This window comes from Apodemus sylvaticus, chromosome 18, assembly GCF_947179515.1.
Source record: "Apodemus sylvaticus chromosome 18, mApoSyl1.1, whole genome shotgun sequence".
NCBI classification, from domain to species: Eukaryota; Metazoa; Chordata; class Mammalia; order Rodentia; family Muridae; genus Apodemus; species Apodemus sylvaticus.
In genome coordinates this window covers 19,975,786-20,090,522 of record NC_067489.1, presented here as the reverse complement: position 1 = coordinate 20,090,522, position 114,737 = coordinate 19,975,786, and the positions used below count along the sequence as shown (strand labels likewise).

At 45.5% G+C, this 114,737-nt stretch overlaps 2 protein-coding genes across 4 annotated transcripts; one reads left to right on the top strand and one right to left on the bottom strand.

The window, feature by feature from the left end:
- Positions 1–9,371: 9,371 nt before the first annotated feature.
- Slc20a2 (solute carrier family 20 member 2) lies at positions 9,372–97,889 on the bottom strand. Its single transcript, XM_052161905.1, has 11 exons — positions 97,797–97,889; positions 41,015–41,569; positions 37,170–37,310; positions 35,411–35,496; positions 30,404–30,500; positions 21,741–21,857; positions 18,894–19,097; positions 18,079–18,670; positions 15,611–15,796; positions 14,087–14,171; positions 9,372–10,740 (listed from the first exon to the last, which is right to left on the bottom strand). Exons 2-11 carry the CDS (start codon positions 41,301–41,303, stop codon positions 10,567–10,569), a joined length of 1,971 nt encoding a protein of 656 aa, XP_052017865.1. The 5' UTR covers positions 41,304–41,569; positions 97,797–97,889; the 3' UTR covers positions 9,372–10,566.
- A 1-nt stretch (position 97,890) lies between these two features.
- Positions 97,891–111,075, top strand: Smim19 (small integral membrane protein 19). Of its 3 annotated transcripts, none has more exons than XM_052161908.1 (4): positions 97,891–98,251; positions 100,846–100,984; positions 103,181–103,305; positions 110,265–111,075. In XM_052161908.1, the coding sequence occupies exons 2-4, from the start codon at positions 100,851–100,853 to the stop codon at positions 110,327–110,329; spliced, it is 324 nt and encodes a 107-aa protein (XP_052017868.1). In that variant the 5' UTR covers positions 97,891–98,251; positions 100,846–100,850; the 3' UTR covers positions 110,330–111,075. The 3 variants fall into 3 exon arrangements, with proteins under 3 accessions (XP_052017868.1, XP_052017867.1, XP_052017866.1); XM_052161907.1 differs by having other exon boundaries at positions 98,098–98,196; XM_052161906.1 differs by lacking the exon at positions 97,891–98,251 and adding an exon at positions 100,254–100,354.
- The last annotated feature ends 3,662 nt before the right edge of the window (positions 111,076–114,737 follow it).

Genomic DNA, 114,737 nt, shown 5'->3' with positions numbered 1-114,737 from the left:
TCAAAAATGGTTAGGTTTTTTGAGTACTAAGTGTGATAATACAGCTGAAGATGGAGTTGCGGTTAGAAATGATGTGGGCAACTGAAGTCTATCCTAGTCCTAAGCTAGTTAGAAGTGAGACAGCTTAGAACTAGATAGGAACTCCCATTCCTAACAACCCTTTCTCCTTTATTACTGCAAGCACTTTGATTTATATTCTTGTAGATGTTGTTAGCATTTTAGGAGATCTCATAGGTGTCCATAGGTTAAAGTGCTTATCTCCTTTTAGAATACACTTTTTTTTTCTAAAATGATTTTTCCTTTTAAAAATTACTTTAAAATTTACTGCCGTCTGTTTTCTATTGCTGTGACAAAGCACTGACCAAGGCTACTCATAAAGCAAGCTTATGCTTCAGAGGTTAGGATGCGGATGGAACGATGGCACGTGGCGGCAGAGAGCACGTTGTGCAAGTGGGAGGCAGTGAGACGTTGGGAATTGGGAGCCTCAAAGCCTACCTGAGAGACATCTCCTAATCCTTCCCGGACAGTTCTAGAAGCTGAGACCCAGTATTCAAACATGAGCCTGTGGGGGCCATTCTCAAACTACCACGTTGTCTCTCTCTGTGCATGTGTGGTTTATTGTATACCACCTATATGTGGCTGTTAAGCTTAGTCTAAGGACATCTGAGGCCACCGAATTTGAGATTTAATTTTAATTACTTTGTTTAAATTACATGATTAATTACATGTAGCAGTAGCTGTTGCAAATTTGCCTTTCAAATGTTTGGTATCAGGTTACAGTTCCATCACCGTGCTCCCCCATGCCCTTACATGCACATTAACTCTGTTGCTACGCTACCGAATGTTTGATTGTCTATCTTCTTTTGATTTATACTTTTCCAGTGGCAAGTGAGAGGGGCTGTTTTCACATATTTACTGGTCATTTATAGTCTAATATACTCGTTAGGATTCCTTGCTGCCTCTAAGAGGGTTGTCTTAAAATAACTAGACAACATTTGTTCTTTGGAAGACTCCAACGTAAGATAGTACTTAACCCTGACAAAGCCTGTCTCAAGCTGCTAGGTAAGTCTTTGCCCGAGTTATGGCTGAGTAGGTGTGACACACCGCTGAGCCTAGACAGCATCTGCCTGCCATAGCAGTCACAGGATAAAAGTTTATTTTCTCAAATATTATCTTTGTGGATTGAGCTACTATTAAAGAGAAAGTAAACCAGTAAAGAAGGCAATCTATAAACAGTTGATCCCATGTATCTAATCCTGTATCACAAAAGCACAATATGTGTGGTGTGAGTGGACAGATCTGGTGTGGGTGAAGGAAGAAGCTATCACAGTGTGTCTGAGGATTATCTTGCAAGAGTGTAAGCAAGTGGGAATGACAGGGCTGGAGCATCCGGCCTTGAAGGAGGAGCCAGTAAGCTGTTTGTGCCCATGGTTATTTCTTAGTTGTTTCATCTGTTGAAGTTGGTTGTGTTTATGTCCTCAATTAGTCAATAGTTTCTTCTAAATTAATGATAGGCAGAGCAAGAGAGTCAAATTTTATCTACTGATAAGGTAATCCAAATATGGATCTGTAAAGTTTAAATTCAACCATTATTCAGGGATTTAATCAAATTGTGGCTGGTTGAGCAGTATGGTGAGTAAAAGTGCTGTCTCAGTTAGGTTTCCGTTGCTGTGAAGAGACACCGTGACAGCTCTTACAGAGGAAACATTTCATTGGGGCTGGCTTACAGTTTGAGAGCTTTAGTCTTTTCTCATCATGGTGGGAAGCAAGGCAGCATGCAGTCAGACAGTGCTGGAGAAGGGGCTGAGAGTTCTACATCTTGATCTGAAGACAGCCCGGAGACTAACATCCGTACTGGACAGAGCCTGGGCATAGGAGGAGACCTCAAAACCTAACCCCACTGTAACGCCAAGGCCACACCCACAATAGTGCCACTCCCCATGGACCAAGCATTCAAACACATGAGTCTCTGGGTCAAACCTATTAAAATCACTACATTCCACTCCCTGGCCCCCATGGGCTTGTAGCCATAACTTACTATAAAATGCATTTAGTCCAATCTCAAAAACCCCATAGTCTGTCACAGTCTCAACAATGTTTAAAAGTCCAAAGTTAAAAGTCTCTTCTGAGATTTATGCAATCTCTTAACTGTGATCCTCTATAAAATCAAAAAACATCACAGCATATGCATTACCACTGACAGCCTCTCCCCACCTTTCACAGTGACAGCCCTCAGCTGCTCTCCATGATCCCTTTGCGACTTCATAACACATACCACCTGGCTGACTCTTCCACATTGCCAAGTGTGGCTGCCAGCATGAGGCACACCCGTGGCAGCCTCACGCAATGGCCTCCATGCAGGAACAGCCCTGCTACACGCCTGGCCTCACCAGCTTTTTCTTAGTCTCAGAGTGAAATTCCATCCTTGGCTCTAAAGCCAGGATCACGTGGCCAAAGCTGCCAAGTTCTGTGCTTGGTAGGACTGGGTGGAAGGTGGCCACCTTGTTCAGTTACATCCTCACCAGCTTTGTTTTCAGTGGCTTCCTTTACCACCTAAGCCTGGCTGTCCTGGAACTTGCTCTGTAGACTGACCTTCAACTCTGAGATCTGCATGCCTCTGTCTCCTGAGTGTTTGGGTTAAAGGTTTGTACCACTGTGCCTGGACCTAAGTTTTTCTTTAATTCCTTTCCCCAAGATCTTTGTAAGTTCTAGATTGTAGTTCATTCCAGCTATAGTCAAGTTGACAACGGAGAACATCTGTCACAATCTGACACTCAATCATACCTCTTTATTTCCAAATGAAATGAATAACTGGGTCGGGTAGTAACCGTGCCTAGCAGGATCTAACTACCCCTTGCTCAACTACAAAGGCCTAAGCAATAAGCTTAGCTGGGCAGATCTCGCCCCAAGATCACCACTCCCTTAATTCCATTTAGTATCTCTGAACGTAGGGTTTGGCTCCATTCCACTTCCTGGTGGCCCTTTAATTCTTGAACCACACAATTTTATATTTTTCCTTTCTCAGTTTGCTACGCTCTTTACAAGAGTGAACTACAGGACTGTGCTAGGCCTTTTTTTTTTTTTTTTTTTTTTGAGACTTCATTTGTAAATAAAGCCTGAGGCAGGATCTTCAGACAAGGGCAAAAACCAACCACATTCTTCACCAAAATATCACAAGAATGATCTCTAGGCAACATACTAAAATCCTCCTCTGAAACCTCTCGAGGAGGTTTCAAATCACCCTCAGCACCACTATCGTCCATACCTTTACTAGTCTGGCCTATTAACTCCACTTGGAGCATCCCACTGCTTTGCTAATCCAAAGTTCCAAAATCCACATTCCTCCAAACAAAAACACAGCCCCTGGTACCAACTTTTGCCTTAGGGTTTCCATTGCAGTGAAGAGGCACCATGACCAAGGCAACTCTTATAAAGGAAAACATTTAACTGGGGCTGGTTCACATGCCAAGTACCATCAGCTCAAAGCTGTGTAGACAGGAAGCACATGGTTTCATATACTGATAAATTGCGGGTCACTTGCTATGAGGTGACCCATTTAAGCCTCACAGTGGCCATCTTCAAGTCCCGTAGTGCAAAAAGAAGAGCCGAGAGAGTCGTCCCAGGTAGAGCAGTTGATTCCGGTTCTCAGCCTCTCCGGCACTGCTGCAGCAGAGGCTTAGGCTCTTCCTGTGCCACTTGAGACCTAATCTATGCATTCCCTCACAGTATAGTCGTGCAAGCCCCTGGCTCGCTGTGGCTTTGTGTTGCCTTTTGTGTCTTCTGGATTTCACCACAGCCTCAGTCTGGCACCCGTGAGTGCAAAGCCAACACTCCAGTGTCTATTTATCTGCAGGGCCCACTGGTTCTGTACCTCCGCTCAGGAGTTTATTTTGAGGAATCATCAGGGATTCACAAAGCTTGCACAGGAGGCTTCTCACTGGTGTTGGTATTTTTTGCCTACGGATGTTTTGCCGGCACATGTCTGTACTCTACATGTGTGCCTGATGCCCAAAGGAGTTGGAAGAGGGATTGGATCCCCTGGAATTAGAGTTACAAATGATTGTGAGGGGTCATGTGGGTGCTTGTCTTCCTGGAAGATGTTGTGTGTAATTATAAAATAATATACAATAATCTGGCTAATCGCTGACACTGGCAGAATTGATCCATTCCCAACCCAGTACATAGCCCATGACCGAGACCACGTGGTTTCTCCTAGCCAGTGCTTCTCCCACAAACACTGGCTCTGCCTCTCCAGAGCTAAGATTGCTCTCTGTCCCCGAGGCCCGGTGCCCTTGGCCAGGGGCTGCCTAACCATTCCCCACTCCTAAGTTCCCGCAGCTGGCTGCGGGCGAGCTCTCGCCAGCCCAAGCTCCACTGTGTTACCTCTCCCTTGGAGCTTGGTCCTTGAAAGCCTGGCCAGATTCGGCCCCAGCTAAATTTCTTCCCTCCAGCCCACCTGAGTGGCTGCGAATGGAAAACACCAGACAATCTTAGTTTAGAATCAACAGATGACACGGCTGCTGGGTGCCGACCTAAACTCGTCAACTATTCTATGCTGGAAATCTTTCAGTGGCAAAACCCATCAGATCTAACAGTTCCCCGGTCTACATCTCTTTTCCTTTTGCTCCCGCCTCACCTGTACAAAAAGGCTCTTCTTTCCTCCTGCGTCCCCTCTTCCTCTCTGACCGGAAGGCCCGCCTCCTCCTTTTCGCCCAGTGATTAGCTTCTTGTCCTTATCCAATGAATTAATTAGGGGAAAATTCTGCTACAGGCTGGAACTCCAGTTGGACTCTCTTTTGTTCAAGCGCCTGGCAGAACTCTCCTTGGATCTTGCTTGGATACCGAGTTACCATTTCCCCAAACTGAATCCTTCCATATCCATTGAGTGCTTGGAGTGTGGGCCAGATTTCTACTCTTTGCAAACGTCTCTGACCTCACCCACAGGCTTTTCCCCAGAGCTCAGATGAAAATAGCCTTGCATTTTCTTTCTAAAGCTTCTTGGTCGGTAAAAGCCTTTGTCTTTCTGTCTTGGCTTCTCAGTAAAGAGGGTTTCTGAAAGCAATCATAATTTCCTGTGATCATCAAAGAAGCATAATTCCTTTCACATGCAACTCTGAACTATAAGAGAATCAACATTTAGCAAAGTGGTTTCCATGATGATACTTAAGGGTCTAAAAAGATGTCGTTCTAACTACAATTAAACTTGACCCCACTAGGTGCCGCTGTAGTACCAACCAACCACAGATAAACAGCGGCTGTCTGGCCCTGTCTGTTCTCGAGGTAACCCAGCCCCATTGTCTTAGACCCCCTCTCCTGCCTTACTCACCATCCCTTGGTTAACAAATGACAAATTGGGAAAGACAAACTCTCCATCCCATTCTAAGCAAAAATTCCTTTTGCTGTTCAAGCAGGTTTCAGTCTCCAACAAGAACTCTTGTTCCTAGATTGTGTCTAAGACACATCACTTAGTACATTAGTGGGTCTCAGCCTTCCTAATGTGTTGGCTCTTTAATACAGTTCCTCATATGGTGATGACCCCCAACCATCAAATTATTTCCACTGCTACTTCAGAACTATAGCTTTGCTGTTGTTATGAATCCTAATGTAAATATCAGATATGGAAGATGGCTGATCTGTAACCCCTGTGAAAGAAAGGTCATTTAACCACAAAGGGATCGCTGCCCACAGGTTGAGAACACTGACTTAGACTCATTTACTCTCACATGTTTCTTCTGCAGAGGCTTACAGAACCAACCACCTTTTCTTCTTGGACTTCCTTCCACATTCTTAGACACCTGTAGTCTATTCCTAGGGCTCCTGTGCTTTACCTTTCTGAGCCTAAATTAATTTTCTTTTCTTTTTTTTGAAACAAAGAGTCTCACTCTGTACCCTTGGCTGGCCTGGAGCGTCTGTGTAGACCAGGCTGGCCTGCCTCTGCCTCCCAAGAGCTGGGATTAAAGGTGTGTGCCACCACCATAGCCGGTTACTTAGAAAAAATAAAATCCACCACATAGGGCCGCTCTGCAGTGCTGACTGTCCTGGGATCCTCTATTGTAGACCAGGCTAGCAGCTACCTTGCTTGCCTCTAGCTAAATGTTTGTCTTTATTTTGTTATAAAGATCTTAAAAACAGTGGGATGTGGGGAACCCTCTAGAAACTACCAGAGACCTAGGAGGTGAGAGACTCTAAGGACTCAATGATGGTGACCTTAGTCAAAATACTCAGTATTGAGGAGAGAGAACTCGGAAGAGTCCATCTCCAATAGATAGACAGGGCCTCAAGTGGAGACAGAGGGTTATTAACCCACAGTCAAAATTTCTGACCTAGAACTTTTTCTGTCTAAAAGAACCATAGGACAAAAATGGAAGGAAAGGCGGTCCAATAATTGGCCCAACGTGGGATCCATTTCATGGGGGGTCGGGGGGCGCACCAAGGCCTGACACTATTACTGATGCTGTGATGTGCTTTCAGTCAGGAGCCTGGCATGGCTGCCCTCTGAGAGGCCTTACCAGCAGGTGACTGAGACAGGAGCAGATACTTACAGCCAACCATTGGACTGAAGTGTGTGTGTGGGGGGAGGGACCCCTGTGGTTGAATTAGGGAACTGAAGAAACTTAAGGGGAGGGTGACCTCACAGGAAGAGCAGCAGTCTCAACTAACTCAGACCCCAGGGAGCTCCTAGAGACTGAGCCACCAACCAGGAGCATACACAGGCCCGTCTGAGGCCCCTGGCACAAAAATAGCAGAGGTCTGCCTGGTCAGATGCACTTAATCCTCAAGAGACTTGAGGCTCCAGGGAAGGGGGAGGCCTGGTGTGGGAGAGAGCATCCTCTCAGAGACAAGGGCCAGGGTTTGGGAGTAGGGAATAGGATGAGGAACTGTGGGAGAGGGGACCAAGAAAGGGGGGGGGCAACAATTGAACGATTGGAATGCAAATAAAATAATAGTTAAAAAAACAACAACAAAAAACCCAAAACCAACCAACCAACCAAAAAACCCAAAATAGACTGGATGTATGCAAAAGTATCTGCAGATTTCAGAAGGGCTTCCCTTGGAGCTGGAATCATAAGCATTTGTGATCTGCCTAATGCAGATACTAGGATGGGAAGTGAGCAGACTTCCTAGTGAAGACCTGAAGATTAGGAGAGAGACTTCCGAGAAAAATATCGTCTCATTAAGGTGATAATTATTCCTTCCATCTCCTTAGGAAGTTTTCTATTGCTGTGAGCCGACGCCATAACCACAGCAACTCTTATAAAGGAAACCGTTTAACTGGGGCTGGCTGGCTAACAGTTCACAGGTTTAGCCTTGTCATCATGGCAGGAAGCAGGGCAGCACGCAGGAAGGCGGGAGCTGAGAGGGTTCCTTCTGGATCTGCAGTTAGCAGGAAGAGAGAAGGACACCAGCTCTAGTACAGGCTTTTGAAACCTCAGTGCCACCGTCAGTGAAGTACTTCCTTCACCAAGGCCACACCTTCTCCATCAAGGTCACTTCTCCCAATCCTGTCACTCCCTGAGAGCCTACTGGAGGGGGGGGGGCGACATTTTCATTCAAAGCTCCACTTTCCTGAGGGGGTCTCTTGGTCAGGTGACTGACAGGCTAGTTTAGTTGTCTCTTACAGGAGGCAATAGCCTGTGACCTTCTAATAGTTGGGGGCAGATCAGAACCGTGGAACTCAATTCTATTCTTTTGTAGAGGAAGTAGTTCTCCTTTAAAAGGCGGCAACAAAGCACCATTAGATCAGTATTTCACACACTTTCAAATACTAAGGAAGTGCAATTGTGACAGTTCCCTCTTCTGGCTTTGGGCTATGTAGATTATGCTGGTCTGGAACTTACAGAGATCTACCTACCTTGGGGCTCCAGAGAGCTAGATTCAAAACTGTCACCACACCCAGTTTATGGGATGGATTCTTCTGCTGCTTGAGAGGAAAGGACTTAAAAATTACCTGTTGAAGATTAGTTTTGTGTTTAGAGCAGTTTCCTAATGCTGCGGCTCTAATCATGGTGTGGTGATTCCCCCCAACCATAACATTATTTTTGCTGCTACTTCATAACTGTAATCTTGCTGTTCTGAATCATAATATAAATAAGATCTGTGCTGTCCGATGGTCCTAGGTGATCCCTGTGAGAGGGTTGTTTGCTCTCTCCAGGGCTGCATCCTGTATTTGAGACCCACTTACTACTTCAGACTCTCAGGAAAGGGAAGAGAGAAAAGTGAGGCATGAGGCTCTTCCTCTGAGCACGGCTTTCCGTCCCTCGGGTGGCTTTCCTTTGCATGGGAAGTTTCTCTGACCACACGCAAAGGTGTCGGGGGCTTAGGAGCTCCCTTTGCCTGGGTCCCTCATCACACATGGGAACCCTTTTCTGGGCATTGGCATTAAAGTTGTCTTTTGGGGTGGGCTTTTCAAGCTGGGCAGTGATGACGCACGCACGCACGCACGCACGCACGCCTGCCTTTAATCCCAGCACTTGGGAGGCAGAGGCAGGTGGATTTCTGAGTTGGAGGCCAGCCTGGTCTACAGAGTGAGTTCCAGGACAGCCAGGGCTACACAGAGAAACCTTGTGTAACAAAAAACCAACCAAACAAAAAAATGGAGTGGGCTTTTCCTCTTGTCCTGGGGTGACATACAAAGTAGACATCTCCTGTCAGATAGCCGGGAGGCCGGGGCGGCCCCACCTGGGCCCCACCTGGGCTTCGTCTCTCACCTTGCATGGGAAGCATGGCCTCACCAGAGTCCCTCACTGCCCCGGACTCAGCTTCCGCAGTTTGCCTGCTAGGGGCTCAGGTGGCCCTTCCAGGGCAGGGACCACAGTGCAGGCAGGCTGTCTGTCCGTCTGTCCTGCAGTGTTTGCTCACACGTGTGCTATTGTTTTCTCACCAATAAATCTGAGAGGAGGCTGAGTTTCCTGAGGCTTTATCAAGGAGAGGGTTTCAGACTTGGCAGTGGTGGTGACACCAGCACACTTGGATGGTGGTTCTCATCCATCACCCATCCAGCTGTTAGGTGACATTGCGGCCACAGTTGAGAATGTGAAAGGTTTCGCTCTGAGTGTCCCAGCTTGAGGAGAGACCAGTTCTGCAGTGGGGGCAGCAGAAGCGAAGAGCCAAGCAGGCGAACTCCACACAGCACTGTGGTCTCCCCTTTACCAGGGGCCTGGCCAGACCTTCTCATCGCGAAGGACGGATGGATATGGTCCTGCCTGCTGACAGAGGTGTGTCACTCTTCCCCTTTCTAGTTTTGTGTATGGGTTCTGCATAAACATGGAATCGTAGTAAGATGTAGGGGAAACTACAAGTGGCCAAATTGCATAGTTTTTCTTTTTGTGAAAACTCTGAAAGAAAAAGACGTCAGAAGTAAGCTTTTGAGGGGCACTTTTTTTATTATAAATTTAACATGTTTGATTAATGAAAAAATTACAATGAAGTACCGTGAAAATGTATGTCAATATAAAAATATTAGCAGCATTTCCATGGTTTCAGGCTCTTAACGTTTTAGTCATCCTGACTCTCTCCCACCGTCAGAAGAGAAGAGCGGCCCCACAGGAGAGCCTCGGAAGGTCTACAGAGAAAAGGCCTCAAAAGTCCCCACGCCCAGTGCCCTCGCCAGTGCCTCTCTAAGCCCCGAGTCTGCAGCATCCGCGGCCATCAAGAACCTCACCGGCTTCAATATTTGCAACAAGAGGCCTGCTTTTCAGGTCGCAGGGCACGGCAGGGAGGGACACTGGAGTTGGACTTGATATGTATGTAGTGTTTAATTCTACACCCCCACTGCCGTGTGTCATCCACGCTGGTGACAGGGAAGGCCACTGAACAAGCTTACCAGTATCTGGTGGGGCAGCCGTGCGGCCGCTGCTGGTGGGTGGCTGAGTTCCAAGCTCACCTGGCTAATGTGACCAGATTCACTGTCGTGGCATGGCCGGTGGGAAGGGAGACAAACAACAGGAAGATGTAACACTGGCAAGTTATCCCCTATTTCTTTGGTACTTTCCAAAATTCTCCAATCAAAAAGGTGTAAGGGAAGAAAACCGTTAAAATTACAGTTTAAGTATTTACAAAAGCCATCGTGGTGCATTACCCAGTGACTCAGACACAGCTCGGAACGCATTCCTCAGAGAAAGCACTTGTGAACACCTGTCCGGGGCTGTGCGGCCACAGGAGGGCCTGAGCCCCTGAGCCCCGCCCAGGTTTGCATTAGGTGTACCGTGTCTCACTTATGTTACAGTGTATTTAAGAAGGGATTTTATACTCCACACTCATCACCACTGAACTCATTATGTACAATTAATTAAGAGTCTTGTGTTCTAGGCAACACCCTCCACTTTCATTCTGAGTTTGTTTGAAATAACGCTCCCTAGTCTAGGTACACAACACGTAGTTAATATAAGTGATGGCACCATATCATGCCTTCGGGCATCGGCCTGATGTATGCTACTATGTACAGTAGGTAGGTTAATTCTGCAAGATGAACTGTGGCCTGCAGAAGCAGGGGTGGCGGGAAGCCATCTGGAAGGGGTGTGCGTGTGTCAGACAAAGCAGGGGCGGAGGCGGGAGTCCCAGAGCCGTTCACCGGCTGGAGGGGAAGAGACCGCATATGTACATGAGGAGGGCCATCACAGCAGCACTGAAGAGCCCGGCCACGGGCACCGTCACGAACCAGGCCACAAATATGTTCCGGAAGAGGCGCCAGTCCACAGCCTTCCGGGAGCGGATCCAGCCCACGGCTACCACGGAGCCCACCTGGAGGAGCAGAGACGGCTTGGTAGGAACAAGGTCACAGAGGAAGGCACACCTTCACAGACAGCGACTTTTAGTTGTTTATGACATCATCAGCCTGCACCATGTGACCCGAGCCCCACAGTAGTTTTCTATAGAGATCATTTTATAGTTTCCATAATTTATGCTCTCAACCTGGTTTCACTCTGTAAAGTTCTGAGAACATTGAAGAAGAAGGAAGACCAAAGGGTGGATGCTTTGGTTCTTCTGAGAAGGGGAACAAAATACTCACAGGAGCAAATATGGAGATAACGTGTAGAGCAGAGACTGAAGGAAAGGCCCTCCAGAGACTGTCCCACCTGGGGCTCCATCCCATAGACAGTCACCAAACCCAGACACTATTGTGGATGTCATGAAGTGCTTGCTGACAGGAGCCTGATATGGCTGTCTCCTGAGAGGCTCTGCCAGAGCCTGACATATACAGAAGTGTATGCTCGCAGCCAACCATTGGACTGAGCACGGGAGGAGGAGTTAGAGAAAGGACTGAAGGAGCTGAAGGAGTTTGCAAGCCCACAGGAAGGACAACAAATCAACCAACCAGACCCCGCAGAGCTCCCAGGGACTAAGTCACCAACCAAGGAGCACACATGGTACGCATATGTGGCGGAGGATGGCCTTGTTGGGCATCAATGGGGGAAGGCTCGATGCCCCAGTGTAGGGGAATGCAAGGGCGGGGAGGTGGGAGTAGGGTGGGTGGAGGGACACCCTCAGAGGAGCAGGGGAGGGAGGATGGAATAGGGGGTTTCCGGGAGGGAGGAAACCAGGAAAGGAGATGACATTTGAAATGTAAATAAAATATCCAAAAAAAAAAGTTCCGAGGACATTCCTGCTGGGCAGCCTTTGAGGTCTATATATAGCCTTTCTCCAGTCTCGCGGCGTGCCCCACCCCACCCATCTTCCTACCTATCAGCATATGCCCGAGTCCTCACCATATACGCTCCTTACATCTCCTTATATTTTTAAATGATTAGGCTCATATTTATTTACTGCATGTGGGTGTGCGAGCCACAGCACACATGTGGAGGCCAGAGGAGCACTTCGGGGACCTTTCTTCTCCCGTGTGGGTCCTCGGGTTAGCGCTCAGTGTGTCTGGCTTGGTGGCAAGCACCTTCCCCTCACTAAGCCACCTCAGCAGTCTTGTTTCCTGCTAGAATTATTGTAAAAACATTGTGTTCCCCTGCGACAACGTAGGTCCCGTGAGTGGTGCCCCGTTGATGACACTAACAGGCTACTGTTGATGGTCAAGCCTGAAGGTTCTGTATTTTCATCTTGGATGTGGGTCCCTTTCCTCCGTTAGCTTCCCCAGGCCTTTCTGCATAGCATACACTGTGGTCCCGCGTGCAGGCCGTGCTCATGACAACAGCTCATCCTTGTGCTACTTACTGCTCCAAGGAAACAAAACTGATTGTGTGGTTAGTGTAGACGCTTTGGTAACAGTAACATAGACAGTTGTGAAGGTCTTATACAAATTAGGTATAAGCCTCCTAATAAAATGTCCCTATTCTATAAATATTGGGCAAATTATACTTCAAGGTGAAGAAGTTTAATTTTATTTTTTAGTTAAGAGCTAATCAATTTTTTTTGAGACAGGGTCTCACTATGTAAGTTCCAGGTGGGCCTAGAATTTGCTATGTAGCCCAGGCTGGTCTGGAACTTGTTATATAGACCAGGCTGGCCTCACACCGAAGAGATCCTACCCTACCTCTGGTTCCTGAGCCCTGGAAAAAAGGTATGCACCACCATGCCCGACTTGAGAGTTTAGTTTTAAAATCAGTGTGCACTGATGTGCACATAATGGGTCCCCTGTGACATTTCCACACAACACAGGGTAGTCATGCTGTCTGCTGCTCTTTCACCAGCCTCCATATTCCTGATGAAGTCTCCTTCTGAAGAGGTTGGAATTGCTAGGCGGTAGTTTTCCTCAATGGCTGTGACTTATATTCCAGCACTTCCCATTACTGTGGAGAAGCCAGCTAATAGGTAAAAGCAGCTAGGGACGCCAGGCAAATGTGGCTGTTTATGCCTACAAAATGGCGGACAGTGGGCAGCTGAGGGCTCAGTGGGTAGAGGCGCTCACCCACACAGCTGGCAGCTAAGGCTGATGAACTGAGTTCAACCCTGGGACCAACATGGTGGAAGGGGAGACCAGTGTCCTGCAAGCTGTCCTCTGATGGCCACGTGAATGTTGTAGACACAACTCACAAGTACGCATGCACAGAATAAGTAAACAAATAAATGTAATGGAAATTCGAGGTGCTAGCTAGCAGCCTTTTCCTCTGGAGAGCGTGTGTTTTAGAGCGCCTCCTCAGTGGGACTCCCTCAGCTCAGAGTCAAAGTGATGAGCAGGAAGTGGCTATTTTCATAGGCTACCCTGGGTTTTGTTGACGGATTTCCGTGAATCCATGCTTCTTTAATAACTTATTTTATTTTTTGTGGCACTATGGACTGAACTCAGGACCTCAGTTGGGCCAGGCACACACTCCATCATGAGCCTCCCAAGGACCTTTCATTATTTTAAAAACAACCGAAATTGGAGCAGTTCCCGTGGGTGAGCGGTGGGTGTGCCAGTCTCTCATCTTCCTCCATGTACTAGGGAGGGGAATGGCAGAGCACCATGCCAGCCCCGGGGTGGGAATCTTCTTAACCTCGCTGTGCTTCCTCCCTCATCTGGGAGGCTGGGGAAGTGCTAGTGTTCTCAAAGGGTCTTGAGAACGCTTCCAGCAGTGCCCATGGGGATCTATCTGTCTCATACATCCGACTGAGTTGGTTGTTATGGTGATGCCTACTGATTGATTACAATCAGGAGGGATAGAGCACTAGTGAAGACTCGAACCTGTGAATAACTGGACATTCTAACATCAAGCCAGCATCAGGAGCTCCTCCTGCCCCTCGTTTAGAACCTACTCTAAGGCAATGGTGTCAGCCCGAGCATCATGTAAGGGGAAACACAGTAGCCACATCTTATAATTGCTCTGAAATACTTTCTGAGGTCAGTTCTGTGCAGTGGCAGGAAGCGGAGGGCACATCGCATGGGAACCTGCAGTCAGGCCCAGTGCACACACGACTTCAAAAGAAACTTGCAGGTGGGAACAGTGAGGGGCAGAGGGCGAGTGGAGGCTCTCCCACTGGTGCTGAGAAAGCACGGCCTCAACAGCAGGTGCCATGCTGGGGATCGGGAAGGATTAGAGGGGGGGTTCTAGGGAAACAAACAGGCCTGGCTGTCCCACACCAACCACACGGTGTAGTCGCTCCTCCAGACCGAACCCACCTGCCGCCCCTCAGAACGGCGCTCTGGCTGACAGACGCCTACCTTGCAGTGCGTGGTGCTGACAGGAAGCCCAATGTTGGACGCGATCACCACGGTGAAGGCGGAGGCCAGCTCTATAGTGAAGCCACTGTGGGAGGGGGGCAGGAAGACAGCGTCACAGGAGCTCTTTGTGTGGCCTTGCTGACACCCTGTGGCTACACAAGCCTTGCCAGAACATTCTGTAAGCTGGTTCTGGACGGCTGCCTGAGCCAGATGACCGTCAGAGGAACAAGACACTGTTGCTCGCGGCAGGGCATCAGCTGTGCAGCTGACGCCCGACGACCTTGTTTTCCTAACATGTTTTCCAACCTGAAGTGTGCAACTGGGTCAGAAATTCCTGCTGTGCAGGAAGATGATAAATTACTCATTTCTAAAGGGGCAAAGGAAAAACTAGGTTCTCAGCTTAAACAATGTGTGAACATATTACAGAAAAGCAATCTTCAGATGACCAATTTTTCTTCAATCGAGTCCTCTAAAACAACCTTTTGTTAGGATGGATTTTAAGGATGGGGAAACTGAAAATCAGAAACAAAAGGAAACAGAAATCCCTAATATGTTTAAAAAAGAAACACGGAGAAAAAACCGATTTCCTACAACAGTTCTGAAGTTCAGTTGTATTGTGTAAGCTGAGACCTGCTAGTTAACCTTCAACACTCATCCACAGGCTGGAATGACTAACCAGGAGACTTCAGATGTGTATAGCCTAAAGATCCTGGAGGATGACAGATCTCAGGGCCTGAATACTTAGAGATAGGCAGGTAGCATGTTTTGGAGTTTGTGCCCCCCAGAGACCTGCATGTCAAAGCTGGGTCCCTAGAATGGTGGTAGCCTTTGGGAGGCAATCTTTAAGTGGGGGTGTCTGGGTCACTGGGGCGTATCCTTGAGGGGTGTCGGACTCTGGCCTTCCTGTTGTTTGCTTTTGCTTGCAGGCTGTGAGGTGGATTTTTGTTTTGTTTGTTTTGTTTTTCCTGTGACACAGGTTTCCACCCTGCTGTGCACTTTTATATCGACCTGAAGAATGAGGACAAACTGAAATGGACCTGTAAAAGTGTAAGCTGCAAGGAATCTGTCCTATTTTGTTTTTGTTTTTTTGTTTTTCAAGACAGGGTTTCTCTGTGTAGCCCTGGCTGTCTTGGAACTCACTCTGTAGACCAGGCTAGCCTCGAGCTCAGAGATCCGCCTGCCTCTGCCTCCCAAGTGCTGAAATTAAAGGTGTGTGCCACCACTGGCTAGCCTGTCCTTTTTTAAAAACTTACCTCAGGTGTTTTAACCACAGAAAGCCAACTAGAGTAGGAGAGTGGGTGTGGCCAGGCAGGCCTTGGGCTCCAGTCTGTGCCTGTGTCACACTGCATTAGACCAACTGTGGACAGACTGGGAACTACAGCAGCCCCGTAATTTACCCTCCTGCTCGCTTGGCCAGTGTAGGGAAGCAGGATGAGGAAGAGGCTGACTGGTGGGGAGGAGGCTGGCTTCTGCAGTGAGGCCCATCTACTAAGCACCGCCTCCTCAGGCTGACCCGAGCCTCACCTGGACGGGGTGATGGGCGTCAGATCCTTTCCCATGGTCTGGATCACTCTTCTGCCCCAAACCCAGAGACCTGTGCAAATGCCAACTCCTCCATAGAACAGCAGCCAGACTGGAGTAGCGGCTTCCTGTGTGACTCCACCTTGTTGATAAATCAGCCACAAAGCCACAAGGGGGCCAATAGCATTGCTGCCACAAAAAAAAAAAAAAAAAAAAAAAAGGTTAATTAGACATAGGCACAGCACTCTACACAATATATAGTGACTTCTCGGTTTTTAAAATTAGCGAAGCATAGTAGCTTATGTAATCTACTATGGTGATAAATGACTTTTATTGAATATAAATGGCATTCCAGATAATTGATCATCTTAACTATCTTAGGCAGAGTTAAGCAGTGTTCAGTACAATTACAAGGTTCTGAAAGGTACTTAAAAAAAAAACAGAGTCAATTCGACAACCAAGTTCTTTCTCTTTTACCTTTCCCTCAACTCCCTTTCCATCATCTCCACTGCCATTTTGACTCCTTCTGATTCTAGCTGCTGGTGTGGACAGACAAGTCGGGATGATGGCCACTGTTGATGACACAGATCCTTACGCCTGTCCGGGAACTGGGCACTGTTGCTCCTGCGGTCACTGCTTAGACCATCATGTGTTTTCCCGACACCACCGCCCCCCAGGCCTCTGGCAGTCTCGTCAGAGCTCTGACATGAGTTTCAGTGGCCTCTCCGGATCTAGCTCCTGCCCTGGTTGGCACAGCTGTGTAGACAGTGTGCGGAGGGTCGGCATGGGCTGGCTTCCAAATCTGCTCTGCCCTGTGTGGTGCTGGGTGGGTCCCTTCACGTTTCAAGGACACCACTTACCTAGCTCAGAGAGATGTCCTGACAGGAACTTGATAAGCCTTTCCCCAGATGACTCTGTTGTCAGATTTTTTTTTTTTTTTTGGTATAGAATAGAGTTTATTCAGAGTAGGGGATGGGAGTTAGTGGCAGAGAAAGAGAGGGGGAGAGAGTAGAGAAGTGGAGTGGAGGCCGGCCATGATCACGTGGAGGGGGTGGGGGGAGAGCACAAGGGGCAGAGAGAGCAAAGAGAGAATTTTTTTAAACCAGATGACACTGTTTCAAAGCCTCAACAACAGTTCCTGAGTTGTAAGCGATTGCTCTGCCATCTTAAGCACTTACTGTGTTTTGGGAATAGTAGTTTCTGAGCATGTTTTTCTGATCTCTGGAGCCAGAGTTTGAACTCCCGAGGCTTTGTTCATGGAGGGAGGCCTGCTGCCAGCTAACAGTGTCCACTCCTAAGTACCCCTCATTCTCTGCCCTGCCAGGCAGCCCTCTGGGAAGACCCCAGGCTGTCCTATCCCTGCACAAGGGGCCCTCCAAGGCTTACTGACGCAGGTCCCCCAGAGGTAGCAGCCCCCACAGCACTCCTGTCCCGATCCAGAGAACGTTACGTGGCCGTTGCGTCAATACGGCATCACCAGTGTTTCCGGGTAGCAGGTGAAGGATGGGAACCATGTGCCACTGGCCAAAGAAGGGGGAGTCTGTCTTGTCTATCTTCCAGGGGCTAAAGCCAAAACAACACACTTGTTTTTGTTGTTGTGCCTGCAGAGCTGTTATGACATGGCTTCCCGCATTCTAGCAAGCGAGGTTCACAGAACTCAGGCCCCGTCCCCAGAGGTTGAGCGGACGACATTTCCTCGCGACATTTACACATTTACTAGTCGTGAATTCCTGGGCTCAAGCATACACCCTCCTCAGCCTTCAGAGGCCCCGGACTGCAGCTGCACAGGACCCTGCCTGGCAGAACACAACTCCTTTACATGGCTATGCTATGACTTGATTCACAGTTTCTACTTTCTCCTGTCCAAGTTTTCCTGCTCCACTTCACCGTCCGTGCCTCCTGTTTGCTCTCCCTGCACTGGCCACGCGGCTGGCCCCCTCAGTGCTTTAGCGCCAACTCAGTGAGCCCCCCATGCTGCTGGGTGAGGTAGTGCGGCAGCTCCCTTCCTGCGTCGGGCTGCTGCGCACACTAACATGCTACTCACTTGTCTGGGCCCCACTTTGTCCAGCGGCGGGGACTCGTATCCTGGCACACGGCAGACCTTACTGTACAGTTGTTGAATGAGTAAAGATACTCACTGTGGAGGTTTGTGTTTGCTCGGCCTAGGAAGTGGCACTATTAGAAGGTGTGGCCCTGTTGGAGTAAGTGTGTCACTGTGGGTGTGGACTATGAGACCCTCATCCTAGCTGCCTGGAAGTCAGTCTTCCACTAACAGCCTTCACATGAAGATGTAGAACCTCTTGCACCATGCCTGCCTGGACACTGCCATGCTCCTGCCTTGATGACAGTGGACTGAACTTCTGAACCTGTGAGCCAGCCCCAATTAAATGTTGTTTTTTATTAGACTTGCCTTGGTCATGGTGTCTTATAAAAACTGTTCACAGCAGTAACACCTTGACTAAGACACTCACCTCACATCATTGCCACCGTGAGCAAAGGACCCAAAGCAGGCAGTGAGGACTTGCAGGAAGTGGAACAGCAGGTGCACCTCCGCGGCGTCCTTCTCCTCCTTCTCTTCTTCCGTGGGGTCCTCGTGAGGCTGGTCAGGGTCCGCCAGCTCCGAGGCCAGCCTCATTTCCACACCACCTTCTTCGGCCTCAATCTCAGCCTCAGCCACTGCGTTGCAGTAGCTGGAGTAGCTGTCGTAGCGGAGCCTCTTCTTGGAATAGGACACACTGTCACCCACCAGCTTCTCACTGTCCTCGGGGGCAGAGGAGGTGTCTGTGGCTCTGAAGGTGGTGTGCACTGGCATCCCGCAGATGGCTGCCGTGTAGCAGGTGTAACTGTTGTTCCTACGAAGCAGTCTGTAGTTGTTTTCCTGAGCTGGTTTCTCCTCGGAGCCCTTGTCTACATGGATTTTGTGCAGCAAGTCTTTGTAGAGGCCTGAGTCTTTGTGTACAGTATGATAAACGTGGCCGTCGTTCCTCATGTGGCCTTCAAAGCCAAATGTACCGTTGGAGATGGGCGACTTTGCAGAGCCGTGAGTCATGGAAAGTGCCCGTCCTGAAAAGGATTTAGGAGATGCTTATTTGAGGTGGGGGTAGGTATGCCACGCAGTGGAAGATCACATGCTTGGCAAGCACAAGGCTCTGGGCTGGATCCCTGTCCATCAAAACAAAACAACAACATGCAATCTGGGGTCACTTGTGTCCCCACGCTCAGCCTGGCTGGTCACCTCCTGAGGAGGTGTTCTGGGTTGTACCCAAGCTCTCCAGGTTAGCCTTACCATAGGAAGCCCGGGGGTGGTTCCCTGCTGACGTGCCTTCTGAGGCCCCCACAGCCTCCCCAGCCAGGCTGGTGAGGGGGACAGCGCTGTCATCGCTGGCTTTGGCACCAGGGAGCTCCGTAAAGCCGGGGGATTCAGCTTCCTGTACTTTCCTGAGGCTCTCTTCGGAAGCGCGGGACAGAGCACTCTCCTTCTCTAATCTACCTGGAGAGAAGGAAGGGGGAAGCACAGGTTTGGGAGATGTATTCTTTTTCTTCTTAAAATAAATTAAGAATGTGAACATATCTCTTTATACTTTAATACTTGCCTCGGAAACAGAATGCTACAGCTATACTGAGGAAATAAAATAGAAACTTCTAACAATGATCTTGAAGATGGTTACTGACTAAATGGTTAGGACTTACACCTGAGTTACGACTACATCCAAAACCAGCAGAAGACAGTTAACTCTGATCGACTAGGTCTCCCCCAGGTCTGACAGTCTATAAATCTACAACTCTTCCAGAAGCCTAGCCTCACAGTTACTGAAATGTCATGCTTGTCTTCAAAGGTATTTATTTAGCATATTTGCTCTTTTTTCCTCGACAATAATTATTGGTCTCAGATTTCTTTTATCATATCAGATTCTATGAAACAAGTAAACCTTATTTTGCTCATGAGAAACAAAGAGACCTTGCTTACTCCAAAACAAACAAGGAGCCTGGGTCGCGGGCTCTGGAGCTGCAGGTGGCTGTGAGCGTCCATGTTGGCGTAAGAACCAAACCTTTGTCCTCTGCAAGAGCAACAAGCGCTCCTAACCTCTGAGCCATCTCCTCTAGATCCTGAATTATGTCTATTTATGTGCGTGTGCGTGTACGCATGCGGTGTCTGCAGAAGCCAGAGGCATCACATTGGATTCCCCGCAATGGGAGTTATCGGCATTGTGAGCGGCTCAATACGGGTGCTGTAAGCACTGTTCACGTGTCCACGGCTCTGTGTTTACAAGGACCACAACAATTGGGACCGTGGGGATGGTGGGGATGTGAGGAGTCCCCAAGTCCTACCTGTACTCCAGGCAGTCAGACCTCTGCCCAGCCCCACTTGAGACAACCGTTCGTCTTGTCTTCGACCTTTCTTTTGGTTTTGCATTTTTCAGAAAGCTTTGTAGGTGAAGTGCGTCTCAGCGCATCGCCTTTGCCATAGAAGTGGCAGATGGTTCTTGTTACAGCTGAGCACTGACTGTGGAGTCACCCCTTCATTTTCTGTGGATAATCTACCTGTTAGGGGAGGATTCCGTTCTGGGTAATCTGTGTGTGCTGTGTGTGTGTGTGTGTGTGTGTGTGTGTGTGGTTCTATCCTGGGTGACTTCAATAAAGGTGTTTTAAACATACTTTTGTGCGACCTTAGGTTTTTATTTCTCTGGGGAAATACCTAGGAATGGTTCAGAGAATGTTTACGTCCAGTGCATATGTGCTCTGAGAGAGCCCCCAAGCTGTCTCTTGTGTCCTGTTTTACTCTCAGCACTGCCTGAAGGTTCTGGCTGGTTGTCTCTGTTCCTCTTCTCCTCCTGGTTAGCATGATGCTAGTGTGTTAAAAACCCATTCAAACAGGTGTGACGTGACACCTCAGACAATCAGTTCATTTTGTATTCCTTGACTGCTAGTGACGCTGAAACCTTGCATGGGCCCATAGGCCACCGGCACCTTTACCCGGGTGAACGGAGTACTCGGGTGAATATTTGCTTTATCTGAAGAGCCAGCTCAGAGCCCACGGCTCCTCCAGAGGACCCCATTTTGATTCTCAGCATTCACAAACTCCTCTACCTCCTGTTGCAGGGGTTTCTGTGCTCACGTGCACAAACTCCCACATGGAGACACATGTGGATGCATGATTTAAAATGATAACAATAAATTTTAAAAATATCTGTTCATGTTTTAGTTTTTTAAAAAAATTCTTAACATTTTCATGATTCAAGTTTTTCCTTAATCATATTTTCACAGAGCAAGTTTCCGATTTTCATGCTGTAGAATTTGTAAATTTCTTCTGTGGACTGTTTGGTGTCAGACCTTTGTCTTTGCTTAACCAAGATTATGAAAGTTCTTACCCACAGAAAAAAGTCTTTAAATTTTTTTAACATTTCGACTTATGGTACATTTTCAGTTAATTTTTAAGTAGGGCATAACCTTTATAGTAAGACTCTTTATATGAGCACTTTGTCTGCATGTATATCTGCACACGGGAAGATGGCATTAGACAGTTGTGAGCTGCCCTGTGGGTGCTGGGAATTGAACTCAGGACCTTCAACAGAACAGTGAATGCTTTTAACTACTGAGCCATCTCTCCAGCCCCGTAGCTGGGGTTTTAATTCAATTTATTTTCCATCTACAAATTAATTTAGGAAAACCAAACCGTTGACTACACTGGGTCTTCTGGCTCACTCACTCTTCATTTATAACTGACATGTCCCCGGGCCCACTCTGCAGCCAGTACTCCATGAATCTATAAGCATTCAAGTTATTTTCACTTGGACGACTTTGTCTTTTAATTTTAGCCAATCTTGCCATAATGTACTATCATTTTCCCCGAAGCTGAATGTTTTCTATCAAACTGACAGAACTTGGCTGTATTTGTTAACCTAGGGTCATGCTTAGAAACAGATAATGATCTTTACGCAGGTCACAAATGACCAAGGAACTACAGGAGCCGGAAAGAGAAGTGTTGAGCCAGAGGCCGGAGCTTGCGTCCCAGGGCCGTCCTAGTGACCAGTGCCACTTCTGGCTCCTCTACTCTTAAACATACTTGTTTGTTTACATGGGAAGTCTCAGGAATCAAGAACAGCTTTGCGATGTGGAAGAAGAGACTGCTCACCCGCTATCTTCCTCTTCATCCACGGACACACGAACAGCCACACGAAGAAGGCGAACAGCAGAGCGACGCCGAAGGAGATGAGCGCTATGGCCCAGATGGGGAGCGACAGACCCAGCACTGCACAGACAGAGAGAGCGGCACGGTTGGCCCTGTCACGCAACTTATCTTCTCCTCCTCCCCGCCAAAGCAAGCCTAGGTTTGTATGTAACAAAAACCTCAAGCAAATGAAACCAAACCACACGTGTTCCACACCTGGGGGCAGACAGCAGGGCTGTGTTTCAGACATATTATGTCTTGTGAATTTCTGCTTGTTAGGAATTATTAAAATGCTACTTTTCTGGCACTGTCAGCCTAGGAAGTCTGGCACGACACTTTACTGTATATACTGTGTCAGTATCTAAGCTGACTGGACCAATGTGGTGCTCCCGGTCTTCTGTCCTCACAGACTGTCCCTCCTGCTGTTGGACACGGTGGCTCTGCAGACCCTGCAGGCTTGGGCTGCCTTTCTGAGTCTCACCAGCAGCTCTATTACATCTGACAGATGTAAGAACATCCATGGACATACAGACACTGTTAAACCCTGGTCACATGCATGACCTTCTTTAAGAGTTGGCTTAGAAATAAATACAGCCCTGGGTATGGTAGCACATCCCAGAAATGGGGCAGCAAAGGGTGGAGGGTCATTTCATCACGTCTCATAAAACAAAACTCCAAAATGAAACAAACAAGAAAAAAAACCCCAAACCAAATAAAGGAAAGACCTTACACAAATAAAAGTTTGTTTAAAGAACATCAGCCCTCAAATGTGATACTTCCTCAAAATGTCAATTTACGGAATCACAACCCAGAAAACCTTTCCGACAAAAGCCAGTAAAGCAGCGAGTAGCAATTAGGGTGGGGCTGCAGGTGCCTCAGTAACAGGACCGAGGCTTAGCGCTTTATCCTTGTAGCTCAGCCCTGGTGCTGTAGCTATTTTCTGTCCCTGGGGCCAACAGGTACCTTTCAGAAATATCTACAGACACTTAAACATGTATGCTCACACATTTATGTCTCTATATAGATAGGCATAAATGAATATCTTACCCTAGCTCTAGTTTTTAAAAGGTGTGTGTGTGTGTGTGTGTGCGTGCACACGCACATGCAGTCTCACACATGTGAGTATACATTCCTGTAAAAGTCTGAGGTGTTGGGTACTGCTGAACTGGAATTACAGGAGGGTGCTGGCCAGTGGACACAAGTTTTTCTGTAAACTTATGACAGAAGTGTTAGCTGAGAGGAGGGAAGCCCAGGTGAGAAAATACCTCAGGCTGTAAGGCATTTTCTTAGTTAGTGACTGAAGTGGGAGGGCCCAGCGCTCTGGGTGATGCCATCTTGGGGCTGGTGTCCTGGGGTCTATAGGAAAGGAGGCTGAGCAAGTCATGAGGAGTAAGCTAGTAAGCAGCATCCCTCCATGGCCTGGCATCAGCGGCTGCCTCCAGGTCCCTGTCCTGTGTGAGTTCCTGTCCTGACTTCCTTTGATGATGAACAGTGCGGTGGAGGTGTAAGCTGGATAAATCCTTTCCTCCCCAACTTATTCAACTGCAGCAGTGGAAACCCTGACTACGACAGGAGGTTGAGATTCACCGGACATGGGTGCTGGGAACCGTCTCAGGTCCCCTGGAGGAACAGAACAGCTCCGACCTCTGAGCCAGCTCTCCACATCTTTCCCCAGCACTATTTTTAATAGCAAGAATTCTTAGAACAGCCAAAGTGTGAATTGTTAGGGAGCCGTGAAACAGCTACAGCATCTAGTCCTGCACACAATATGTGGTTAGAACCAGTTCTGGAGAGGTGGGGCCCAATGCATTCCACCAGGCTGGCTGCACTGCTTGCCTACTTATGCTCAGAAGCAAACAGGCCGGGCGGTGGTGGCTCAAGCCTGTAATCCCAGCACTCGGGAGGCAGAGGCAGGCGGGTCTCTGAGTTAAGGCCAGCCTGGTCTACAGAGTGAGTTCCAGGACAGCCAGGACTACACAGAGAGACCCTGTATCGAAAAAAAACCAAATCCAAAAAACCAAAAAAAAAAAAAAAAAGAAAGAAAGAAAGAAACAAACAGTAGTAATGCTGAGCTGGTCATCAACTTCCAGGAACTGCGAGAACCAGGACCAGCAGTGGGAAGCCAGAGGCTTGGGCCCGTTTTCCAGCAGGCTTCATTTCACACACACACACACATACACACACACACACACACACACACACACACACACACACACACACACACACACACTCATGCACGCACGTACACACACACACACACACACTGCTAGTAATTTAAAAAATACATAGTAAAGAATGCCATTTGTGCATAGAGGCACTTTTGATGTTGAAAGATACTTTTACTAATGTTGCCTTAACTATTTTGTACAAGCAAGTCAGCTCAAAGTATTATACACTTTTATAACAATAAGAGGCTATAAAACGAGTAACACACACAGGAGGTCAGAATGAATGTTCACAAATATTAAAAGCAAACCCCACATCTCCCTGGATGGCTTATGGTTAGTAGCTGGCTCCCAAACTCCAGGAACAGTGGGGAGCCATGGGTTTAGAACCTCCTCGGGCTGTCCTGTGCTAACTCCACAGCCCAGCCCAGCCCCTCTCCAGCTCTGACCCTGAACCTGATCCTAGAGCAGCTCGATAAACCACACACAGTAACTCTATCATGGGGCTCTGTGTACCCACGAGACTCTGTCTCAAGAAAAACAAAAAAGCAAAAAAAAAAAAAAGGAAAACACTTGAACCAATGTACACACTGAGCAAAATTTCTTCTAAATACAATTCGGGCTGCTTCCCAGACAGCAAAATGTGTGGCAAAATACTTCACATTGGGTTGTCCTGGCAAGGCTCACAAACTGTTTCAGATAATCACGAGTTCAGGGGGGCACTGAGGCACGGAGCCGTTTCCCACTGGGCATGGACAAAGTAGGGCACAGCTTGAATGGCTGTGTCCGCTCGGCCAGGAGCGGCTGCCAGGGCCCGGGGTGCAAGCCTGGCACGCACTTGCTCTCAGCTCACACCGCTAAATGCGTTCTCACCTCAGCTCCTCTCATTTTTCAAACCAGCAAAGACAGGATAAATAGTGATTTTGTGCTAACCTCAGACATCCTAGTGCTTTTCCGAACCCTCCAAGGAACAGAGGCATATTCAAATCATTTAGGGAAGAAATGACAGAATTTTTATCAATTTCACTGACATTTTGTTTTGCATCTCATTTTGTACCTATGATAATCATCAACAGAATCTACAGAATAAACGTATTAAAACTAGCAAGGCTTTAGCCCAGGTCAGTCTTCTCCCCACTGCTTACCCCCCTACACCCATCCTTGTCACTGACACAATGCAGGTTCCACACTTTTGCATATGATACATGCTTTCAAAAATAATATCAAGACCACAGTGAGCTGTATGACGAGCAAATATGCGGTCTCCTGAGCACCACTTGACTGAGCACCCTTTCCAGGGAAAGGGGAGATTGTTGATTGTGTGTCTTTCTAGATAGAGAGTGTTACTAAGAGTTGGAAGGCAGGGGGAGGGGTGAAATACAAAGAGAGAAAAGTAACACCGAGGGCCATTTGAGGTCATATGAAAATCTATTACAGTCAAAGCATTTTAATATATACATATATTGCAGAAATCCAAATGGAGCCGGGTGGTGTGGCACACGCCTGTGATCCCAGCACTTGGGAGGCAGAGGCAGGTGGATCTCTGAGGCTAGCCTGGTCTACAGAGTGAGCTCCAGGACAGCCAGGGTACACAGAGAAACCCTCCCTCTCTCTGTCTCTGTCTCTCTCTCTTTCTTGAAAAAAAAAAAGAAAAAAAGAAAAGAAAAAAAAAGAAATCCAAATGGACTCACCAAATAATGGGGGAGAGAAAGTCCCAACGGACACCATCCATCAGTGCCAAGAACGGGTTACATCTCATTGTGGTGTTGGCTAAAGGGGCCCCATGGAAACAGGAGTAAACTTGGGCTATGCCAAGGCTTTTGCTGAAGACAATTCCTACATATCTCACTGAACACAAAAATGTCAAGCCGGGTCTAACTAGAGCCTTAACCCCTAACGCACACCAGCAGAGGGGAAAGGTGAACACTAACCCAGCGACAGAGTCTGAGGTCTACAATGCTGACCTACCTGTCCAATATGCTGGTGCGATAGTGGCACAACAGTGTGGGGTAACCAGCCACTGTCTGCTTGGCTTTAGTCCACCTCATGAGATGGAAGCCGTGCTGGACACTGCTTGGGTGGTCAAGAACCTAAGACCAGATAGGCCAGGGGCCTAGGAGAAAACCAAGCGCTATTATTTTGCTAAAGGAATGCCACAACAAAATGACTTCAAATGATGTTCTGCTACACCTACAGATCAGAGCCTTCTTCAGCCAAGATCAGAGAAGCTTCCTCCTGCAGGAAATGGGAACTAATAAAGAGACTCACAACTGGACAGTGCGTAGAGAGTGGGAGACCTTGGAACACTCAGTCCTAAATGGGGTGACTCCATCCAGACCCTCCCCTCAGGGCTGAGGCAGCTCTGTGGATGAGGCCTGGAAGGACTGTAAGAGCCAGAGGGGTTGACAAGTTCCAAGGGAACAGTATCTTTAGGCACAGCAGGACTGCCAGCCCTATGGACGCACAGACAGTGGCAGCATGCACAGAGCCTACACAGGATCTCTCTGGACAGACTGAGGGGAAGTAAACAGAAGCTCCCATCCCTAACTAGGAAGCCATCTCCAACTGACAACCACTAGCAAAGGAAAAACTGGTTGTTTCCAATGAAGTCTCACTGGGATACAAAGCGCACTTGAGGGAGGCCACGCCCAGCACTTGATGCCCAACTCAAAATGAACTCAAGGGTATTTCTGTAATCGTTTTGGTCTCACGGCTTCATATGGGCATTTTTTTTTTTTTTTTGTCGTACTGGTCTTTTGCTTATATTATGGTTTCCTATTTTGTGTTTGTGTGTGCATGTGTGTGTATCTGTGTTTCTTGTGCTTTGTGTGTTTGTGTGGGTATGTGTGTGTTTTAACTCTGGTTTATTGGTTCGCCTGTTTTCTAGAGAGAGAGAGAAAGGCTTGACATTGGATGGGTGAGGAAGTAGGGAGAATTTGAGATACAAGGGAGAGGAAACTGTAATCAGAAGATATTGTCTGCAAAAAAATTTCACTTTAGAAAAATAAAAAAAGAGTTCCTTTTCATTGGGAATGGCCACCACACCTTTAATTCTAGCACTCAGGAGGCAGAGGTGGAGTTCTGTGTGCTAGAGGCCAGCCTGGGCTACACAGGTGGAGCCCTGTGTGTTAGGGGCCAGCCTGGTCTACACAGTGAGCTCCAGGCCAGGCTCCAGAGGTTTGCCTACTTGGCGAGCCATAATTCTACGGCACGCTGTATTCTGTGCTTTCACTTATCATACAACAATAACCGTGGGCACCGCCCCACTGTAGTACATGTGCATACACATGTGTGCACACATATGCGTACGCAGGTTTGCCTGATCTTTGCTATATCGCCTCAAATGGTAAATGAAGCGGTTATGTACTGTTCTATTTTAGATCAACGTTTTCAAAGCATTAGAAGAGCCACGTGTGTAAAAGAATGCAGGACGTGAGGAAGAGAGTCACGCTTTTGAGACAGACAGGGTCTTCTTGCCTTGTTCTATAGCTGGAGTTTTAAAGATGCAGCAGCGGTGTTCTTACACCAGGCTGCGTTTGTAAATATTCTGGAAGGAAAGTAAACTTAAAGAACTTTGTTTTGAATCTAGCCCTTGATGGCCACTGGAGACAGTCTCGTCTCCAGCACTGGCCACCACTGCAGCTTCTGCTTCTCCACAGCTTGGATGCTGCAGAGAGCCTGGAAGCGGGCACTGCCCCGGCCATGGCTGCTCTAGTGAGCTGACTTCCTTGGGCTTGGGTGAGAAGCAGACAGAGCTGGAAGAGATGGAGGAAAAAGACGGAAGAAGAGAAAGCAGAGGAGAAGGAATAGGAGAGGAAGGTGGAGAAGAGAGAGAGGATGGGGAGGAGGACAAAACAAGGATGGAGGAGGGGATGGAGGAAGAAGTAGGGGAGGAGAAAGAGGATGCTGAGGAGGAGCGAGGGAGGGAATGAGGAGCGGTACTGCTGTGGCAGCTATGCCTCAAGAACAGGTTTTCTCTAGCGAAGCTAGAGACCGGGTTGGGCTGTGTCTGAGGACTCCTTTGCTGATAGAAAGGAGCGAGCAGGGCCAGAGCCAGGGCTCAGCGAGGGGTGGGCGTAAGAGTACTCACTGTGCAACCTGCACCCCATGCTGGAACCCACGTTAAAAACACAGCAAAACAAAATGCACGCTGTAGTGACCAGCATCTGTAGAAGAAAGGTGGTAGGGAGGGACAGGACAACTAACAGAAGCTCCCAGGCCAGTGAGCCTGGGGTAGCTGTGCAGTGGCAGAAACAAGAGACCTCAGAAGGCGACTCCTACAAGCCACCTCTGACCTTCTCGTATGTGCTGTGCCATGCGTGTCCCTGCGTGTGCATAGACACACACACACAACACACACATACACACCAGCACGCACACACTTCTCACACATGGAGTGATGACCCCTGGTCAGAACTTTTTAGGAGCACCACCCCTGAAAACTCTAGTGAGGTAGGTAACGCTTAAGGCAGAAGCAGAGATCAGTCAGGGGGCTTCACACCTGTGGGACCAGCTCCTCAGGAGCATCACTGAATCACAGAAATTCTGGACTGGCCTGGGCAACATAGCAAGATCCTGCCTCAAAAGAGGATAAGAAAGTGCCCAGTGTTACGGAGCCTGACCTGTCACATGAGGCCCTGTGGAAGTGCAGACTGCAGAGGACTAGACCCAGTGCTAGACCAGACAATCTGCTTCTGACGTTACCAGCTGCAGTGCGGATGCAGTCAGCCTGTGGTCCTCACTCTGACAGAGCAGTTGTATGTCACTGGGCGGTATTCTTCTTCTGCCTTCTACTATTGCTTCCTAGTTTTTCCAAATGTCAGGAGACAGCTGTAATTTTATCATAAACTTTCCAGTGTTTACATCCACCTGTCTTCCTGTTCTCTTACCTATCGTTGTACTACGTATGTTCTGCATGTTGGCTAAGACAACCATCTTGCCAGTACAGTGAGTCATTCTGGGAAAACTAAATTATATGTTGGTGACGCATTACAGACCCTGTGAATACTTCACAATTGTTGTGAGAAATAGATCATAGGAATCCACAGAGCTGATCTTTAGATGGATTTATCAGAACCAACCCTGGGTATTAGTTAATGTGATCAGCAAAGCGAAGGACCAGAATTCCCACCGGGCACCTAGCCTAGGACCCAGTGTCTCAGTTATGATTTTTGCTGATTTGTAGGATAGCTTAAGCTACCTGGCACGTGTGGAATTTAGCAAATTCTTTCTCTAAATTCTCTTAAATATATGTCTTCCCGTATTTTTGATGGTCTATCTCTATATTGAATACATGCTGAGTGTTTAGAGTCATCTCCATCATTAGAAAGATTAAGAGTCTATACAAGGAGTCTGCAGATTATTATTCTGTAGTCCCAGTACCAACCAGAGCTGGTGTCTGGGGTGGGCAACTGTTCTGGCAAGAATATATCCAGAGGCCTGGTGTAGTGGTACACATCTTTGATCCCAGCACTTGGGAGGCCAGCCTAGCCTATATAGTGAGTTCCAAGACATCAGGGTTACATGGAGATAACTTGTCTCAAAAAACCAAAACTAAAACCAAACTAACAGGAAAAGTATCCATGACTAGGTAAGGACAATTACAGTCTGTTTCTTAAGGGGACACATATGGAGTAGGGCATGTCTCTCCAGTGTCTGGCTTACGATAAACTCAGTATTTTATTACCATCAAGACATTTTATTGGCCTTATTTTCTTTTCTTTTTTTTTTTTTGTTACAATGTGACAGCAAGTCTTATGATATCCTGTCTTTTAATTTTCCCTACATTTGTGGGAAAATATTCTCACTTCAGGTTTTTATAGGACTCACACAGAAGAGAAGCGGGTGCTCATGACTCCAAAGGACCAGACACACAGAGAGTCGTTTTTTGACATTAATTATTATATTTGAGGCATTCCTGGAACTGGTGACTCAAGCAACTTTTTGGCCTCAGTTGCCTAAGTGTGGGGACTACAGGGACACATCTCTCTGCTCCCCACCCCACCCCTAAACCAGGATAGGAAACCAGGTACAGCCATCACCAGTTCCGGGACTGATGGTTTGACATGCCCTGGAGTCTGCAGCTGTGGCCCACGCTGACCCACCTCCCCCATCCTTGACGACTGGACCTTTGTGTGATACACAGACCTACTGACCCCGTGGCCTGAGAGCATGCGCTCAGGCTCCAAGGCTGTCAGCAGGCTGCTGGGACAACACAGCTGGGGAAAGGCCGAATGGGATTTAACCTGAAAGCCTGTTGTTTTTGTGTTTCATGTAGCGTCTTGGTATTTAAAACGAATATATATATATTTATTACTTATTATTTTTCTATTACCCCATAATGACTGTGAACAATGCCTTTTACTATTAGCCAATACCAGGACTAGCTCCAAAGCAAGTCAATGCTGTTCAAGTATAATACCTTCCTGTAGCCTTAAGATTCCATGGTGGGCGGGGTCTTACCTGGTGCTCCTGTGTACATGATGGAAAAGACATTTATTGCTATGGTAGCAGCATAAAACAGAGGCAGTGCCTGGAGACCATTTGGAACAGGGTCCTCCTGTGTGACAATGAGTAAAGTGGAGGTCAGCAGGTGAACATCTGGTAGCAACACAATCATCACGATACGAGTCCTGGTTACAGGGAGGCAGTGTGGTGTGCCGTGTAGACTCAGGCACTTCTACACGGATGCAGGCTCGGCACACCCACATACGGCCAGCATAAGAGAGTGCTAGAGTTACATGGGCTGACATCTCATACAGAGACAGAAAACTGTTGAAGGAGGCCTATGTCTGAGGTCCCAAGCCCAGTGTGTGGCCATGACTTCTTCCAGACCTATATAGTGCTTTCTTCACAGGGATGCAGTGCCCACATTGGCCAGAAGAGGGCGTTTGAACCCTGAGACTGGCGGTCCAGATGGTCTGGAGCTGCTATGTGGATGCTGGGAACTGAACATGCATCTTCTGCAAGAACAGCAAGTGCTCCTACCTGCTGAGCCATCTGTCTAGCCTCTAAAAGTGCTATTTTAAGCAGATCTATAAGCACTTTTGAAGGAGTAATGTAGGCTAGGAACACATCAAAGCTGTACTAGAGCATAGTTGCTACTTAAGTGATTGATCTCTAAAATACACCCTGATACAGGGGGTGAACAGGCCACCTGTCGAGATCAAAGGGAAAGGAGACGTAACCCCTGGGGTGAGCTGTGCAGACAGAGAAGGTGATGACTGCTTCGGAGATGTAAGCACAGGCAGGATTGCTGGCGGGGTGGCCCGGCCGGCGAGGTCTTCTGGAATGCCTCGCTTGCACAGGCACTGGTCCAGAGGCTTGTGCGGAAGGCAGGGAAGCACAAAGAATGTAAAAGAGGGACTGAGAAGGTCCCTGCTGCGTGTGAGCTCTGCCCAGGCCAGGCAGGGAGGCGAGGGGCCGAGCTAGAGGAGGGGTGACGTGTGGGCAAGGCTCGCACGCCAGCTGAGGTGGACCGCACAAAGCCCTGGCTGAGATGAAAACAGGCCACACAGGTTCCGCCTGTCACTGGCTTTAGAAAAAAGCATTATTTTCTCGGGAACCATGCTGTCTAAGGACTCCTACCCAAGAAGGGAGAAGCCAGGAGACGATGCCCCCTTTCCTCCTTCTGTTCTCTCGTCCTCCTTTCTATCTATCCAGTTGCCACTTGTCAGTCATCCAGAAATCCAGCACTCCTCTTCCTCTCACTGACATTTTGGTTTTATTGAGCACAACACAGAGCATCGGAGCAAATAAGCAGGAAGGTTGAAGAGGGAGGGGATGTTTAAACATGCGGGGCCGGGCGGGGCCGGGCGGGGAGGGACAGGGCAGGGCAGGGCAGGAGTAAGGAAAGCTGGCTTGGCCTGTGGGTGAAAAAATTGAGCTCTCCTCACTGCAGTTGGGCACTGGGTCCATTTTGGGAGGAGGGGGCTTGGGTGAGGGGAGGTGGAGTTGGCTTGGGTAGGGGGCAGTGGGCTCAGCTGAGCTGAGGTTGTCTGGGCTGGGGTGGAGTAGGCTAGGGTTGGGGGGCTATGGTTGGATAGCTTAGTTGTGGCTGGGGTGTGGTGTGCTTGAGTGGGGTACTGCTTGGTGTGTCTCGTGTGCCAGGGAAGTGTTAATACTCCACAGGTCTGTGGTAGCATTCTCTGTGGAAATTCTGAAAGGCCCATGAAAAGATGATTATTTTTAAAAAATTGTCTTTTAGAAGGAATTGATTTGAATCTTATCTCTCTTCAGAAATGGACATTTTCCTATTCTTTTCTTTTTGTATTCTTTACAAACACACTTTGTGTTTGGTTTCTCTGAATGAACCCTCATGGTAGTATAAATTATGGAGAGAATTGGGGAGGGCAAAGAAAGAAAGGCAAGGAGGAGGGAGGGAGAGGAGGAGGGAGGGAGAGGAGGAGGGAGGGAGGGGAGGAGGGAGGGAGAAGGAACCACAGGATAGATAGCCGAGAGTCCGGATTCAGACCTTGCCTCTTCGGACAGAGGCCCCAGCGGTCTCCAGTAGGTTCAGCTGGAGATAGAAGCTGGGTGGCACTGCACTGACCTAACAATTGTTGGAAAATATCTTTAAAGGTGATAAGCACAGGAGAAGGCACTGGAATTGAGAGTGACTAAGACACTCATGGTGTCTTAGAAGCCTCACCGACCACAGTCAGAGGGCAAGCAGGCAGACGGAAGAGAGAACACACCACACACTACCAGGTGCAAAGAGAGGCAGGACACTCGAGAGTGGAAAGCAGGACACTGCCAGCTCCAGCTAGGAGAGATGCCCTGGACAATGACACCAGGAAGCTGGATAGAGTGTTCTGACCCAGGATAAAGTCTACATAGAGGTACCAGTGCTGGCCACTGAAAGCTGCAGCCAAGGTGACTGACTTACGGTGGCCAGTCCTAGCCCGAGGAAGAATGCCGAGACACTGAAGGCCAAGTTTGTACTTATTCAAGAGAAGGAACATTTAATGGCTGACAGGAACATAGGGAGGGAGGAAGGCATGTCCTCAGTGTACTGAGTGAGCACAAGCAGCTCTTCAGTCTATACACACACACACACACACACACACACACGTCTGACAGATTTACAATGAGGCACAGGAGGAGATTAAGGATAACACAACAGCAGAGCTATTCTGACACTATCCATGCATAGCTATGTGAATGTCTTTTCTCTCTCAAGGTGTCTTATTGATCACGCTCGTCCTTCTTGCTCTAGTGATGACGATGCCACTGTCCCCATGGGAAGGTGTGAAGCTCTGGGCTTCCACAGAAGAGTTTCTGCAACACAGATATCACAGTAACAGAGGTGGCTAAGAGAGGACAGCACGGATGTGCCAGGCAGGGGAACGGTCACATCCGGGGCTGGGCGCTGTCGGAGGGGTGCGGCTCTATCACCTCACCCGTGTGGAGGCAATGTGGGACTCGCACATCTCTCATCTGTGCACCTTTCCATTTAGCATGTTCAGAGCACATCTGGATACATCTCTAACTGAAAACAGCAAAACATGGAACTGTGACTTGGGAAGACAGGTGTGTAACACGACCATTGACCATAGGCCGAAAGGCTGGTGGGTGGCTCAGTAGGTCTAAGTGCTTTGTATGCGTGCTGACAACCCCAGTTCAATTCCTGGAAACCACACAGCAGTAGAGAGAACCAGCTTCACAAAGTTACTCTCTGACTTCCACACACTTGCGTGCACATGTGCCCTCCAACCATACACACATGCACACACACACACACACACACACGTATAATAAATGAAATAAAGTGAAAAATGGTAGGCTTTATAGCTTGTCAAATATTTCAACAGGTCAACCAAGTGTCCAAGGATGAATCAAAGAGCTAAAAATGTAATATGGTACACATACATAATAGGATATTATAGACATATAGATATACCATATTATTATTATTTATCATCATATAAATCCTTACAATGATATCACAGATACATCATTCATCCACGAAAGATCCCAGGCACACAGGCAGAAGCAGAAGCATGAAATGGGCTGGGCCTAGAAAGGAAAGCACCACAGAACAAAAGCTGATCCCGTGCAGGTACAGAGAAGAGTGAAGGTCGCCGCGGACTGAGGGGACAGAGGACGGAAGAATGGAGAGAGCAGGGTGTTAGCTACAAACTCCGGTCAGCGGGGCAGTGGTCGGCTCTACCTGGGATCTTGTATGTCCCCTAAAGGCACTAGCAGGCGGTGAGAGCTTCTCAGAGGCAGGCATAGAGGGAGGACATCGGGCTGTGAGGGGAGGCCCTGAAAGCAGACAGAGATACACAGCAGGGCCCAGGTGAACGCACCTCCTCTGCAGGATGGGCAGTCCTACCTCTGCCTCAAGGTAAGAGACAAATAACTGTGGGTAGCAAGCGTAGATATCCGGGCCCGAGACAAAGTCCTTCCTCAGAAGTTGTTTATTTTAGGTCTTTTCCTCACAGCGATGGGGAAGCCATGAGCACTCCTAATGGAACTCACTGTGTAGATCAGGCTGGCCTTGACCCCATATAAACCTGGTGACCTCTATCTTCAGGATGTTGGGATTAAAGGCACGCGTCACCATGCCCAGCAAATTTGATCTTAATGTTTTGGGTTATTATTTTTTGACAAAATGAATCTCTGTGTTTCCATTTTAAAAATCTTTTCTAATTAATACAGTGTTTCTCCATTAAAAAAATGTAAAAGTACTTGTGTTGGCTAGTTTTACATCAACCTGACACAAGCTATCAGTCACCTGAGAGAAGGGAACCTGTTAGGTCAGGCTGTAGGCAGGTCTCTAGGGCATTTTCTTAATTAGGGATTGATGGGCTGGGCCCAGCCCACTGTGGGTGGTACCATCCCTGGGCTGGTGGTGCTGGGTTCTATAAGAAAGCAGGCTAGCAAGCCATGGGGACAAGCCAATAAGCAGCACCCCTCCATGGCCTCTGCATCAGTTCCTGCCTCAGGGTCCTGCCCTGACTTCTCAGTGATAGACTGTGACTGGGAAGTCGATGTCTCAGAAACAAACCCTTCCTCCCATGTTGCTATAGTCACAGGTCCCTCAGTGTCCATCGCAGCTGCAGTTACCCTGACTAGGGTGGCAACTTTCTACTAAGTGAGGAGATTAGACAGCTGACTTTAGTTATTGATTCCATTTCAAAATCTTAATGCTTATTTTATTATATTCTGTCTGACAGTCAGGAAATAATCACCTCTCACTTTTGAGGTCTAAGGCCAATTTCTGGGAGTGCGGACTAAGGAAATAAATTATAGAGCCTGTCCGGAAGCGCCCTCTGTGTGCAAGGCCCTGGAGAGTCCCGGCCATTCCCTGGGGCTTCTGACCCCTCCTGGCCACCTGTGACTCAAACTCTAGATGTGTCTTGGCAATGAAAACACAGGTCTCCCACCGACCCACGGGTACCAGCTGCTACTGAGTAGTTCTAAAACTCGGCACAAAACAGAAACAAAAGCAGCAAGCAGGCTTACCTTTGTCAGGATGAACATTCTGATTAGGATGAAGAGCACACCAGACATGAAGCCGGAAAGAAGTGGGGATATAAACCAGGAGGCGACTGGAGGAGGGCAAAGAATACTCAGTGAATGGTAAGGTTTCCGCTCAAGGATATTTAAGCAACGCACCAAGAGGCAACATATCATACATGTTAACTAACCCCTGTCACAGTTTGCCTTGCGCCAGAGCTCAGGAATCCAATCCCTCGCTCTCCTCGGGAACAAACACAGTCACACGGAGCTGGTTATGCTGCTAGGTTCCTGATGTTCCCGGCCACCCAGAGTTACAGATTAGTCCCCACTAGGCAGGTGGTTCTCACCTGTGGGTCAGGGCTCCTTTGGGGATCGCAAATCAGCTATCCCGAATATCAGATATTTACATTACGATTCATAACAGTAGCAGAATTACAGCTATGAAGTATCAACAAAACTAATTTTATGGTTGGGGTCACCACAGCATGAGAACTGTATTAAATGGTCTCAGCATCAGGAGGGTGGAGAGCCACTGGGCTAAGCCTCTCTCACTTGCCTTTATCAATACATCTGGAGTCTGACGTCCCAACAGCAAGGTTAGATATAAGGTGGGTTATGTTCCTTTAACTACGTCCTGTTTGTTGCTTTCACTCCTGATATCTAATGACTAGAAATCTCTAGCGTTAGCCAGGCGGTGGTGGCGCATGCCTGTAATCCCAGCACTTGGGAGGCAGAGGCAGGTGGATTTCTGAGTTTGAGGACAGCCTGGTCTACAGAGTGAGTTCCAGGACAGCCAGGGCTACACAGAGAAACCCTGTCTAGAAAAAACCAAAAAACAAAAAACAAAAAAAAAAGAAAGAAAAAAAAGAAAAGAAAAGAAGAGAAGAGAAAAGAAAAGAAAGGAAAAGAAAAATCTCTAGCATTAGCCTCAACTGAGTGGTTCCAAGTTTGTGTGACACCCAGAAACCACCTGGGCATTTGGCAACACCAGTGATGATCTGGCTCTGGCCCCAGAATTCTGGAGGTGCAGAATAAGATCAGGGTGTGGGCACTTTAATTGCTCCTTCCGGTAGTTCTAATGGGCTAGAGTTGAGAGCTATTTCTCCAGAAGCTTGAGACATAAGGTGATTCTCATGGTGGCCTGTGCCCCTAACTGGCAGGCTGGGGACCCACTACGACCATAGCTCCTAAGACTACGATGGTTCTAGAAAACACTCAACAGCATGCAGGACGGAGATGCGATTTTTAAATTCTGTGTGGACTGGTACAGATAGGCCGCCAAGAGGATTCATCTGTAGCTGAGTGTAGCTGGACCCCTGGGGGCAGGAGTAGGCCTGCAACCACAGGAACCTGGCACTGCTTCCCCAGAGGGCAGACCTGGGCAGCTTGTGACCCAGCGATGTAAAGTACACTGGCTTCGTTCTGAGCTCCCCTGAGACGATGACCACAGACGCTTGGATGTAAGACTCTTCCTAACGTGGACCTGGGCCTAGTCTTTCTCAGACCACTAGCTGCTTTCGATGAGATAGATTTGTTGGCAAGAACAAATAAGATGCTGATTTTCATGGGTAGATGCTGCTGCACTATTTTGAAAGAGTGGCATTAAAACTGACAAGTAACAGTGACCTTGCGCCATCGCCTATACAACCCAGGTCTAAATCTTAGCATCTGGGGGCTAAATATTATAAAAGTAACTCTAGATAAAACTTCCTCTGGCAAAGGAGAAGCATACTGGCCAAAGGTGAATGGAGACGGCCATTACCAATCTTGACGAGTTCCATCCACTGCACTCCTTTCGGGCCAATTGCCACGAGCGAGAAGCCGATGGTGGAGCCGACGATGCAGTGAGTCCCCGAGATTGGGAGTCTCAGGAAGGACGCGATCAACTGCCAGACGGCCGAGCCTGTGGATGGAGAGATCGATCGAGACATCAGATCCGCAGTCCAGCATCTTAGCCACCTGGCAGGGAGAGCGTCTACAACGTGTCCCTGAGTTTCATTTTCTACGCATTGTTTTCTCACAAAGTGCTAATCATGTTGTAGCCACTCAGCTGTCTCGTGAGGGTGAGGGTGGGAATGGTGTTCTGCTGTGAAGCCTGGCCACACCAGGCAGGGAGTTAAAAGCCACCACGCACACTAACACTTTAGTATATGGGCAGAAGTTCTGTTCTGTCTTGTAGTCTACAGTGACACACCTAGAGATGGACTGTGTCATACTGGTCCATGTAGGAGAGAGTAATACGCTGTATTGTCCTTTGGTTTTTGTCTCACATGTGAAACATAACTGAGATAGTTAACCTGAAGCTGGGCATCTGCTCTCAGATCTTGCTTACAATGTGGGGGGCTCTGAGTCTGGCCTTGTGTTCTAGGCTTGATGTTTTTCTAGGCTACACTCACTGCAGACATTGTTATAAGCAGGGCATATATGAGAGTGTCAGCTGGGCAGGGAGCACTGAGATCAGCTGGGCAGGGAGCACTGAGAGTCAGCTGGGCAGGGAGCACTGAGAGTCAGCTGGGCAGGGAGCACTGAGAGTCAGCTAGGCAGGGAACACTGAGAGTCAGCTGGGCAGGGAGCACTGAGAGTCAGCTGGGCAGGGAACACTGAGAGTATCAGCTGGGCAGGGAGCACTGAGAGTATCAGCTGGGCAGGGAGCACTGAGAGTCAGCTGGGCAGGGAGCACTGAGAGTCAACTAGGCAGGGAACACTGAGAGTCAGCGGGGCAGGGAGCACTGAGAGTGTCAGCGGGGCAGGGAGCACTGAGAGTATCAGCTGGGCAGGGAGCACGCAATGTCAGCTGGGAGATATCCCTTTCAGCAGCAGTTGCTGAAAAGGGCAAACAGAACACAGGACAACAAAAGGGCCAGGCTGATAAAGTGGACTGTTAATCCCAAATGTTAACTCTGAAAATCAGGTTTCCTGGTAGCTCCAGTGTCCTTAAGCACCCCCCTGGCCTTTTCTCCAGGGATATCTGAGCGGCAGGAAAGTCATGTAAGGCCACACAGGCCCTAGTGCAGGAGGCAAAGTGGACAGCTGCTTCAGGAAGGCCAGGCAGGCTGGCCTTTGAGCCAGGTAGGGCGTGGGGCTGTATACATCTGTGACGTGTGTGATGAGTGAAGAGTCAGCCAACGTGTGTGATGAGTGAAGAGTCAGCCACGTGCTCCCATAAGGTGGCAAGTCCTCGGGTACTGGACAGTTCCCTGGGCTTTACCTCTGCAACCTGGGCCAGCAGCAACTGGCTGACTTCCACTTAAAGCCACAGTTTGGATCAGGTTTCCTAGCCCAGAACTGTAATGTAGGAGTGCTAACTTTATGGCTTTATAATGGTCCTATAAAGTTAACCAAGTGACTCACCCTGTCACTTGGACTCCATTTTCCTTCCCGAGAGCCTCCATCATTTTTCTTGCTGACTTTATTAATTACAGTGAAGTGGAGGGGTGTGGGAAGACGGAAAGACAGAGGGACAGAGTGAAGGTGCAGGATGAGGTGTGTCTGCATGGGGGTCAGGCAGTGGGCAGTGGGCGGGAGCCACCTCACTCTCAGGAACTGCGGAAGGGTCATAGGCGTGCCCAAGGAAAAATGAAGAAAAACACTCTAACACAAGATAAAGACGTCTACAAAGCAGAAGGGGCCGGACTATGGGACAACATACCAAGTGTGTGGGAGGAGATGGGAGGCAGTGTCCGGATGATTAAGTGGGGGTCACGGTGAGGGGAGGGGGCAGGCGTGAGAAAGGGTAGGTGCTAAGTGAGAGCAGGAAGTGAGAAGGAGAGGGCTAGCCAGCTCTTAGTGAGCTCATTATGGGGCCAGGAGCAAGGCTTGTCTGCCGTGAGGGCATTTACAGGAGGGGACTTCTCGGGTCTGGAGGTATTAGTGGCCTCACGTGCAGTGGGTTGATCTTCTATAGGACTAAGCAAGGGTCTTAAAGGATAACCTGTCGGGAAGCTCAGGCGGATTCTACTGGACCCCAGCAGGCAGCAGGGTGGAGGCCCAGGGCTAGTCAGAACACAACAGAAGGGAATGGAATGAAGAGAACGCAGGGAGAGGAGAGGGGAGACAGTGAGGGGAGACCACGGAGGTGCGAGCAGAGGAGCATGGGACATTGAGGGGTCAGGGTTCACAAGAGAATCAGTAACAGTGATGCTGACATCTTAAATTCACATGGACCCCACTCGTAAGGAATTCAGTTTTTGAAATCTAGACAAATCATACAAATTCCCAATCAGATGAGCTCTGAAATGCATCTAACCACAAACCAAAAAGGAAACAGGACCTGCAACCGCCACCCCCAAAACAAAACCAGAGAAGACAGAAACCGAAGCAATCGTGTTATTCAGACAAACCCTCAAATTGCCTTGGTAAACCCAAATTCTAGTTGAGGTTAAAAAACAAAACAAAACAAAAAACTTTTACTCTTTGAATGAGAAGCCAAAAGCCGGGGATGGAAAAAGTGGAAACTGGACAGCTACAGCGACTGAACTCAGCGGCGGGGACGCCACACTCTGCCAAGAGTGTTCTCGGTGGGTGCCGGGGGCACAGAGCGGGGATGCCACACTCTGCCAAGAGTGTTCTCAGTGGGTGCCGGGGGCACGGGGAGCCTCTTAGAGAAGCAGAGCCTCCACCCCGCCCCCAGGCTGCACAGGAGGAAGAGTCCCACTGAGGACTCATTCTGTCAAGGTCTCTATTTCTCCCATAATTTTAACATCTCCTTCTCACAATACCTTAAAGCAGAGGGTCTCAGCCCTCCTAATGCTGTAACTCTTTAATGCAGTTCCTCATGCTGTGCTGACCCCAACCATAAAATTATTTCGTTGCTACTTCATAACTGTAATTTTGTTACGGTTATGAATCATAATATAAGTGCCTGTGTTTCTTGGTGGTCTTTGGTGACCTCCATGATTGCTTGTTGAGACCCACAGGTTAAAAATTACTGCCTCAATGAGAAAATTTTCTATTTTAATTAATTATAATAAAATTATAGATTAAATTGTAAAACCTCAAAAGTTAAATCAATCAATCTTTTGTCCCTGGTACGGGAAAATGCCAGGGTCTTGAGCATGCTGAGACCAGTCCCTCCAGGAGCCACATGCCCAGTTCCCTAAATATACTACCATTCTTTTTTTGTAGCAACAGAGATTGCACCCGGGGCCCTGTGCTAGGCAAGCAGTCCAGTCCAGAGGCACATCCAAATCCCCAAATACTATTTTATAACATTGACATTTCTGAAATATGCAATCATACATGAAAAAAGATGAGCCAACTTTCAAGGTTGGTTATAGGTAGAAATTTAAAACAGTGATATATTAAAGAATATGTATATTCTTTAATAACTTTAACATATACCTAAAACAACATTTCAATATTCTACCAGTGGTAACCTGAGGCCCAAAGATACTTTAAAATGGCTAAAAATTTGAGAGACTAGATGGTTGCTTGTAAAAAAAAAAAATCACAAAGTACAGGTAATGAAAATTGTATGGTAAACACAAAGAATGAAGCTAGCTTCTGAACAGTTAAAGACAACGCTCGTGGAAATGGCCAGGGGAGCAGGGGAGAGCGCACACACGTGCGTGCACACGCATCCCTCGGGTGCAGACCAAGGCTACTCACCGACCATTGCGCTCACTTCCCCAGCCATGAGCGTTTCCACAGTCTCGTTGTAGAGATTTACATCAATGATGCCTTTCCGGATAGTCTCCCCCACTTTCGCTCCCAATAGCACAGAGCCAGTGGTTTCAAATATTGAAGCCAGAATGCATGCCTGTCTCAGGGTCACCACACCAGAGCCCACTGCGGTTCCAAAGGAGTTGGCAACATCATTTGCACCGACTGAAAATGCCAGGATGAAAGCAATAATGAAACCCAGAATGACCATCCACAGATACCCATCCATGGCCATTTTGGAAAATGGGCTCTGGGGTGCTTTTCTTTTGCAGAAAAACTTTAAATAAACAAAATTTGAGGTTGCTAACTTTGGGAGGCCAAGAGTTCTTGTAAACAGTGAGTCTGCTCTGGAAAGCACTGGACAATGTTGAAGTCTGAAGCAATTGTTAACCGCTGGCTTTCAAACTACTGTCGGTACAGTTCATTTGGTTTCGGTCAGTCAGTGGTACTCCACATTCCATATTTTTTTCTCCCAGACTGGGAAAGCTGTGATCTTTCTTTCTGTAACAAGAAGAGAAACAAAAGAAATGAATCACGATGAATACCTGTAACAGCTAATTCTCTCACCCAGTGAATTGCTTAAAGCCTCCTAATGGGATCTGTCTCAGTCATTTGACAGAGCTGACCACAAAGCAATTCAAAGATCATTATAATCAGTCTCTACCCTCCAAACCATCCAAAAATAAACAGAAAGCTGGCCTCTAGATGGTTTAATGACCACAGAGCAATGGTGCCATATTAGGTGAAGTGTCATAAGCAATTCCAGAAAGGTATTTGGTCAATGTTTTCAGAGAACCATTTCCTCCAATGAGCAACAGGTAAGGAAGTAAGGAAGAGATCAAAGTTTCTGTTTCTCAAATGCTTGGAATGTGCCTGGCTCTGGTTTCAGAACCCAGCTGTGACACCACGGGGTGAAGCTCATTTACATTTATATGTGGGAAAGAAAGTGTCTCAGAACTCTGGAACAAGGTCATTTGCTCCAGGGAGCAATGACAAAGGAAGGACTCCAGGGCCCCAGGGGAGGGGCAGAGAAGACAAAGGACTCAGCAGGCAGGGCGGGCTGGGCTACCTCTATCTACTGTCTCTCACCTTAAGCAGGAAAAGTCAGAGGCCTCACGCATAACGAGATTACCACCCACCGCACCCACCCCACCCTTCTCCTTGGCTCCCAGTCACCCCCCACTCCAGCTCTTCACTACTTGTAATCACAAAGCACAGCTGACCCCAGGGCTTTGGTCTTTGTGGTGACTTGAGTGAGAATGCCCCCCACAGGCTCCGGTTTAAGTGCTAGGTCCCCAGTTGATGGAACTGTCTGGGAAGGTGTAGCCTTGTTGGAGAAGGGGTTGCACCATTCTAGGCTTGTTTTGTGGCCTTCTACTTTTGGATCAGGCTGCAAATACTTCGTTGTATCTATTGCCAAGCCTTGTGCCACTATTATGGACTCGAACTCCTGAAACTGTGAGCCTAATTAAATGCTCTCTTTTCCAGAAGCATGCTTGGGCACACAGGAGGCCAGGCCACTAACTGAGATAGTAGTAAATCTATGATTTTTAAAATACTTTTATAAGTTGCCTGGGTTGTGGTGTTTTGTCACAGTAACTGATACAGAACCTGATGCTCCCCTGCCCTGCCAGGAACACACCCTCTCCCAGTGAGCCCCACAGCTCCCTGGGCAGCGCTGGGAGCTTTGTAACTGCTGTTCTATTACTACCCTGTCAATCAACCGGACTGGCCGTTGTTCTGAGTGGCTCAAGGCATAAAGAATGGGCATAGTGCACTGAGCAGACAGAAGGAGGCTGACTCCTTTATCAAATGCAGCAAGATACTGTTATCAATCAAGGAATACAAGATGTTATATACACTAGCCAGGTGGTGGTGGCGCACGACTGTAATCCCAGCACTCTGGGAGGCAGAGGCAGGCGGATTTCTGAGTTCGAGGCTAGCCTGGTCTACAGAGTGAGTTCCAGGACAGCCAGGGCTACACAGAGAAACCCTGTCTCGAAATAAACAAACAAACAAAGAAACAAACAAAAAAAGATGTTATATACATTATGACTATGGCAGTATAAAAAGTTAACACATTAACATAAGAAGATCAAAAAGAGGCCTGAGATGTCGCTCACTGGTAGCATGCTTACTTAGTGCACAGAAGGTCCTGGGTTGAATCCCTACCCAAGGGGTGAGATGGTAAGAAATCCATGATTTTTTAAAATACTTTTCTTTCCAAAATAAAAATAACATGGAATAAGTAATCCTATAAACATATTGAGATACATATATGAAATGCAATCACTATAAAATTAAACAAAATATATATTGAAAAATCCTATCATTTTTAAGATGTTTGTGTTCTTGAGGCTCCATGTGAGACAGATGGCTGTTTTCAAGGGAGAAGATAACCTTCCACTGAAGGAGGACTTATTTTATTTTGTTTTTTCAAGACAGGGTTTCTCTATGTAGCTCTGGCTGTCCCGGAGTTCAGTTTTCAGCACCTATACTATTGGCTACGAGGCACTTGAAACATCACCTTCAGGATATCTAATACCCTCTCGGGCCTCTATGGGAATCTGCCATTCATGTGCACACACACAACCACACACACACACACACACACACACACACGCATGCGCACACACACACACATCCATACACACCTACCACACACCCATTACACCACTACATATACACACACACTCAGTCACACAACACTCACTCACATATACACATCATACACACACACAAGGAAAAAAACTGGCACCACTGTTTTTTCTCTTAAAATACATTTTTTTTAAATGAAATCTTTTTTTTTCCTAGGGTAGGATATAAACAAAATTATAAGTATCCCTTTTGTTGGCAATATAATATGGGTAAAATGGAGTGGTTATGGCTCTACTGGGGCTTACAGTAGTGTCGAAAACAGACTACATTCAAATAACAACACAAATAGAGATTGTACACGGCTGACTAGTACCACATGGGAGCAGAAAATGGAATATGACCTCAGCTGAGGGCAGGAAGGGCTCAGAGAGATCTCAAGAGGGAGTTAGCTCTGCGACAGTGGGAGGCTGGGGGAAGGCAAGGGAAACATGAGGAAAACTGAACTGGGCCACGTTACAGATGAGCCACAGTGGACAGTGTCAGTAAAGGGGCTTTATCACAGGGAGCTGACAAGATCAGACCTGGCAGATGTGTGTGCACACATGCATATCCATGTGTGTGTATGTACATGTGTGTTTACATGTTTATTCATTGGTGATGTGTAAGTGCCCATGCCAAGGTGGAAGTAGTAGGTCAGAGGACAACTAGTCAGAGTCCTTACTATGCGGATCCTGGAGATCACACTTAGGTCACCAGGCTTAGAGGCAAGGAAGTGTACTCGTAAGAACAAGGAAGTGTACTTGGTGAGCCATCTTGCCAGCCCAGATGCGGCATTTTTGAAAGGCCATTCTGGCTGTGGTGTGGAGAACAAACCGACGAGGAGGCAAGTGTGGGTGTGGGCAGACTGTCCTGAAGCAGGCCATGAGGAGCCCGGGCTGGAGTCGCAACAGTGACAGTCGGAGGGAAAGAAAGCTGCTTCAGTTCACAGCTCTGACTCAGAGGGACTGCATGGAAAAATAACGGAGTAGGCTCGGTGACAAGAGAGGAGTTGGTGACAAGCTCTCTTGGATATGCTGCATGTAGAAGTCACCAGAACGCCACAGACAGCAGCTGGTGACACACAAAACTATGGTGTCCTTTGCTTAGCTTGGGTGAGAATTAGTCATTTTTAATGTTAACTCTGGCAGTGATTCCTGCCCAGAGATCTAATCTGATGCCTTTTTTGGGCGTCAAGGGTACTGCATTAATGTCATGAATAGATAAGTAGCTGGCAGAACTCCTATACACATAAAATAATAAAATCCTGAAGAAAAAAAAAGCTGCTTTTCCCACCTCACACTAAAATGGTCTTATGCCCAGTAGAGCCGAAACCTTTAGTGTGACTTCGCTTTTGTGTTCACACCCCAACCACTGAACTCATGGCCAATGGTGCTGGACTGAGAACAACAGACACTCTTCTGAAATCTAAACAATCTGTCTCTCTCTAGCTCCAAAGCACTTTATATCCAGAAGGACTTAAAACAAACAAACAAAAACAAAAACCCAAACAAGCCACTTTGGTTTTCTCCCTTCCCACCATGCACCCATCTACCTGTCGTTTACATTCAGCTCAGGTGACACGGCAGTGTGTACACAGAGGCACACAGCCCGCTGGAGAGGCCGCTCTGCGGGTAAGAGTCTATGGCTTTTGCAGAGTACATGAGTTTGCTTCCCAGCACTCAGAAAAGCCCACAGCGTCAGAAGCCCAGGAAAAGACAGTAACACTTCTTTAACTGAGGCCTTGACAAGCTAGACGATGCCAGGTAGAAAACCAAAGTGTTCACTTCCAAGCCCTGGAGCTGTCCTCCTTTGAGCAGCTGAGCTCTGAGGAGGGATCACATGTGCAGTGGTGACAGGAAAGCGAGACCTGAAGATTAGCACACCGGCCTCACCCGGCAGGTGACACTGAGACATCTCAACACTATACAAGGAAAACTCTAGAGTGGGGCTGCAAGGAGGCTTCCAGGAGACTCAGGTTCAAGCCCTAACCCCCACGTGTTGCTTACAATTGTCACTCCAGTCCCAAGGGATCTGATGCCTTTTTTTTGTCCTTCAAGGGCACTGCATAAATGTCATGCAGAGACGTGCACACTGGCAAAATACCTGCACATGGAAAATAATAAGTCTCTTTTTAAAAAGCTAGATTCCCTTTCCCCACACCAAAACAAGCGAGTTTGAAAAGTAAAATCTGAAGCCTAACGAGAATCAGAAAAGACACAAGCAAATATTTAACCCCGGGATGGGGAGACTGAGATACGACATGAAGCAGTAGTAAGAGCGGAGTTTATAAAAATGATAGATGAAGACAGCTATCTTTTTAAAAATGATTTTTATGTGCATGAGTGGTTTTGCCTGCATGTATGTAAGTGAAAACAAACATTCTCAGACTATTTTTGGACAGACTTATAACTATTTTAAGCCAGGAATGTGAAGGAATTGTGGTCCCAAACATATTTATGGAAAAAGGTCCCTGCTGAGGACTGTTGCTAGAGGCTTTGTGACTTCTATGTACATATGCACCACATATATATTTAATTTTATTTTTGTAGTTTATATGAATATATACATTATCATGTCATATATATCACATATAATTTAATTTTGTAGTTTAAAGGTACATATGTACATCACATAAGCTTATTATATTTTATAGGTTATATATACATATATATCACATATATATTTATTTAATTTTATTTTTGAGGCAGGATCTCACTACATAGCCCTGGTTGGCCCATAATTCACTATGTCGACCAGAATGCCCTTGAATGCAGGGATGGAGGGATGAGTTACCATACCCAGCTTTTTTTTTCTTTCTTAAATATATCGATCTAGAGAGTTTCGTTTTGCACTATGGTCTTGTCTCCAAGGATGACCTTGGACTGCTATCCCTCTTGTGGGGTGTCTTGTCCACCCCTCAGGTCTTGGGATCACACACATGTATCAAAATGCAGCATCTGTGTTGTAAAGGACCAGCCCACTACCCCGCACTTCCCACCATGGTCTCCAAGTATTTTTACCTGAAAGCTCATTGCTCAGTTAAAGCTTTCCTTTAAGGTTAAGGTCCCCAACAGAGGAGCCTTCGCTGAGCTCTCGGTTTCCTTCTGGGCGGCCCGGATGCATCACACGCACTCCCTAACCAGGAAGACCTATTTTCTCTGAAAGACGAATCTGAATCTGAGTCTTGCATCTTGACACAGGGGATGAAGAGAGAGTTCTACCCTTTCAAGGGTGTGATGTATCGTCTAATAACTCTGCCACATGCGGTGACTTAGACCCCCCATCCCCAAACGCAAAAACCACTAGCTTTTCCCAGTAAGTAAAACAAAACAAAACATTGATGGTAAAAGAGAAAGTGTCTCTTAACACCTCACACACAGATCTTGTCATAAGGGAGACCCTGTATGACATGCAAGCATTCATGTCACACTTTAAAACGCTGGCAGTAACAGGAAGCTGGCCCAGGAACCAGCACCTGGGAGGCTGGGGGAGGAGGGCAATGGATTTGAGGCCATCTTAGGAAGTTCAAGGGTTTTGTGGGCTTTATAGCCAACTGGTCTCAAAAGTCAAACCCAGGCGCTGGAGAGACTGTGTGGTGGTTAAGCGTCCTTGTTGCGCTGCGTGGTAGTTCAAGTCCCAACACCTATGGTGTCTTGCAACCATCCATAACTCTAGTTTCAGGGAATGTGATGCCCTTCTTGGCTTTCACGGGTACTAGGCACACACATGATGCACATATATACATGCAGGCAAAACACTCATACACATACAGTAAATAAATCTAACATGTTAAAAAACCAATACACCCTTCGAATATAATGGTATATTTGTGAAAGTAATTTTATATGTTCATGTTCACAGTAAGAATGGAGATGTTGCTGCGCGCATCCGCGTGTGTGTGTGTGTGTGTGTGTGTGTGTGTATACTCATGGCTATATGTGTGCCTGTGAAGGTCAGAGATTGGCATGGGTATCTTCTTCAATGGCTTTTCAACATATTTAAAAAACCTTTTTAAGCCAGGCGGTGGTGGTGCACGCCTGTAATCCCAGCATTCTGGGAGGCAGAGGCAGGCGGATTTCTGAGTTCGAGGCCAGCCTGGCCTACAGAGTGAGTTCCAGGACAGCCAGGGCTACACAGAAAAAAACCTGTCTCAAAAAACAAACAAACAAACAAAAAACAAACAAACAAAAACCCAACCAAACAAAACAAAAAAACCTTTTTATTACAATTATTTATTTTATTTTATGAGGGTTTTGTCTATGTGTCATTCATGTGTCTGGTGCTCAGCGAGTCCACAAGAGGGCTCTAGATAGCCTGCGACTGGCGTTCCAGATGGTTGAGAGACACTACTTGACTACTTGGGTGCTGAGAATGAAACCCAAGTCTTCTGGAAGAGTAGTCTATGCTATTAACCACAGGACCATCTCTCTAGTCCTTATACCCTGTGTGTGTGTGTGTGTGTGTGTGTGTGTGTGTGTGTGTGTGTGTGTGTGTATGAGAGAGAGAGAGAGAGAGAGAGAGAGAGAGAGCTCGCGCGAGAGCACCCAGGTTACAGATGTAGGCCTCCCTGTCCAACTTTGCGTGTGGGTGCCTACCCACTGGCCCATCATCTCTCAGCACCTCAGCCATCTTTAAACAGCTATTTACAAACATGCAAAGCAGTCTGGGGAACAAAGGAGCCTACAGAATATCCCCAGAAGCAGAACTAAGGAAGGAAGGGGGGCGGGGAGGAGCAGAAAGAAGGGGCAGGGCGACTTAACGGAATGTTAGAGCAGACTCCAGCACCAGGAACTCAGAGGCAGGAAGGTGAACTGTTTCCTCCGTGCAAGCCAAGAGCATGAGCAGCCTGACGGAGGCTCACAGACGGCACCTGGCAGGAAGGCTGACTCTGGACGAGGATGGGAGGGACAGTTTGCTGCACCCCCACTTCTTTCCTCTTCCAGGCTGTAAAACGGAACATTTGTCTCTCTTCTGTGGAGAAGAGAAAGAGCACATGACCTGCTGGCAGAGCTCCGTCCCCATTCCTGTCCAGTTAGCTCCTAGTGACACCCCTCTGGTAAGTCATCTCAGAGGCTAGCTGGGAAGCAGGGAAGTTGGTACACGGCCACTGATTACAGCAACACAGAAGCCACAACATGGCAACTGTTAGGTTAGCATCATTAGCGGGTAATGCTCAGGGCCATGGACACTTAGGCCTAACCTTACTTGTATTTGTAGTGGCAGTGGACCTTGGCTGACTCCCATGTATATTCCAAACTAGTTTGGTCTTCTACAAAACTTAAATGAAGGTAAGAGTTGGTGTGAAGCTAAATCTAGCATAGAAAGTATTTTCTAATTGTGGCATGTTTCAAGTGACTTGAAGGACGGGCTTCACTAAAGGCAAAGGAAGAAGTAAGGATTCAGTGCTGGGGGTGGGGTGGGGGGGGGCCCCCGCCCATTGCCTCTGTCCTGCCCATTGCTCCAAGAGAGTCTTGTGATTGTACAAGGATTCCAAATCCTAGAAAGCCCCCCCTCTTGCCGTTCCAAACCACTCTGGCTCTTCTTTGGTTAGAGTGACACACACGCTGTAAGGGTCAGAGATTTCCTGGGGTTGTGGTGGGAAATAAAGAGAGATGTTAAAAAAACACAGAAAAGCTGAAAAGCCTAAGGGACAAAATGACTCAAAATGGTAAAGCCATAGGGGTGTGGCTCCGGGCCAGCCCTCCAGGGACATAAGAGGAGACACTGTGCCAAAAACGGAAAGCCACGCTGTAGACAGTTTGGCAATTCCTTACCAAGCAGGGTACAACAACTGATCAAACAACTGATCAAACAACTCAGTCAATTTATCTTGAGGAGTTTTTAGCTGAAGGGCAGGAAGACACGGGAAATATTTGGCTTAAATTTTACCTATGGTAGCAGTTACATTACTGCACATTTTTCAGAACTCATGAAAGTATACATTCACAAAACTGATAAGCATTATTGGATACAAATTAAAACTAATCCTATATAATCCAGGCCACACAGGTGGCATGCACTTTTGATAGTTTTCTTTCTCATACTGTAGGTATTTATCCACTTCAGGTTCCTCTTTGTTAACCGAAACAGAGAAGGCAGTTCTTCCTATGCATGTAAAAGGAGATACTTCCATAGCAACACCATAAAACCGGCCGGTGGGGGGGGGGCAGTGCATGAGGGTCTGCACTTTGATCCTCAACACCTGTGTAAAAAGCTGGGCACAATGGCTTGTGCTTAGAACCCCAGTACTGGGGAGGTGGAGACAGGAGGCTTCCAGAGGCTAGCCAGCCTAGCCTTATCAGTGAACCCTGCTTCCAGTGATAGACCCTGTCTCAAAAACCAAGGGGGCTATGGCATAGTCCCAGCAGTTAGGAGGCAGAGGCAAGAGGATCTTTGAGTTCAAGGTCAGCCTGGTCTTTTGATAGCTAGGCCTACAAAGTGAGATCTTATCTACACACACACACACACACACACACACACACCAACAAAAGAAAATGTTCTAACTAGCTATTTCAACCACAGGATCACGTTTGAAGCAATGGCATTAAGAGTCCAAGAGAACGCATGACCTGTAGGATGTATTATAACAGCAGGATAAGAAAGCCCTTCCTGGGAGACAGCTGCTGGGGCGGGGCTCGACTTCCTCCCAGTCAAGGTCTCTGTCCTGTATTAGTTGCTGTGGAGTGATGGAACACCATGACCACGTGGAACTTAGGAGACAAGGCTTCATTCTGGCTGATGACTCCAAAGGGACGAGAGTCTAATTTGCTGCTGGGGTGGAGGTGCCAGAGCCTCAGCAGGAGCAGTAAACAGATAAATCACACCTTTTACCATAAATATGAATTTCCAGTGTGAATTAGAAATGGGCGAGACTATGAACTTTGAAAACCCGTCACCATGACTGGCTTCTCCCAGTCAGAGTGCATCTCCAACACTTCCCCAGACTGTATCATCAACTGGGGACCAAATGTTCAAATACTCGAAACTACTAGACATTTCTCACTCAAACTACTACATCCTCCATGGGGGAAAAGCCAGGCCTTGCTATGAAGGTGTGTCTTCAACAGTGCTTATAGGAACCCTAAAGATGCAGCCACAAATCATTAGCCTTTCCAGGTAGCAGGAAAGCACTCTTGCTGTCCAATAGACAGAAGCTATTTTAAATCTGGGCCTGTGAATCTCTATGAGGAGTCACTTGAAGAGTTTGAGAATGAGCACGTTTTAATAAAAGTCTGATTGACAACTCCAATATCAATTCTGAACTTAGTTCTACTGTGTATCTGTGTTGTAATGTTGTCACCCAGAATTCCAATTAGAAATGGTTCAGAAAGTTTTAAGAGGTAACACTTATTTTTGTTAGGAGTGGTCAGAACAAGAGCTTTTTTTTTTTTTTTTAAATCCCATTTTTATTAATCTTGTGAGACAGTCACATATTATACCCTGTACTTTTATTAATCTTTTGAGACAGTCACATATTATACCCTGTATTTTGAAGGTATTCACCCTCCATCCTCCCTGTCTCTGCCTGGGTCCACCACCATCACCCACCCCTTTCAAGGCTTCACCCAGTGGAGCGCGGTGAGCCTACAAGGATCACAGTGAGGAAGAAAACTCTTCCCCTACACCAGTGTCAGGCACCACTGACTGCGGCTTTTGGCTAGGAGGGAGGGGGCTCATGAACTCCTCCCCACTCTGTGACTGGAGGTTGACTGGCTTGATTTTTGTGCAGGTAGCCACTGCTACTGTTAGTTCACGAGGACAGTATCTTGTCAAGGTCATACTGTTTTGCTCTGGTCCACCTTATCCTCTGGCTCTACAGTCTTTCTGCTGCTCTTCCTCCATATTCCTTGAGTCCTGAATGGGTAGGTGGGGGGATTAATGTGATATGGGCGCTGATATGGGCATTCTATTTATGGTGGAACATCCCACAGATACTTACTCACTGCATTCTGACTGTTTGCAATTTTTTGTGTTACTTATCATCTGGCATTCAAAGGCATCTTCCTGATGAAGGGTGACAGCCATACTACTCTGTGGGTATAGAAATATCATACTGGTATGCACTCACTAATAAGTGGATATTAGCCTGGAAAACTGGAATACCCAAAACATAATAATCCACACATCAAATGAGGTACAAGAAGAACGGAGGAGTGGCCCCTGGTTCTGGAAAGACTCAGTGTAGCAGTATAAGGCAAAACCAGAACAGGGAAGTGGGAAGGGTTGGGTGGGAGAACAGGGGGAGGGAAGGGGGCTTATGTGACTTTCCGGGAGTGGGGGACCAGAAAAGGGGAAATCATTTGAAATGTAAATAAAAAATATATCGAATAAAATAAATTTTAAAAAAAGCAAAAAAAAATTGAAAATGTAATTTAAAAAAACATAAATCAATTAATTAATTTAAAAAAAGGAAATTAAAAAAAAAAAGAAATACCATACTATGTCCATATAACAAAACAACAGTCCTCACCTCTGGGAACTATGAGGACTGCAGCGGTGGGCTCTTGGCCTTATTAGGCATTTACAGTAGTAGGCATGTGCCTGCTCCTGCGGGCCATGCCCACAGCACTCCTCCTGTAGGAAGCGGCTGCCGTGAACTTGCCAGGCTGGGCCAGATGCAAGGCAATCTCAGGACTCTATTATGAATGAGAACTAGCTGGGTATTTATGACGGCAACTTCAAATGTTTGACAATTTAAGTAATCTTAAATATGAGAAAAATATTGACATGGGTTTACTGACATAGGGTCATTTATTATACACATGGAAAAGAAGAAAGTGTCTAATATCCTGAGGGGCTGTGTGAGAAAATCCCAGTAACTTCTGGAGGTGAATGAATTACTAACTACTGTAGTCACTGAAATGATGAAAAGATTTCCCCATGCCGGGCAGTGGTGGCCCATGCCTTTAATCCCAGCACTTGGGAGGCAGAGGCAGGCCTTCTGAATTCGAGGCCAGCCTGGTCTACAGAGTGAGTTCCAGGACAGCCAGGGCTACACTGAGAAACCTGTCTCGAAAAACAAAAACAAAAATGCTGGCACATGTGTCCTAATTAACCAGTGCGCTCAGTGGTTCTATCCACCTGAAGTCAATCCAACTGGAGAAGCATGCCCACTGTGACAGCAAGCTCTCTAGGTGACATTTATCTCTCCAAGCCAGCAATTCTAGACCCTGCAAAGAAGGCACCAGGTAAGCACTCTGTTAGGGGCTACAAGCCCAGCCTTTCTTCATCCTCCACGCTTTCTGGAATCATCGAAATTTTCTACTGTAAGCAATTATCCTTTTTTATCACTGGAAAACTTCAAAATACCGCAAGGCAATTCATGTTTTTAAATGCGCCAGCAGCATACACTTGTTTCTCTTTAACAGTCTAAATGAACTTCCGGTGATTGTAGTAACTGTCGGGGACTCTCCAACAGTTGAGTCGAGCTTGGGCTCGGGCTACCTACTACTGTAGCACAAGATGTAAAAGCCTTCTTACATTCCTTCACACGCTTGTACTTTACTTCTGAGGGTGTCTGTCACTCTGGTGGCTGAGGACTTAGCAGGAGGGCCACTCTACAGGATCTGTGCAGACTCGTGATCCTGGATCCCTCTCACACCTTCCTTTATCTTCCGTGTGCTTCGTTTGACCATCCAGGCTGAACTGAATGAAACTGTGCCCCCAGTGCCAAGTTCTCTGCATGGGTTCTCATTGCAGTAGTATTTGAGGTTAATGTTTACACAAAATAGCATCTAACTACTCATTTATTCCTGTACTGAATTCCAGAGCTAGAGACTCTCAGGACACTAGAGCCTCAGGGGACTTTAGCCTCATCCAGCCTTTGCTATGGTGAAGATGTGACTGGAGAGAGAGAGGAGAGGAGAGGGAAGGGGAGGGGAGGGGAGGAGAGAGAGAGGGGAGGGAAGGGGAGGGGAGGGGGGAGAGGGGAGGGAAGGGGAGGGGAGGGGAAAGGGGGAGAGGGGAGGAGAGGAGAGGAGAGGAGAGGAGAGGAGAGGAGAGGAGAGGAGAGGAGAGGAGAGGAGAGGAGAGGAGAGGAGAGAAGAGGAGGAGAGAGACCTAAAGCAGGAGTTCCTAAACACACTCCCTGGTGGGAGTCAACCCTACAGCAGGAGACACTCAGGTGCAACAGGACAAAGACCCCCTGGAGTGGAGGTGCTGGACCACACTTCTCAGGCCTTCTTGGTGGCCGTAATTCCATCTGGGACATGGTTGGTCCCTGTGGTCCTGCAAGGGGAGAGCTGGGGTGAGGAGAGGACAGGGCAGCTTATCCACTACACGGAATGCAGCCAAGCCTTTGTCCTTGGAAGTTGTCAAAGTCACTTGATCCCTCCAAGCCTTGTTCAACTCTATAATTCTGCATCAACCAGAGATGGCAGGATTGGAAAGAGGCAGTTTTGCCTAGAACTGAGAGCCACAAGATTGTTCTGTGGGATGAGGTGGGCGGAGTTTTCAGACCCAGTCCCAAACAAGACAAGGCAGTCTTCTGATCTTATAGAACACAAACCAACCTACTTTTGCTTCACCTAAAGTTTCCACTTCAGAGCTGAGGCTCTGGCTTCCTCTACCCTTTCGTCTCCCCCCCCACCCCCCAGATGTCCCCCATCGCTGCTTTCTTTCTTTCTCTTTCTTACAGTTTTCTCTATTGACGTTTTAATTCCTTTCCAGCTCTTTTTGTTGTTGCTGCTATTTAGATGTTTCCTGCATGGACTTTTCTCTCTGGGAAAGCATTATATAAATCTAACTCAATCTCTCTGAATACATACATACACACACACACACACACACACACACACACAAAACTGCATTTTGGAACAGGGCCTCACTATGTAGACTAGGCAGTTCTGGACTCAGATCTCCGTCTTTGCTCTTCCTCGGTGCTGGAATCAACGCATGTGCCTTCCGCCTAGCTGAATAATTTTTAAAGGATAAAAAAAGAAAGAAAGAAAGGAATAGCAAAGACAATTAAAGTGGGATAAAGTTCAAGGAGTAAAGGCCAGACAGCAGAAGAGGCATGTAGAAGGCACCTGTGAGACTCACGGAGAAGCAAAAAGCCAAAAGAAGGCGTGGTCGTTATTTCTTTACAGATATCTGAATGGAATCTGAATGACCATATGGTAGGCTATGACAAATAAGCTTGAATTTATATCTCAGTGAACTGATAAAGAGTTATTACAAGTAAAGATGTATCACTGATTAAAATCTGAAGAAACTGGAGCGTAAGAAAGCAGCCACCTTTCATCTAAGAAAAACTACAGCTGGGCAGGAGGTAAAACTCTGAGGGGATGCTGTGTACCCCGAGACCAGCTCCTACTGAAAATGCAGAAACAACTGTATCGGAGCTTAACAAATCAGTTACCACTGGGGACAGAGTATTTTAGGTCCGGTGCTGTTTGAAAATAAAGGGCAAGAACAAATGGCAAAGCTTTATGTATTCATTCCCATTGAAGACAGGAAAAGGCCTAAGCATCTCCCTTCCATGCTTTCTGTCTGTACTGGGATGGAACCCCCAGGGCCTGCGTATATATAAATGTTTTTTGTGAGGAAATAAATCACTTATCACACGAAACTTTTATCAGCTGGCAGGCCTGGGATGGCTTGCTCTAATTCTGTGCCCGAAGTGTTGAGCTGCTGGCCGGGTCCCAAGAACTATATTAAGGAAGCACTGTCCTCCAGCTGCATTTAAAATGGAACCTTGTATATAAATAGATATCTTGGCTCTTACATATTTATTTGCTAGTTCTCTTCTGATGGGTTCAGGGGCTCAATAAAAATTCGGATAGGACTTATACAACTCTGACCTGGAGCTGTTGGGGAGAAGGATGCGTGGTTAGGAGTTCTTACTACTTTCTCAGAAAACTGATATTGGATCCCAGCATCCATGCCGGGGAACTCACAGGTGCCTGTAGCTTCCAGTTCTGCTTCTAGCCACTGTGGGGACCCTCACAGAACAGACACGACACTCTGGAGTCCTAAGACACTGCGTATTTTTTTCTACTAATTCAACACAATGCAAATAGAGTTGACAAATATTCTCTATACTTCATGTTCAATTTATAGCTCCCCGTTTGTTGCTCTGACTCCTGAGATTATTTCTCTTTATAAATGGTTGTTTATTATTATTATTACTATTATTATTACTATTATTATTATTTACATGTGTGGGTATTTCATCTGCATGTGTGTTTCTGCACCATGTGTGTCCAGTGCCTACAGAAGCCAGGAGAGGGTGATGGACCTGAGGTTACAGATGGTTGTGAGCTGTCATGTGGGTGCTGGGAATTGAACCCAGGTCCTCTAGAGGAGAAGCCAATGTCCCACTGAGCCATCTCTCCAGCCCGTTCCTGGCTTCCTGAGCACAGGTTGCTAGGCAGCAGAACAAGTAGAGAGGACAAGCAGTTATGATACGGATTCACGTTGTGTCTTCCTTGGTAGCACAGGGAAGAGTCTGGCCGAGTGTCAGAAGCACTTCATTAGAGTGTGGAGTTTTCATCAAATCCACTGATAATGTGCCAAGCTAGTAGTGCAAGCAGCCTAAACAGCACAACTGCTTTTGTAATATTGCTCATTTGATTGAGGGATCAGTTGGAAATGCAGCAGTTCTTCATTTCTTCCACAGAGAGAACCCAATTCAATTTTTTAGAAATCATAAGAGCCTTTCTTTTGAGAGTGCTTTCAAAGAAACACAGACCTGACATACCAGCTGAAGACACAAAGGGGACTGGACAATTGGTAAGATGTCTTTGAGGACCAGCTCTCTTAGAGGACGCTGGCGTGATACATGATCAAGACCTGGCTCCCCGGCTCCATCCATCCCCCCTCTGACTGACCTGGACCAAGGGAGTCTCCTCTGAGGAGAACATAACTAGGAAGTAGCCAGATGTAGGCAACGCTTTCACAACATCTTATGTAAGTTCAAAAAAGGAAAGAGAAAGGATATATAATTATTTTGAGTTTTATCATGGCCTATGCCAGTGCATCTGTCCAAAACTGAGCAGAGAGACTCGGATCACTGCCTGGGGTCACTGTTTTAGCCTGAGACACTTCATTATTTCTTGTAAGGCAGGTCTGCCAGCAATGAGTTCTCTCAGTTTGTATGGTTTGGACACTTTATTTTGCCGTTATCACTTTTAAAGGACAGTTCTGCTGGCATTGGATCCTTTCTACCAAGTCTTGCGTCTTTCTTGGACTCGGTGTTTCTGAAAATGTGACCGGCTGGCCTTACTGAAGTTCTACTGTATGCAATGGCTGCTTTCCTCCTGGCCCTTTCAAGATTTTCTCTTTTGTTTTTCAGTCTTCTGACTGAAGTCACATGTCTGGATGTAGACCTCTTTGCGTTATCTAATGTATAGGTCAGTATTTTTCAAATGTGAAAGGATAATCTATTTTAAGTTCTCAGTAATTATTTTTGAAAAATTTTAAATGTTTTCTGTCCCTACACTGTGTGTGTATAAAGGAATGCATGTGTTGTGTGTGTGTGTTGTGTATGTGTGTGTTGTGTGTGTGGGGGGGGGGGGGTAAGGGGAAGGGTCAGAGGACAATGTCACGTGCTGGTCCCTAGGTAGCCCGCCCTGACTCTGAGACATGTCTCCCTCTGTTTGCTCTAGAACTTTCCCAGGCAGGCTATGCTGGCCAGCCAGCAGATTCCAGGGATCTGTGTCCCACCCCCACTGTGCTCTCACTGGGGGGGCATCACCATGCACATGCTACCACACCTGGCTTCTTATGTGAGATCTGAATTAGGGAAGTCATTTTTGCAAGGCAAGTGCTTTAATAACCAGCCCATTTCTACTCTGGATGTTACAGTGGCTGTATTTCATGGTGGGCTCACATTTCTCAATGGCTCTGCTAATTTTTCTTCATTCTTTTTATTTTGCATAATAGTCATCGCTCTACTGTCGAATCCACTGAATATTTGCCAACTTAAGTTCACTGTGGAATCCCCCTAATTAAATTTCCCGTTTGATTACTGTCCGAGCCCTGAATTGTGGCTGACTGCATACAACATTAAATCTACTGACTTAATAGTGTTTGAGCACACAGCTCATTGGCGGGGACAGCGTCCTCATTTTGCATGGAAATCTTCACTTGTAAAGCTGAGATCCTAACCCATTGGACGGCTTTCCGCTCTCTTCCCACCTCAGTCCTTCCCAATCAATACCCTGCATTCTGCCTCTGAACTCTCGCCACGAAGCTTCCCATGAGAAGGCAGTGAGCCCTGTGCAAGGGAAGGAGACCCTGCCATGCACTCTGAAGCACATGCAGGTGAACTCTGGGGATGTGAGACATGTGGGCCTCACTCACCAGCTGCACAACTCAGTGATGAGCACAGCACTGCTGTTCCAGAAGCCCCACGTTCCCTCCCAGTGCCCAATGGCAGCGAACGAGTATCTGTAACTCCAGGCCTGGCCGTTGTGGGCACCAGGCACACACGTGGTGCACAGAAACACATGAAGGCAAAACGCCAATACACATAAAACTGAAATAAGTAAATCTAAAAACAATAAATCTGAAGGTCAATACAATGGTGTTCTTTGGGGAGATGGAACTACTATGTAGTCTATCTGTGGTGATGGTTCTAAAAACCTGCATGTTTAAAGTTTACAGATATATACCTGAAAAAGGGAACTTTTTTTTAGCAAATGAAAAAGTGGTCAGTATTTATATTTAGAGAGATGTTTGAAGCTGTGCTTCTCTTAAGAGTTAGATTCAGTCATTACTGAACTCCCAGAAGCTGAGTATTTAATATTCCCCAAAGCAGTAGACAACAAAACCTTTCTTGTTGTTACACCTGTCTCTTCAGAATACAACAGAGTTAACTTTAAAATATTCTAATGCTTAGTAGTGGCTACAGTAAGGTCAAAGCCCTCGTGCTTGACTGTAGCTCTGGCTTTGGAGCATGCCCTTTAAGCAACATTCTAGGTTCCTCTGTTACTTTCAAGTCTAGCAGATTGCTACGAAGCAAAGAACAAGAAAACCCCAAAGATCTGCGATCAACAGAGGAGAGGCCGGAACAGGCCTGACCGAAAGGCATTTAGCTGGATGCTCTCCCTGGTCAGCCCAGCTCTGCCCAGCCTGCAGAGAGCAACATGGCTTAAGAGAGTCTGTCCCTGCTCCGCTTGCCACTCCAATCTCAGGTCGTGCCTACAGTAAACACTCTCTGTAGACACCTTTGTCTTAGACGGGCTCCGCCAGAACTCCTAACTGTGCGGATGCTTACGACAGAGCTCTCACTTCTGCTTCGTACTCTTCAGAGAGAGGCAGAAATAAACAAAACTCAAATGAACAAGTAAAGCAGAAAAAAAAGCCCAAACTAAGATCTATTCCATTCCCCTTCCCTCCCCCCTCCCCTTCCCCCCCCAAATGCCACCCTTCTCACTTGACAGTTCCCAAGCATGCTTGGCTGCTCTGTCCATCTTGAAGAGGTAAAATATTCGCCCCCCGCTCCCAATCCAAATCTCAATCTCTCTCTCTTTTCTTCCTTTCGATTTGTTTTGTTTTTTTTTTTTTTTTTTTTTTTCGAGACAGGGTTTCTCTGTATAGCCCTGGCTGTCCTGGAACTCACTCTATAGACCAGGCTGGCCTCGAACTCAGAAATCCGCCTGCCTCTGCCTCCAGAGTGCTGGGATTATAAGCGTGAGTCACCACCGCCCAGCTCCTTTCAGATTTTTATTTTGCTTTAAGTTACTGCACTTGTAATAATTCTCTGATCAAGTTTTAAACACCTGTTCATTGTGCCCCAGGGTAACTCATGCAGCTGCGTTGCAGAGAACTGCCCGCAGTGATGCTCCCAGCACTGTCTGTCTGTCTGTCTGTCTCTGTCTCGTGTGTGTGTGTGTGTGTGTGTGTGTGTGTGTGTGTGTGTTGGGGAGGGGGAAGCAGTCCTGTCTGAAAGTACTGGGGCTGATGGTAAGCACTGGTGAGACGCCCAGATAAGGATCAACGCTTTGGGAAGTATCTAGGCGTTTGGTGATGCTCTTCCCCTTTGACCTTGCTGATCGGGCTATTTCCTGAGGTCCAGGCGCACCATCCCACCACTCCTCACCATCCCACCACTCCTCACCATCCCACCACTCCTCACCATCCCACCACTCCTCGCTTTAATCGTTACCCTGAACTATGGTGCTCTGCCAAGTTTAAATGGATAACATAATAACAGAACTACTATTCTGACTGGTTTAAAATAGTAGTTCTTTCTCTTGTACTGACTGTGACATCCCGGACCATGTGAGGAGGGACTGGAGTTGACAGGAGACCCACAGCAGCCGTGAGTCAGACTCTTGCTAACCATCACCTCTAGTGAGGCAGAGGTCGCAGGGTTACACGGCCGCACACGTTTGTGGGGGGTAGGCCCCTTCAGGGGTCAGCGAAGCGTCTGCCTTAAAAAGCAGGTCAATAGCTGGGCGGTGGTGGTGCACACCTGTAATCCCAGCACTCTGGGAGGCAGAGGCAGGCGGATTTCTGAGTTCGAGGCCAGCCTGGTCTACAGCGTGAGTTCCAGGACAGCCAGGGCTATACAGAGAAACCCTGTCTCAAAAAAAAAAAAAAAAAAAAAAAAAAAAAAAAAAAAAAACCCAAAAAACAAAACAAACAAACAAACAAACAAACAAAAAGTAGGTCAAGAATTTGAAGGAGAGTGAGGAGAGGAATCTGGGAGGATTGGAAGGAGAAAAGACAGGGGAAAATACTGTAATTACATTATAACCTCAAATATAAAAAAAAATTTTAAAGTAGGTCAAATTTTTGATGACGAAAATAATATGTACTTATAGAAAAGAAAACAATGAAGAATGTTTCTAGCTCACTACTACAAGACAGCCATCATTAAAGTTGGTGTTCAGTGTGCTGGCTTTGTCAGCTGGCTGAGGCCCTCCTTACATAAGCTCCTAATAGCTGTCTAGACATGCTACGATCTGTGTAACCATAGAGGTTAGGTATAAAGTAAGGGAGTAGGGGCACGAGAGGATCACCCAAGGAAGGTGAACAGAACACACAGCTAGGGTGGGGGTGGGTGGGAACTAGAGCAGAGGACTTAAACAGGGAAGCCGGGCATCAAGGGAGGGAAATAAAACAAGGGACAGTGAGCACGACGGGCCATTGAGGGCCACGTGGAAACCTACCACAGTAGGAGCTTCTTAAAAATACATACATACATACATACATACATACATATATATATACATACAGGAAATATAAATGAAATCACAAAAATGGGGGAGACAAAACCCCAATCAGACATCTCTTGTGCCCCCAAGTAAAACCTCCATTGCCAGAAAGTTGTTGGCCAAAGAGGTGTCATGGAAACACCCCCAAATTACTCAGGCAATTGCTAAGATTGTTGGTCGTTTCCCATAAACTGATGGTAAGGCCCTATTGCTGAAGACAACAACTGCATATCTCATTGCACACAAGGCAAAGCTGGTACCTAACTAGAACTTTCTCCACTCCCTCCCCCCACCCCGCTACTGCCTAGGATCCAAGGTACTGAAAAGTACTCTGCATGCTGTCAAAGGAGAAAGACCTGACCAACTACAAACTCTTCAGTCAGCCACAGGGACCTGCCTGCATGATACACTGGCCCTATAGTAGCAGATATTGTGGGAGTGACCAACCACTGTCTGCTTGGATTTAAGACACACCTCATGAACCAGAACCCATGCCCGACACTGTTCAAGTGGCTGAAAATCTGAGACTAGTTAAGTCACAGATCTAGAGGAAAACCAAACTTAGTGTTTTGCTAAAGATACATTGTAATAAAATGACTGCAAATGACACTCTGCTACACCCACCCAAAGATCAGGGTCTCACTGTCAGAGAAGCTCCCTCTGGAAGTAGGGGAACTAACCCGGTGACCCACAAATGGACAATATGCAGAGAGGGAGAGACCTTGGAACACTCAATCCTTAATGCGATGTCTTCATCAAACCCCTCCCACCTCAGGGATCAGGGATCTGTGTGGAAGAGGATCGGAAAGAGTCTAAGTGCCTGAGAGGATGGGTAATACCAGGAAAACAAGGTCCTCTGAATCAGTGAACAAGGCGCATATGGACTCAACTCACAGAGACTGAAGCAGCAGGAACAGAGCCTTCACAGCGTCAAGCCTGGAGGAAACAACCTCCCATTCCTAACCAACTGGGAACCACTAGCAAAGGGAAACTTAGTTTTCTCCAATGGAGTCTCACTGGGTATATAAACCCATGCCCCAAAGTAAAAGGCCAATACACCAATACAAAAGAACTCAGTGGTATTTTTATAGGTTTTTTTTTTGTCTCATAGTGCTTTGTTTTGACATTAAAAAAAATCTTACTAGTTTTGCTTGTATGTTGTTTTCTTTTGTGTGTCTTTCTTGTGCTTTTTCTTTATTTTGCAAACAGAGGGCATGGAGCTGGATGGATGGGAGGTGGGGAAGATCTGGGAGGAGAAGGAAGGGGAGGAGAAACTGTGGATCAGAATATATTGGATGAAAAAGCATTTCCAATGAAAAATGTTGACTAGAGATAATGGCTGCTTACAAGCGCTGTATAGCATCCCTTTCCCAAACACATATATAGAAACGTTTTCTGGGTCTAACAGGACTGACATCCATGTGAACTCATAGACTGTGGCAGCATACAGAGATAGCACCTGAACAGATTCCAGCCAGACAGGACCCCAGCCCTAAGAGGGGGAAAGTACCTGAGCTTCCATCCCAACCAGGAAGCTATTCCCTCCCTCCCTCCCTCACACACACACACACCATGCCCTCAGAGAGCCCTTTTTTCACTATAATCGTGAAAAGCTTTGATTGTACTAGAAGCTAAACAAACTGTAACAGATAATCTCAAAAGTTTGTGTTTTCTACCCAAGAAAATTCCTTCAAGCAAAAAACTGTAAAGAAGGGTGTAAGAAAGGGCAAAGACATCAGGAAGTTAAGATGCATTTACATGACCAGCAAAGTAGAGTCAGGGGGTCAGTGCAGGGTACTCTTGGGAACATGGTCATAAATAAACAGTATTTTATAACCTGACTTAGTCACTACACATAGAATATCACCATTTCAAATGCTATATAGTTTTACACTATTATGAATTATTATAGATTAACCTTTATATTTTTTGCAGTATTTTATTGAATTAACAGGTAGCTCTTACATTTTCTAATAATAAGTAAGAAGCCCCTCCCCCAAGCCTCTGTTCAAGCTCAAGTCCTTTAGAAGCAACTGTATGGAGGCAAGGCTTGTATTCCAAGCTGCACCGTCGCTTCTAATGGTACATCATAAACTGGCTTTGAACTGGTTTTTGAAGCAACTTTATTTTTCCGAGAAAGAAATACCAAAGAAGAACACCTGTTCAATAGCTCCTCTTTGTACAGAATGAAAATAGCCTTGTTTTGAGGGAGGCATGACTGGACCAGATCTGGAGACACACACACTTCATAATCATATGCTATACTCACTCTGAGCCCCTCGTTCCAATAACAGCCCTTTGAGTTCTATCATTACGAAGTTAATGATATATTTGGATTTTTTAAACCTACTGGGTATGCAGTTGAGACTTTGTGTGTTTAAAGGAGACTGCTAAGACTCATGCAGGATGCTAGAAATCAGTTCTTTATGACTTCTGGATTGGTGAGACACTTCTGTCTTAGTGCGCGCCCTCGTGTTCCCAGGCTTTCATATGTTCTGAAACTAACACAGATGTACAAACCCAAACAAAACAACTTTTGCAGCGTGGTGCCTAAGGCCTTCCCACATAGAATAAGAGCCCAGACTAGAACAATTCTATCAATATACTCACTTCCTGCTATCCCTCTCTGTCCCCATGAATAGAGTTTGAGCTAAAGTGACTGTATCTGTCCTTTTCACTTTAAGGACATTTTAATGGTCTGAAAATATGCAATTAATTCTATCTATAAAAGCCAAAGATTCTACCTCTCCTCTTTCAAGTGCTAAAATCCTGAGGCCATCGTTCCCTGGCTAAGGGAGGGGATGTTCTTTTGGCTACAGTGGTGTTGCTCATCTGATACTTTTAAAACAACACTGAAAAACCATGCCCTCACAAAGCCCTTTCTTCATTAAAGCCACAAAAGGCTAGACAGGGTGTTTGAGTTTTTAACCAGAGACAACTCCCTCAAGCAAAAGCTGCAAAGAAGAATGAAGAAAGGGCGAAGACATCACTAAGTTATGATGCATTTACACAGCCTATTAAAAGTCAGGGAGAAGCAGGGGGACTTCTAGGGCACAGTAATTGGCCTGGGCAAGGTACTAATTGCTACTTGCTCAAGTCAGCAGAACGCATGAAATCCCAGAGGGCAGCACCTAGATGGCTCTGGACATCTGATCACATACTCCAGCTGCGAGGGCCTCCTGTGTGCACCACTGGATTATTTGCTACATAAGGAGTGTTGGCGGAAATAAGTCCCTATCCCGCGCCAAAGGGCGTGGTGCCTCCTATTATGCTCACCCCTCTTTAGGTCTTTCTGAGCGCCAACCGATTTGTCTCTTCCAGCGGAGGTAAAAGAGTTGGGAAACTAGTTAAAGTCACACTTTGTCCACAGCTACCTCTTCTGACAGAGACTTCATGAAGACAGTGAATGATCTAGTCAACAGTCTGTGACACAGTGACCGTGGGCTAGTGGTGAAGTCAACTGGGAAGGGGAAAATCTATTTAGCAACACTACGTGAACCCATTACTGTATGCCTGATAGCTTTAGCAACACTGCTTAAACCCACTGCTGTGTGACTGATACACTGTATATCTGAGAGCCCACATTACCATTCTCTTCTCATTTCTTTACATCTTCATTTTAAACTGCTGCTGATGGAGCTGAAGCGACGGCTTAGCAGCTACACGTGCTGTTCTTCTAGGGCCCCTGGATTCTGTCCCTAGCACCCACATAGCATACCCTCACACACATATGGACATATGGACATCTGAATAAAAATAATTTCTTTTTTAAAAGTGCTATCAAGGCAAGGCTGTGCTTCAGTGGTAGAGTGCTTACTTTTAGTATGCTGTGAAGCCCTGGGTTTCACTTCTAGCACAGAAATCAAAACCCCAAACAAACGAACAAAGATAGGCACTGTCTTAATTACCAAATCCAGGTAAGTCAATGCAGTATTTCCCAGGTTAAATATTAAGTGACCAGCCAGGCAGTGGTGGCACATGCCTGTAATCCCAGCACTCTGGGAGGCAGAGGCCAGCGTGGTCTACAGAGTGAGTTCCAGGACAGCCAGGGCTATACAGAGAAACCCTGTCTCAGAAAAAAAATATTAAGTGACCAAAAGAAATCCAGAGCCAAGGCAGGGTTAGAAGGACTTTGAGAGGTCATTTATCTCCTAACTTCAGAGAGAATACTAAAAACATTGCAAATAAATATAAACCCAGGTTTATATGACTCCAGAAAGAAAAGTTTATAGTTTCCAGCATCCGTGACCCCCTTTTGGGATAACTTTCTTCCTAATACCCCATGCAGTGGACATCAGAATTGCGTAGAGGACCGTCCTGCACTCAGCCTTCCCACTTGGGATCAGCAGGTCTTGGTGGGCCTGAGAATCTGTGTAAGTTCCCAGGCAGTGCTGATAGGTCACAGCGGCACCTTGTGTACCTGACCCTTTATATTCCAAAGGGGAGCACACACTAGCCATTCATCATCACCCTTGGGACAGGCGCACATACGTATCTGAACTGAATGAGTATCTTCTAGGCTAAAAAGCAGAAGTCCTCTAACCTTTTATTGTAGCTATGATTTCTAACATGTGATCCCCGCCCCCTTTCTTGAAGGTCTTTGCTGAATCTCTCCAAGTTTCTTTCAGATGTAGAGCCATGAACAGGACCCAGAACCTGAGTCAGAGAGCTGCCACCACTGGGGTCGAGAACCGAATGATTCAGACCAGTTGCTGTGTGGGAACTCATCAGCTGTCTGTACCCATGCCTGCCCTGGTCGCTTTCCTGTGCCAGGTGCTTCTGATACTGTGCGCCGCAGTAATGTGTCACAGACCTTCATAATGCTTATCTTCTGAGAAACTCAAGACGCTGTCTTAAAATACCAGATTGATGACCCATCATTTTAAGACAGAGCAGGGTCAGGTGGCATCCAAGAGAGAAAATAAAACCTAGAACTCAAGGTCTATCTAAACAGTGTAGCAGAGGAGGCTGTTTCCCACTTCTCATGTGGGTCGGCCGCTGCCACCCAGCAACAGCTTCGGGTGAGGTGACCCTTCGGTGGCTCCTTTGTGGGCGGAAGGTGACAAGGCCCGGGTGTGGGCTCTGGGCTGCCCCACTTACCCACAGCTGCTGCCCAGGGCAAAGCAGCCAGGACACAAGAGCCAGTCCCAATCCTGTGTTGCCAATGCCCAGATAAACAGAACTCCACCGTGGCCTCCACCGCCCCGTGCTCTTGCCTCCCACGTCTCCCCTCAGTACTGTCTCTTGGCCAGTTTGTTGACTGCATGTCAGGCCCCCCTCCCTTTTTTTTTTTTTTTTTTGGCGCCGCTGCTCTTTAGCACGTGAGCTCTTTGCGAGTAGGAACTATGCTCTCTTTGTGTACTGTGAGTGCTGTGGAGGTGCTTAGCACGTGCTGAACAACAACAGCGGGCCCAGTATTTCCCAGAAGCATCAGCATTCTTCCCAGCAGTCAGCTATTGACCGCAGTCAACACAGGCACAGCAGAAGGCTTCGTTGGCCCATTCTCCTCACACCTCACCTACCACAGCTGAAACGAGGGGCAGAGCAAGCTTTTTCGGCCACATTGCCTTTACAAAGAGAATGTTCCAGGGATGTGACCACTGAGCAAAGGCAGCCTGCTACAGAACACAGCTGCCTGCATCCATACTGACAAAACCCTCACGTGGGCTCTGGAGAAGTATCTCAGAGGCTGAGTGCTTGTGAGTATTTGGGGTCTTAGATTCTGTTCACAGTCCCACATAGACTGACCGACAGACTGACCAACTGACCGACCAACCAGCTAAACAGACAGGCTGTGAATAAAGGGGAGCCAGACAAAGGCTTCCTGCGAGGCTCCTCAGAGCAGAAGGCTATACTCTGTAATTAAAGGACTCAAAGTATACCTACTGCCCCAGCAGCTGTCTGCTCAAAGCCTCTGGTGAGCAAGATCTAAAGAAGCAAAGAGGAAGGGAGAGGGCAGGCAGCCATCCAGAGCAGCTCCTACAGGGCCAGGGGGTGGGTCTGGAGCAGAGAGGCAGCCATGCATATGCCCAATGTTAGACTCTTCCTGCTGTATGGAGGCGGCCTGGGTTTCTTAGCATGTTACCTTGCATCTGTGACCACATAGCTGAGCTCCTTGTGATCTGTTACATTCTAAGGTACAACAAGCCAACAGAGCTTCCACTCATGAGGGGCCTCTGACAAGTGGCCCTTGTGTCATGGGGCACAGAGGAATACTGAAGAGAGTCACAGAATCAGCCACACCTGAGAGCCAGGACTACACTCACAGAGGTCTTCCACTCTCCTAGATCACTCTCATCACACAGAAATCACTAATGCATACTCTGAAAGTGTCCGTGAGCAGTTTAACAATTTGCCCTAGAACACATGCTTCCCACTAATAGATAAACCTCTTTCTGTTACATTAAAAATGGATAAATACTAATCAGCTTTTCTTTGGGGCAGGATTAAAAACTACAATGATCAAATTAATTTTAGCTTGAAAACCAGCACAACTATAGTACACTATTGCACATACTTCCCAGGGCCCCCCGGGGCTTCTGAGGAAGGGCAACGGTAAGGACAAGAGAGGCAGCATTCCTGTGAGGACGTGTACATCACGAAGCATCTGCTGGAACAAAATCCCTTCTGCTCAGGATGACAGGAGTGACTTCTCTGTTATACTTACAGATTTCTCTCCTGCTCAGAAAGCTAAGCTTCAAAAAATGCTTCTCTCTAAAAATAGCCTAGGAATTCAGTTCTATTTTCAATTCTTACATATTTTTCCTACTGAATGCACCACTGAAAATTTCCTTTCATTGTTGACACCTGATGTCATTTGTATTTAAAATCAGGCAACACATAACCTCAAAGAAGCCTTTACATACAGTTTGGCAAAATGGGGACATGGCATTCACAATACTAATCCTGGGTTTGACTCTGTCTTTGCTTATAGACAGAGATGTGGGAGCACAACTGTTTCATTAAAAATCAACATTCCTAAACTGGGTGTAATTTACATATTAACTGATAAGGGAATTTCTGGTTCTGATATAAACAAATTGGCTTGACTCGAAGTCATTCTAGTTTAAGTGTAAACATAGTTCAAACTAAGCAAGGTGACTTGGGTTTAATTTAAAATAATACTGAAAGTAATACTAAGACTCTGTTTGCTTCAGTCTAGATATAAGCTGGGACTGACCAAACTGAAAAGCAGTGAAGAGTTTTAGATACAGTGGATAACTAGGTCAAAAAGAGCACCCTTTAAATCACCCTCTGAAACCTTCCTTATAAAGTTATATTCTTTAGGAGAAAACTGGTCTTTTAAATATGCTTTCCATGTATATAGGCTTAGTCGGGAAACACTGCTTGTCTGTCTCTGCAGTGCATCCACTGGGAAGCGGTACTAACTTCTTACATGTTTCTCCCAACAGTTACTACCACAGAAAATAAAGTTTAGAGACACACTGTAACCATTTCTACTAATCTAATATTTTAACATTCAAAATAAGAGCTAATCTGCATATTTTTAAATAAAGATAGAAATGAAGAACCAAATACTTTCTCCAGGAAAAGCTGAATATGCTGAGGTGCTCCTGGCCCTGCACACGTAAAGAAAGACACCATGCCACCATCTGACACGGCCGGGTTGTACATCAACACCAGTTTTCCCAAGGCATATAAAATTACCATGAGAGGCACTTTAGGAAGATTTAAGGTACGAAGAACAAAGAAAAGTCTTTAAAATCCCCAGAGTACTCACAAGCAGTTGGAAAAGAAATCTGAACTACAATTCTTCAGCTGTCTGCTCTCCGGATCATAAACACAATCTGAAGTCTGAATAGATAGCTATCGCACAGGCCCAGAAGTCACATTTCAGCTTACTAACTTCTACTTGGGTAAACAGTTGTACAACTCATAGAACAAACGCTGGCTAAAATTAACTACAGCGGAGCAGCAGGCAGGAACACGCTGGTGTGCGGCATGTGGGCTGGGATTTATTCACTAGGACAGCACTGGTGTCCTCTTTAATGGGAGCCCGGCCAAGGGGTGTGCCCTGCGGAACAATGCACAGCATCGTGATTACGCTAATTACTGAATTCAGTTGAATAGGACTAACTTACTTTAAGTCGGTTCTGCAAGTACCAACAGAGAAAAAGTAATACGGTCTCCTCTGGAACAGGCAAGCACTTGATGTTCAGGCACATTCATATCAGACAACTTTGGCAACAAGGTGGCGGTGCTGCCTGCTCTTCGCAGCACATCTGTGAGATTACCCACTAGCTTTCTGCTTTTCTTCTGTACTTCCCAAGGAGGTGCTGTGAGGACACACCACTGAGAACAAACATCTTCAACTTACCAAATGCACTTTACAGTGCATCTCACTGTGTGACTGGCTACAACTGGAAAGAAGGTCCTCTATTGGAACAAATGGTCATTCTCAAAGCATACTGAGACCCAAGCAAACAGTTCAAGACTCCAAGAACGCAGGCAATATTTAAAAGAAAACTGGAACACAATGCATTGTTTAAAAAAACACCAATGCTCATAGACAAAGGCATAGAACAAAGGCATGGACTGTAGCATCTAGCAAGGATGATTCAGACCGGTTTGCTTTAGGCATTTCAGTTCTGATAGCAAACTTTGCCCAGAGTGGATACTTCATCAATCAAACTTCAGTCACTCCCCCTTCCAAAGCATATAAGGTAATTCAATGGCTGGAAAGCCATTGGATTGCACCATCTTTCTCCAAAGCCCTCTATGACATGACTCCTTATTAAGAGCATACCTAAAATCCTACATATCTCTTCAGAGCTACTTGTTTTACTAACGTAAAAACGTCATGTTAGCTTAGACTTCAGGGGATTTATTATAGTTCACACCTCAAACTCAGGTGTGTGGGTTCAGGGTCTTCAGCAGTCCCTCCCTCTAGAGCAGTGGTTCTTACCCTTCCTAATGCTGCTACTCTTTAATACAGTTCCCCATGTCATGGCGACCTCCAATGACAAAATTACTTTGTTGGTACTTCATAACTGTAATTGTGCTACTGTTACAAACTGTAATGTACTAATCTGATACACAGCATATCTGATATAGGGCCCCAAAGGGTGGAGATGAGAACCACTGCTCTACAGTATTGATTGCCACATAGATCATTAAAACACAACCTGACTCTGAGGAAGCACAGCCCGTCTGGGCTACACGTGCCAAACACTGCCTAGCATTCACTGGCTGACACTGGTCACTGCTAACTGGGAACTCCTCACGTTGTTTAGGATCCAGAATAAATGAACATTCCATATTTTATTTTGGAGTCCTCAAAGAGTCATAGACGGTGAAGAAGAGATGAAATAGTCCGAAATATCTAAAAATTGCACCTAGACACAGCAACAAGGTTTCGACTCTGAGCTCTTTATAGTTGATCCAAATATTGAAAGCAGTAGAACCAGGGAAATTTCAGGGTTCACAATGGTCCCCAGTTTTTTAGAGGATTATACAAAACATTCAAATACTTAACAAAGTGAATGCTTAAGAAAAGTACCAACCCATTCAGGAGAAAATTCATTGGATGGAAGCCTTAGGCTTAGACGTAAGGTACCACCTATGGACCATGTGACATCAGGGGCTTTGCTGGCCTCTCTCTGTGTCTGTCTCCTCATATGTTAAATGGTGACAATAATGGTGACATCAAAGGACAGTAGAGAGCTCCATGAGGTGGCTTCCACACTGGTCCTCAGGTGCTTTTAATAAGTGGCTGTGCTGTCGGGATTGTGTCATGGCAATGCAGCACCTGGCGAAGATCAATTGGGCATTTAATGAGCGAGGATCAAAAGATCCTCTTTCAAAGCTTGAAGCTTCAAAATATGCAAAGTTGAAAGGGATTTCAAACGATTGCTAAGCATTCCAAAGGAACTGGGTGTGCAAACGCTCTTAAAAGCGTGTTATTGCAATAATCCTTTTAGTTTTCCTCTATCACCTAACATGCTGACTGTTGGGTGGGATTAGAATCTGGGATGCTGGCTAGGAAATCCTAGGGACACCAAGCCGTAGACTGTTGCCATAGTGACCCTCACCACTGGGCAGTCCCTTCCCATGCTGACTCTGACTTGGTCAGAAGGACAGTAGCAAACAGTACCCAGAACCTTGTCTTTGAGATGGAATATCACTCTGTAGTCCAGGCTGGCTTCGAACTCATAATCCTGGTGTCTCAGCCTCTCAAGTGGTAGAATCACCAGCACGTATCACTAGCACTAGTGTATTAGGTGTCTCCTCATACAGCAAACACTCACTAACATATGTGCCTCCATCTTACCTTCCAAAGGATCACACTGGAATTATCCAAGAAGACTTTAGTAATAAACTAAGAGTATTATATATACACAAATGCAGAAATCCAAAAGATTAAATAGCCTCTCACTACTCATTTTCTATCAGTTTAAAAAATGTAAATAATTAGTAAATTCAAGAGAGTTTTTTAAAAAGCCTCTGATAATTCTTTTTTGTTTGTTTTTGGTTGTTTTGCTTTGGATTTTGTTTTTTTTCAAGACAGGGTTTCTCTGTGTAGCCCTGGCTGTCCTGGAACTCACTCTGTAGATCAGGCTGGCCTCGAACTCAGAAATCCCCCTGCCTCTGCCTCCCAGAGTGCTGGGATTACAGGCATGCACCACCACCGCCTGGTTACCTCTGATAATTTTTTGATGTAATTTGCATCAGGGTTTTGAGAGCAAAGGCTGTATTATTACTGTTGTACTTGAATAGTTATTTCATCTGTTGTTATTAAAACTTTCTAACAACTGATGGAAAGTTTTATTATTTTGATCCCTATTTTTCCCTACAAAACTATATGCTGTGAAAATATTTTCATTATAGTACCTAAATTTTCACATTTAAAATTTTTCTTATTCCTTGAGAATTTCATATGTAATAAAATATCTCATAATAGGTTAATTTTTTAAAAAGTATACTGGAATTCAGTTAGGAACTTTATACTATAAAGGGTCATGCACTTAATATTTTAAAGCCATTGACTCTTGCTACTTTGAAACTTCCACACATTTTCAAGACATTATGCACAGCAAAATGTCTGTGGCAGTTTTGCCTTTAAGAGCTGTACAATCTGAGTCAGGCCGGTGTACCTTTCCCTTACAAAGAGGCAAGCATCCAAAAGGGTGAGAATTCACTCTTATAGGGATGTAAGAAAAGAAGCTTCCAGGTATGTTAACTAGAAAAGGTGTTTTGGAGGAAATGACATTTGAATGAGGGCTTCTGCATGCAGATTCAAATTTTCAGCAGCAAGGTAATAAGGAACATTACACAGAAGCTAGAACCAGAGAGGCAGCAAAGAGGAAGTAATGACAGCTAGGCTCAACTTCAGCTCTGCCAGCTAATGTTACCTGGGCCACTGATGTCACCTGAGTCCTCCAAAGCTACGCCATAAAGCATCCAATGAGAGGACGGGGTCCACGATGAGTGCCTCAGTCCCATCATCTCCACATGAGGATCGTAATTACAGACGCCTACAGTGTGACTATGAAGATGGGATGATCTGTCTCTGTGCAGAGGAGTGCCTGGTATAAGCATTTTGTTAAATACATGCTTACACACGCACGACGAGATGGAGAGGGGACAGATGAAGGTGTGGACTATGGATAGACAGATACATTCTCCATTCTCCTCGTGTGTGTGTGTGTGTGTGTGTGTGTGTGTGTGATATCTGGGCATGAATCCAACCAAGGCCTTGTGCATGCTAGGCAAAGGTTCTACCACTGAGTTCCGTTTCCAGTCACAGACAGAGATAAATATGGATCTAGATATGTAGATTTGGATTTTTAAGTATTTATTTTGTTTATTTTGTGTGTGTGTGTGTATACCTGAAATGTATGTATGCATGATTGAAGGTATGTATATGTACCGTCTGTGTGCAGGGCAGAGGCCAGAAGGACATTAGATCCGCTGGAATGGCATACAGCTATGAGCCTCCAGATAATGGTGCTGGGGATGGAGCCTGAGTTCCCTGATAGAGCAAGTGTTCTTAGGCACTGAGCCTTCTCTCCAGCCTCATCCTGATGCACTTTTACCAGAGTAGAAGTTGCTGAATGCACGTTAGTACTCCCCTCCTCTCTTGCCTTGCTCTCATAGATACTACTTAGATTGAAGGACAGGGCTCAAACATGTCTTCCTGTTCCTCAGCAGAAAGTGAGGCTGAGCCTGCTCTAGTCTCAGACAAGGCTTCCTCCTTCCCCTCAGGCAATAGTTCTGTAGCTGGTAATACAAGTCGCTGGGCCTGACACTGCTACGAAGACACAGCATGGCCACCAGCTTCAAAGGAAGGAGTGTTAATGAGTGGAAACACAAACAGAGGCTTATTACGTGCAATCTTCATTTTTATAATTTACTGCTGTTTAAGCTAATGCAAAACAAGAAATCTTAAATGTACTGTAATTTGAGAATCAGAAGCAAAGGCAGATATAAGATTTAAAGTCACAGTGATTCAAAAAGTAAATTAACAAAGGCTTATTAGTTCCAGGCTAATTTTCCTTGAAATAGTTATAGCTTCTAACTAAAATTACTCTGTGTGTATGTGTGTGTATGTGTGTGTGTGTGTGTGTAGTGCTGGAAATTGAGCGCAGGACATCACACATGCTAGTAAAGTGCCTGGTATCACATTACAACCCCAGCCCTGAAAAAACTTTTATTCTCCTGCCTTGAAAATAATTTTAAATGTAGTTTTATTACCTGAATCAGTCTCTGTTTTGAAGATGAATAAACTAAAGATGGTTACCAAGCTATACTAAGAATCTGCTAAAAGCCCTTGAAACCACCTCTGTCCCACTGTGATGAAATATTATTTTCTTGTAATCATATCTGTATCACTTATTTGCTTAGAAACTTCTTTTTCAGAAACATTGAAAAATAAACTTTACTGATCACAAATCAAACTTTACTGCTTGTTTTCTGTTGGATAAAAACTGAATTAATGAGTTGTCCTAGACTGAGAATCACGTGTCCATTTCTCAGTCCATTTGTCATTTCTACCTCATCCTATTACAGGAAAACTTAAGAGCCAGGCAACAAACAACTGATTTCCCAAAGTTTGCTTGTTTTTTGAGAACTTTCCTTTTTCTGACCTCTCTACGTAATTCTGGCCGTTCTGAAATTTATGTTGTAGATCAGACTGACCTGAACCTCACAGAGATCCACCTTCCTCTGCCTCTCAAATGCTGGGATTAATGGTGTTACTACCACACCTGGCTAAGCACTTAATTTCTAATTTTCTCCTTCTTTTTGTTGTGATCAAACTTGATCTGTTTCCAACCAGATAACCTGAGAAGTTTAGGGAAGGCAGTTTAAAACTAACTTGAGTGCTGGAGAGATAGCTCAGTGGTTAAGAGCACTGACTGTTCTTCCAAAGGTCCTGAGTTCAAATTCCAGCAACCACATGGTGGCTCACAACTATCTGTAATGAGATCTGACGTCCTCATCTGGAGTGTCTGAAGACAGCTACAGTGTACTTACATACAATAAATAGATAAATCTTTAAAAAAATACATAACTTGAAATCATGGAAATGGAATGTTCTGGTTATATCTGGCTATAATCCAATAGATGGCTAACACCAGTGATATACATGAGTGTATCCTTAAAAATAATGTAATTCTTTTTAATAGTTCTCTGAGGACTACTCATTTCTTAAAGCAACAACAAGAGACAAAAACAAAGCAATAAAACCCCCAAATCAGAAGGATAAGACAAGTTAGCTCTAAGAACTATAATAGCTCAATGATTATAATAATCCAGGCGGTTGTTCTCATAAACACAGAACTGGGTTCTCTAACGAGCACTGGTTCTCAACAAGATGCACAAAGAACCCTGGGACAGGCTTGGCTGCTGTGTACTATAAAATGATAGACAGTTATCTGTTTTAGGCCTTATTGTTTTCATGTAAGAGTTGGTTTCTATCTTTCTTTGACATCACATTCCTCAAACTGCCAGGGGAGGGCACATTTCCCAATTCTTTGATTCTGCCATCAGAAAGCTCTTCGACAATGACTGAAAATTATCCTTTCTGATCTCCTCGATTGAGAACCTTTCTGTAGATTGTGTTGAAGAAAGCAGTTCTTTAAAAGGCCAGGCTCCTTTAAAGTTAAAAAAAAAATTCTGTGTTTAAAATCTAGATGGAAATGTAAGAGTAACACCCATAAATTCCAATCATTACTTTGATTTTTTTAAAAAGGAAAAATTCACAGGGCTGGAGAGATGGCTCAGTGGCTAAAAACACTGACTGCCCTTTCAGAGGTCCTGAGTTCAATTCCCAGCAACCACATGGTGGCTTACAACCATCTGTGATGAGATCTGATGCCCTCTTCTGGTGTGTCTGAAGACAGAGACAGTGTGCTCACATAAAATAAATAAACCATAAAAATAAAAATGAACTAAAAAAAGGAAAAATTCTGTCCTTCTTATTCATGATTATTAAAACAATAAGCAGCTACTTAGATGGCAACAACTAGAGACACTTGTTGACGAACCTCCTCTGGGCTTTGGGTATGAATATCATATCAAACTAGAAGCCACTGTTGTATTGGTTCTGAATTGATATTGCCTCCCCTGAGTGTTTTGTGGTGGTTAACGTTCAAAACAAAGAATTCAGATGATGGGAACATAACAACTCTAGACATCCCACATCAGTATCCAAGAGTCTCTCTGAGGTCGTTTACGGAAGGCGGCAATTTCTCTCAAAATCAACTTAAACTAATCATGGGTTCTGAAAAAAAAAATGGGAGGAAAAAAATCACATTTAAGCTACTATTTTTTAGAATACATAGAAAAAAGGGTATTAGAAATAGACAGGGGTTAGACAATAGCCACAACACGAAGGCCAAGAATGAGATCAAAATTACCAACACACGTCAGTCAACATTTGAGTAGCTCAGTAACTAAATTGGACTCATCTGCTGAGCCAAGGAAACAGCTGGTAGCATCCTGACTCCTGATCACATTAAAGCCCTCTGGAGTCCCAGGAAGCATGACTACGCATTTACATTCACTAACACACAATCCTTAGGACAGTGTCTTAATGTTTTTTATTCACGGATAATAAACTCCATATACTTTGATCTTTCCTAATTGAACATTTACCATTATTATTGTTGTAATTATTTATTTGCATGTGTGTGTCTGTTTGTGTGGTCAGAGGACAACAAGGAGCTGCTTCTACAGAGCAAGTTCAGGTTAGGAGCTGCCACAGAGGCTGCCGCTCCGCCGAGTCTAGGGGCCCTGGTCTTCCCTTTACTGCAGAAGTAACAACAGAAGGCTACAAGCCTGCCGCACTCCCTAATCAACTCAGGCTGCATTTACTCACACACACACCCAGGCATTTTCTGAACCTTCCACCACTCCAAGAGAAAGCTGCCTGTTCGTTCTCACTTATACGTCCACCGGGGAAATGAAATGTGGACGTCACAGTATTCTGGAAGAGAGAGATCTGTGAGTAACTGTTAACACAAAGCCAAAGTCAGGGATGCAGCTTTCTCCACAGTGCAGAGAAGGCGTCAGAAACGCCCAGGTAGAGGAAAAGTATTCTGGGAGCGCTATTAGTACACACAGAGGCTGAGGCAGGAGACAGTGTGTTTGGGAACAGTTTCCCAGGAGTCATCCTCACAGTGAGCCTGTCTACCTCTCCTTCCATTGCCATTCTATCTTCTATAGCTTCATAGTATCTATCATCATGCACAAAACTCAATTCCAAATGGACTGAAGACCTTAACTTAAAACCTGGAAAACATGGGGGAAAGGCACTAAAGCTAACAATTAATAAATGTGACTTCACGAAGCTCAAAACCTTCTGGCAAAAGACACCACAATTCAGGCAACAAACACAGCAGGCTACTGAATGCGGAAACATCTTTACCAATTACCTATCTGATACGAGTGTTTTATACCTAGAATAAAGAACTAAAAAATTCAAGAAGACAACTCAATTAAAAATGGGGGTTACTGAACTAAATAGAGACCTTTAAAAGTTTAAACATGAATTGTAGAAATCCTTAGCCATCAGGGAATTATAAATTAAACTTCCCATGGCCAAGATCAATAATGCCAACCACAGAGCTGGCACTGGTGAGGAGGAAGTGGAAGGGAAACATTATTGCTGGTGGGAGTGTAAACTAGTGAGGAAATCAGTGTGGAGTTTCCTCACAAAACTGAAACTTGATCCGCCTCGAGATCCAGCTATAGCCCTCTGGGGCACTGTAGCGGTTTGAATAAGAATGGCCCCCATAGGCTCTCTCAGCTATTTAGATGCACAGTTCCACAGGAGAAGAACCTTTTGAAAAGATTAGAAAGATCCCAAGGTGTGGCCTTATAGAAGTGTCCTTTGGGCTGGCTTTGAGATTTTAAAGCCCAGGCCTAGGCTTGTACTCTCCCTTCCCCCACCTCTCTCTCCCCCTCCTCTCCTCCCCCCTTCTCTTCCTGTGCTTCAGATGTAAAGGTCTCTGTCGCTGCTCTAACACCTATCTTCAGGCCACCATGCTTCCCACTATGATGACAATGGACTAAGCCTCTCATACAACAAGTCAGCCCCCATTAAATGCTTCCTTTTTAAACAGTTGTCTTGGTCACGCAGTCTTCACAGCAACAGAACCCCAAACAAATTAGGGATATACCCAAAGGAACATCCTCTTCAGAGATACTTTCTTACTCTCATAACAGCCAGACACTGGAAACAGCCTAGATGTCCATCAAAAGATGAATGCATAACAAAAATGAGATTATTAAGTTTACTAGTAAATAGATGGGATTAGAAACAGTCATCCTGAGTGAGGTGATCCAGACCCAGTAAGACAAGTATTATGTATTTTTCTCTTATATGTGGATGTTAGCTTTTTTTTTTTTTTTTTTTTTTGGTTTTTTTCAAGACAGGGTTTCTCTGTGTAGCCTTGGCTGTCCTGGAACTCACTCTGTAGACCAGGCTGGCCTCGAACTCAGAAATCCACCTGCCTCTGCCTCCCAGAGTGCTGGGATTACAGGCGTGTGCCACCACCACCCTGCTTGGATGTTAGCTTTTAAGCTTTCAGTTGTGCTACAATCCAAACAGCCACAGAGGATAGGTACCTAGCAAAGGGACTTGGAGGGTCAGGGTTAGGGGTAAAGAGATCTACTGAGAAACAGAAACTGGAATATAATATCGTGGAGAAGGAGAAAGTAGGAACATAGGGAGGGGTGGGGAAGGGTAAGGAGGGAATGAGCAAGGGGCAGCTAACACTAAAGGCTTTTGGGAAAGCCACAGGGAAACCTACTACTAGAGTTTAGCCTCTCTGTTACACAGTCCAAGTCTGTCCATTTTACTACAAACTTTCAGACTTCATTCCTCCTTAGAGCAGTGCTCATAAACACACCAAAACTTCATTTTCAAATAAGCTGATCCCAATTATTTGCTACAGTGACTATAGCAACAATCACAGAGGTCCAAATATCTCTAGGGCAGAAAATGGAGATCTCTGCACTTGTGCCCTGGAGGGAAATAGCTGAGGCCCACAGGAGTTCTATTTTGAATTTCTGAGGAAATCAGCAAACTGAAAACCACAGTGGCTGTATTAAGCTGTACCTCTTGCAACCATGAACAAGGTTCTGTTCTCTTCCCTATCCTCTCTAACATTGATGGCAGATTTCTTGATGACAGCCATTCAGAGTGGGGTTAAGGTAGCATCTTGAGTTAGTTTTCATTTTGCATTGCCCTGCTGTCTACAGATAGCACACACCTTCGAACCAGTTATTGGCCATTTGCACTTTGGCTTTTTGAAAACTTCCTATTTCAGTACAACTGCCCGTTTGTTGATTAGTGGTTTTACTCCCTTGTGTCTTAGTCAGGGTTTTACTGCTGTGAACAAACACCCTGACCAAGGCAAGTCCTATAAGGACTTTTTTGTTGTTGTTGTTTTTGTTTTCTCGAGACATGGTTTCTCTGTGTAGCCCTGGCTGTCCTGGAACTCACTCTGTAGACCAGGCTGGCCTCAAACTCAAGAAATCCACCACCACTACCTGGCTCTATAAGGACATTTAATTGGGGCTGACTTACAGGTTCAAGGCAGGAACATGGCAGCATCTAGGCAGGCATGGTGTAGGAGGAGCAGACAGTTCTACATCTTCATTTGAAGGCTGCTAGCAGAATTCTGACTTCCAGGCAGCTAGGATGAGGATCTTAAAGCCCATGCCCACAGCGACAAACCTACTTTAACAAGGCCACACCTTCTAATCATGTCACTCCCTGGGCCAAGCATATATAAACCATGACACCTTGGTATATAATTTCTGCAATTCTTTGTAAATTCTAGGTATTGGTCCCTGTCTGAAATGGTGCCTTTTGAGATGAATTAACATCAGTATCTCTAAAAGAGGCCTACAAAATAGAAAGAGACGAATGTTACCAAACTTCTCTTATTAAGCTAGCATTTATTACCCTGATACTTAGGCCAGATAAAAGAAGAATAAAAAGAAAACTGTAGTGCAATCTTTCTGATGAACACATACACTCTCTCTCTCTCTCTCTCTCTCTCTCTCTCTCTCTCTCTCTCTCTCTCACACACACACACCACATAACATTACCACCAAAAAATTCAATAAGATGCTTGCCAACTTCACCACCATCACATCAGCTTTATTCTAGAAATTCAGGGATAGTTCAATATAAGCAAATCAGTAAATAATACATCTGATAAATGGACTCAAGAACAGAAATCACACATCATCTTAGCAGATGTGAAGGGGCTTTTGACAAAAACCCTTGAAGACACTAAGAATTGGAGAAGCACATCTCAGCATAACAGAGGTCTCACATCACAAACCTACAGCTGATACCACACTAGAGAAGGCAAAACTCAACGCATTTCTACTAAAGTGCAAGACATGAAGTGTGTCCACTCTCTTCAGATCTATTCGATCTAGTCTGAGCTGGGGCAGTAAGACACGGGCAGCAGTGGAACAAAGATAGAAGTCCACGTGTTCTTATTTGTAGATGTTATGATTGTACAGACAAGAGACCATACTGACTGACCAGAGAACTCTCAGGTCTGAAAATACCTTCACTGAAGGCCAGGATACACAGTTAACACAAAAATCAGTGGCTCTGACTCTGGCTCCTGCAGGGCCAACATGTTATACTCCAGTATTCCATGGGTCACCTGAGACCAGGGACTCTGACCACAGCCCTTGGCAGCCCAAGTCCTAGTCCCAGCAGAGTTCAAGATGTGACCAGGTTTTTGCTCCATCTGTTTTCCTTTGTACTCTGGGCCGCTCACCCTCTCTGTTGTTGGCACCTAGCCTAGCCATGATGGAATCATGTGACAGCTGTTCTTAGTTGTCAACTTGACTACACCTAGAATTAACTAAAACCCTGGCTGCTAGGTACACCTATGAGGGCTTTCTTAATTAAATCATTTGAAGTGGGGAAACCAACTTTTGATCTGGATCTTCTGAGGTGGTGAGATACACCTTAAACCAGATCGTTTTAGCCTATATGCTATTCAGATAGATAGATAGTAAACAGATAAAATGTATAGAAGTTATTCTCTCTCTCTCTCTCTCTCTCTCTCTCTCTCTCTCTCTCTCTCTCTCTCTCTCTCTCTTCTCTGTTGGTCGTCTAGAGTACCCTGACTTATATACATTTTGATACCAGAGGCACTCCTAGAGAAACGTATATGGATATATCAGGTCTCCAGCACTCTGTCATAACTTAGTTTGAAGGGATCTTGATTATCTGTCTCTTCCACAGAATATTACATTGGTTCACTATATTGATGACATTATGCTGATTGGGTCAAGTTAGCAGGAGACAGCAACCCCTCTGGACTTGTTGGTAACCCATATGTTACCATGTAACATTTAACCCAGAAGATGGGAAATAAATGCAACCAAAATTCAAACTACTTCCATAAAATTCTTGGTTGGTATGGAGTATGCAAAGGTATTCCTTTTAATGTGAAAGAGAAGTTATCATATTTGACTCTTCCTACCACCAAGAAAGAAGCACAATGTTTTGTGGCTGATTTAGATTGTGGAGGCAGCACATTCTTGAGTGTGTTACTCCGGCCCATACACCAAGTGACTTGGAAAGCTGTTAGGTTTAAGTGGAGCCAGGAACAGGAGGCTTTCAACAAGTCCCAGCAGCTGTGCACGCTGCTCTAACCCTTGAACCACACGACCCAGCAGACCCAATGATACCTGAGGTGTCAGGAGCAGCGAGGAATGCTGTTTGGAGCCTTTGGCAGGCCCCTACAGGTGAATCACAGAAAAGACCTTTGGGATTTTGCAGCAAGGCTCTTTCATCGTCTGCGGACAATTATTCTCCCTTTGAGAGACAGCTCTTGGCCTGCTTTTGGGCCTCAGTGGAAACTAAATGTTTGACAAGAGGCCACCAAGTCATCATGTGACCTGAGCTGCCCATCATGAGCTGTGTTCTCTGACCCACCACATCAAGTACTATGTACATCGTAGCGATCCACTATCAAAGGAAATGGTATATACATAATTGGGCCACAAAGGTCCTGAAGGCACAATCACATTACATGAAGAAGTTGTGTAAACGCCTATGCTTTCTCCTCCTGTTACAATGCTATCTGCTGCTAAGCCTGTGCCTATAGACAATCGGGGTGTACCTTATGACTGGAAGAGAAGACCAGGGCTTGCTTTACCAATGGTTCTGCAGGTTCTACAGACACCATTCAGAAGTGGACAGCTGCAGCGTTTACAACCCATTTCTGGGTCAACCCTGAAAAATACCAATGAAGGGAAACCTTCATGGTGGGCAGAACATACGAACATGCATTTTGTTCTGAAGGAGAGATAGGTAGATAATACAGTTGTTCACTGGTTCATGGACTGTAGCCAACGGACTAGCTGGAGGACAGGGGCATGGAATGAGTATGACTGGTGAGAAAGACATCTGGGGAAGTGTGTGGGCAGATTTCTGCAAATGGCAAAGTACGTGAAGATACCTGTGTCCCATGTAAATGCTCATCAGAGCACAGGGGAGTTCAAAAATTAAGTGGATAGGATGAATTATTCTGTGGACAGTCTGTCTCTTTTCCCAGCCATTCCTGTCACTACCAATGGGCCATGACGGCAGAGATGGGGTTATACCTGAGCTGGACAACATGGATTGCACTTGGCTACAGCTGCTGAGTGCCAGATCTTCCAACAGCAGGGACCAACATTGGCATCATTCCCAGGGGTGACCTGCCAGTGACATGGTGGCAGGCTGACTTAGACCTTACCAGAGTAGACAGTTACTCTGGTTGTGTTTTTGCCTTTCCTAAACATATGTTTCTGCAAGACTGCCATCCATGGACTTACAAAATGCTGTATCCATTGTGATGGTTTTCCACAGAGCATTGCTTCTGACCAAGTAATTTACTTCACAGCCAAAAGTGTAACAGTGGGCCCACAATCATGGAATCCATCACACATGGAATTAACATGTGCTTCTATACAGAAGCAGGTGGCCTAAGAGAAAGATGGAATGGACTTTTGAGGACACAGTTATAGCTCCAGTTAGGTGGCAGCAGCCTGGAGGGCTGGGGCATGGCTCTACAAAAGAAACTATACACTTTGAATCAGTGTCTAATATATGGTATGGTTTCTCCCATAGCCATGATTCACAGATGAAGGAAAGAAAAGGACTCACTATCACCCCTAGTGATCCATTAGGCAAAGGATGATAACCTCTGATACTCTCTTAATTGATGTCACATTGAATGAAAAAGAAATCAAGGAAAGAAAACACAAATATCCGTGCCAATGTATTCTTGCCAAAATGTGACATCCATGCCCTTAAATTTTGCTGGTATAGACATTTTGTTCCCAAGAAGGTAGTGCTCCTGTCTGGAGTCACAACGCGCATTTCACTGAGCTGGAATCTCAGATGCACCCCAGGTGCTTTGGGCTCCTGATGCCCTTAAGCTAACAGGTTAAGAAAGGAGTCTACAGTGTAGGAAGAGTGACTGATCCAGATTGCTTCTTACAATGGAGGTTAAGAAAGACTGCATCTGGAGTGCAGGAGATTCTTTAGTGCAGTCTCTTGGTGTTGCCAGGACCTGTGATTAGTCAACAGGAAACTACAACATCCTAATCCAGGCAGGATGACAAAAGGCACAGACCCTTCAGCAATGAAGGTATGAGTCACTCCTCCAGGAAAAAAACCAAGACTGCTTAATTAAGTGCTTGCCAAGGGTGGATCAAATACAGACCGGGTAATAGAGGAAGATAGTTATAAATACCAGCTAAGGTCACATGACCGTGTACAGAAACAAGGCTTGTAGTTGACATGAGTATTTCTGTCACATTTTGGCAAGAATGCATTGGAACGGATATTTGTGTTTTCTTTCCTTGATTTCTTTTTCATTCAATGTGACATCAATTAAAGAGTATCAGAGGGGGCTGGAGAGATGGCTCAGCGGTTAAGAGCACTGACTGCTCTTTTGGAGGTCCTGAGTTCAAATCCCAGCAACCACATGGTGGCTCACAACCATCTGCAATGGGGTCTGATGCCCTCTTCTGCTGTGTCTGAAAAGAGCAATGGTGTACTCATATACATAAAATCAATAAATCTTTTTTAAAAAAAAGAGCATCAGAGGTTATCATATTTAAGTTTGAGATACTAAAGGAATGTCCCTCAAGGGATACTGCCATCTATTCTAAAATGTATAATGTATTTGTGGTTGTATGAGGGTTCTTTCATTTAAGGAGTAATTATGACTTGCTTAAATATATAATGTTTGTGATTATACTTGGGATAGCTACATTATGTTAGGTGTAATTATGGCTTGGTTATGGTTTACATTGGGAAATTAGAAATGACCTAAGGAGATATGATTGTGCGTCAAGGTGGGGTAGACTTGTGATGGATATTTTCGGTTGTCTACTAATTCTATCTGGAGTTAACTAAAACCCAAGCAAGTGGATGTGCCTGTAAGGGATTTCTCCCCTTTTTCTTTTCTTTTTTTTCTGGAGGGGGCGGTGGTGGGAGGTTGAGACAGGGTTTTCTTTGTGTAGCCCTGGCTGTCCTGGAACTCTCTGTAAGCCAGGCTGGTCTCAAATTCAGAGATCCACTTGTCTCTACCTCCTGAGTGCTGGGATCAAATAAAGATGTGTTCTACCACCGCTCAGCAGATTTCTTTCTTAATTAAATCATTTGAAATAGGAAGACCCACCTTTAATCCAGATCTTTTGAGATGGGAAGAGCCACCTTTAAATTGGGCCACACTTTCTGCTGGTAGCCTATATAAAAGGCATGCAAGAAGGAATTTATCTTTGTCTGCTTGCTGGTTTTCACTGGCAAGTCTATTCCTTCACTGGCATTAGAGCCTATTTCTTCAGGATTCTGACACACAATACTGGATTCTTTGACCTTCTGTTGGTAGACAGCCACTGATGGACCACGGCCTTTAATCCATTTTAATAAATCCACTACATATATGTAAGTGTGTGTGTGTGTGTGTGTGTGTGTGTGTGTGTGTATTCATTCATTCTTTAAGTTCTGTTCCTTTCTGATACACACCACCTCAATGATTTTATTTTATAATCAACTCTAATTTTCACAAGTCCCCAAGGTTGAATTTTATTCAGTCAGCCCACCAGAAAGACTCAGAGCAAACAAGGCATCCAAGAGAAATTGGGAGAAAAGTCAAAACTGATAGCAAGTCCATTTTAACCAAAGTGCAAAACCTGCCAAAGGTAACTCACAGTCTATGATGTAGCCATCAGCTATGACCCAAACACAACTGGCCAACTCCCCTACAATGGAATCCAAAATCAGAGAGTGCTGAAATGTCTGAAAAGAATTCAGAGTCTCATTTTTTAAAAGAATTAATGATCAGTGCTGCTCTTCCAGAGAATCTAGATTCAAACTGCACACCGCAGACATCAGAACCATACATAACTCCAATAGATATGACCAGAGAAGAAGCTTCCCACAACACATCACACGCAGGATGTTAAAAATACAAAGTAAAGACTTCTGCATAGCACTGGAAGGGGCAGGAGAAAATGTCACTGCACATACAAAGCCAGAAAAACATGGAATGAAATATTTTAAACCCTGAAAACAAATAAGCATGAAGCAAGAATATTATACTTGTCAAAGTTATCTTTCAAAATGGAAAATGTCAGTTCCACAGTAAGAGACTGACTGTAGCCTGAAGCTGAAATCCAAATAAACTCTTATTTCTACCGAGTAAGAAGCTATACTGGTTATGATGCTTTGTGCCTGTAGTCCCTGCACTCGGGAGACAGGAGCAGATCTCTTATGAGTAAAAGGCCAATCTAAAACCAATAAAAACCAATAAATAACAAAACCTTATATAACAATAAATTCAATGTATATAAACACTACCAGATATTATTAACATTTTTATAGATAAAGAAACCAAGGCTGCTGAATGTCTTATAACTTGCCCAGTTCATATAGGTAGAAAAGAGATAAATTACCATAGAATATATATATATATATATCCTGTTATGTGTTATTATGTGTGTGTGTGAATATATATAAGAGGTCTAACCCTATAAGGTTTCTAAATCTCCCTGAGTCTAAAGAACTCAGGTAGTTTTAATGAGAATTGCCCCCAAAAGCTAATATGTTTGATCCTCAGTAGGCAGAACTGTTTGGGAAGGATTAGGTGTGGCCTTGCTGGAGCAAGTGTGTTGCTGGGTGTGGTTTTGAGGTTTCAACAGTTCATGTTCTCTCTGCTTCAGGCTTATATTTTGCCATTTGCCACCATGTGCTATAATCCTATACTTACTAATATTTTTCTACTCAATTATGACATAGCATATTTATGTAAATTCCTTGTTAGCAGCCCAGTGATAGCTTTGAGACCACCTTTTACTAGTGGCTAGTCGGCTCTAAAATACCCAGCAGTCACCAGTGTGGTTAGAAAGGGGCTCAGGCAGAAAACTACTCAGCAAGGTGAGTCCCACGTTACAGGGCTGCTGTTCATTTCTCAGCACCACCGTATGTGATACATGGGCTTTCCCTGGACATGTATGCCTGTATAAAAACATCATGAGGAAACCCATTTTCCTTTGTAATTAATAACAAAGTCTTTCTTTCCTTTCCTTCCCTCCCTTTCCGCGACAGGGTCTTCTTGTCTTGCTCCTGTCTGACCTGGAACTCGCTATGTAGACCAAGCTAGCCAGGCTGTCACAGACAGCTGCTTGCCTCTGCCTCCTGAATGCTGGGATTAAAGGGGTGTGCCTGGTATTTAAGACAGAAGTCTAGCTAGTAATAACTCAACTAGAGTTGCAGACTACACAATTTATAAACTTTCTTATGTAAGAAACTAATGAGTCAAGTGTTCAAAGCATTTGCAGAATGTTACAGTGTAGTTACAAACTAACAGGTTAATTTTAAGGAGACAAGTAGTCTTTCAGAATAAACTGTCTATAGATGCCTCTCAGGTCCAGCCCCAGGGCTTTTGTGCTGGCCCACCCCGACATCTACCCCATCAATGGACGACCTGCTGGAGTGCATGAGGGGACAGTCCTACAGATCCCAAACTACAGGCTCTCCATGACACAGAGCAACAGCAGGACATCTGATAGAGTAGCAGAAGCCAGGGGCCTCTTCCCAGACCAAGTCCTTGCAATGAATATTTGCAAGCAAAGACGTACAAACAATAGACTGTACTGTGGGACACACTGTGACACACTACAGCTTCCACGATGAGATTATATTTTTTTCTTCTTGGGGAAGGAGGGGAGGTTATGAGAGTAGAGGGTGGGTATGAGAGGAGGGAGAGATGAGTGGGATTGGGGAGCATGATGTGAAATTCACAAAGAACCAATAAGTTAAAAAGGTTACCATACAGTTTTAGAGATCTAAAAAGAAAATGAAAAAAATACCCACAATACACTAATAAATCTAGTTACTAGAATTACCGCTTTTATTTGGGGGTGGGAGCTTCTATCTAATAAATGTTAACATCTGTTGAGTTCCCTCTCCATTTCTAGAAACTGACTGTTCGCACAACTCCTTTTCAATAGTACTTCCTTTCTCTTCCTGACTCCGTGGTGACTTCACTCATGTTTTTGCTGTAATTATTGCGATCATGCTGTGCCTTGCTCTAACTTGCTCCCTGAGTGACAGAGTAACAACTGGGAAAAGATGCACCCAGAGCGAGCCTAGAAAACCCTCTCTCTCAGAGGATCATGTGAACAGAGCACACACGACATGCCCACGAGATAGCAGCAGGAGCTGGGCAGAGGCCTGAAACACCGGGTAGCTAAGAGCTTCCATTTTCCCAGAGACCCACTAGGCTTCCATTCCAGGGGATGATTTCCCCTTTCTTAAAGAGCTATCCTGATTTCGACTCATGCTGAACTTAAAGGGATGGCTTTTCCTCCACCTCTCCTCCCTGTGGCTACCAGGATTGTCACCTGCCTTCCAATATGCTTTTAAACTTTAGTAAAACTGTTCTCAAGTTACCTTCCATTTCTAATTTGTTTTATTAGCCATGAGACTAAGAGCCCCGGTTGGAAAATTCCGTTTCCCTGGCAACTCTTCGCTGGCTTCACAAACTTCACAGTCCAGTCCAGTACCACCCAAGTTGTCCAGACTGACAAAATGACTTATTCCTGAAGAGAAAATGGGTGCCACCCTATCTGAGTGAATTGTGACTATATGGGCTCTTTTAAAACCCTACCAGAAAGTCGGGTGCACACCTTTAATTCCAGTACTCAAGAGGTAGAGGCAGGCTGATCTCTGTGAGTTCGAAGTCAGCCTGGTCTATATATCAGAGTTCCAAAGCAGTAAAGCTATACACAGAGAAACCCTGACTCAAAACAACAACTACTACAGCAACTACAACAACTACTACTACTATAATTACTATCACCACTACCACCACCAGGTCCAAGAACTTCTTGTACGTACCAGACTGAGGAAAGTATCTAACTCCTTTGGACCCCTGAGAGGTCACCCATGACCTCTAACCTTCACTTAGCACCTCGTGTACAAATCAAGACTGACAGGACTGACTGTCTCGGTGGCTTCCAGTCAGCTCAGCACCTCCCGTTCAGACAGCCTACCCAACTGCGGACTTCAACCCTCCTGACCTTTCCTGTGCCTGGCCTTCCTCTGCCCTTTCACCTCGGACTGGACTCAACGCTGCAGGCCCCCACCCCCTGCCCCGCCCTGCCTCCTGATCGCAGCCACTTCCTCTCCGCAGCTGGTTTGGGTCTATTATTGTCATCATCATCATCTCCAGAGCTGCTTGTACTCTCATGAGCGTACTTCTGAAATCTCCAGGGACGCCACAGCGGCCTTTTGTATTCCTTCTGTAATCTGGAGAGACGGCTGGTTTACTGTGTGACCCTCTCTGCCGGCCCGTTTTCCAGTCTTCCAGGCCATACATCTTGCCTTACTGTGGGCGGGTTACGAGGGCCGACAAGCCCTGGCTTTGATGACCAGAGACCCCCCCCCACACACACACACACACACACGCACACACACAATTGTTAAGATTATGCTCCTATCTAGTGCTTGGCTCCCTGCCAAGAGGCTAAAGCCTAAGGTGGTGGGGAACTTCCCACGCACGCACGCACGCATGCCCGACCTCTTCATTCTGAGCCTGCTGAGGGGGAAGGCATTCCCTCTTACTATATATGGCAGCTATCTCTCCTACTGTACCGTTCCAGACCTGAAGGCTTGCTCTTCCCCCTTAGATCTGTCTCCCTCCCTCCCTCCCTCCGAGGGCCCATCAGGAGTCTCCTAACTGGGGTTTCACTTCAAGGCCTGACGTGCACCCCTCCCCCATGGAGGTGACGCACTTGCTCACTGGTGCTCCCTCTCTCTGAGTAAAGCTCATTCTGAGAAAGATTTTCCTGTCAGTCCTTTTCCCAACCCTGCGTTTTTTGTTCTAACGTCTGTGATGAAGTGAGTTAATATTAGTAAAGATTAGATTAGGATGGGAGAGGTGGCTCAGAGCTTAGGAACACTGATCCTGCTGAGGACCCCGGTTTGGTTCCCAGCACCTGCACTGGGGGCTGACACCTGACTGCACTAGGAATTTCAGGCATTTTTACTCGTCTCCTTATCTGTACAAGAGTGTAAGGGATTCTATGCACAGAGCACATAAACTCATTTTTATTTACCCATAAATTAGCCAATCTTAAAAAAAAAAAAAAGATAAAAAGAGAACCCGTGTTCACCTCAGCCAGATTACCAAGGAGAAAGGGGCCACCTGGAAAACTGCTACCAGAGAAATGGCAGGGCCTGGATGTTAAGTCTGACATCGTGGAAAGAAGGACACAAGCATATTCGTCTATGATTCTGAAGTGTGTGCTTATGACAAAATCTTTAAGACAAAGAGTAATACATGTCAACACCTCTTGCCTAGTTAGAGTCACAGTGCCAGACAGCTATCTTGACTAATTCTGAAGTAGCATTAGTTGTCTAGAGTACCAATCTTAATTCTTGGACTCGGAGAACACAGAAGCCTTGATGTTCCCAGGAAAAGTCGGTAACTGGTTTTTCTTCAATACTCAGAAAAGACGTAAAAAGGAGCTGTGTTCTAGGCAATGCCTGGTAACAAATGCATCTAGGAATGCCTGTCTCCTAAGACCAAAGGAAGCAAGGGCCCCTGGAGCAGACAGAACACTATCACAGAAAAGCATTTGCGTGTAGCCAAAAAACAGACCAAATATACCAGAGACTGAACCAAAATACTGACAAGATGGACAAGAGATGAAACTGGTCGGCTGGTGGCAGACTAGGAGGAAGGCACATACAGGTGAAGAGAGAGAGAATGGAGAAAGGGTCTAGAGACCTGAACAGTTAACTGCACACACTGCTCTTTCAGAGAACCTGTTTGGTTCCTAACAGCCCACCACTCCAGCTCCAGGGGATCTGCAGCCCTCTTCTGGCCTCCGAGAGTACTACACTCACATGCACATACACACAGGCACATCTACTTGAAAATAAATTTTCTTTTCTAGTTTTAAAAGACACAAAGATTTAAAATAGGAAGTTGACTCATGGGGGAGGCAAAATACCTAGAAATTAAATTCTAAGATGGCCCTAAGATAGGGCCATAAAAGAAAGAGCTGACAATACAATTTACAGCACCAAGTGTCTTAATTCTAAACAAACTAATTCCTATTTGAATGCATACAGGACATGAATGGCCTTAAGACTGACTTTCACTTAGGGTATCTACACAGATGTGTTTTCTCTTTCTTTTGTATGCCTTCCCCAGCACACTATGTGGGAAGGGTAAGAAGGTGACATCATAGTGACAGTAAAAACTAGTATGAAATGTAACATGAAGCTTAAAAGATTAGAAAGTTCTACTGTCCGCTTCTTTGAGGATACACAGGTTACAGGGAGGAGAATGAAGACATCACCAATGAATGGGACAAGAAATCTTGGACAAGAAAAAAAGAACACCAATACTGAAAAGAATTTGAGCTACTCTTTTTATCCTTCCTGATTTTATGAGGCAGGGTCTTATCTAGCAGGGAATGGCCTCCAGCTAACTACCGAGCTAAAGATGATTTAAATTCTTGATTTTCCTGCCTCCCCCTGCAAAGTGCTAAGATTATGATGTGTGTCAGCAGCATTAGAAATTGTTGCTGATTCTGGAAAACATAAGGTAGAATAGCAAGCATATTAAAGCTCTACTTACAAAGATGGAAGTCCTACCCCCTCTGCCCCAGACAGGGTTTCTCTGTGTAGCCCTGGCTGTCCTGGAACTCACTCTGTAGCCCAGGCTGGCCTTGAACTCAGAGATCCCCTGTCTCTGCCTCTTGAATGTTGGGATTAAAGGTGCGCCACCACCACGTCCAGCTCAATTCTTATTTTTAACACCCCCCAAATATGATTAACAGATCTCTGATGCTAAAACATGTTCAAGAATGCCATGTGTAGAAAAAGAACAACAGGACTCCCGATGAAACGGTGTGGGTTATAAAGAAACAACTGACACTCGTTGGGTACCACACTCTTTAGTGATTGTTTAATGAAAGTCAATTTCTACTGACAGGGCATGGCATCACTGCCCCGATTAACAGTTTCTATTCCATTTACTACTGATGTGATATCTGTACCCACAGATAAAACTCTGATCACAAGTAGATCACTAGCTGCTACAGCGATGGACAGTAGCTCAGATACCATTCCCCAATAGGATGGGTTGACAAAGATGATGAATGTCTATAGACAAATGTGTAAATGACTAGGATCTCCTCACTCATCTCTACAATCATCTTCATTCAAGCCGCTCAAAGGCTGTAAGCGGGCTGGAGCTGCTTCCCGAAACCCGCCTTTCTTCAGTCCTCTATCATTTTTCTGATGTTTGTATGAGTCAGTGGACAATCCAGTCCATGTGCAGATAACACACAACTTCCGGCGTTGAGAGACTTCCTGAAAGAATAAACCTGGTCTGTTGGTCTCTATGAGGACATGCTGAAACTAGGAGTATCACTCATATTCAAGGACGATATGGAAGCCAATCGTGCCGCTTTCAAGGTAAGGTTCCTTAAAAAAAGAAGTTAAAAATCAACCAGGTTAAAAACCCCAAGTACTTAACATAGTGCAAATTCTCATCATATAAGATGTTATTTTAGCTAAATGTGAAAAGTAATGTCAATAAGAAATTTTAATTTTTTCAACTTTAGAGTTCAAATGTTTAGAGGAGAATCATGGGGTATATAACAACATTGTAAACATAATTTCTTGAAATGTATAAAAATCCTAGATTTTCATGGACATTCTAATGTCCATGACTTTTTCATTTTGACGTATCCTGGGTTCACTAAATGACTTGGTGCATCAGAACTTCTTACACTAAAACCATTCAGCGAAGAGCTTGAGATTAAGTCTAACATGCCAGTTGGATAAACATTTCTTTTGGCTTTTACAAGTGTTTGCCTGTGCACCATGAGTGTGCCCGCACCCATGAAGATCAGAGCAGAGCATCATGCATCAGATACAGGCAGTGGAGTTAACAGACAGCTGTGAGCTGCCATGTGGGCACCGGGAATCGAACCCTCGTTTTCTTAACCTCTGGGCCATTTCTCCAGCCCCTCAACAAGCACTTCAGTACAGATTTCAACCCAAATGGTCCTAATCAGTTTCTAAAATATTTAAACAGAACATGAGCTGTGAGGCAAAATATGTAAGTCACTGCACAGGATATCTCAAAGTAAATGTTAAAACAGTAGCAGCTCATGACATGTCTTCACTGCCTCACAAAGCAATCCTGAGATAAATGACAATGACATTCGTCCCTTGAAAATAATCTCTAATAACACGGTATACTGTACCTTCATAGGGTATGTGCACCCTGGCTGCTAACCAGGTTGGTGGCCCATGCTTCATTTAAAGGGACGTCTTCATGGTTTCTAGAGAGCTGTCAGGTGATGTATAGTCCCCTATCTGTGCAGTAATCAACATTCAAAGATGTTGATGTCCAGTGCCCCCGAAATACCACCATCAAGTGCTGACAGAAAGGGAAAGTATCTAGATTTGGGGAGAATATGATTCTTCTGCACCTTGATGGGTTAGTTAGGTCCTCATTTAATTCCAAACTTCTGACTCGATTCCAGGTCTATACCAAATCAACATAAAAGTTTACACGTTGGTCCACCATTTAAAAAACTAAAGAAAAAAAAAGTACTTGGTCAGAAGAGGATGTTTGACTGTTTCTAACAGAGTGTTTGCTATCTATTGCTCAACACAGGCTGACAAAGCGGGATCAGAATTCCTCCAAAGAGAACACAACCCAAGGGCGATGTCAGAAATGCCCACACCACTGTAGATTCACACGATGATTTCAATCTAGTAAGTGCTTATGAAAAGTAGCCAGCACACTGTCACGTGTCACTCAGCATGGTCTTATTTGGCAAAAGTGTTCTAACACAGAAGCAAGAACTAGCAAGTCCTTGTCCTGGCTAATCATTATCCGAGAATCCGACAGCCAACGTCAAAACTTTACTCAGCTGTGAGTCAAAACTCAGTTTCTCCACCCTCATCTCCCGTCCCTGCAGAGGTCTCTCACCATTTCAGTCCCACCCTCTTCTCCCTGGAGAACTCACAAGTAAAGTGCAGTCGCTGTACTTTGTGCTTGCTACCCTGAACTTTTTTTTGTTTGTTTGTTTGTTTTTGTTTTTTGGAGACAGGGTTTCTCTGTATAGCCCTGGCTATCCTGGAACTCACTCTGTAGACCAGGCTGGCCTCAGAAATCCACCTGCCTCTGCCTCCCAAGTGCTGGGATTAAAGGCGTACGCTACCACCGCCCCACTTACCCTGAACTTTTTTAAGGATTTAAAAAACATTTTTTTGAGTGTGTGTTTGTGCATGGGTCAGTAGATAACTTTTGGGAGCTGGTTCTCTCTTTCTACCATGGAAATGGAACTTGGTTCAGTCGACAGGCTTGGTGGTAAGTACCATTTACCTGCTGAGCCTTCTTGTTAGCCCACTTTGAAACTTTTAAAAGAGCATCCTTAGGGTTGGGATGGAGATGTGACAGACCACTCGTTTAGCGTGCATGAGGCTCTAGCCACTAGCACCACGATTAAATGAATAAATACAGCATCTGTTTTGTCCTTTATTTTATGTACCTGGTTGTTTACATGTGTGTGAATGAGCACCACATGCATGCATGGTGTCATGGAGGACAGAAGAGGACCTCACATCTCCTGACCTGGAGACCCTGAGGATGGTTAGTTATAAGCTGCCAAGCGGGTGCTGAGAACCAAACTCAGGTCTTCTGCCAGAGCAGCAAGTGCTTTAACGGCCGAGTAATCTCTCCAGCCACCCTCCTCACCCTAGCCCAAGGTGACTACTTCTCTAACTACAAAAAAAAAAAAAAAAAATGCATTTTTAGATCTTTCCAAGTATAAAATAGTATTCCTAAGTTGGAAAGGTGGCTCAGTGTTACACGAACACAAGCAGTTACCACACAAACGTGAGTTCTGATCCCCCTGTGCCAACGTCTAAGTCCCTGTTCTGTGGGGTAACTAGGCTTGCCAGTCACCGACAGCTCCAGGCTCAGTGAGAGAGACCCTGCATCCAGGGAATAAGTCAGGCAGTGACAGGGCAGGATATCTGACATCCTCCTTTGGCCTCTGTGTACTTGCACCCACCCCTACCCCTGCCACCCCTACCCCCACCCCGTCCCTTACACCCCACAAATAATCTACAGAGAAGCTTGGCTGGCCCGGGAGCTAGGCTACCTAGTCTACTTATTATGCACATCATAACCTTGGTTAGAAACTTTGCTGTGTATCCATTTACTCCTTGAAAAAAAGGATAATAAATATCTTCAGCAAAAATTGTTGAGACGAGGCAGGAGAGATGGCTCTGTGGTTAAGAGCACTGACTGCTCCTCCAGAGGTCCTGAGTTCAATTCCCAGCAACCACATGGTGCCTCACAACCATCTGTAATGGGATCTGATGCCCTCTTCTGGTGCATCACGAAGACAGCTACAGTGTACACATATAAATAATAAAATCTTTTAAAAAATTATTGAGACACTAATAAAGGAACATGAAAAGAGCACCGTGGCTGGCATGCTTTAAGTGCTACATAACTATTACTTATTGTACTGGCTGGTTTGTGTGTCAACTTGACACAGGCTGGAGTTATCACAGAGAAAGGAGCTTCGGTTGGGGAAGTGCCTCCCTGAGATCCAGCTGTGGGGCATTTTCTCAATTAGTGATCAAGGGTGGAAGGCCCCTTGTGGGTGGTACCAACCCTGGGCTGATGGTCTTGAGTTCTATAAGAAAGCAAGCTGAGCAAGCCAGGGGAAGCAAGCCAGTAAGAAACATGCCTCCATGACCTCTGCATCAGCTCCTACTTCCTGACCTGCTTGAGTTCCAGTCTTGACTTTCTTTAGTGATGAACAGCAGCATGGAAATGTAAGCTCAATAAACCCTTTCCTCCCCAACTTACTACTTGGTCAATATGTTTGTGCAGGAATAGAAACCCTGACTAAGACACCTATTCTTTTTTGGCACTCAGTTTTTACATTGTTTCATAAATGTATACAAAGCTTGCCCAACTAGTATATTACCTATAGTTTAAAATACATTTCATGTTTTCCCATGAAAACTAGTATTTATTCAATAGGTACATACAAGCCAACTGTGTATAAATAAAGCAGATGCCAAGGCAATTCTCAAAAACAGCACTGTATAAATAGGTACAGCCTTAACCAACATTGTATTTGAAGTGAAGAAACAAACTCCATGAAAAACTAATGTAGAACTCAATTATAGAGGAGCTCCTGGAATAGCCCTACACTCAAGGCCAAGACAGACCTAAACTAAAGGAAACAGATGCACTTGCTACATTGTTCATTCCATAAATACTTTTCCTGGCCAGGTCCTGTTCTAGGCCGAGGATAAGCAACAACTCATGCTTAGCACAAACTGACTTGTAGTCTGGGAACCAAAGGACACTCACATCAGAGACAAGTTTTCTATTTCAGCTTTTGCAATATAGGAATAAGACCCAGGGTCCAAGCATTCTAGGCAAATGCTTGCAGTGATCTGCATCCCTGCCCCAGGAGCCCAGTTTTGAAGTGAAGAATGAGGCAGGCTCACCTTCCTATCATCACTTGGATGACTTACAGACAGGTGCTAAGACTGTGCTATGGTCACTACAGTGGTCACAAACGTTGAAATGGCACATATGAATAATTTAGTATTTTTTTTCATATATTGCAGGTTAGTTTAAATCTACTCAGTTGGGTAGATTATATTAAGGGAATAGTTTCCATATTTCTTGATACAAGTGGTACGATTTATAAACCTGTTGTCACTATTATTGGGATAGATTTTGTTCAGTTCCAAACTTTCCCCAAAGGATAGTAAGGAGATTCCTACCACTCCTCTCTCTTCCCTTTCTTTCTCTCAACTGCCAACACCTACCTACGAATCTCAAAGCTTGCAAAGTGCTTGAGGAGGCACCTATGTGGTAGCAAGAGTTATTCACACAAAGTATTCACTCCCACAATTTACAACTTTCTCTTCTTTATTTGCCTCCCTCCCCGAAGCCAATGTCCTCAAGTAAAGAAAGAAACCCTTTGGTAAATGCCAGCACACGAAGCTCTGCCAAATTTTCTTTCTTTCCAGTGACGGATCATTAGAATTACCTGATATGTAAGTTCCAATATGCTAAATTACCCAAAGCACAAGCTTCCTGCCTCTTCCCTCAGTCTGCCAAATCTTTCCCGCCACATCTACTCTCTCAGGATACAAGACTCTACTCTCACGCTCACAAATCAATTCTGGAACTGTTATGGCTCCCCAAATCCTTAAATGGTATCTTTACAGTCTCATCTTACACTGGATATAGTAAGTGAATGTGTGTTTAAAATACTTAAATCCTAATTTAAAACTTGGGCACAAGTATCCACAATACAGGAAATCTAGCATTCTTAATATGCAAACACTCACTAAAACCCTACACTCCTAGCTGAGTGTAGGAGGGAAGCACTTTTGATCCCAGCACTCAGGAAACAGAGGCAGGCAGGTCTCTTGAGTTCAGAGATATCCCAGTCTATGTAACTCCAGGCCAGTCAGAGATACACAGTGAGACCATATCTTAAAAAGGGGCGGGGGTGGGGGGTGGGGGGTGGGGGTGAGGGGGTGGGAAGGACACACTCTAGCAAAATCTAACAGCCTACTGATTGTTTAATTTTCTTAGTTTGGTGTTGAAAAACATCGTTTCAAATATTTGCTGTTAGTTAGCAAGTATAGTAAGAAATAAAGAAGGACCCCACATCTGAGTAAAGGCTCTCACTCAGTACCTTTGCCTGGTGCCCACCCTATCTTAATCAACTTCTGATCATGTTATATAATGGGCACTTATGAGTAAGAAAGAGCCCACAAGGCTTTTTAAGCTATTAAACACCCAAATGGATTAATTGCACTTCTAAAGTCACACTAATTTGTTGAGTTATTTTGTGATCAACACCCTTATTTTCAGAAAAGAAACAACTATTTAAAAGCAAACCTTCTACATAATGGTGCATACAAATCAAACTTATGTGTTCAAAAAAAAAAAAAAACCTGAACAATCTACGCCTATGCAAGAAGTTACCCTTGAAAATGAACTGATATAAAACATCTATGAACATCTGGCACTGTCCTGGCAAACACGCAGCAAACGGCACATTTACTACTGTTTCAAATTTTTCTAACTTTAAACTCAAACTAAATGGTTAAAAATTATATAAACTATTGTGCGTATAATATACGTAAATGCTCATACGCTGATACTACAAAATAGGCTGGCATGTTACTGTTCCTAGAGAAGGGGAGTTTGTAATAGGCAAGACAACTTGTTAAAAGTTACAGAATAATTATTTGCTCTTATCTCTGCATACCAATTCAACAGAACCGCTACACTGAGAGCAAGAATTGTAACAAGAAGTCAGATGATCCCGGAGAACTTGCCGTGCTGGAATAGCTAAGCCCTTAAGCACGTGGACAATGGGCCGCTTTATTCGCATGGCCGCACTAACCTGGGGACTGACTGATCGGTTTAAGGGCGAACTGCAAGCCCAACAGAGCAATCGCCACCTGCCTCACGCTGGAAAACGCAACCATTCAAGTCACTACGCAAAGTTGTTGCTTTTCTTTTTCTTTTAAAAAACATCCTAGCCATTCAAGCAAAGATGCGAGAGCAGTCGCCTTGGCCTCGCAGCCGGGAAGATGAGGAGACCTAGAACCCTGCAAGCCAGCTTCGTCTCGGGAGCACGCGCAGACACCCCGAGATCGCCCCACCGCGGAGGAGCCTCGCGCCCTCGGGCCTGAGCCCGCCGCTTCCCGCCCGCGCCGACCCGGGCCGCGCTGCGCTGCGCTCCGCTCCCGCCGGACGCCGCACGCGGGCCGCCGCGGCGCCCGGCTCCGAAAAGAGGGAAGGAAGAAAAACCAATAACAAAACCTGGCTTCTCGTTCCCTCCGGAAACCGCTGGGCCGGCAGGAAGTGACGAAGGAGAGGTCGTTCGGTCCGCTGGGTCTCGGCCGGCGCGGGGAGCCCGACTCCCGGAACAGCACGAACGGAGCAGAGCGGCGCGGCGCGGCGGCCTCCGCACCTCAGCAGCCGCCGAGCGCCCGCCCGCCCGCTCGCCCGCCCGCGCGCGGCCGCGTCACCGCCCCGCCCCCGGCCCCGCCCATCCCCGTCCCGGCCGGGCCCAGCCGCGGGACGCGGGTCAGTGCCCGGCCTGGGTGTCTGCGGGCGCAGCGAGCCAGGCGGCTGCAGCGTGCTTAGGGTCCCCGCGGTGCCGGAGCCCGCGTTGACGCGGGCGAGAACGTGCAACGGGCCATCGCGGGAGGACTGTCCTGTATGTCACCTAGAGCGGATTGCACAGGCTCGGGGTCGCGGCTGGAGGAGGCCAGGTTTGGGAACGGGTTCCCTCCGTTCCCGGGTCCCTGTGGCCTTGGGGGTCACAGGGCCGCCACTGTCACCTGTTACAGAGTTGCAGTGTGTCAAAGCAGGATGGGTGCAAAAAAAAAAAAAAAAAATTACTCGAATGTGTACTGTGCGGTCCACAGGCCTCAGCTATGCTCCGTCCTCTAGGAAAGGGTGAAATCTTGGTCCCTTCTGCTATAGGACCTCGAACTTCGCAGTGCTTGAGAGTCAGGAGAACGAATCTTCCCCTCACGGTGTTTGGGTTTTGTTGTTAGAAATTATGTTTAGGCTGAATTTCCGGGAGAAAAATAACAAAAGTTCCACAGGAGAGGCAGAAATAGCATTCCAAGCGAGGTGGCAGGTAATGCTCACTTCTAGAACGGGGTGGACAAACTTTAAAACTCGGGATAATGTCTCATGATTTCCTGAAAAGGATTTTGTCACCTAAAAGCAGGCTAGCCATAAACTAAATCCTGATGGATGCATTTTTGACGGCATTATCTCTTAATACTCATATTTACCTGCAGCTTAAATCAGCTCAGTCTAGCTAGCATCTTTCTAATGCAATAATAGTTTAAGCATTACATCACAGGACAGCTGAGGGAAAGAGTCAGTTTTCCCCCAAAAGATGCTGGTTTGTCACTCCCAGCATCTATCTCTGAGAGCATTAACTTGCCTGAAATGAACCCCTGGACATTTTACTTTAGACTGGAGTGGAAGGGCGCATATTCACACACTTGGTTAGATTACACAAAATGCGTGGGAGGGGCAGTTAAAGTACCATGTAGACACTGTGCCTCTGAGCTCTCCATTCCTGACCGTGTTGATGGTGTCAGGACTAGCAGGAGAGGCCTAGCCTCAGTGCATCTTTTAAAATTGCGGGTCTAAGGTAACTCAGACATCCCAGGACCCCTGGATTAGCCAGCAGCGTTAGTGCATACTACAGATGGTTTATAGTATCTGTTGTGTACCTCAGGTTAACGGTTTGCCACTCTGGGAAATGGTCAGCATTGGTTAGAAAATCTCCTTCTAAGTGTGATTAAAAAGTGACATAGAAGGAAGCCCTCAAGCTCTGGGTGAAAATAAATTATTCACACAGCGGCAGATGGAAGGGTCAAAAGCCCTAGCAAGAAATTAATCCGGTTCACATCCACTTTGGCATTAGGAAACATTGTGTTAATTTGTCAGGTAAATAATTGGCACTCATTCCCTATCCTAGTAAGGCCCCTGCCTTATTGATCACTGATTCTTTCCTAATTGGTTAGCTCCTGGTTCTGAGGGCCATGACCGTTAACCCTTTACGGTCTGCGCTCTCTGTAGCATCTCCAGTCAGACACTTAGGTTTTACCAAACACGATCCTGGTTACTGCCATTTTAGTATCGTGGCATTTACAGTGGTCTAATGTGCCACAAGTTAAAGGCGGTTCTAGTGTTTGGTCTTCCGGAAGTCTCCATCTAAAATAGACTGACTACTGTAAATCAAAAAAGTCAGAGAACTCCTGGAATTGAATTTTAAAAAAATAAGATTTGAACATGTAACTCTGTCACCTTCCCATTCAACCAAAAGCCCAAAGCTCCGGTCATTAGTATTTAGGAGTTAGGTCTACCCTAATATCTAGATCTTAAAGTTGTAAGTCTTATTGTTAAATTCTGTTTATTGTTCCTTGACCAAAATATTTTTACAAGGCCAGTGTTTATACCTGAAGACTGCCTAAACACTTCTGAGTTGCTTATGGACATCCATTTTCTGTTCAGCACAGGGAAGAACTTTGTCCTTAGGGAAAAATGCAGTTCTCAAATACAAATAAGAAACCTTTGTTCTTTTGCTTGCTATTTACTGTGAGTACGTTTCTCACCCCTGCTCTCTGTGGGGATCTCCGAAGAATGCATGATTATGAATATGTAGCAAAGTAACTGTTTATCTCATCACTTTTTTTTTTAGCCAGATTCAGTAAAACAGGCAAAGCTTGGTCCAGCTCGTGATGTGCCAGCATATTGGGAGGCCCAGGAAGAGCAGCTAGTGTGCCCCTGTTCTTTCCCAGGTTGATGTCATGAGAGAGACTGCTGTCAGAATCCCAGCCATTGTCTGGGTCTGTGTTTTGAAGGGTCCCGTTGTTTTCATCTAAATGACAGCTACAGTTTGGAGACTGCAGTAGCGTTTCAGATCCAGTTCTTTTATCAGTATCTCTGTATCTTACATTTTAACATCTGTGTAAAAGCTATAATATTCCAAAATTTTAAAAAAATGGGGAAAATATTGTGTTTTACACGTTTATGACCTAAGTCTGGGGTCAGTATACCGTCTCCTAAAAAGAGCCAAACCAGCAATATTTTTTAAGACTCTATAAATACTGAGGAAAATTGAAACACGTAGGTACCGATCTAGGAACCGCAGGCAAGCGTAGGGTAGAGAGTGTGCTTAGTATATGTATCACCTGAGTTTGACACACACCCCACTCAAAAATACGTGCAAGGAATGAATGGCATGTGTGTCTTTCATGTAAAGTCATCCTTGGCTCTGGGCTGTACGGCAGCTAGTGGCCACGGCTTCACCAACCCCACCTTCTCTTCTTCCTTACAGATCCCATGGCCGGAAGTTATGGTGTGATGGCTGATGACGGTTCTATCGATTACACCGTCCATGAAGCCTGGAACGAGGCCACCAATGTCTACTTGATAGTTATCCTCGTTAGCTTCGGTCTCTTCATGTATGCCAAGAGGTAAATGTAGAAGATGCTGCTCATTAAAGTGGGCTAGCTGTCATTGTTGTTGTTGCTGCTGTTGTTGTTGTTGTTGTTGTGATGTGTGTTAGCTGAATCAAATGCATGAAAATATTTCTTCAGAAATCTTGTTCCTGGACTGAAGAGGTGCTGTTCATGTTGGTGCTGGTGACTCAAGGTTTGATTTGAAAATCTCATATCAACCAATCTGCTGCTCTAAAGTTTGATGCGATCACTTCTAAAATGCCTGACTCTGTCACCAGCTTTGATACTCTATCCCCTTAGAATGAGCACACTTTTAAAGTATTTTTCACCCAAGTGTCTGAAGTGCAGAAATACTCTGACGACCATGTACTTAGCAAGCCCCTCTTCACCCGTTTGACCTATCCCTTGCTTCTTATGCAGGCACTTGTATTCACGTGCATGCTGTTGGTCCGATTAAGACCAGGTTGAAAAGCAGCTTGCAAAGGAGAGTGTTTGTTTCAGCTTACAGGCCACAGTCTGTGAGGGCTGTCGGGACAGGAACCCAAGACGCAAACCTAGAGGCAGAACCTGAAGCAGAGACCATGGAGGAGTACTGCTTGTGATTCGTTCTCCGTGATTTGTCCAGTTTGCTGTCTTATGCACCCGAGACTGCCCGCCCATAGTGAGCTGGGGTCCCCCACATCAGTCGTGAACTAGGAGAATGTCCCACAGACTTACCTACAGGCCAGTTTGACAGAGCCAGCTCCTTCACTAAGGTTCTCTCTTCCCAGATGACCCCAGCTATATATCAAGTTGACAAGAAACCAGAACACTACTTCTCTGTTCCTTATTTATAAAAATGCCAGTCCCTTGAGAACAAGAATTGGGTCTTTTATCTTTGTGTCATTGATATGCCACTTGGTCCAAATTCTTTAAAAAAAAAAAAAAGATTTATTTGTTATATGTAAGTATACTATAGCTGTCTTCAGACAGCACCAGAAGAGGGTGTCAGATCTCATTACAGATGGTTGTGAGCCACCATGTGGTTGCTGGGATTTGAACTCAGGACCTCTGGAAGAGCAGTCAGTGCTCTTAACCATCTGAGCCATCTCTCCAGCCCCGGTCCAAATTCTTAAGAGACATGTTTCTGCCTTAGTTTCTAGTGTAGCTTAATGTAAATACTGTCTTAATTCTTCCTGGCTTCTTTCCCTCCAATCCAGCAAAACAGTTATAGGACTAATTATGTTGGTGATGGTAGTAATGGTAATGCTGATGATAATAATGTGGTGGCAGTGGTGATGAAGATGCTGCTGATGGTAGTGGTGGCTAGGGTGTATTTTAAAGAGGAAAGTCAGTATTCTGTTTGTGGGTATATACTTTGGGACATTCTCTAGTGAGGGTTTTTTGTTTGTTTGTTTGTTTGTTTGTTTGTTTGTTTTTGAGACAGGGTTTCTCTGTGTAGCCCTGGCTATCCTGGAACTTACTCTGTAGACCAGGCTGGCCTCGAACTCAAAAATCCGCCTGCCTCTGCCTCCCAAGTGCTGGGATTACAGGCGTGCACCACCACCGCCCGGCTTTCTAGTGAGGTTTAAAAAGGTCCTTAAGTAATTCATAATAATACTGCAGAAATAGTTTCTGTTTGGCCTGTGATGTCCCTCTCCTGTGTGTGCATGCCCTTGTTGCTGTGTAGCTCCCTCTCAGCGGCTGGACTGCGGGCGTGGTGTGGCTGGAAGAAGGCGACACATGACATCACGGATCCACTTGCATGTGACAACTCTTCTCTCAAAAGAGCTACCACCTCCTTCCCACTTCTCTTTTAAAAGCAGAGATGTATGTTCTTGTTTCTAAAACAAGATTCCAAGAAACTGTGTCATTAAAGAACATTTTTATTCACGAATTTTTCCAAACTAAGGTCTGCTCACATCAGGGATATCCCCCACTCCAGTGTTTTGTCTTTATTCGGGTGTCGTGAAAGGAAGGAGAATGGCATGCTTCCTTGTTTGTATACTGTGGCTTTTAACACACCATTTTTCCTAGGAGCTGAGGGGAAACACTAGGGAAAGGCCTCATTTTGTGGCCCCTTCCTTTATAGCATGGAAGCTCTATACAGAGAGCTTTATACATTAGTGAAAATCAGAGTACTTCACAGGAACATTTTGGCTCACACTTTTAATGGATCACGAGATAATTATTTGTGTATTAAAACAAACCGGTATTGTTTTTGTGTTTCAGGAATAAAAGGAAAATTATGAGAATATTTAGTGTGCCTCCTGCAGAAGAGATGTTGTCAGAACCAAGCTTTTATGACCCAGTGAGCAGAATTCGCTTAAGACAACAAGTGGATGTCCATCCCATCTGTAAGTGTGGTCTGTGCCAGGCTGTAGATGTAATATCTTGAACACAGATTTCTACTGCACTTAGTTAACAAAAGGTTATAAAAGATGGTTGTTTAGAAGAACTTAGACATTTCCCGTCACAGATTTATCCCACCATTATGGCTGTTAGATCCTTTGCCCTCCTGTTCTCTGAGGCCTCTCTGTAGCCTTGAGAGGTAATCTTGCTCTTATAAAGTTTGCAGTAATGGCGATTGTAAACGCCAATTGATACCTCCATTTCTTCCTCTTCTAATTTTTTCTCCTTTGTACTCACTTGGGATGACATGGAAATGGTCAGACAACTGAACACCAAAGTGGTATGCAAATGGCTTTCAGGAACTGTGAGATCTAGGTGCGAGGCCAGAAGTTATATTTGAGCAATATTAATACACCCTGTGGTACTAATCACTGGAAGAAATGGAAACTCTCCCTGATGTAGCATATACACAGGAAGAAGAAACAAAAATTTAAGCCGTATAGGTCAAGCAAGAGTCAACCGTATGTACATTGAAACCTTTGGTGATATTTGAGAGATGAAGGCGTGGCTTCCATGGTACATTAGGGAGGACAAGCAGTGGTGTTCATGTTAAAATGCCAGGGTCATCCCAGCTGTCCTCCTAACAGGGTTTAGAGTCACAAAGGAAACAGAGCTCTGGGTGGGTCTTGAGGGTCTTTCTAGATCAGGCTAACTGAGGTGGGAGGATTTAGTCTAAAGGTAGCATGACATCATGACATGGGCTGAAGTCAAGGACAGAGTGAGAAATGAGACCGCTGGCTGAGGAGGAGGAGCATCCGTCTGTTTTCGACTGAGGAAGCAGTGTGCTAGCTGCTTGTCAGCACTACTGCCACGTTTCCCTGCCTTGATAGACTGTGTTCTATAACTGTAAGCCAAAATAAACTCTGCTTTTCTTAAGTTACTTATGTCAGGTATTTGCCGTAGCAACAAGGAAGTGATACATTGTTGTAAAGTCAAGGAAACAACACTTCTTTTATTATCCGAATAGAACCTAAGTGTATACATATATGCATAACGCACATGCTCCGAATGATGATAGAGGCACAGAGATGTGCATCAGCGTGTGGATGGAGCTCACATACCTGCTGTCTTCTACTCTCAGAGACCAACGGCCTCTCCTGGGAGAAACAACCTCTCATACTTCATAATAAGAACAGTGGAGTCTCAAGACTAGCAAAACAAGACAATCTATTTTCAGTTTGCAGAAACTGGAAGCCAGCCAGTACAGAAGGCAAACGTGGCTGTGGTTCCTTTTCGGCACAAAACAGTGGCTTGTGTGTCCCGCATTGCGGTTCTTCGCCCTTTTAATTCTCATTGGCTGAAGCTCTTTGGAGAAATACAGTGTTCCTAGTGCCTTAGTGTTGCTGTCTACCCCACTTCCCCATTGGATTGGGTCCAGACACAGCCTTATCTAATGAATAGCTTAACCCCCTCCTTGCTTCGTATCTGGGCTCAGTCAAGCAGTAGTCTCCCTGTAACTTTCAACCCTCCACGCACAGGCGCCAGCACCAGCTAGAAGGGTAGATGCCGGAGCCTCCTGCTTATCTGGATTCTCTAGTGAGATCTGAACACACCTCAGACTGAAAATGAACTACTACTTCTCACTGTGCGCCTCCTATTCCTCTGCAACACTGCAGATCTGCCTCAGTACCTCCTGCAGCCTCGAGTTCTCTTCTAAAATACAAAACCCCAACAAACCCTCTAAGTTAGGTTACTGCTGACTGTCTGTACATGGGTATGGGGCTATCCATCAGAGCATAGGTAACCTTGCAGTGGCCATTCTCTCAAAAAGAGTCTCCCTCAGCCAGCCAGCTATTAACTGCAGCGGCTTTTCAGTGAGTAGAAGGGCCTTGAGCGCCTGCCCATGTGTGCTTGAGTTTTAGTTGGCTTGATCTTGTGGACTTCCGGGCAGGTACCCCCTGCCACTGAGTGCATGAGTTCAACAGCCATGGTATTTCCAGAAGACAGTATTCCGTAGCTCTCCTCCCCACCTTCTGTGTCTTACGTTCTTTCCGTCTTATCCTCTCTGAGGTTCTCTGAGCCTCGGCAGTGAAGGGAGAAGTGTTATTTCATAAAGATATCTCATTTAGGGGCAGAAAGACAGCTCGGTGGTTACGAGCACTGACTGTTCTTTCTAGAAGACTCAGGTTTGATTCCCAGGACCCACATGGTGATTCATAACCATCTGTAATTCCAGTTCCAGGGGATCCATTTTCTTCTCTTGGCCTCTCACACTCATAGCTCACACAATAAAATAAAATACCCATACATATTAAATAAGTAAATATTCAAGATGCCCCATTTAAGCACTAGCTATTTATTGTCAGTTCTTTAGGCAGTTATGAATTCCTTTATTGACTGCTGCCTGCTGCCACATGAATATTCTGTAACCAAGGCTGACTAAAAGCATAAATTGTTGAAAGGCAAGACAACACCGTGACCAGTTAGCAAAACCAGAATCAGGTTCCATCTTAGGCCTATGGTCTCCTCAACCATGGGCTTTTCATCAGGTTTACAGTACTGGGCATGAAATAGCCACCTGTCAAGGAGATCTCAAATCCACCCAGAAAGTGGTTGGTTACCGCATACTAGTCAGAGCACTACTGCACTGGTGGATACATCATGCCTGGCATGTGAGTATTTTAGCATGCAGGGTCCAGCAAGGGGTAAGACTGTTGATGGCTTTTCTGCCCCAGCAGCATGCATAATACTTCGAGCACTCCGAGTTAACTACTAGGGAAAACTCTTTCCAGTCAGTCATCTTGCAGCCTGAGTGTGATGTTTTAGCAATTAGCCAAGGGCATCAACAACAGCCTATGCTTTGGACACATCTGGGCCTAATTACCCAGAGAGAGGTATTTAATGCCCTACACTGTAATTTTTGTTTAATAACCCATATATTCTGGAGGCATCATTGTTTTCCCATGTGGGGTACCTCCGGTCAAACTTTTTCTTTTTTAACAATTGTATTTTGAAATTATCTTGCTAATTAGTGTGGGTTTTTTGGTTTTTTTTTTAACTTATTTTATGTATATGAGTACACTGTAGCTGTCTTCAGACACACCAGAAGAGGGCATCAGATCCCATTACAGATGATTGTGAGCCACCATGTGGTTGCTTGGAATTGAACTAAGGACCTTTGGAAGAGCAGTCAGTGCTCTTAATTGCTGAGCCATCTCTCCAGCCCAATTAGTGTGTTTTTATAAGACCATTTTATATATCCTGTGGTGGTTTAAATATGCTTGGCCCAGGGAGTGGCACTATTAGGAGGTGTGGCCTTTTTGGAGAAAGTGTGTCACTGTGGGGATCAGCTTTGAGACCCTCCTCCTAGCCAGTCTTCTCCTGTTTGCCTTTGGAACAAGATGTAAAGCTCTCAGCTCCTCCTGCACCGTGCCTGACTGGACGCTGCCATGCTTCCCACCATGATGATAATGGACTGGACCTCTGAACCTGTTCGCCAGCCCTAATAAGAGTTGCCTTAGAGACTAAAGAGATGGCTCAGTGGTTAAGAGCACTGACTGCTCTTCCAGAAGTCTTGAGTTCAATTCCCAGCAACTACGTGGTGGCTCACAGACATCTGTAATGGAAACAGGTACAGTATATATATTGGGGCTGAGGATTTAGCTCAGTGGTAGAGTGTTTGCCTAGCAAGTTCAAGGCCCTGGGTTCAGTCCTCAGATTTGGGGGGGAAAAAAAAAGTTGCCTTGGTCATGGTGTCTGTTCACAGCAGTAAACCCTAATGAGCCCGCCACTCCCCTGCTCCCGCCCACTGCCCTGCTCCTGCCCATTGTCCCCTGCTCCCGCCTACTGCCCTGCTCCTGCCCATTGTCCCCTGCTCCCGCCTACTGCCCTGCTCCCGCCTACTGCCCTGCTCCCGCCCACTGCCCTGCTCCCGCCCACTGCCCTGTTCCCACCCACTGCCCTGCTCCCGCCCACTGCCCTGCTCCCACCCACTGTCCCCTGCTCCCGCCCACTGCCCTGTTCCCACCCACTGCCCTGCTCCCGCCCACTGCCCTGTTCCCACCCACTGCCCTGCTCCCGCCCACTGCCCTGTTCCCACCCACTGCCCTGCTCCCGCCCACTGCCCTGTTCCCACCCACTGCCCTGCTCCCACCCACTGCCCTGTTCCCACCCACTGCCCTGCTCCCGCCCACTGCCCTGCTCCCTAGTCCCGCCTCCTTCCTTGCATGCTCTGCTTTCCATCAAGTCATACTTGTGGTTGGCCTGTGAGACAAGGCGTTTCTGTGCAGCTCTTCATATTCTCCTCCTGTATGTTAACCCTAGACTTTGAGGTCCACTGCTTCTTCCTGTCTTCTAAGCTAAACACACAAAGCAAAACACTTGAAACTGACTTCACATATGATGGTGACCATGTGACATTTGTCCTACTGCACCTGAGTTCCCTCACTAAATATAATAATTTTTTTCTATTTCTACCCATTTCCCTGAAGATGTCATGATTTTGTTTTTCTTCATTGTTGGCATGCAGTCTTGTGTGTCCCACATTCCCGCTGTCTGTCTGTTAATGGACATATGAGAGATTGTGTTCTACAGCTGTTCTCAGTAGAACACAACGAACATGGTGGGCCAGTGTGTCTGGAGTAGGATAGAAAGTCCTTTGGGTGCATGCCCAGGAGAGCGTAGCTGGGTCCTATGACAGTTCTATTTCTAGCTTCTTTGAGAGTGGTGGCAATAGTTTACGCTCCCGCCAACTGTGTACAAGAGTCCTTTAGCCACATCCATTTGTCATTTGTACCCCTGATGGTGACTACTCTGACTGGGGTGAGAACAGAATCTCAAAGTAATTTGATTTTGCAATTCCTTGATTTTGAGCACTTTTTAAAGCACTTACTATTATAATTCTTTTATGAATTCTGCTCAGTCGCATACCCTGTTTTCACACTGGATTACTGATTTTCTTAATGTTTTCTTTTCTATGTTCTTTGTGTGTTTTAGCCACTAATCCTGTCAGATGAACAAGACAGGAGCAGTTGTTTACTTATACGCTGTGGGCTGCCTCTGCACTTGACTGGCAGTTTGCTTTGCCGTATAAAAGTCTCACGAGGCCCCATTTGTCCAGTGTTGACCTCCTTTCTTGTACTAGTAATCTGATTCAGCGCTGGCATCTGTGTCGGGAAGCTGAGGCACACCCCTTCCTCTGGCAGTTTCAGGGCATCATGTCTTATATTGAGGACCTTGAAGTTGATTTCCATGCATAGTGGGAATTAAGGAACTGGTTTTACTTGTCTATACATTGAAAGTCAGTTTTCTCAGCACCATTTGTTGAAGATGCTATTGTTTTTTGTTGTTGTTGTTTTTTTGTTTTTTTTTTGTTTTTTTTTTTGTTTTTACCCCGTTGTCTTAGATAGGGTTTCCATTGCTGTGAAGAGGCACCATGACTACAGCAATTCTTATAAAGGACAGCATTTACCTTGAGCTGGCTTATGGGTTCAGAGGTTCAGTCCATTATCATCAAGGTGGGAGCACGGCACCATCTAGGCAGGCATGGTGCAGGAGGAGCTGAGAGTTCTGTTCCAAAAGCAAACAGAAGACTGGCTTCCAGGCAGCTAGGAGGAGGGTCTCAAAGCCCACCCCTACAATGATGCACTTCCTCCAACAAGGCCACACCTGCTCCATCAAGGTCACACCTCCTAATAGTGCCACTCCCTGGGCCAAGCTATTCAAACCACCATAGATGTTGCATGTTTGTGGTGTTATTGTCAAAAAATTCAGTGGCTATAGGTGTGCAGGCTTGCAGCTGGGCCCTCAGTTCTGTTCCCTTGGTCTGTGTGTCTGTTTTAGTGCCAATATAGCACACTGTTTTTATTACTACGACCCTAGTTTAATTTGAAATTAGATATGGTAATATGTCCTATAGTAATCTTTTTTTGTTCACTATCAGTTTTGCACTCCCAACATGTAAGCTGTAGGACATAAGAATCTGTATTTACCCTAAGTAACATAAACAAGAATAATGTCTCTCATGGCTAAAAACAACTTAAAGGAAGAAGTTGCAAGTTTTAAAGCTAAATAGTTGAACGATATTCTCAAATCTTTTTAGCTTTATCATCTCTGGGTTCACCTTAAGACAGTTTTTCTTTACTAAATTAGTTTTTAGTAAGAAGAATTATGTAGTTGTTTTGGCTTCTAGTTAATAGTGGAGACCTTTATGTTCAATACGTCTGTAGGTTTCTAAGTTAAATATAGTAAAAACAAAGAGATATTAATATCAAAGTGCTGAAGATAAGTTATTATTGAGAACTCAGCCCTGTGGGGCCCATCTCTGTCTGCCTCCTTCCACAAGGCTCAGTGGTCATCAAGGAAGGAAGAGGGATGGAAAGACCGTAAGAGCCAGAGGTTAGAGAAGAAATGCAAAATGGTCTTTTCCAGATGTGACAGGATGTGGCACACACGACTGTGGCTGCTTGTGCAAGATCAAGCCAGTCAAAATTCCAGGCTGGATGGGTAAAGAAAGGGTGCCTAACCCCTAGCTCTGGCTGAGGAGATGCTGCCAGTTACTGGTCGCTGAGGTAGCTTAGTTTCTTTCAGGGAAATGGCCCCTGGTGGGTTGCCTGTGGTCCTGTTACCATGCTTATACTGAAAGTACTAGTTGGACTTTTTTTTTTTTTTAAAGGACACACAGTTGGAAGGGAAAATGTGCAGTGAGTTAATTTTTTTGATAGCTTATTCAGTTATTTCTTATATTTTAAAGTTCAGAATGGTCCAGATATTTAAATAATAATTATAAATATAAGATAAATAGTGCTGAAAATAAAAGGTCTAGGAATATAATTAACTTCCTGTAGAGAAAAACAGATAGTTAATTCTAACTAATTTCTTACCAAGCATCATGATTTAATATGACTTAATGACATTAGTGCATAATTATTTTATTCTTCATCTTTCTCATCATTATTTTTCACAGCAAGAAAGTATGAGTATCAACAGCCCCAAAGCCAGGCTGACAGTGTGCAGCTCTCGTTGGAATGAAACTTCGGACTGAGCAGTGGAAGTGATTGTGAAGCAGTGTGAGAACCAAGTTCTTCGCCCGTCTGTTAGATTATGAACAGCATTTAGAAAACTCGCCAGATAAACTCATTCCACTTGTGCCGAAGCCTGCTGTTGTTGCTTCTTCTAGGACTTTCTGCCTAAGTGCAAAAATGCTTAGAAGGAAAATGCTTCCTGACTGGAGATGGGAACTAACCCTTTGGAGGATCAGTGATGTCTTCAGGATACAGTGAAACATACAAGCATGTCTTTGGGAGCAAGAATCCCTGAGTTAATGTCACTTTAGAGTATTTTTACAGAGTTAAAGCGTGACATTCTAGCTATCGGTTAGCTTGCTCTTAGGACGTGGTCTATCATGATATTTAACGTTGGTAGCAGACTGATTGTGTTGCTCTACGATTGTTCCTGGCACTTTAAGTGACCTTTATTTCAAGACGTGTATGACACACAGGACCTTGTAGTCTCTTCCACATCATGAAGCGTATCCCATCTGCTACTTGTAGATTCTCTGTGGCTGGGTTTGTCTCCCTTCAATTGTATTCACAGAAGTTGTTATTTCGTTTCTGATCCCACATTTCCCTTGCCACCCTAGTGCTCCTTGAGGCCATGCTGTTAGACAAGGAGACATCTCAGTCTTTCTGTTGACCTCTTATTTTCCCATGGTTTCCCTGTAGCTGTTGACCGTTACAGCAGTGTCTTCTGCTGTTTAAAGCTTTGCTGAAAACCCAGCCGCCTTGCCTCGTTTTGTGCTATACAATAGAAAACCTAGTGTTTCAAGTTTATTCTTGTTAAAGCTGGTTAGAGGTAATGGTAGAAGCAGGTTGAAACTTAAACTGAAAGACACATTCCTGCTGCTGTGATGAGTACAAGAGCCTCCAGAGAAACCAGAGCAGAGGGAGACAGTGCAGCAGGAAGTGAACCACAGGAGGACACATGTCACAGTCTGCTTTAAGTGTTACTGAGCTAACGAGAGATCCCTGAACTATGAATCTATAAGCAAACCGCCCGCAGCCTGTTAGAAAGCAAGCAGCTATGAGACAAGCACTAGCTGAGCGGACTTAAGCTGTGGCCCGCCATGTTATAGTTTGATTCCTGCCAATCTGATTGTCCAATAGAACAAAAGTCAATACTCCAGCAGACGTTAGCATAGCCAAGGGACTCTGCTTTCTATTATTCTTCGTGGCCCAGATAAAACAAGTAGCGAGAATCGGAAGAACAGGAGAATGAAACCCATGTTAAAGAGAAAAAAGTCAGTGTACATGGGATTTCAAAATGTTCCATATGTGAAACCAAATAGGCAGGGTCCTACAAGCAGCTGCTCCTAGCATGTAGGATTAGCATTGGAGTAACAGCCCAGGAATGTAAGAAATCTAGTGATATCAGTGAGTCCAATCTTCATGGGTACTAGCATTAACTTCAGGTTCAAAAAGAGGAAGAGTTAGAAGAGAAGCAGTCTCAACACCTGCACAGACATGTACATATCATCATATGTGTGCACATGCAGATACACAAGATTAAAAAAGCAGTTTCTTAAAAGAAAAAAAAAATCCAGGTTAAATAGACCTAGAGGTCTGTAGGTACATGAAAACTTCAGGAGCATGAGCTGGGACCAGACAGACTTCTGTCTAAATATCCGTGATCTTGTCCAGGCTGCTTTGTGTCTCGTGGTTCACTTGAGAAACTATAACCAGTATGAAGTATTTGGGGAGGGCTGATAAGACACAGAGCCCGCAAGAGAAGATTTCTGTTTTTATATTTTCTTATAGCTAGTATATACAATTTATAGCAAAATATTACTAGGATACAGGCCGTCGGAGAGAAATATCTGTCATAATTGAAAGACAGAAGTTCCTTACTTTGAATAGCATAAAGTAGCGGAACAATGTTTATAAACCACGCCAAACACGGCGCCATCTCAGCCGTCCCTGTAGCCTGTCTCCATTCCTTTTTCTCAGCCATTGCTTCACAGAAACACTTCCACCAGGAACCACCAGTGGCCACACTGCGCCAGTACTCCGGTAGATGATTTTCTCTATCCGTCCTGCCTTCCATTATGATCTCTCGGTCCTGTGGGTCTGCTTGGTGAAGCTCCCCACCCCCAACTCCGTTCACTGGCTACGCTACCTCTTGATGTATTATCCAAGGTCCCCCTAGCCCTTTCATTCCCGTGTCTCCAGACCTATCTTTGTCCTATTTCAGACTGCTTGCAGGAATCTCTCCTCTCACCACACCTCCACTACCTTGAGACTGATTCTTGGTGCACACATAATCCCTCTAACGTGTTTCCACAGCCCCTCTCAGCCCTTCCTCCTCTCTGCTCTCCATTCTTTCTGCCATGCGCCGATCTGCAGAAGCTCTCCACCAAGGATCCCTCAGTCACCACACTTGCCTCGGCTTCAGAGTGAAGCCATGACTAGAGCAGCCACCCAGCCAAGACAAGACCCGATAACAACACCAAGAAACACCGTATAACTCCAGATGCCTAGACGCTGCAAAAACAGAAACAGCCAAAGATCATTTGCCTCCACCACAACCCAATAGGCTCCGAGAAATGCAATATAGCTGAAGTACAAGATGGGTTTCAAAAAAAAAAGTATATGTTCAAGAACCTAATAGAGTATGTGAATAAATGCTTCAATGCAGATTATGAAAACACAAAGAAATAGTTGAATGAAATAAAACAGTTTAAGACAGGAAAGTAGAAACAGAATCACTGCCTTAGGGTTTGTATTGCTGTGATGAACCACTGTGATAAAAGCAACCTGGGGAGAAAGGGATTTGGTTTACATTCCAGAGTCCATCAAAGAGAACCAGGGCAGGGCAGGGACCTAGAGGCGGAGCTGATGCAGAGGCCACGGTGGGGAGCTGTTTGCAGGCTTGTTTCTCTTGGTTTGCCCAACCTGCTTTCTTCTAGAACAAGGACCCCCAGCTGAGGGATGGCACCACCCACAATGGGCTGGGCACTCCCCCATCAATTACTAATTAAAAAAAAATGTCCTACAACCACAATGGCCTGCCCGCAACCCAATTTTATGGAGGCATTTTCTCAATTGAGACTCCTTCCTCTAAAGACAATAGCTTGTGTCAAGTTGGCCTAAACCTAGCCATCATAATCACTAAAGAAAAATCACACTGACATAAAACTAAAGAAACTGTTAGGAGGTAAGAAGCCGGCCTCATGAACAGATAACAAGACATGGAAGAGAGAAACAGGCATTGGAGATATCTGATAAGTTAGTCAAAGCTAAAATAATCTGCACACAAAACATACAGGAATTCTGGGACACTATGAAAAGACAAAATCTACAGAGAATAGGAATAGAGGAAGGAGAAAAAACAAGAACCCAAAACAACAACAACAACAAAAAACATGTCAAAGGCCCAGAAAATATTCTCAACAAAGTCATAGAAGAAAATTTTCCCAACCTTAAGAAAGAGGTGCCTATCAAGGTACAAGAAGCATACAGCACATCAAATACGCAGGGCCAGAAAATAAATTTCTAGCAACACATAATAAAACACTAAACATACAGAACAAATAAAGACTATTAAAAGTTGTAAGGAAAAAAGACCAAGTAACATATGAGGGTAGGCCCATTTAAATAACACCTGACTTCTCAGTGGAGAGTTAAAACCAGAAGGGTCTGGCCTGATGTTCTACAAACTGAGAGACTATGGAAGCCAACGTAGACTACTATACGCAGAAAAGCTACCAATCATAATAAATGGAGAAAGAGAAACATTCCATGATAAAACCAAATTTAAGCAGTATCTCTACCAATCAAGCTCCACAAAAAGAACTAAAAGTAAAACATTAATCTGAAGAGATTGGCCACATCCAGGAAAACACAAGAAGTAAATAATCTCAGACCAATAAATCAAAAGCAGGGACCACATCATAACAAAACACAAGAATTAATAAACAGTGCTCACTGATAACTTTTAATATTAATGATCTCAATTGCCCCAGTAAAAAGACAGACTAGCATATTAGACTAGACAGCTGAGTCCATCTTTCTGCTGCAGTCAAGAAACACACCTCACCATCCTTAATAGATAGCACCTCACAGTAAAAGGATAGAAAAGGGTATTCTAAGCAAATGGACCCATCCTGGTTACTTCCCTGTTGTGAAAAGATACCATGTCCAAGGCAATTTATGAAATAAAGTGTTTAATTGAGGACTGGCTTACCGTTTCAGAAGGTTAAGTCCATGATCATCATGGTGGAGACCATGGCAGCAAGCAGGTGCGGGGCTGGATCAGTTCTCTAAGAGCTTACATTATTCTACAATCAGGAGACAGAGTGAGGTGGGAGGATCTGGCCTGGGCTTTTGTGTCACCCCAGTGGCACATCTCTTCCAACAAGGTCACACCCTGTCACACTAACAGT

What these genes read in the sequence shown, in the direction of transcription:
- Slc20a2 (XM_052161905.1), bottom strand. Translation starts at nt 41,303, where the DNA reads ATGGCCATGGATGGGTATCTGTGGATGGTCATTCTGGGTTTCATTATT. An exon ending in GAATGTTCATCCTGACAAAG is followed by an intron (nt 30,501 to 35,410) that starts GTAAGCCTGCTT and finishes ATTGTCACACAG; the next exon opens with GAGGACCCTGTTCCAAATGG. An exon ending in CCACCCCCGGGCTTCCTATG is followed by an intron (nt 18,671 to 18,893) that starts GTAAGGCTAACC and finishes AATCCTTTTCAG; the next exon opens with GACGGGCACTTTCCATGACT.
- Smim19 (XM_052161908.1), top strand. Translation starts at nt 100,851, where the DNA reads ATGGCCGGAAGTTATGGTGTGATGGCTGATGACGGTTCTATCGATTAC. An exon ending in CTCTTCATGTATGCCAAGAG is followed by an intron (nt 100,985 to 103,180) that starts GTAAATGTAGAA and finishes TTTGTGTTTCAG; the next exon opens with GAATAAAAGGAAAATTATGA. An exon ending in AGTGGATGTCCATCCCATCT is followed by an intron (nt 103,306 to 110,264) that starts GTAAGTGTGGTC and finishes TATTTTTCACAG; the next exon opens with CAAGAAAGTATGAGTATCAA.